The sequence below is a fragment of the Myotis nattereri genome (genome assembly GCF_964212035.1).
Source record: "Myotis nattereri genome assembly, chromosome: 8".
NCBI lineage: Eukaryota > Metazoa > Chordata > Mammalia > Chiroptera > Vespertilionidae > Myotis > Myotis nattereri.
Genome location: NC_138083.1, coordinates 78,401,731 through 78,545,909, shown reverse-complemented (window position 1 = coordinate 78,545,909; position 144,179 = coordinate 78,401,731).

The window sequence follows — 144,179 nt, the reverse complement described above, 5'->3', positions numbered from 1 at the left end:
TCTGAACGAGGGAGATTTATAATTCCTGTAAGTAGATGCCCTAGCTCTTTCAGTGAGCTGAGAAGTTGGGTGTATTGGCAGGTCAGGATAATCGATGCTATTCTTTTTATTATTATTTTTTGTTGTTAATCCTCACCCATGGGTATTTTTTCCATTGATTTATAGACAGAGTGGGTGGAAGGGGGGAAGACACAGAGAGAGAAACATTCATGTGAGAGGGACACATCGACTGGGGTCATGGATCCAGTCTGCAACCAAATGGAATCCAGGACCTTTCAGTCCAAGGGCCGATGTTCCAACCACATAATCAAGCTGCTAGGACGTCAGTGCTATTCTTTTTGTTGTTTTATTTGTTTTTTTGGTTTTAAGATTTTGAAAAGTTAAGACAACCTTGAGAAGTTTTGGAAACTAATGACAATTCCAATTTAGTATCCTATTTTTGCTTATAATGGTGACTAAAACTATTAGTATTAACTTATTAGTCCTCTTTTACATGAAAACATGATAATTAGATATAATATGTTAGATTATCTATAATAATAAGACATAATATGCTAATTAGACCAGACAGCCAAACAACCTTCCAGGCATCATTCTGGACATCCTTCAGGATGACCTTCCGGATGAAGCCACTGTGGCAGGGGCGAGGCAGAGGTAGCTGCCATGATGGGTGGGGGCTAAGGCAGAGGCAGTTAGTGGGGATCAGGCAAGCAGGCGAGCAGTTAGGGATGATTAGGAAGGCAGGCAGAGTGGTTAGGGGTGATCAGGCAGGCAGGAGAGCGGTTAGAAGCTAGCAGTCCAGGATTGTGAGAGGGATGTTCGACTGCTGGTTTCGGCCCAATCCCACAGGCAATCCTGTGGGGTCGGGCCTAAACTGGCATTTGGACATCCCCCGAGAGGTCCCGGATTGTGAGAGGGTGCAGGCCAGGCTGAGGGCCCCTTCCTGAATTTCTTGCGCCGGGCCTCTAGTCAAGCAATAATATGTTAGTAGAGACTAGTAGGTGCTGTATTTATAAGACTGCAAGGTGTTTGGTTATAGTAGAGGTACTTCTGATAGCAAACATAATTCAATAATTTCTCATGAAATGTATGTAGATCCAATTCAAACTATTCTTAGCAAAAAAACCCCACAAAAACCATGAGATTTGTTCTGTTAATTATGAGACTATCCATCTCAACTTAAATGGAAACTTTGAATGTGTTTGCTTTCTCTTTTCCTTGAATGTTTTTTAAACATCAAAAACATTCTTCAAGAGCTACAACATTAGTAATTGACATTTCACTGGGGAAATGCGTCGCCAACAGCTCAATTTTACTATGTTTCTACAACTTAAAAAAAAAAATCAAGTGCACAGCTTCAAAGAGATAATGGTTAAAAACAACTTTTCTAGGGAGGCCACCTTATTGATGGGCAGAGTTGTAAAGGTTTTGAGGTTCAGCTTAGTGAAGTATCCACATGATAGAAAACCTCTAACGTGTCTGAATATTTTTCAAGTGTAAATTGAATCTGAAAATATCCTCAGGATATTCTTTACTTTGAAATGTGTCTACTACTAGACTTTCTCCAAAATTTAAAGAGTAGAGAAATAATACTCTCCTATAATCTATGTGTTCTGATGAGGTCATACTGCACATTTTAAAGCACATTTTACTTAGTTTGGTGCTTAAGAATATTATTCATGGTGTTATAACTAGGTGGACAAGTGTTTAGAGGAGTAGGAAGAAGTCTAAATATCAAATAAGGTCCACATATGTGGTTATGAATTAATTTTTTTTTCTAAGAGATGGAATAAAGAGAAGAGTAGCATGGCAAAGCAAGGTGATAGGTATTTAGGGGGAAATATTTGAAACTGAACTGATTTTGCTATAATGTGCTTTATATTTTATTTTATAGCAACTTGTATGCAAATACTTCTAGAAAGAAAAATGAATCAGAAATAGCTTAGATTTCTGTCAATTTCTTTAATAATCTAAAATTGTTTTTATAAAATGAAGAATAAAATACAAACAGTATGTTCAATTAACCATAAAGATTGGAAAAATTATAGATTTTACTATCAGTTCTTCTGATCATGTTTGTATAAAAATACTTTTGAATCGCAAGGGATTATTAAATCCCTGACAAGACATTGGAAAGGAAACATGTTCTGTCTAAGAGAAACACATTTTTTGTTTGTATTGATTTTTAGAGCACGAGGAAGGGAGAGGGAGAAAGAGATAGAAACATCGATGCGAGAGGAATATAATTTCTGTAGGCTGCCTCCAGCACAGCCCCTACTGGAGACTGAGCCCACTACCTGGACATGTGTCCTGACCAGGAATCAAACCTGGGACCTCTTGGTTTATGGGTCGACACTCACCAGCTGAGCCATACCAGCTGGGTAAGAAACACAGTTTTTGTAGATTTTCACATAAAGTAAGATTGCATCTAAGGATTTAAATAATTGTAGATGCTCACATAAAAACTTTTAAATCTATATTTCAAAATTCTGATAATTTAAGCAATTCTGCAATTTATTTTCTCTCAAAAAATTATCCAGTCAACATTATCATACCTGATACAAAGCACCTAAAACTGAGCTTCTCTGTTGCTGAGCAAGATTTCCAGTGCCAATGCTAGCCTGTATGAGGTTCTGTGCAAGAGACTGACATTTACCCCTTCAGATGGAGGAGCTGTGCTCACAGGTCCCCAACCAGGTAAGAGTGCTGGGGCCACATTTCAGCTCCCACTTGTCCCTTCAGCTGAACACCCTCGTGCAGAACACTATGGCAGCAACTCAGTGTGGAATCCAGAATGACACAGTAAACTCTGAAGGAGGAGCACCGTAAATGTATCCATCTGGGTAGGAAATGAGTAATTAAAGAGTGATTAATGGATTAGCCACAGAGGCAAGGATGAGAGAAATCAATAGGAGATAGCAAATACTCAGAGACTAAGCCCAAAGGAGCAAGAGGAGGAAAACATTATCAAAAATCAGAGAGGGTTGTAGAGATGGTTGTTGCGGTAGTTGCAGCTGACCCATAAAGTAAGCACCACTCTTCAGGAGAGGGGAGTTTTTAAAAGAACACAGCCCCTGCCAGCTCAGGTCCTGCAAGAGGAAACAAGTGAATATATTCCCAGACTTTGGCCTCCTATCTCCCGTCTGTATCCTGCCTTCCTCCCATTAATGAAACCAAATAGAAGCCAGAGGGCAAAGAAATCTGGTTGATACAGACTGAAGGTTCACCCTGTGGAGGCAAAGAATAGGGCAGAGATGGAAAATATTCAATAAGTAAAGCCATATGTCAGATCAGCTGTATCAGATCAGGCCTTGAGATAAATCAATCACTATTCCTATATAAAATAATTTATTCTCTGTTGTTCTATATTATTAGGACATTTCATGTCCCGAGTTATACCTCGAGGTCTCTTTCAGGAACTGAAGGTACTCATATGTTCATTTCTCCTCCATTCCCACCGGGACAGAGTAAATAGACCATCTTGTACTGTCAATGGTATTCTTTTACACTTTGATTTTGTTCCTTTACACAAATGGGAGACTTGTTGGGAGAATAAATAAGAAAATAAAATCTCATGATAAATGAGAAGACCAACATTCATTCCCAATCTTTCCCAGGCAAGAGACTGTCCATTTCTGTTTCTTCTATGTGTGAGAATCAGTGTGTACCTTGAATTGAGAGATCCAATAGGACATTTGATCTGGTTTAGCAGAGATTCAGATTTTGTTACTTTGTTTTGGGAGTATGACATCACATCTGTTCTCTAACCATCTTGATCACTTATAGTTAGAGGATTAAGGGAGAAAAACAAAAACAAAACACAACTGTAAATTATGTTAATGGTTGAACTCAGAGACTTTGCCACAAACAGTGGGGTCCCAGAACAGAAGACAGAGGTTCCTGTCTTCATCCTTTCATGTAATCAAGTATTCTGGCACCCTGAAGGTATTGATTTTGGAAACAGTTAGAGATCATGCCCTCTGCTTAGAAATGTATGTTCTCTCAAAGTTCATTATCAGCATTGCCAGCATAAAGCTTCTTTCCAAGGGTTTGAGAGACATCAGCCATTGATACCTGGGAAATAATATGAAAGATAGATCTGATAGATTGACATTTGAGCTCAACTTGCACCCTTTTGGAAGTTCATTGTTATATACCCGATTCCTGCTATGCTTGAGGGAGCACTCAGATTCATTTTATTTTGAGTATAAGCATTCACAGATGGCTTGGTCCAAAAGATAGTAAATTTGTTGAAAATGTGCTAGGAAATCTATTTTCTTTTCAGGAATAATAAGGCAATTACATCTTAGATTTAATTCTTTCATGGAGGCAATCTTTTCATTGGATATAAGGATAGGAGTGGAACAAAGACCTACTGAAGAAGAAAATTTTTGTATTCCACTTTGACATAGTGCCTGATTGAAATTTCTGAACTCTATTTATATTCTAGCCCAACTGTCCCATGAGTCATTTCTCAAATGTAATATTCTAAGTATAATTTAGTTTAAATAGCAATTTTCCAAAATATATGATGGATTTTAACAGAGAGGCAGGTGTATACTTTAAGGAATAGATCATAAAAGTCATCCAATTGACCTGGAAGAAACGAATGGACACATTAAAGTGAACATGGTTTACTAGTTCTGTGGAAATCAGGGTAAGACCAGCACTATATAATTCAGTACAACATGATGTCCTCTCAAATTGAGTAAGCATATGGCTTTCCATTACAATTCAACAACCATGTCAAATCTTGAGATCTAATTGTAGTTTACACTCCCTCTTTCAGAATGGTTGACTTGGGCAAGCAACAAAGAACAGAAAAGCATCAGGCAGGTGTTCCTGAATCGTCTGCTGGTTTCCATTTGGTTATTCCTGCAGACCCTTTGGCAAGCCTGCCTGCTGATAAATTCAAACCTGTTCATTGCTTAGGATTCATGGATCAAAAAATGAGTACCTTAAAGTGAATAGTTTCATGTGCGGTTTATGCCCAAGGATCTCTATTTACCTGTGAAACTATGTAGGGCACCGTTTGATTATGAAACATATGCTGAAATAGCAGGGTATGAAGTAAATTCAAATAAAAATGTACCATTTGGCTTGGACATATTGATAAACAAGAACAAACTATGTTCCAAGATGATATTTAGGTTACAAATGGACCAATTAAAATTATGAGGGTTGTTTTTGGACTCAAAATGGTCCAAAGTTACACTGATAAGTAGTAAATTAGCATGAAAGTGTATGATATGGAGACAGACTTGAAAGTTATCTTTTTTTACCCCCAGTGGAATCAAATTCTCTATATCTGATCAGCATTAGTGTCCAGACCTGGGTCAGGATAACTTTGGTGAAACCAGTTTTGTCAGTTTGAAAATAATTGCCAATAAAATATGTAGGGATTTTATGGGGAGAAGGTTGTCCGGCTTGTTCTCAATCTGTGAGCTTAAATGCTTTCATGAGTGAAGACTTTGTCAGTGTGCATCGGATCCAGGGTAAACTAAAACCTTATGTGATTACTCAAAAGATGGAAGAATTGCCTTCTCTTCTGAATAGATTGGACTCCAATGGAGTGACTTTCAATCTTATTTGTACTTGGCAACCACCTGGGGAGCTTTCTAACATACTGATGCTTGAATCCCACTGTCTATCCTGAGTTTAATTGGTCTGAGGTTTAGGATAAACATTGAGGTTGTAAAAAGCTCCCCAGATGGTTCTGACATACAATTGCAGTTGAGAACCACAGTTCACACACTTCTTCTGGGCAACTGCCCTATTTGGGTTAATAAAAGATACTTAAATAACAACATGTACTACCAAGAGTAGCAGTGCTTGACAGATCCCTTATCTAACATGCTTATATAATACACTGCCCTATGAATATGACTAAGAAATCAAGGGGTCCCAGAAAAGAGGAGCAAGAAAAAGTTGAAAAGGGCATATACACTAATAAAAGAGAAACATGGAAGTTGGTGTCACTCTGCTATGCCCACCAGCCAATCAGGATGAGCATGCAAATTAACCCAACAAAGATGGCGGTTAATTTGCATATGCAGGCGTGGAGTGAAGATTGAAGACTGAAGACGACTGAAGACTGAAGAGGCTTGGCTTCTCCACTGTGGCTGGAGTGAAGGCCTGGGTCCCGGGTGCCAGAGGAAAACCGGTGCTGGCAGCCAGGGGAAAGAAGGCCTATTGCATGAATCTCTTCGTTCAACAGGCCTCTAGTGGACAATAAGGAGCCCAGTACCAAAATCAGGTTTTATAAATTTTATATTTGGCATTTAATATTCTAGCAAAGAAAAAATACATATATATATATATATATATATATATATATATATATATATATATATATATATATCATGCTGGATACCTTGGAAAGGACACAGAACAAAAGATATGCCAGGTCACATTGATTTTCTTAAGTTTTAATTTCTCATCTTAGAAATAGGTTAATAAATATGAATATCATACAATTGTCTTCTTGGTTCAATATCTGTGGTTCAAAGGTAAATTTTGGCCACCCTTCGATTTGGAGTCCCTCCTCCTTTCTTTTAACCATAGTAGAGCCCTTGTAAAAATTAATTGTTTAGCCTTTTTATATGAAGTCTAGTATGGGCCCAGGGAATTGTGAAGTTCAAATATGTTAGTTCATATGTGAGGTACGGTCAAATATGAAAAATAGATGTAGATGTTATTTTAGAGTTAATTTAGTTAATTTCCTAGAATTCAGTGACATATGTTATGGCCAATGTCTCAGATTTAGTGAATTTCTTCTCAGAGACTTTAACACATCCAAGTTTCTTATCACAATCTACCTATTTTTTCCTATCATTTGAATATCTATTGATACAGCCCAATCTATAAAAAGTGATCAGTGCCTTCTTAATAGTTTACATTTTGAACATGCAATATTGCCTCTTCTATAAGATTTTACTTTTTTGATGAGACCTGTCTTCTTTGGCATCACTCACAACCCATAGCACACTGGAAACCTTGGGAGGCATGTGGGTCTCACAGTTGGTCAATCTAATTCAATCAACCAAATACCTGTTTCATGAAGAATATCCAGTTACTTTGGGCTGAATAATATTTGTGGATTTTTTAAAAATAATTTTTATTGATATAAGAGAGAGAGGAAGGGAGAGACAGAAACATCTATGGGAGAGAAACATCAACATAGATTGGCTGCCTCTCGCACCGCCCCCTCCCCCCTACCTCAGCCCCGCTGGGGATTGAGCCTGCAACCCAGGAATGTGCACTGATTGGTGACTTTTTTTTTTTTTTAATTGATTTTAGAGGAAGGGAAAGGGAGAGACAGAAACATCAGTGATGAGAGAGAATCATTGATCAGTTGCCTCCCACAGGCCATGTAGTGGGGATTGAGCCTGAAACCCATGACCTCCTGGTTAATAGATCTATGCTCAACCACTGAGCAACACTGGCTGGGCTGAAAAATATTTGTTTTGATCTTAGATACCTTCCCACCCCTCAGTTATTCAGTGTTGCAGTTGGTTTCCAGCTAACCTGAGAATAAATCTTAGAAGTAAAATGTAGGGAAGGCAGTGTTTAGCCCAGGTGTTTTGAGAATCAAGGGGGTGTTGGGTTTGTTGACAAGTTCTAATTTGGGTTTTAATGATGGCATACCCAAGCAATTAGCTGAAGACACAGGAGGAAATTAAGGAGGAGGTGGAGAAAGAACAGCAATTTATGAATAGCAGCATAACAGACAGCTAAATGGGACTTAATTTTGTTAATCCTGAGGTAAGACACACAAGAAAATTAGGCTAAAGTGTTGCCTTTCTTTGGTGAGTAAAGGATGGTGACATAATCTCGTGCAGATCTTGTAAGAATCTTCCCTTTGTTGAGACTGTGATTGAACATTAGAGCACACTTACTGATCCAGGGCATCTGTGCTCTTTTAATAGACTACCATATGCCTGCTTTTTCTGTGCTTGTGCCAACGGACGGTTAAGATTAACAAAACAATTTGTATATATTTCTTTAAAATCTTTGGTGGTAACTTTTGCAGGAGTCGGACTGCAGTTTCCTGTTTCCATGCTGAAAGATTGCCTCTATCGAAATAGGATTTGACCACTGAATTAATTCAATTTTTGTTCTAAATGTGTGCAGAGAAACCATTGAATAACTTGCATTGACTACAAGAGTAGACTGCTGAAAGGCAATTGTATAAAGCAAGAACTGTTAGGAAGGGAGACGTAAAATAAAAGAATCTGCCATTGTATGTTTATAACTTCATGATTGCAGGTGGGAAGCACTGAAAGTATTTGGGGGTGTGGAAGCAAGTGTAGAGTAATATTTGTCAGGAAAGATTAGACCATCCTCTACTAACCATGAAAGGGTTGAAAAGGATATTGCCTTACAAATCTATCTCTCTAATTCTGGAATGGATTTTTCAATTGTCCATTTAGAAAATCAGACTTTTAGTATGATAATTAACTAGTTTACTAAACTGAGAAGCACATGTTTCCGTGATCACTGGGCTGACAGAAAGCGAGGAGGAGAACTAATCTCTATTCTAATGACTGCAGATGGCAACACCATCATAAGTCTCATCTGTTCCTAGGTGGAAATTTTCTTCACAAACTTATGTACATTTTCGGATTGGTGTGCTTTTATGTCATCACTCATTTTCCACTGGGGTTGACAATTAAAAACTCCCCAGAGTACATCATATTTAATCTAAGTTTATTTTTACCTCCAGAGCTTTATAATTATAAAGTTACTACATTTATGGCTATATATACTGCCTCATGTTTTATCCAAAATTAACACTGCTGCTTTTATTTTAAGCCAGACATGGCACGATGCATACAAAGAGATTTAGCAAGGTAACAGACATTGGTGAATTACAGTTAAAAAAACAAATACAAAAACATAAAAAAATAGTACCCAGAGAGGATGGCCTTTTTGGCAATTTGGCAAGCAGTTGTCAACTGCAATAGCAATGATGATGATACTAGGTTTCTAAGTTCTTCTCTTGACTTGGAAACAAATTGTGAATGGCTGTCCACTCCTGATAGAAACTTCTGTGCTAAGAAACCTATTGAAAATCTGGCAATCAAAGCCCACTCAGACCTTCATTTAAAAAAAAGAAGAAAAAAAAAAGAAGAAAGAAAGAAATCAGCCTACGTAAACCACATTGCTGATACATGCACTGCCACCTTAGGCCTTCTGAAACGATGATATAGTTTCTTGAATTTAATGCATTAAATGTACATATTGAGCTCAGTGATTCTGATTTTTAAGGCTGTATTAATTTTTGTGGATAAAAATATTAAGGGAAAGGTAGTTCCTTAATATATAAATAGGAAAAAAGTCATATTTACTCTAAAGAGACCCTATTGTATGTCTCTAAATCTAATATCTCAATTAATAATTTATTATTTTTTGTTTTTAAACAATCTAATTAACTTATAAGAATGTTACAATTTTAGAAGCATAAAGGTTGTAGATATAGCAGTCAATACACCTTCTATTCAATATTATTTTGAACAGTTGAGTCCCTGATTAAAAAATAAAAAAAGCCAGCTGTGAGTGATTGTCTTTTCAACGTTCTTTGTTCAGAAGTATTCTACTAAGCTCTCTTCTTTATTTCCAAGAGCATGTGAAACAAAGAAGGTCTCTGGTTTCTTTCAGAAAGGACGAGGCTACAAACCCAAAGCGAAACATCCATGTGAATGGCACTGTTTTCACATCTGAATTGAAAGAATTACATTTATTTCCATCAGTTAAATTATAAGGTGTTTCTATTTGGAGAAGGAAATATAGGACCTATGACGAAGCTGATCATTTTGCATTTTTAGAGAGAGATGTGTGTAAAGGATAATGAATTGCATTCCACAAGGCATCCGAATGAATGGGTAGATCCATCATGAACCATTCTCACGGAATCAATTGAACTTCCTATGTAATACTAGGGGATTTCCAATTTTGACTCACATTGTTGGAGCCAAACTGAATAACTGTCTAATTTTACGAAATCTTCTTCCACTAGCTTTAAATTTAAACTTACAAGAGGAGAAAGAAATTTTGTAACAAAATCAAATTGATTTTTTTTCCTGGTCAACATGCTACATCTGGGTAATTTTTTACAAATAGATTTTTATTGATTTCAGAGAGGAAAGGAGAGGGAGAGAGAGATAGAAACATCAATGATGAGAGAGAATAATTGATCAGCTGCCTCCTGCATGCCCCTACTGGGGATCAAGCCCGCAACCCAGGCATGTGCCCTGGACCAGAATCGAACCTGAAACCCTTGAGTCCGCAGGCCAATGCTCTATCCACTGAGCCAAACCAGCTCGGGGTGGGTAATTTTTTTTTAAAGAGATGAATCAAACAAAAGTGGTTAAACTAAAGTGAGATAATTATTTTCACCATATATTTATAACCAATGTCAAAAGCACTCATTGAACTAGAGGTCATATTACAAGGTAGTCCACAGAATACAGAATATAATAATTATCTGTCCTGGGAGACTAGATTTTAAATGTCACCAGAAATGTAATCCAATTATATAATGCAGTATTTTGAGATGCATAAAAAAGGTTTTTTTTCTACTAAACAAATGCCTTAGCGTACTATCATTTTTTTTCTTGCAGAAATTTCATGTGGTCTAATATTTTTTCATTGTGATTATTTTGATCTTTATCTAAATAATAGTACAATTTAGGTAATTAACAAACATTTAAGACAAAGAAGATTTTTGTACTCATTTTCCTGTAGAAATATTATAAGACTATTTTGTAGGGGAATATGATTTTATTGCAGTAGTTCAATTTCTTCTACTCAACACTGACTTTCTCATTAGGCCAACATTGTCCTGTCAAGCAATCAGACAAATGAGTACAAAGAATAGCAGACACGCTGCTTCTAAGGACAACAGACCAAAAAAAAAAAAAGGTTTTTAAATAACAAGTAGTCAACATCAATAGGTAAAAGGATCCAGCAGTTTCCTTTAAAACTGATATTTAGGACTAGGTTTATTGGCCTATGTAGAGAGTAGTAGACAGGAAAAAATTTTATCATTCTATCTTATATTTGTATAGACTATTACAAATTAATTTATAGCATTCTCATATTAAATCTTTTTTTAGGAATCTTTTAAAATATCATTAATATGAGACTATGTTTTGCTAGGTAATCCAATTCACTAGTTGGGTAACATAAGTTAGGCAAGTACTATCAAAGTTAAATTTATAGGTGAACAGCCCTAGCTTGTTTGGCTCAGTGGATAGAGCGTCGGCCTGAAGAATGAAGGGTCCTGGGTTTGATTCCTGTCAAGGGCACATGCCCTGGTTGCAGGTTCAATCCCCGGTGTGGGGCATACAGGATGCAACAGATCAATGATTCCAATTATTGATGTTTCTATCTCTCTCCCTCTCACTTCCTCTCTGAAATCAACAAAAATATATTTTTAAAAAATTATAGGTGAGCAAACTAAGTCACATAGTGAGTAACTTTCTTGCCCAAGGTCTCAAGCTCTATATACAGCAAACCCAGGACTGGAATTCACTTCTTTTGGTTCCAAGTGATTTTTTTTCCCCCAAGGTGCTAAAGCTTCCTCAAATCAATAAGTTGGTGTTAATGGATCCATTAGCAATGTGAAAACAATCATAGAATTCCCTTTAAGAATCTCTGTGATGTTCTGAGGCTGAAATCCAATGGGTTGACCATTAAGATTTCCCAGGGAAAACTCTGTGATATTGATTTTCACTTCTGAGCCTTTTTCTAAGTGACATTTGGTTGTAAGATTGAGGTGTTTAAAGAGCACAAGATGCAGCTACTCTCTGAGGAGAGAGTTTTTGAAGACCCCATACAGTTTAAATCTTATCATCAAAGCAGTGGTGCCTGAGCTTCAGCATGTTTAGGGCATATCCCAGGAGCTTTTCTGAAAGCAGAATCTGATTCTTGGGTGGATGCAGAAATCCGCAAGTTATACAGGCACTCAGAGTGAAAGCGATGCTGGTGATCCAAAGACCTCATTTTATGAAAAACTGGTCTACTTAGATTTTAAAGTAATTTAGACTAATTATTAAGATGCAAGAATATGGCAAATGAGGTACGTATTTTATTAGGCACCATTTCAGATAAATGGCATTGTTTCTTTGATCCAGAAAATAGATTCTTTTAGAGCAGAGAGAGTTATTCTCCCACATGGCCAGACCAGCTAGCCTGGTTGCCTATCTAAAGAGACAGCTTTTAGAATAGATGAAGGTTGTTGCTAAATTTTCATGGCCCATTTAGTTCTTGGCCATTCTGCTTTGCCTGCCAACAAAGGGGCCAATTAGTGAAGATGGTTTCGGTACCTTTTTTCAGAGACAAATCCCATCCCACTTGGGACTTATATCAGCTCACCAACGTACTTTGCATAACATGAAAAATCAATTTTCAGAGGGGCTCAAGATGCTCATTGTGGCCTGGAGGAAAACATAGCCATTAATCTTTTGTGGGTGAGTGAAATGTAGGACCATGTGGGTAGGGTCTTGGACAAGGTAGAATCTAACTTCTCCCAGAGAAGATAACCCTGTCTGTATGTTTTAACTGTATTGATAACACTGAGTTTGTACATTTCCTTTTACAATGCTTGCAAATAATGCAGTATATTTTTATTCAGGGCTATTATCAAAACAACACAAAATGAAAAAAGAATTAGCTACATAAAAGGGGAACAAAATGTTATCTTTTATTCTGAATTTTCATAACGGTATCTTACAAAATCGTCCTCTTATAGGAAGCTTTTAATCTATCACCCAACTCCTGAGTTTCCCATTGAAAATGCATTTTTATTGAATTGCATTTAAATTATTTAGCTGTTTTTATGAGCATAAGGTAATCTGCTACATAATGTATCACACAGTTCCCCAAAAGTCCCTGTTGGATGCTGTCTTTCTACTAATTAAATCTATACCACTGTTAGGAGGGGACAAAAAGTTATCTCCCTTCCTCCCTCCCTCCCTCCCTCCCTCCCTCCCTCTCCCCTCCTTTCCTCCCTCCCTTCCTTCCTTCCTTCCTTCCTTCCTTCCTTCCTTCCTTCCTTCCCTCCCTCCTTTTTATTATGCTCAGTTCCTTTCTTTAAAAGGAAAATTAAAGGTCAGCTGTTAATTAGCTACTTTTGAAAAGTATCCATTAATATTACATAAATTACTGCCTACAAATCCAATTAAATTCTTAGGTCATTTTGAAACTAAATAGATGATTTAATTTTCAGGGCACATTATGAAATTAGGTAATAGGAGAAATCAATACAGACACAGTGAAGGACTAAGTAATAGTGTGTAAGTGTGTGTGGGTTTCTACAGGTTTTTGCATATTTTTTCAAATGCTAAGTTCTATGATTAAATGGAGGTACAGTGGATGTTCACTCTGTTAACCCTTTGGGTGCCTCCTGAGACCAATAGCTAAAAATTACTCAATAGTATCTCATGCTTAAAAAAAGAAGAAATACGGGGACATGGGGAGAGACAAGCAAACACATAGAAATGTATACATGCTTACATCTAAGTGTAAAAAATGAAGTGTCCTCTGCTGGTGGGAATGCAGACTGGTGCAGCCACTATGGAAGACAGTATGGAGTTTCCTTAAAAAACTGAAAATGGAACTCCCATTTGACCCAGTGATCCCACTTCTAGGAATATATCCCAAGAAACCAGAAACACCAATCAGAAAGGATATATGCATCCCTATGTTCATAGCAGCACAATTTACCATAGCTAAGATCTGGAAACAGCCTAAGTGCCCATCAGCAGATGAATGGATTAGAAAACTGTGGTACATCTACACGATGGAATACTATGCTGCTCTAAAAAGGAAGGAACTCTTACCATTTGCAACAGCATGGATGAAACTGGAGAGCATTATGCTAAGTGAAATAAGCCAGTCAATGAAGGAAAAATACCACATGATCTCGCTCATTCATGGATAATAGAGACCATTATAAACTTTTGAACAATAATAGATAGAGGCAGAGCTGCCTCAAACAGATTGTCAAACTGCAGCGGGAAGGCTGTGGAGGGTTGGGGGGCAGGAGGTAGGGGGATAAGAGATCAACTAAAGGACTTGTATGCATGCATATAGGCATAACCAATGGACATAAGACACTGGGGGATAGGGGAGGCTGGGGGACTGTCTAGGGCGGGGGGATAAAATGGACACATATGTAATACCCTTTGTAATACTTTAAGCAATAAAAAAAAAAAAGAAAAAAAAAAGAAATGAAGTGTCCTGAGTATTTGTGCACTTCTTTTTTTTTTTTTTTTAATCTTTACCCAAAGATATTTTTTCCATTGATTTTAAGATAGAGTGGAAGAAAAAGGAAAAGACAGAGAGAAATATCAATGTCTCACATCGATTGGTTGCTTCCTGCATGTGGTCTGACCAGGGCCTGCCCTGGGCTGGGAAGGAGCCTGCAGCCAGGGTACATGCGCTTGATTGGAATCAAACCTGGGACCTTTCAGTCTGCAGGCTGATGCTCTATCTACTGAGCCAAACTGGCTACGGCTGTGCCCTTCTTCTTCTTCTTCTTCTTCTTCTTCTTCTTCTTCTTCTTCTTCTTCTTCTTCTTCTTCCATCTTGTTGCTTTACATTTTGAATTGCAGTATTGCATTGACTGGATTGTCTAGGACAGTGTAAAATAAAAATTGTGAGAACTGAAGTCCTTGTCATGTTACTGATTGGGGAGGAAATAGTCAATCTTTGACCAGTCAGTATAATTTTAGCTGTAGGGTTTTTGTGCATACCTTTTTTATCTGGTTGAGGAAAAGTTTTTGTCTTCCTAGTTTGTTGAGAGTTTTTATTATTAATGATTGTTGAATCTTGTCAAATTCTCCTCCCACACTATTGAAACGATCATGCACTTCTTATATTTTATTCTATTTCAATGTCATGAACCTGGAGTGGGTATGGGAGAATTCCCATGCTAAAACACAGCACATCTCTCTTACTAAGGTTCAAAAGTTTTCCTAGAATAAAGGCTTCTAGTTTCACTGTTTGCTCTGTGTCAGTGTTCAGAGCATAGAAGTTGCGGTTTTGACTGTTTAATATTTTAAGTTTATCATTGCTTTTTAGAGAGAAGATTCTCTGTGCTCATTCATCATCTAGCCATTTCAGAAGTTATTCCCTGCCACCAATAGCTAGCATTCTGGATCTAATTATTTAATTTCATCTTTAATTTTCTCTCTTCTGTAAAATAGGATTACTAACCCTCCATTGGGTTATAGGGAAGATTTATGCATTATATCCTAAACTGCTCCTTGAAGCACCTTATACATAGTATATTCAATAAATATTAATTGCATTTGAAGTTCAGGTGGATATAATAGAACAGGATCATTATGAGGTAACTGAAAATTGAGGGATTTCAGTATAACTTGGGGAGCTTTATGGAGTCCCCAGTTACACCAAGAGAGTAAAGATTCAAATCAGTATCTGCTAATGCATCTTATATCTTTATTCTCTTAGATAGATACTTTTATATTCCCTTAACTTCTACTTCTTTATTAAAGCAGGACTACCTTGTAACAATCTGCCTTTCTTGTCCTCTTAGAACATCTTACCTTAAGTTGTTTCTTAGTTTATAAGTTTAGGAATAATTTTTATATATCAATATTATGTCAATATATCAATATATTATTGATATATAATCGATAAAACAGATTATATAAACATATATAATCTGTTTTACCGATTATATATCAATATATATATATATATATATATATATATATATATATATATATATATCCTGTTTTATTGAGGTCCTTTGGAAAGACCATTGGTGATATCCTAGCTACCAATTTATCATGATAACACAGATGCATTGAGTAAAAAAATGTCATTGTTTATGGGCAGGTTCTGTATATCACAAATAGCTAATATCTACAAGTAGGAGCTAAAGACACTGGTAAGTTCAGATAAAATAACATTTTCTGTCTTCAAGTTTGTTAGTGCATCCTTACCTTTAAAATTTTGGTTGCTTGCTGTAGGGTATGAGTATTATGGTACGTTTAGTGGAATAATGGTTAACTTGAATTAGGTAGCAAGGAAGGAAATAAACCTCTATATGAGATTTTTATATGAATCGATCTAAGATTCAGCCCTATCTAGCAAGAATCCTTGCTTGACCCTTGGGGATCAACACAATATTCTGGAATTCTCCAAAATAGATTGTTCTCTGCCTTTTTGCTTTAAACTATTTATTAGCACTATTCAGTATCCATTAATAATGGCTTCTAGTGGGGGTTATCTTGGTGATGACACCACATTTACTTCATCTATACATGTAATTTTATAAAATCCTCAGCAGAAAAAAAGATAAGCAAATATCTAGATGTGTAGGAAAGTAATAAAATAAATAGCAACACTTGGGGTTAGCTATTATAATCATGAATGTGTATCTTGATCTGTTCTATTTCCTGTTCTCTGTTTCTCCTCTCTTGATAACTTTTCTCAACTTACTTTCTTTTCTTTCTCACATCAAGTTGTGTTTGTTTTTTGTTTTGATTTTTCTACATTGCTAGCCTACTTTCCTCCTGCACCCAAGTCTTCCTATTTCTTTTTCACAAAATGCCTCACTTTCATTTGTTTCTCTTTGTCTTTTCTATACCATTCCAAACACGTCTAAGTGTATTGGGAGCAGTTTACATTCCTGAAATAATTCACTCAAGGATGTGTTAATGTTATCTTTCTAATAAATAATTCCAATCACCGTAGCCATAAATACCTCAAAGATGGTTCTACATTTTCATTAAAGCCAGAGCTTTGTATGGCATTTTGGTTTTAAACAAACACTTGTCCCAGCAGTGCAGCTCACCAATATAGAACAGAATTACAATGTACTTCCAGCCAAATTCAGTTTATTGTCAATTTCAGTAGTGTTTCTTATGGTAGCAATTATTCTCTGTAAGCCTGCAAGCGAGCAGCAGAAAACTGAAATCATCAGAGTTTTTATCTGCAGCAATTCCAGAAATGGCAGGTAGCTGATAGTTTAAACTTTAGTTCTCTGCAGTGGAATAGTGCAAATAAGAGAATGCCATCTGCCTGCTCCTGGAGGCTTTCTGAAAAATATACCCAAGTTAATAAAATTTTGGGGTGATATTCAATGACTTTGGTTACTATTGCATTGAATGCTGTGGCATATCTATGGCATTTTGCTGCTTCCCTAGATACTTTTGAAACAAATTTCACAAGTTGCAATTGCATTGCTTTTTTAAATATATGGTCTGGATATTTGGATGTTTATCTCAACTTTCTAATTACCTAAAGTGAGATGTTCTAAATGCAAGTTCCCTGATTTAACCTGGAAAATGGGATTATTGCTGAAAGATACGTGAGCAGGAGCTGATATATAATAGAGCAACCAGCTTTGATTTATTCTTAAGAGAATTCTTAGAAGATTAGATCAAGGATGACTGTCAATTCTTCTAGTTGATGATAATTTATTTACTGTATACTAGACAGCAAGGTGGACTGACATTTACTATAACTATTCTAAGAGAAGAAAAATTTTCCTTATTTCTTTAATCATTAACTCAGGAAATATATATATTGATCTTATTTGTCACACTTTGGGAACACAGGGGTAGGAAAAGTCCTGAGGTTCAAACAGTGAAGAAGATAGAAACGCTCCCTTGTAGCTTTATTCTAGCACAGAAGAGTATGAATAGCACAATTGGTTAAGTACAATTGTAATAAGTACACAAAGGGATCAGGCAGAGAGTGGTATAAGTACATAAAACAAGGTGATATGGTCTGAATATTTGTATCCCCCTCCAAATTTATATGTTGAAATCCTAGTGCCCAAGATGCTGGTTTTGGGAGGAGGAACCTTTAGTAGAAGATGGGTCATAAAGGCAGAGTTCTCATAAATGAGATTAGTGTCATTAAAAGAGGCCCAAGAGGAACCTTGCCCCATCCATCAAGTGAGGACACAGCGAGAAATCTTCCCCAGACCCTAACTCTGTTAGCACGCTCGCTCATTGCTGAGTACCAATCTCCAGAACTGTGAAAAACCAATTCCTGATGTTTATAAGCTACTTTGTAGTATTTTTTTATAGCAGCTGAAATGGACTAAAATACAAAGGAATCTGCTCTTGTCTTTAGAAGCTTCCTTAAGGAATTGGATGAATCATAAAATATGATTTAGAATTAATTCAGTAAATGAGGAAGATCAACCCAGGCAGATTTGAGTGAGTAAGCAAAGTTCCTGAAGGGGTAGAGAACACAGTATTTGAATACCAGAAAGGAAGGGAGTGCAGAGCACAGAGGGTATTGGAAGAGTCATGCAAGGAGAGGTTGGTGAGATAAGCAGGGTTAGACTGTGCAGAGATTTATAAGTTAGGTCAAATATTTTGATTTGTATTTTAAGAAAACTGGACATTTACTTTAGGGTGTAGTATGTTTTGTTCTTTCACCAAAGTAACTCAGTCTGCAATGTAGAGGGTCAGTCTTTGAGGCCAAGAGTGAATATTGGGAGACCAGTGCTAACTTAACCCAAAATGGCAGTAAAGATGAGAAGATGTGGGTATTTTTAAGAGTGTTTTAGGTGGCAACGAGCCATGTATGGATCCAGGAGTAGACTGATTCCCATGAATTTGACATATAATTGCACACAACCAAGTTCACAATTAGTGGAGATATTAGGTAGACATTTGGCAATACCTAAATTTTAAAATGGAGTACTCTAGGCTGGCGCAAGTATTGGAGATGATGGGTACACACGTGGCTATTGAGGCTACTGTTGAAATGACCTAAGGGGATAGTACAAAATTACCTAGGAAAGACCTTGGTTCTAGTCTATTAAAACTCCAGTATTTAAAGTTTGGTTAGAGGGTGAGGAACAGCACAGGATATATTGTCAGAGTTATAGAGATGAAGAAAAGGAAAACTTAGTTGCCAGGAAGTCCAGAAACACACTGATGTATGAACAAAGGATTGACATGTTACCAAGAAGTTTAAACACCTCCCTGCAGGAAGTGTATTTGATTCTAATCAACCTCTTTTCATTACTCTGGCCTGGAAATAAAGGAGAAATAGAAACTTCTCGCTTCCATTATTGACCTTAGTCATTTTATCTTTAGGTTATAAATGGAGCCAGAGTGCTGATTGGCTATAAGGAAAACCCCTCCTTTATGCAAATAGATCTTTAAGTTTAAGCATTGCGTGCAGGGAGCAAGAGCAGTGTAGTTGGATCCTGGGTCCTCAACTCTGCCTTTTATCCCTGTTTCACTTACAAATTGTTTTTCTGTAAATATCATGGAAATAATAAATTAATTGGTAGCTTGGATCTGACTGGTAAAACAGACAATTCTTAGAGTTTTAGGGGTCAACACTTTGTCTTAATAAGAAATTTAATAGTAAGGTAAACTGGATGGTTATAATGTGTTAATATTAATGAAATGTGGTATAGCAAAACACTAACAGTGCTTATCCCAGTACTATTTTCTCTTGGACTAATACGTTAATCTGAAATGCTTACTCTTGTTACTTAATTTTTATTGCAGTGGGATTTACCTTGCTTCTATTCATAACCTAATATCTGCAAGAATTCCTTTCGGTTAAATTTTTTATAATGAAAATTATTTTATTTTTCTTTATTTTTATTGTTTACAATATTACCGATTTGCCCATACCACTGCCTATTTGCCCACCTGCCCCCTCCCCTTGCCTCCACTCTTGCCCGCTCTATCCTCTGAGTCTAGCCATCACCATACTGTTGTCTGTGTCTATGGGAAATGCATATGTGTTCTTTGCTTAATCCTTTCACCCTCTTTAATCCAGTCCCCTCCTCCCAGTTCCCCTCTGTCAGTCTATTGATAAAGTTATATTTATTATAACAATGAAAAAATAGTTATTTGACTCTTGTACATTTTATTAAATGAATTAATGTGTGTTTACCATATACAAAAGAAAAAAAATAACATATATATAATTTTATATGTAATTTAATGTTATATGAATTATATATCTCAATTTAATTACTATAGAAATTAAGTATATTAATATGTAAGTACAAATTTAATTGCTATAATATACATAGCATATAATTTCCCATTTAAAAGTATACATTAAAATGTTTTTATAAAAAGATTCTAACTAACAGAAGTCAAATCTTTTATTAGAGATTTGTTGAAATCCTTAGCTAAATGTGACTAACAGAAACGTTTGTGTCTTGGTCTTAACATCATTTGTTGCCCTAATTCTAATTCCCTTCCCTCTCTTTTATGGTTCACATCCTTTGCCTGACTAAATGGCTTTAAGAGATGCTTATACAGATACTAGTACTCTCTTTGTGATTATTGAAAATTCATACTTTGTATTTTTATCAGTCTTTCTTACAAGCACCTGCTATATCTGTACCAATGTAATATGAGGCATCTTGTCATTTCTGTAATTTGAAGGAATTAACTCTATAAATTCATGATAATAATTATGATCAGAAGTTGAAATGATCTCCCTGATCCATGTCATACCATACTGGGTAGCAAAAGCCCTGCATATTTTCTAAAAGTAATGCAATTATTGTTGGGAAGAGGGACAAGTAATCTGTGTCTGTCCAGAAGACTTTCTGTGTGTCACTCTGTCCAACGTTTACATCTTACTAATGCTACTTGGATGTTTACTATATGAATTTCTCTTAGCTACAATATGCAAACTTATGAGTGTTTGAGATTATATTCCCTGCTTTAGACCAGAGAAGCATGACTAGAAATTAAGAAATGGTTATCTTTAATAAAGGTGTAATAAAAATTCTCATTTTACTAATTATTACATATCAAAACACAGGAAACTTCCACAGCGTAATTCAAATTTTAAACTTTAGAAATGTCTTTGCTATGACCACATTGGTTGATTTTCTGACAGGTGATTTATAGGCTCATTTTCATGAAGATTTGATTAAAAGTAGATTCACTTGTGCTCAGAGATCTCTTTTCGATAGCCAGGATCCCTTGAGACATTAAAGCAGATCTGAGCCCATTTAGAATGGGCTTCTACTGAAGATTTCTCAACAGTCACTGCAGAGCAGATCCTGCTTTCTGCTACACACTCCACTGTGTATGATGATTTGGAAGAGACTTAGTATGATATGGCTTCTTCTACAGAAATGATGGATGGCATTTTATATTCAATTCTTTAAAATTTTATGGTGTTTAGTTTCAAATATTTTAAAAGCTATTTGGCTATAAATGAAATAGTCACTTAGGATAGTTTCTAGCTTTTTCTCCACTGATTATCTTAAATGTTTCTTTTCAGAGTCTTTCTTTTTTATTTCCCTTTAATACTCTGTTTTTTTCTTGTCACTACTATGACTAGGGTCTCTATTCTTGGCATATTACTTCTTTATAGCACTTTATATTTACAAAAAGTTTATAATAACTATAGCTGTTGATTCTCATGTATTAAAAACCTGAAATACCTGAGGCAGCTCCCATTCAACTTAATTAACAGATAAAGCAAATGAGATGTAAAATAATGAGGCAAAGTCCTGAAGCAGTCTTTGAGCTATGTTATCAGAACCTGAGACTAAATTTTCTGGATCTCTAGCCTCTGATCATTACACGACTCCCCTCTCTGGAATCAGAAACCTCATCCTCAGGACTAATTCCACAGGATGTTTGAGCATACGCTATATGCTTAGCACTGTTCTGAGAAAGGGGGTACAGAGAACAGATGTTCCTACTGAACAAGTGTATAAACTAAGCAGGAGCCATACAATCTCTCTATACAACATCTAGAATGAACGACATGAATGTCCTTTGGAAGGCTTCCTGGAAGTGGTGATTCTTACTTAGGTTTATTGGAAGTAAGGAATATGGATTTGGAAGTGATAGTATTCAAACACATATCACATGGAAAGTGAGATTAATGAAGGAAACTTTTGACTTTTCTTCTTTTTGTCAGACTCGGTATCTCTCTATTCCTTACTGAGTGCTTCTTCCAGTTCTGTGGGAATATATAGAAAGGTATGTGGAAAGATAAAGGGTCCGTGGAGTCATAAGGAAACATGAACATAGCATTTACATTTGAGAGTATATACTTTTCTGAGTATGTCTATATTCCATAACAACAAAAACCCAGCCCTACATCTTTTTCTATGTCCTATATAAGTTAATGTTTGAGGCTTGATGCAATCATAGCCCAAAGGTAATGTGTTTTTATAATGACAGGGCTGACTGGATTTCCTCCCAACCTTGAATGGTTCCCTTCATCATTTACTAACAATCTGGGTAAGTGTTCAGACCAAATGTGCCACCCGCCTAATAGTAACAAGACAATAACATCACATCTATAATCCTGCTGTTTTCCTTCCCCACTGCTGGCAGCCAAAGAGAAGAGAGAGATCCAGTCCAAACCCATTTTCTCCACATTATGCCTTTGAAACGTCTCTCTAGTATAATAAGTAACAATGGCTTGCAAACCACCCCTCTCCTCAAAATAAGAGGTGATCTGTTCTGCCAGTTAAAATGAGGCAAGAGGTCACAAAGTGTTCATCATAGAAGACTAAAAAACTGAATTTGAAAATACCTTGACCCAGTTAAAATAATTTGAATTCAAATTTATGTTTGATCTTTGACTATTTCTCCCTTTTCCTCTCCTTCCCTCTTGACTCCTTGCCTTTTGTTTGCTTTTCTATTAACACAGTTCTGGGTATGGAATAGGCATTGTATTAGAGTTAAGGGACATATTATAAAATAGAGGCCTGGTGTATGAAATTTGTGCACTGGGGTGTGTGTGTGTGTGGGGGGGAGGTCCCTCAGCCCAGCCTGCACCTTCTCACAGTGCAGGACTTCTCAGGGGATGTAACAGTGTGACAAGTGGCAGGCAGCCAGGGAGGAGCACAACTCGGGGCTGGGTGCCACTCACACTCATCCTGGTCCACTGTGCCTGCTGCCACGGAGTTGGAAGAGACTCTTGCCATGGGAGCTGTTCTTGCCAGCTGTGAGCCTGGCTTCTGGCTGAGCGGTGCTCCCTCTGTGGGAGCACCCTGACCACAAGGGGGCAGCTCCTGCATTGAGCGTCTGTTTTCTGGTGGTCAGTGTGCATCATAGAGACTGGTCGTTCTGCCTTAACAGTCACTTAGGCTTTTATTATATAGGCTAGAGGCTCGGTGCACAAATTTGTGCACCAGTGTGGTCCCTCGGCCTCGCCTTGTGGAATTGGGCCAAAACCAGCTCTCTGATATCCTCCTAGGGGTCCTGGATTGTGAGAGGGTGCAGGCCAAGCTGAAGAACCCCACCGGTGCATGATTGGGGACGGAGAGAGATGTGGGAGATTGTCCAGCCGTGGAGGGACGACAGGAGGGCTCCAGGGCGTGTTTGGCCTGTCTTGCTCAGTCTGATTGTCCAGACCCCAGCAGCAAACTAACCTACCAGTCGGAGCATCTGCTCCCTGGTGGCCAGTGCACATAATAGTGAGCAGTTGAGTGGCCTTAGCCTATCATTAGCATATTGCACTTTGATTGGTTGAACGGCCGACCAATCAAATGGACACTTAACATATTAGGCTTTTATAATATAGGATTGTCCATACTCTTCAAATTATAATGATTGAGGTTAGGATAGAGTCATAAGATGAAGAAAATATTTGCAGAATTGAAGAACAGCACAACAACAACAAACCCAAAAAAGTTTAAATAATTGATAAGACCAAGTTCTGATTTTATAAACATTTTAATATATATAATTTTATTACTTATCTCTCATATTTTCTTAAAACTTATTTCTAAACTATAAGATATTTGCAAATGTCCCCCAGTGAATTCACCAGCACATGTTACCTCTTAGAAGTAACCATTGTCTGTCTTTTTCTCCTGGAATTTCTTTTATTTTTCCAGTGTGTTGAGGAATACAGTTAAAAACATAACTGTAAAGACAATTTTGCAGAATCGTTTGGGTTTGTTAGAGAAAGGTTTCTTACATACTATCTCACCACATTGTTAGCCAAAGCTGGTGCTATTTTTGGACTATTACTACAAATGGTGTACATAAATTGCTTCAATCATCATTATGTAATTGACAGGCAGTGCCCCCTATTAGCATCAATTTCAAACTAGCTGGATAATGGGATAATAAAATTTATCAATCCATAGTTCAATGGCATGGTAGACACAACTAGTGATTAGCCAAATTCTAGGTCTCCTCTTCTTCCAAGTATATCTCTCCTTGACTTTAATAATGCTTATATAGACTTGCTTTAGTTAATGAATATGAATATAAGTGTCATGTGTTATTTCAGAGGCAGTGTGACATCATCTATATTTTCCCCTTAATATGTTAATGTGAAGATACAAAGGACTGAAACAACCTTGAATGTGGATCCATCACAAGAAGGACATCTGCCTTTGAGAATTGCCTAGTCCCTCAGTGAATATTGGCAGAGAATGATATAAACTTTTATAATTATAAACCACTGAGATATAGAATATATATAAACACAGCTTAGCCTGACTGACACAATATATTCTTGCTGTGCTTTATGCTCATGATATGCTTATTTGTACCTCCTTATATTTATTACAGTGTTTCTACTGCTTCATATGTTCTACTGGTTTCTCTCTAATTAGAAAAAAATATTCTTTGTATTCAAGGGTCTTGTTAACCCTTTCTTTATTTAACTTTATATGAAAAAAATATTTTCTCACCATATACTTTGTCAATTATTGGGTATATATATATATATATATATATATATATATATATATATATATATATATATTTTACTTCAGAGAAGAAGGGAGAGGAAGAGAGAGATAGAAACATTAATGATGAGAGGGAATCATTGATTGGCTGCCTCCTGCACGTTGGACCAAGCCTGAAACCCAGGCATGTGCCCTGGACTGGAATCGAACTTGGGACCCTTCAGTCTACAGGCTGATGCTCTATCCACTGAACAAAACTGGTCAGGGCAATTCTTGGGGATATTGATGGTGTATTAAAATACTTATATTTCCTCAGCTCACCTAGCCCAATTCAGTACCTACAGTCTATTTTCAGTAATTATTTCTGAAATATGTTTTAAATTAAAAGAATCAATTTAGGATCTTCTTCACATGATTTTGAAAAATATATCCAAACAGTGAAATTGTAGAGAGGTTAGAATATTATGTATATGTTTCTTCTATTACATAGAATACTATAAAAAGATGTTAAACAGCAGCAGTGTTAATATATTTTTAAATGTGCAATTACCAGAAAAATAAGTTATTTAGATTAAATAGTCTTTTAAAATAATAATAATAATAAACAGCTTGTGCTCATTTATTTGGCCATTCATTCTCTGACTTCCAAAAAATACTGACTGGTTTCAGTCCGTACCCCAAAGCAATAGCACATGTTTTATAACAGATGTTTTATTGCCTGGCACTTTGCGAAACTCATCCATCCAAAATCCTATAATATGCCCCCAACCCAAACCACTCCTGAAAATAAAACAGCAAGAATTGTAAAGCAACCCAAAAACAAACCCCAAAAATTCATTTTGGAGCTTAGAAACTCTTTTGTTCTTAAGTTTCTCCATATGATGTTCTTTTTCTTTCTTTAATTAACTTTCTTCTTAAATACTGAGTACTGTGAGTTTTTGTGGGGTTTTTTTCTGCTTTTCCTTTGTACCCATGCATCCTACTCAGCAAAATCATGACTGTAGATAATGTTACTGGAACAGTACCACAATTTATACACACACACACACACACACACACACACACACACACACACACACTAGAGGCCTGGTGCATGAAAATTCGTGCACTTTTGGGGTTGGGGGTTCACTCAGCCAGGTCTGACCTCTCTCACAGTCCATGAGTGCTCAAGGGATGTCCTCCCTCTGCAGGAGACAACCAGGAGGATCAGGGGAAGGCGCCGCCCCCATCACCCCACTGCTGCTGCAATTGCAGGCCCTTGGCCTTCGCTTCTTAGTGCTGGCCCCACCACCCTGCCCACTGGTGGGTGGGGGGTGATCTAGGGCCAGGATGGCTGTGGGAGGGGCTGTGGGAGGTTGAGTCACAGCAGGTCACACCTCAACCAGCCTCTGTGGAGGCATAGCACCGGGACCAGCCTGCGCTGCGCCTCTGTACCTGCCTCTGTGGAAGGGGCAGCACTGGGACTGCGCAGTCCCCTCTCCAGCTGCCTCTGTGAAAGGGGCCCACTGCCTCTGTGAAAGGGGCTGTGGCGCTACCCTCTTTTGCAGCCTTGGCCTCTCAGATAGTGCCGGGCTCTCCCGTGGCCTCTACCATGGCACTGGACCAGCCTGCGCTGCCACCTCTCCTGCACCGCCGGCCGTAGCCCCTCACAGTGGCTTCCAGCCCTCGCAGCTGCTGTGGCTTTGTCTGGAAGGACATCCGGGAGATGTCTGGTCTAATTTGCATATTACCCTTTTATTAGTATAGATAATTGATTTTTAAAGGGCGAGGAAGAGAGAGAGAGAGAGAGAGAGAGAGAGAGAGAGAGAGAGAGAGAGAGAGAGAGAGGTATTCACTATCTCCTGCATTCATCCTACCAGGGACGGAGCTTACAACCCAAACATGTGCCCTGACCAGGAATGGAATTGGCATGGGATGAAGCCCAACCAATGGGTCCACACCAGCTAGGACTCTCCTAAAATTTTAACATAATTGCAGAACATCAGAGAGGAACAATTTATTCTACTTTATTATACACTTTTGTTAAGATTAATTCTGACTCCACATCTGCCTGCCTGACAGTGTTAACCCATGATTGTTTTAAGTATAAAAGCATTAAGTGTCCAAACCAGGTAGCCAGTCTATGTAAAGTGGAATGGTACTTAGGAATACACTAATAGTAGAATGGATAACAAGTAAAGCACATTCAAATATTAGTTCTTTGCTAGAAGAAAATTCAGATTTGGTCTACCAATTTGCATCCCCTGTTTAACTGATACCTAGTTTAGCAATATATTGCTCATATATAATTTATATGAAGCTTTATACTGAGATAAATAGTTTCATCTTAAAGATTTTGGTTTGTGGTACTTCTGTAAACTTAATAAAATGTCCTGAAATTTACCATCACTTAACTCAAAGCCTCTCTCCTTGCATCTGTTCATTCATGTCTGTTGTTTCAACTTGCATCATATCTGATGAATCCGCAGACAGTAGCTATTTCCTTTTCCCAACCTCTGTCACTACTATGTCTAAATAGTCGTCTTTTTTTCCCAAAATTTTGCAAATGGAAAGAAGTTCTAAGTTTCTGAGATCCTCATTCTAAACCCCATGGACATTATTGACATCTAAAAACAAACAGAAGACATACTATGAGCAATAATTCATTGCACATTTTCTTTTAGAACAGGTTAATATAGCAAACAAAATTTATTGTCTTAGAGAAAGTCAAATGAGGCCAAGCTATTCTCAAAAATAGTGAATTGATATTTGCTTTCCCTTTCAAAGCAGGAGATTAGAAATGAAGAGAGAATGAAGCACAGTAGCCACTGTTTTGTTTTCAAATATTAGGTTGGGTAAGGGGATAATGGTTTTGTGTTAGAGCTCTCAGATACTTGACCTTATTTTGAAGTTGTGTATATTATATTCCAGGAGCAAAGGGTCTCACAAGAAATCTTCAAATTGCACCAATTGGTATGAAGATTGTTCTCATAAATTAAAAAATATTTTAGAGTATTTGAAGTTGTCTGTCTAACCATATGATTGATATCCACCCTGTAACCTCCAGTGCAGTGTCCTCAAGATTAACCTTCATGAGGAGCCCTCATAATTCTTTGTTTGCTTCAGCATTACTAACCAGACTACTTACTTGCGCCCATCAGATAATTGAGAAGCAGCCTCCTTGTTTTGAAATAGTACTATATGAGAGTTGCTAAACTCTAGTAGATGATGGGAACTCTCTGGAAGTTAGTTTCTTGTGAATACCTGGAAGCATATGAGTGGGCTATAGCAGAGAGAAAGGCTGATCTAAAGTACCAAATTTCCTTTGAAGAGGATATTTAACATCAGAAGAAATGGAATTCTCACACTATATATAATTAGTGATCATCCACAAAGCACTTCTGGAAAAGATCTGCAGTAGATAATACATCTTATAATTTCTTCTTTGAGACCTTCTGTGAATCTGGGAATTTCCCATTATGGTATAACTCTATAAGATCATAAAATTTTTCCAATATGTATTTGATTTTTTACATGAGTTAAGATTTGAGAAGTACCCATAGGAAATATGAGACTACGAAATCCATCACCCTATATAATAAAAGGGTAATATGCAAATTGCCTCTTCAGAGTTCAACTGACCGGGAGTTCAACCATTCGCTATGACATGTGCTGACCACCAAGGGGCAGCACAGAAAAAAGGAAGGCCCTGGTTGGTGGCCAGCAGCTGGGGGAAGGAAAGCCTCGGCCAGTAGCCAGAAGTCCCCAATCAACCCTGATTGCCAGCCAGGCCTAGGGACCCTACCCGTGCATGAATTTCATGCACCAGGCCTCTACTTAATTATAATCACTTAATTTTAAGTTTCAGATATCACAGAGTAATAAGGTTCTAAAAGTTAGAGCCTTTGTCATTTCTCCCAACTTAGTCATCCTAAGCTCTCCCCAACTGGGCCTGTTTATATTCTCCACATTCGAATGAAATCATGTTAAATGCAGAGCATGAACCTCTTGTCTAACCAGCCACTGGGTTCCTTGTGCTTTCAAAAACTGTGATTGACAATCTGTCCTTGGTTTAATTACACCAGAACTATATCCTGAGTCCATGAAGTCAAAATGCCAGCGCTCCTTTTCCTCAGTTCTCCAATAATTTTACAGGATCTAATTAGTTCTGGAGAGAAGATGATTTGCTGGAGGACTCCAAGATACCAGCTTACTTTCCTTTGTTGACAAAAAGACCAAAATAATGCTGCTATTGTAAAAGCTATTCTGTGCTATTGCCTAATGGGATGCCAGGAGAGCAATGCTAGTATCAGGAGGTATAGATACAAAGAAATTAAAATGTTATATGGGGCTGAGTAGGAGCTGCATGACCATTTATGGACATGCTCAGAGCAGCAAAACATTGGGGGCCCTTGGTCAGCACATTCCCAGGTGAGGTGTGCAGGAAGCCGCCACTTGCCAATACTGTCAGTGCACCAAGGTATGCGGAAGGCCAGTGGACCGTAGGCATTAGCAGGGCTGATGCTAAGCAACTCATCTGTTGAGATAGTGATGGCTCAAGGCAATTCCCTAACCTGATCATCCTTTTACTGTTTACCAAACTTTACCTTTGACATGCCTGTATGCATTGCTAAAGGGCAAATGTGTATTCGAGTAAATAAAAAGCAGACCAGCCAAAGGTCAGTAAGTCTCTTCACGAATGAGTCTCCACCTGGCCCCTAATGCCTTCTAAATTCATATTTCTTGTATAGTATTTTCATTTGTGCGTCGGCCCCTCCTTCAGATCCTGAACCCTAGCCGTGCAGGTTGCATCAAGGTGGAACAAAGCAAGGCTCTGATTTCTGATTTTAGCTCTCATGCTCTAAACAAGTGTCCTTTTCATGGTGTAATTAGTGCCACATCTTTTCCCATTTTGTATCTTTTGTTGGTGATTTCTGTGTTTAAAATGGCTCCCAAGTGTAGTGCCCAGGTGCTCTGTAGAGTTTCAAAATGCAAGAAGGTTGTGATGTGTTCACAGAGAAAATACCTGTGTCGATCACCCTCACTCAGGCATGAGTTACAGTGCAGTGGACTCTGAATTCAGTGTTAATGAATTCAATATGTATAATTTAAATAAAGACACTAGTTAACATATGTCATTATATACACCAAACCGTGTATTTTGTGTGTTTTTGTGTAAAGACACTTATTTGAATATATAATATATGAATATAAAGACACTTTGTACTAAATAAAGTGTCATTACACAGATACAAGGTTATGTATGCACTAATTGATAAAATGTTGTGACCAGAGGCACACAGGAGCCTAACCACATACTATACAATTTTCAGTGTTTGAGGCAACTTTATGGAACATAAATCTCACAAATAATGAGAATCAACTATAACTCCTGGCTTAACTTCTGCATTCAGCTTTTTTGTGCTCAGAATAGAACGAATATCTCTGTGGTGCACTAAAGACAGTGAGGATTTTCCTACAAGCAGAATACAGGGCTCTACTCATCCTCTAAATGCTTTACTCATAAGAATACCCAAGCCCTTTCATCATGATTTGTATCCAGCCACACCCTTCTCCTTTGTGAAAATGACTTTGGATTTTGCACAGATGAAATTTTGTAGTGTAAACAGGACATTTTTAAAAATATATAGTTTTTGATTTTTTACAGAGAGCAAGGGAGAAGGATAGAGAGTTAGAAACATTGATGAGAGAGAAACATCAATTAGCTGCCTCCTGCACACCACCCACTGGGGATGTGCCCCCAACCAAGGTACATGCCCTTGACCGGAATCAAACCTGGGACCTTTCAGTCTGCAGGCAGACGCTCTATCCACTGAGCCAAACCGGTTAGGGCTACACGACATTTTTTACCCTAATGGTGAACAAATCTGTGGCCCACCAGCTCTAGAGATATACTTAACACTGCATGGGTGAAGCCAAGCTAAAAACTCAAGATGATACTTTTTCTCTGTGTGGCTCAGTTGGTTGGATGTTGTCCTGTGCACCAAAAGGTTGCTGGTTCAATTCCTGGTCAAGGCACACTGCTGGGTTGTGGCCTGGATCCCCAGCAGGGGCCATGTTTTGCTTTCATACTAATGCTTCTCTCTATCCTTCTCCTTCCCCCTCTCTGTAAAAATCAATAAAATGTTTTTTTAAAAACTCAAAGATTTTTTTTTTTTTAAATCTCTGTTCTTGTCCATTCTTTAAGGTAGAGTCAAGATATTCTCAAGCTCAGGTTTCTGCTATATCAGAGCAAGGGCATAACACTATAGTCACAGTTGTCCTTCTGCTCTCGCTTCCCTTTTCTTCTGGAAGTTATAGAACTTAATGTGAAAAGAACCAACACTTCACCATAGTTTTTGCTGACTTCAAACTTGGTCTGATTTCAGGAGAGGGAGCTATTCGGAGTTAGTGCTGAGCTCAATATAGACTGGTTTGCAAATCCATCTATGTAATTGTCATTCCTTCCAGGGTCCTGGCTAGCCAGAGCTCTGACAACAAAGCTTTGTAATAAAGCTGCAAAATATCCACTTGGAATCTTGGAGTTACTAACTCATTGTTGTAACATGGCTTTCATAAAATTATGTAAAAAACTCATTTTACGGTTGTCAAGGGAAATAACTACCCAGATAAATAGGCATGAAAGCACCATAACTACAGCACAGAAAGCCAATTTAAAATTGGGCCCCATCCCCAGTCTCTTAATTGGCCTTATTACAGTGTCACAGGAATGAAAAGTTCTGTTAGCAGTAGTTTAGGTTTAGTCCACTGATCTATGCATTATTGCTTAGAAATTGTGTTATATGTTGCTATAGTATTACACATTCTTTCATCATTGATTCCTATGTGAATTTGAAATACTTAGGCAAAATGGCAAAAATTTCTGATGTTTAATTTTTATAAGTAGTTCTAGCACTTATTTTATATAGTAAAGACTTTTCATTAATTAAGCCAATATCGTGGTTTATAATAGTTTTTAATGTAAAGTTTTGCTTTGCCAGGGTTTCTTATGATTTGATACCATATTCTCAAATAACTATAAATAAGATAGAACACTTTGTTCATGATTTCTTCTAAAGAGAAAAGATAGTAGCAGCACTCTGGATAGTCAGAGTCTGAAAAGTGTATGATTACATGTCATAATTACTTAAACCTTTAGGATATAAATTATTTTTATGAAATATTATACATTTTAATAAACATCTTCATGTGTGTATCAGATTATATACACATAAATGACAAAATCTGAAATGTAACATTGAAGTTAGAATAAAGAGAAATCATTATGTATATTGGTGTGAATACGTACATACACCAAGGAACACAAACAGGGAAGCTTTAGATATAATCTCATACATCAGGGTTTTCTCAGTAAACAACCCTCACAGCTACTTTCTCTAGGACATAATAATATATTTCTTGTTTTCTAGGAATCCCACGACCTAGAGATAATGTTCTGACTTCTTTACTCCTCAAGAACATTCATAAAACAAATCTTTCAATGAAAGGTTTATTGGCCTAAGGCAGTGATTTTCAACCTTTTTTCATCTTATGTCACACACCAACTAATTACTAAGATTCTATAGCACACCAAAAAACTATATTTTTTGCCAATCTGACAAAAAATGGTATAATTTTTATTCATTCACACCAGATGGCTACTGTTATATTATTGGCTGTTGTCATTTTATTTGACAATCTAACTGAAAAGAGGTCAGTGCCCCTGACTAAATAGTCAGGTTTTTCATGTTTTTATTTATTTTATTTATTTAATATATTTTATTGATTTCAGAGAGGAGGGAAGAGGGAGAAAGATACAGAAATATCAACGATGATAGAGAACCATTGATCAGTTGCCACCTGCATGCCCCACACTGGGGATTGAGAGGCAACCCAGGTATGTGCCCTAACCAGGAATTGAAGCTATGATCTCCTGGTTCATAGGTTGATGCTCAACCACTGAGCAACACCAGCCAGGCAGGTATTGCACATTTTAAAAACTCTTGCAGCACACCAGTGGAAAATCACTGGCCTAAGGAGATGATAATGAAGATTCAAAATTTGGCATAAAAATATGGTACATTTATTTGCCTATTTGCTGGATACACAGTGAAGGAGGGAGGACTCGACAGCAGCTGGTGGGATGAGAACTTGTATTTTAGGTTACATAGGTGTGAGAGAATATCCCTAAACCAAAAACAAAAAGCCATGGAATGGCTTTATGTGGCCAACTGTACAGGTGCTAAATGCTTGTATCTTTCAGTTTATCTTATTTATGTTTAATCCAGCAAATAAAAATTGAGTGCACATACTTAATATTTCCAAGTATTTAATACTATAGTGAAATCCCAGCATGTGCTTAGAAGTCCGTAACATACTCTGTGCTCTGTTTTCTCATCAGAAGTTTGAGGTGAATGGGCAGGGAGAGAAGTGGGGGCTGAGCTCAGCCAGGACCGCTCATCTGGGGACAATAGAGGCAGCCTGAGCCTTTATTTATTTATTTTAATTACTTTTCTCTTCATCCTATTAAAAGCCTCCTCCTTTGTTCTTAATTTGAAAGCTTCCCGTCCCCATTTAATTACCGTGCTTTTGATTGACAAGAGCAGAGGACAGGGAAAAAAGAAAGCTGTCTCCTTCATGTCCCATTTGACATGATATAATGAATGTGTGATGGCTAGTTTATTTTTTCCTTGACAAGTTAAATATTTGAAGATGAAATGTGGAATTTAAGAGCATAATGCCAGAGAGCTGAGGGAGAGAAGAAGAAAAAGGAAAATGGATTTCAATTGGACCGGGAACAAAATACAATACTCATTTGTGCATTGGCCTAATAGTTTAATAAGAGCCAATTGTGGTGCAGGAATTCTGTGTAATTGTAGTAAGAATTACATCTTCAGCTCTTCCCAGGCAAAGAAGAGGCAGCAAATAGACTGTGTCTACTGGATGCCCTGGCCCTGTGTTTTATTATGTTTACTTTATAATCCCATCATCCCCACGCCACCAGCATGCTTGAGGGGTAGTGCAGGCAGCAGCGACTGCTCCCTCTCGGCCCCCTGTCTTTCAGAGCTACCCTAAGGTACTTAAGAATGACAGTATAAAGAATATCTGTGCAGATGAGCCTGTAGATTTGGGGAATTGGCTGCTGGTGGACAGGGATTCTTTGGGTAGACTTAATTCCTTTAGCAAGGGTGAAGTACCATCTGTGGGGATTCCTGTCATGTATAAGGAAGTTAGTCATGCTCTCTATGGAGTTGAGTTGCTTGAATTTTAATGAAACCCGTGTCAATCTGTCTCCTCTATACCCTAGTGTTGAAATCAGTGGTCAGCTACTCAACAGTCACAACAGTAAATCACAGTAGATAAACCAACCAGGACAGCTCTAAAGAATTTAAGGTTGTGTTCCTCCCCCCCCCCCTCCCCCCGCTTTACAGCTAGGTCACTGAGAGAATACATAATGAACTGGTGGCATTTCTGTTGTAAAGGGACAACCTTCAAACCTGGAATCTAGATTCCTTTTTAAATGTCCTTCCTCACTGGGAAGTTTTCCTTCTCTGTTATTATTTATATTTCTTTAAATAGATCAGTCATGGATTCTGGGCTTTTGTATAGGTTATATATAGTTAGAGCTGTCCTTTTACAAAATACTCAGAGAGAAATGCTGATTCTAAACAAAGAAAATGAATTGTTATGCAGAAATTAAGAGAAAGTGAAGTGTGTGCCACCTGAATGTAAATTAACTGTGAATGATGTAACTCAGGGAAGCAGGTGGCAGTTCTATATGAGATATTTACAATTAGCTGTATGCATCACTGTGGAAGCACAGTGTAGGAAATATCTCACCTAGATTGGATTGGCTCCCAATGGGTTATAGCATTACGGACCTCAGCGTCACTTTCTAATTCTTCTACAGTGTGTCACTACCATCTCAAAGACAAGGTCATTGGAATATAACTTTCATTGTCACTTTGTTTGCATGTGAAAGCCAAAAATGTTTCAATGGGGAGGACTGACAGAGCAAGTTGGAACTGAAAGTTCTTTTTGGCAGAACAGCTCTGGCACAAAATGGAACTCTAACTGGTTCCTTAATGGTCAAAGCTACAACCTCCATTTATCTTCTTGTTTGAGCCAGTGGTTGGAATTACTGGCTGGCTGTTCTCACAGATCTATTTGTCTAGATCCAGTGTCACGTTTCTCTTTATGTTGTTATTCTTTTTGTTGGTGAAGGTATGTGTCCCTATAGCAGGCTGGCAACTTTCATATTGTGGACCCAAATGGGCATTCCCTCATACATATGAATGTATATTTCCTTCTCAACTTCTTACTTGCTTTATGGCATTGATATGTCAGTGCATGTGCTAATCGACATTATAGCTCCGCTTAAAATATCGCTTATCTTAATGTCAGGTTAACATATGCGTGTGTGTGAAGTTTCCTTTGTCATTTTTTTTTGTGATTTTGTCGATTGACTACCATTTGACATTTAAATGTGTCACCAATTACATTGATACAAAAGTCTTAATATGTAGAAAAAGAGCAATATTGAAACACTTTACTCTCAAAAAATAAAAATAGACATTTTTGTTTTCATTTTGTTTTTTTAAGGCATCTCATATTTAGCTCTAGTATTTGTGCTTGATCATATCTTACACCATTTTAATTTATTCAGGGCATGCAGCAGGTATTCCACAAAGGTATGTGATTAATAATTATATAATATATTAGCTAGGGTACAGAAATCTAATCTTTATTTTTATTTATTTATTTATTTATGTATGTATTTATTTATTGCAAACTTGGCTTTATGGAAATGCTCTAGTTTCACCTTGGAAGCTAGCAGTTTGCAAATACTATATATTCATAGTCATGTGTTTCTTAATTAATTTAGTCATTTATTTTAATAAATATTTAGTGAACATTCACTATGTGCCAATTATAGCTCTCAGGCCTGGCAGGATGATGGAGAACAAGAGAGATATGTCTTTCCTCTCTCAGGGAGTTTCCGTCTAAGAAGTGTGGATGTCACATGATGTTGAGTGGCCTCTAATTTCTGGCTACCCTCTGAATGAGTGTTGTCCATAATATCCTGTCTGCACCAGCCCTGCTCTACTCCTGTAAGTTCATATCTGTGGTTTCTTTCATGGAGTTTACCCATCTCCTATTTGCTCATTTTCTTTTCTGCTGCCCTCTATTTTTGCCAGCACTATTGTGTTTTTCAAAGAACCCTGCCCTCTCAGGATGTGCCCACATTAAGATAGCTTCAGTTTTGTCATTTTTGCCTCCAGAGATATTTCAGTCTTACTTTGTTCTGGAACCCACTTGTTCCTCTTTCCGGCACTACTGGGTATTTATAGAGCTCTCCTCCAACACTATAGTTCAAATGAGTCATTTTTTCCCTATCAGCCTTCTTCACTGTCCAACATAGTAATTGGGAATATGAGGGAAGCACCATCCATAAATAATCTTCATGGTTCAAAGCCTTTAATGCAGGTGTCAGTAACCCATCCAAATTTTACCCAGATCTCTCCTGCATCACGTCAGCACTTAGTCCTCCAGGTCTCAGAATGATTAGCAGTTGATTATTCAAATTTGGATTATTTCCAGAAATCTTCCTTCATGAAAGTGACTTTCCTTCAGTTTCACATTTTTTCCTTGGAACATCCATCTTCCATTGAATGGTGGGATTCAAAGACCTGGCATTTTATTCCCCCAGGTGAGGTACTTGTTAAGGGGCAATCCCAGCTACAAATTGATGGCAGTGGATAAAACAGCACCAAGTGTTAGACAGGTGGAATCAGACCTGACCTGGGTTCAGCAACCTCAGTACTTGAGTTCTGGCTAAGAAAGAATTCAGAGCCAAGACTAAAAGCATAAGAGAAAGTTTATTGAGAAAGTCACAGAGATAGAAGAAGTGAGACAGAAGAAACGGCTCAGGAAACAAGTTACAGAGAAGGCCCTTGGAGCTTAGGTGGTAGAAAGATAAAGGTAATATACCTGAGGGGAGTAGGAGGTGGACTGGAAAGGCACGGGCATGCTTCAGAAAAGGAGAATGCACTGTGTCCTCCTCCTTCCTCCAAAGAGCTTATCAGGTAGAAATTTTAGGGGAGGTTCCAGGGGAGGATCTCAATAGAATTTTCTTCAGTTTTCTGGGTGTGTCCTTTCAGGGTCTTGGTCTCCACTAATTGGTTGGTGCCAGGGCAGGGGGTCACTAGCTAATGCAGCTGGTCCTGATGTCAGCTATGATCTCCTTTGTCTGATTTTGCTGCTTTTCTGGGTCTGGAGCTGAAGCACAACTGGAGCTGAAACACAACTGAAGTATTATCCTTAGGGGTTAATGCTTAAGAGAGTTTTCCTGCAAGGGCCCCCATGGGAGTCACATGAGGCCACACCTTGGCCCCTTGTTCCTCCTCTAAGTGGGTATTCCACATGGCTTAGTGACATGACAGGGGAGGAAAGGTCAAGGAATGGTCTGAATTGCATGACCTGTGATATGAAAGGTCAGGGGTCTAAACCACATGACCAGCAACATGCTAGCAGAGGAAAGATTACTGGAGGAGTGATGTTTTTCCCCCCAGTTTTGCCAGTTGCTAAGCATCCACCAGGGCTTTCTGCACTGGTAACCTTCTGTACCTGACCCATCATCCTTGCCCTGCTCGTGTATGTCTAACTGCCTATCACGAAAGTATATCAGAATGTCTCAACACTTGAGAGTTATTAAAAGAGAGAAACAAATTCAATGCATTCCTTTTTAGAAGATATGAAAATTACTTGGAAAATTGAAAACAGCAAGTCTATTAAAGATTGAACATGCTCTTCCTCTATTCTTGCCTTACATTTTGCTGTATACACTTTCAGAATGCAGCCTTGCAATTATGAGTTATGAATCTGAGTTCTAATATAATGTTGTCTACTAATAACTATATTGAAATATTAAAAATAAACAATAGAAAATTAAATATGAACCAAAGCCAATGAAGAGCATGATACCTAATTTATTAGTGTAGCATAATAGAGTCTAAAATTGCTTATTAAACAAAAAATCCAAATATATCATTGCCTTTGTAAAATGTGACAATGCCATCTACTTGAAGTTAATAATAACATCTAAATGAATACTTCTTGTGGATATTTTTCTCACAACAGTTTCTGATTTTTCAAAATGTGGGTCTCTGTGCCTTGTCATCTCCATGCAGACTTGTTGTTACTGTTGTTGTTTTGACTGTTGCTGTAATACTCTTTATATATATTATGTTTTTACTAGGAATGCAAAGAGTCTGGACCTCTGCAATTTGAGATGCTTAAATCGTCCTCATCTTTAGGAAATAAATTTACTTTATATTAGAAACCCATTTATGGAGATGGTTAGAGTGTCATTTAATCAGTTAGATGCAGTCAAATATCATCAAGATCTCTTTCTCCTTTCTGATATAATGAATGGAGTGGTTTCTTTCTCATTTTATTTTGGAAACCTCAGTAAAATTAATCAAGCATGTTTTACTAAACCCAAGTTGTTAAGCCTCACATTTGATATAGTCATTGCCTGCACTTCAGAAGGATGGTTTGGGATAGGGTAAAAGGAGTATTCTTTCCTTTTCATGAGTGCACATAAATAGATCGTAAGAATTTCAATTTTGATATTTGCATCTATGACTATTTTTAAGATCAAATTTGGTGCCCATGAGCACTTATTATTTATAAAGTGTATGTTTCTTTGATTTTAGACATTAATGGTCTTCTCAAAAGCAAAGATATCACAATCAAACTGCTTTTTCTGTTGTTACTGACATCTATGAAAGACTACTTTAGTAAGACTATTTTAGTATGTTTTAAGTTTAAAACATTTTTAAAACCACAGTGTTCAGCCAAAAAAATATAGATTTTTTTTTTTTTTATTGCTTAAAGTATTACAAAGGGTATTACATATGTGTCCATTTTATCACCCCGCCCTAGACAGTCCCCTAGCCTCCCCTATCCCCCAGTGTCTTATGTCCATTGGTTATGCTTATATGCATGCATACAAGTCCTTTAGTTGATCTCTTACCCCCCTACCTCCTGCCCCCCAACCCTCCCCTGCCTTCCTGCTGCAGTTTGACAATCTGTTTGAGGCTGCTCTGCCTCTGTATCTATTATTGTTCAAAAGTTTATAATGGTCTCTATTATCCATGAATGAGTGAGATCATGTGGTATTTTTCCTTCATTGACTGGCTTATTTCACTTAGCATAATGCTCTCCAGTTCCATCCATGACGTTGCAAATGGTAAGAGTTCCTTCCTTTTTACAGCAGCATAGTATTCCATCGTGTAGATGTACCACAGTTTTCTAATCCATTCATCTACTGATGGGCACTTAGGCTGTTTCCAGATCTTAGCTATGGTGAATTGTGCTGCTATGAACATAGGGGTGCATATATCCTTTCTGATTGGTGTTTCTGGTTTCTTGGGATATATTCCTAGAAGTGGGATCACAGGGTCAAATGGGAGTTCCATTTTCAGTTTTTTAAGGAAACTCCATACTGTCTTCCATAGTGGCTGCACCAGTCTGCATTCCCACCAGCAGTGCACAAGTGATCCTTTTTCTCCACATCCTCTCCAGCACTTGTCGTTTGTTGATTTGTTGATGATAGCCAGTCTGACAGGTGTGAGATGATACCTCATTGTTGTTTTGATTTGCATCTCTCGGATGATTAGTGACTTTGAGCATGTTTTCATATGTCTCTTGGCTTTCTGAATGTCCTCTTTTGAAAGGTGTCTATTTAGGTCCTTTGCCCACTTTTTGATTGGATTGTTTATCTTCCTTTTGTTGAGTTGTATGAGTTCCCTATAAATTTTGGAGATTAGGCCCTTATCAGATATGACATTGGCAAATATGTTTTCCCACACAGTGGGTTTTCTTGTTGTTTTGTTGATGGTTTCTTTTGCTGTGCAGAAGCTTTTTATTTTGATGAAGTCCCATTTGTTTATTTTCTCTTTAGTTTCAAGTGCCCTAGGAGCTGTGTCAGTGAAGAAATTGCTTCGGCATATGTCTGAGATTTTGTTGCCTTTGGATTCTTCTAGAATTTTTATGGTTTCCTGTCGTACATTTAAGTCCTTTATCCATTTTGAGTTTATTTTTGTGTATGGTGTAAGTTGGTGGTCTAGTTTCATTTTCTTGCATATATCTGTCCAATTTTCCCAACACCATTTATTGAAGAGACTATCTTGGTTCCATTGTATGTTCTTGCCTCCTTTGTCAAATATTAATTGAGCATATTGGTTCGGGCCGATTTCTGGGCTCTCTATTCTATTCCATTGATCTATATGCCTATTCTTGTGCCAGTACCAGGCAGTTTTGAGAACAGTGGCTTTGTAATACAACTTGATATCTGGTATTGAGATCCCACCTACTTTGTTCTTTTTCAGGATTGCTGCAGCTATTCGGGGTCTTTTTTTATTCCAGATGAATTTTTGGAGAGTTCGTTCTAGATCTCTGAAGTATGCCGTTGGTATTTTAATGGGAAGTGCGTTGAATTTATAGATTGCTTTGGGTAGTATGGACATTTTAATGATGTTGATTCTACCAATCCAGGAACACGGTATGTTCTTCCATCTGTTTATGTCTTCCTCTATATCTTTTTTCAACGTCCTGTAGTTTTCTGAGTAGAGGTCTTTTACCTCTTTAGTTAAGTTGATTCCTAGGTAGCTTAATTTTTTTGGTGCAATGGTAAACGGGATTGCTTTTATAATCTCTCTTTCTGAAAGTTCACTACTGGTGTATAGAAATGCCTCAGATTTCTTGGGGTTAATTTTGTATCCTGCTACATTGCCAAATTCATGTATTAAGTCTAGTAGCTTTTGGATGGAGTCTCTGGGGTTTTGTATGTATAATATCATGTCGTCTGCAAATAAGGACAGTTTTACTTCCTCTTTTCCAATTTGGATGCCTTTTATTTCTTCTTCTTGCCGAATTGCAATGGCTAACACTTCCAGTACTATGTTGAACAGGAGTGGTGAGAGGGGACATCCCTGTCTTGTTCCTGTTCTTAGGGGAAATGGTGTTAGTTTTTGTCCATTGAGTATGATGTTGGCTGTGGGCCTGTCATATATGGCTTTTATTATGTTGAGGTATGATCCTTCTACTCCCACCTTGCTGAGAGTTTTTATCAAAAATGGGTGTTGAATTTTGTCAAATGCTTTTTCTGCATCAATTGATATGACCATGTGGTTTTTTTCTTTCAGTTTGTTTATGTGATGTATCACGTTTATTGATTTGCGGATATTGTACCATCCTTGCATCCCTGGGATAAATCCTACTTGGTCATGGTGTATGATCTTACTGATGTACTGCTGGATCCGATTTGCTAAGATTTTGTTGAGGATTTTGGCATCTATGTTCATGAGGGATATTGGCCTGTAGTTCTCTTTCATTGTGTTGTCTTTACCTGGTTTTGGTATTAGGGTGATGCTGGCTTCATAGAATGAGCTTGGAAGTGTTCCTTCCTCTTGAATTTTTTGTAGTAGTCTGAGGAGGATAGGTTTTAGTTCTTCCTTGAATGTTTGGTAAAACTCCCCTGTGAAGCCGTCTGGTCCTGGGCTTTTGTTTGATGGAAGCTTTTTGATGACTGCTTCAATTTCTTCCATAGTTATTGGCCTGTTGAGATTTTTAGATTCTTCCTGATTGAGTTTTGGAATGTTGTATTTTTCTAGGAATTTGTCCATTTCCTCCAGGTTGTCTAGTTTGTTGGAGTAGAGCAGTCCATAGTATTTTTTAATGATCATTTGTATTTCTGTGGGGTCTGTTGTTATTTCGCCTCTATCGTTTCTGATTTTGTTTATTTGGGTCCTCTCTCTTTGCTTCTTGGTGAGTCTGGCTAGAGGTTTGTCAATCTTGTTTATCCTTTCAAAGAACCAGCTCTTGGTTTCATTGATTTTCTGTATTGTTTTTTTGGTCTCTATGTCATTTATTTCTGCTCTAATCTTTATTATTTCCTTCCTTCTGCTCACTCTGGGGTTTTCTTGTTGCTCTCTTTCTAATTCTTTGAGTTGTAGAGTTAGATGATTTACTACCATGTTTTCTTGTTTTTTGAGATAGGCCTGTAGAGCTATAAACTTCCCTCTCAAGACTGCTTTCATTGTGTCCCATAGGTTTTGGATTGTTGTGTTTTCATTGTCATTAGTTTCCAGAATGTTTTTAATTTCTTCTTTGATCTCATTGGTAACCCAATCAATATTTAATAGCATGCTATTCAGCTTCCAGGTGTTTGAGTATTTTTGGTTGTTTTTATTGTAGTTTATTTCTAATATTATGCCATCGTGGTCTGTGAAGATGCTTTTTATGATTTCAATCTTCTTGAATTTGGGGATACTTTGCTTGTGACCCAATATATGGTCTATTTTTGAATATGTCTTATGAGCATTTGAGTAGAATGTATATTCCCTGGCTTTGGGGTGGAGTGTTCTGAAGATGTCTATTAAGTCCATCTGATCTAGTGAGTCATTTAGGATTGCTGTATCTTTGCTGATTGTTTGTCTAGAGGGCTTATCCAGTGCTGTCAGTGGTGTATTAAAGTCCCCTACTATGATTGTATTGTTGTCGATCTCTCCTTTGATATCTTCCAGGAGTTTTTTTATGAATTTGGGTGCTCCTGCATTGGGTGCATATATGTTTACCAGAGTTATATCTTCTTGTTGTATTGATCCCTTTAGTATTATGAAGTGGCCTTCCTTATCTCTTGTTATGGCCTTCACTTTGAGGTCTATTTTGTCCGATATAAGTATTGCTACCCCAGCTTTCTTTTCCTTTCCATTTGCCTGAAAGATATTTTTCCATCCTTTCACTTTCAGTCTGTGTGAGTCCCTTCTAATGAGGTGGGTTTCTTGTAGACAGCAGATGTATGGGTCATGTTTTTTTATCCATTCAGCCACTCGATGTCTTTTGTTTGGAGCATTTAGTCCGTTTACGTTTAAAGTTATTATTGAAAGGTACTTGTTTGTAGCCATTTCTGTTTTTGTGTGGCTGTTTTCTTTCTGAGCTTTTTATTTCTTATTTTTATACCAGTCCCTTTAGCATTCCTTGCATTGCTGGCTTGGTGGTGATAAACTCCCTTAGCCTTTTTTTGTCTGTGAAGCTTCTTATTTCCCCTTCAAGTTTGAATGATAGCCTTGCTGGATAGAGTATTCTTGGATTCAGTCCTTTGCTTTGCATCACTTTGTAAATTTCAGTCCATTCTTTTCTGGCCTGATGTGTTTCTGTTGAGAAATCATTTGACAATCTAATGGGAGAGCCCTTGTATGTAACTTTCCGTCTCTCTCTTGCAGCCTGTAAGATTCTCTCTTTGTCCTGAACATTTGCCATGGTAATTATGATGTGTCTTGGTGTGGGTCTTTTCGGGTTCACCTTGTTTGGGACTCTCTGGGCATGTGTGACTTTTTTCTTCCCCACCTCAGGGAAGTTTTCTGATATTATTTCTTCTAATAGGTTTTCTAATCCTTGTTCATCCTTTTGTTGTTCTGGTACTCCTATTATTCGTATGTTGTTTCGTTTCATGTTGTCCCAAAGCTCCCTTAGGCTCTCCTCCTGTCTTTTAATTTTTTTCTCCAATTGCAGTACATTTTGGGTGTGTTTTGCTTCCTTGTCTTCTAATTCACTAATTCGGTCCTCCGCTTCTCCTAGTCTACTGTTGATACTTTCAATGGAGTTTTTCATTGCAGCTATATCACTCTTCATTTCTTCTTGGGTCTTACTTAAGTTGTTGATTTTTTCATCTGTTTCTTCTAGCTTCTTCCATATGTTATCGATTTTTTCATCTGTTTCGTCTTGCTTCTTGCAGAGGTTGTCGATTTTTTCCTCCATCCGGTTTATGCACTCTAGGACCCTTATTCTGAATTCTTTTTCTGTCATGTTGCATGCCTCTGTATTACTTAGCTGCTTTTCTGGAGAGTCCTCCTTCTCTTTCCTTTGGGGGTTTCTTTGTCTACCCATGTTTGATCTCACTGACATATCTAGACGTTGAGTCGTTCAGTGGTTGCTCCCTTGGTAGCAGTGACTCCTTGATCTGTGGTTGCTCTTCGGGCGGTTGCGGTAGCAGCTGCTCTTCAGTTGGCAGCAGCTCCTCTGGTGGGTTCTGTTCACAGCTGTGGTGGCTCTTCTGGCTGGTGGGCGAGGTTTCACGTACAGCTGCTGTTCCTCGGCAGAGGGTGTGTTGCTCAGGAGGTTGCTGTTGCTTGGACCTGCTTTCCTGGGGAGTTCTGCTCTTCTCGGCTGCAAACCGTCTCACCAGCTGAGCAATTTCGCCAATTCGGTGTGGGTGTTACTAGTTTCAGCTGCTGACTCCATTTGCTCCGGGACACGACCTGGGACGCGTCTGCCTATATCGCCGCCATCTTCCGTCTTCCAGATTTTTTTACTAAAAGTATATGAAATAAAGCTATGCCACTTCATTGATTAGAATACTTACATATAAAATATTAGAAAGGAAAGGAATCTACACTAATAAAAGAGAAACATGGTAATTGGCATACGACCGCTACCCTTCCCATTGGCTAATCAGCGAGATATGCAAATTAACTGTGAGCCAAGATGGCGGCCGGCAGCCAGGTAGCTTGAAACTAACATGAGGCTTGCTTGCTTCAGTGACAGAGGACTCCAATGTTCCCCGCCTGACTTGCCGGCCTCTCAGCTGCAACTCTAAGCAACTATGTTGCAAATGTAGAAGCTAAACAAAACCCCAGAAACCTGCTTTACTCAGCGGGGCTTCAGCCCAGCCGGACCGCAACATTGTATCAAATACAGATGGTAAACAAAGGCCAGAAACCTGTTTTCAGCAGCTGAGGCCTCAGAGCTAAAGCTGGCCCAGAATAAAAAAATTAAAAAAAAGAAAAAAAGGAGCAGTTGGAAGCTTCAGTCACCCGTCAGCCTGAAAACGGCCCTCAGCCCCTCAGCCAGACTGGCCAGGCACCCCAGTGGGGACCCCCATCCTGATCCAGGACACCATTCAGGGCAAACCAGCCAGCCCCCACCCGTGCACCAGGCCTCTATTCTACATAGTAAAAGGGTAATATGCCTCCTGGCACCGGGATCAGCGGAGCCTCAAGGCCTCCTGGCACTGGGATCAATGAGACAGGGGGCAGCACCCCAACCCCCTGATCACCCTGCGGCTCTGTGTGTGACAGGGTGCAGCGCCCTAATCCCCTGATTGGCCCTGCTCTGTGTGTGACAGGGGGCAGCACCCCAACCCCCAGATTGGCCCTGCTCTGTGGGTGATAGAGGGCGGCGCCCCAACCCCCACCCCCCACCATGGGCCCTGCTCTGTGTGTGATGGGGTAGAGCCATAACCTCCCCATCGACCCTGCCCAGAGTGTGACAGAAGCGGTGCCCCAACCCTCTGATCGGCCCTGCTCTGCGGGTGATAGAGGGCGGCGCCCCAACCCCCTAATCCGCCCTTCTCTGTGTGTGACAGGGGGTGGTGCCCCAACTCCCCCATTGGCCCTACTCTGTGCGTGACAGGGGGGAGCTCCTCAACCCCCTGATCAACCCTGCTCTGTGTGTGACAGGGTACGGAGCCCCAACCCCCCTGATGGGCCCTGCTCTGTGCATGACAGGGGGCAGCGCCCCAACCCCCTGATCCGCCCTGCTCTGTGTGTGACAGGGGGTGGCGCCGCAACTTCCCTATCGACCCTGTCTTGAGTGTGACAGGGGGCGGTGCCCCAATTCCCCAATCGGCCACCCTGAGCGTGACTGAGGGTGGCATTGCAACCTCCCAATCAGCCCTGCTCTGTGCATGACAGGGGCGGCACCCCAACTCCCCAATCAGCCCTGCTCTGAGCCCAACCAGGGGCTGCACCTAGGGATTGGGCCTTCCCTCTGCCACCCGGGAGCAGGCCTAAGCCAGCAGGTCGTTATCTCCCGAGGGGTCCCAGACTGCGAGAGGGCACAGCCCGGGCTGAAGGACCCCCTCTCCCCCCCTTGAGTGCACAAATTTTTGTGCACCGGGCCTCTAGTCCTATCTAATAAAGAGGGAATATGCTAATTGACCCTCACACCTTTGCAAAGATGGCGGCACCCACAGCCAATAAGGAAGGAATATGCTAATTGACTGCCATGCCCTCAAAGATGGCAGTTCCCATAGCCACAAGATGGCAGCGACCAGTCTCCTCAGCCCCACCAGGGTGGCAGGTGCACAGCAAGGCTGGGCCACTCCACACACCTGCATCTGGAGTCCCCCAGTCCCCTAAGCCCCCTAGCTGCCCAGAGCTGGCCCAAGGCACAGGCAAGCCTCAGATGTCAGCTGCCTAACTGCCCAGGCCTGGCCCGAGGTGCAGGCAAGCCTTGGATGGTGTCTGCCAAGCTTCCCAGGGCTGCCCAAGGCTCAGGTAACCAGGGCCAGCCAAGGCTTGCACTGCTGGCAGTGGCAGCAGCAGAGGAGTGATGGGGCGTTGCCTTTCCCTGATCACTAGGTCACCTCCCGCCCTTGAGGGCTCCCAGACTGGGAGAGGAGGCAGGCCATGCTGAGGGACCCACCCCTCCAGTGCATGAATTTTTATGCACCGGGTCTCTTGTATAACATAGCTAAAAAGATACATATGCACACACACACACATCTATATACACACATATGCATATATATTCTCTCTATCTCAATTGAATATTCTGTGGAACTGGAACTATAATAATTATCAATGAAAAGTCTTCTCTCAACCAAAAACAGATACAGAGTCAGCCACAGGAAGTGGTGGTGTGGTACTATATAGCAATGAGAGGTCAAGTGTCCTGATTCTTAAGGTTTATCATCTCAACAGGAGACAGTAATTTATCTCTGACTCTAATATGTGCTAAAATTGAAATACCAAGGTTTATAAGCTATTACCTAATAAAGGAGCACTTAAATTTCATTTTAAAAGAGTAACCATATCTTTAGCATTTACAATCCACAATACAAGATTGATTACATAAAATACCCTACATATCTGTCATATGCTGTATAATGTAAACTGAAAGCTTTCTGCCCTCATTATTTTCCTTACCTAATGGGCAGTATAAGGTCAGAAGTTCACTAAATGCTTCTTCCTGATGTGAAATTCAAGTGGGGCCTTGGAGATATAAACTTACCTTTTTGCACTAAAAGAAAAACATATTCAAGTCAGCAATCCATATTAAGCAAATAAACAATTCATTAGAGGATTTTGATATCTTTCAGTACATCTCAGAAAGAAAACCAAAAGTTGAGTGCCATCAGACATGTCAATATCCTTCTAATACTTCTGTACACAGTGGTTTATCTCCAGCTAATTTATGATGCTTTATGAAGTCTTACCTCAATCACAACAGTGTTTCACACCCAAAGCTCAGTTTTTTATTCCAATGTAATATATAAGGGAGTCTGCTTTCATTTCCACAGATTATGCTAAGGGAGAAAAAAATCAATTGCTCTAATTTGGGATAAGATCTTTTCAAATTCGTATCTCTTTTAAACTTCTTTTATTTCTCAACAAATTTATATTTTTTGATTAATTTATTTATTTCTCAAAGCCCCAGGTTAGACCACTGAACACAGTTTTTTTGTTATTGTTGTTAATGTGTTTGTTTGTTTGTTTATTTATTTCAGAGAGGAAGGGAGATGGAGAGACAGAGAGATACATCAGTGATGAGAGAGTCATTGATTGCCTGCCTCCTGCATGCTCTACACTGGGGATTGAGCCTGCAACCCAGGCATGTTCCCTGATTGGGAATTGAACTATGACCTTTTGATTCATAGGTAGATGCTCAACCATTGAGCCAGACCTATATCTTCTTCAGTATCTACAGTGGTAGGCCCACAGAAGATAGTCTGTGCATCTTAGTTAGATATAATTAGATTAATAGCCACCTGGTACCTAAGTTACCTGAAATAAAAATGGGGAAATGAAAGACAGAGAGGTAACCATTTTTATGAAGATTTTGTGTCACTAAATTCCAACCACCAATACCAGTATGGCTGAAATTGAACAACTCTCATTACCAATGTTGACTTATTTTCCTTTTTACTGCAGAGGTCAAAGACCTTGTTTTGTCTTTATCAAAACTTCCCTGAATTTCTGATTGTCTTGATTTAGATTTCAGAAGAGGAAGCTCACAAACTAAAACTTTTCCTTGGCCACCAGACCAAGTTAAAAACAAGCCGAATAAAACGACCAAAAACAAAACCATAAAGTGCCAAAGAGCAATGTTTATAAGTTCTCAAACAGAAGCTGAAAAACACCAATAAAGTTTGAATTTAGCTCAAATGTACCATCAACCTCAGGCAGCTCGCTCCCGCCCCTACCCACTTTTAATGGTCCATTTGTCTAGTCCGCCTGGAAGATCTATAGAGAAAATTACAAGGGCAGAATGTAGATCCAATTGCACATCCTGCTACAGGAGAAACGATTCCTGTTCTCATCATTGGGATCAATAATCTGCTAACACAGTATTAGCAAGAGCAACAACTCCACCAGGTTAAAGGAGTTTTACACTGAATAATGACGGCCCAGGAAAGGGAAAAGCTGAGAAAGTAAATCCTGGCAGCCTTTTACTATTGAGAGAGCACATGCCAGTGAATCAATAGTGGCTCTGGTGAGTCTGGGCTGTAAAGATGCTTTATTGTTCCGCCTAAGTACATTGGCAGAGAGGCTCCTCTTAATATCTGCACACAGGAGCCGCTGGGGTCCAGCACTGCCCTATTAATGAAAGCATTTCCTCTTAGAGGAATGGAATTTCTTTCCAGGGACCCAGAACATGGCTGCGTCTTACCTCTATAGAAACTCCAAGAAAAAGAAAAGGCTGGGGATGGGAAGAATGGTAAGGAAAGGCCCACAGAAAGTGGGGAAAGGGACCTGGAGCTAGAGGATGCTACTTTTTGTCAAAAGATTTAAAAAACCAATCAAGGCCTTTTCTCCCATGTCTTCCTAAGTATTTCTAGAAGCAGAGATAATTAAAACCAATGTGTTTCTTAGTTTTCCTCTAGGACAAATAAGTAATTTTTTGAAAAAAAAAAACAAAACATTATGGTAATTACCAGAGAGAAAGGGGGTTCGTGGGAGGTAGAACGGGGTAAATAAGGGGATAAGTGGTGATGGAAGGAGACTTGATTTGGAGGGGTAAACACAATACAATGCACAGATAATGTACTATAGAATTGTACACCTGAAACCTATGTAATTTTATTAACCAACTAGAGGCCTGGTGCACAAAATTCATGCAGGGGGGGTGGTCCCTCAGCCCGGCCTGCACCTTCTCCAATCCAGGACCCCTCGGGGGATGTCCTACTGCCTCTTGCAAACTGGGACCACTGGCTCCTAACTGCTCACCTGCCTGTCTGCCTGATTGTCCCAACTCCTCTGCCTGCCTGCCTGATCACCCCTAACCACCTCTGTCTCATCCAACACCCGGGACCCAGGATTTCCTCCTCTGCCAGTCATAGGCACCTGGGACACAGGCTTCCCTCCCTCTGGCTGGCCGCAGGCACCTAGGACGTGGACTGACTTCGCCCGGGATGGCTGTATCTGCGGGGGACCGTGGGAGGGCAGCTTGTCCCTCTCCTGGGCCACAGGCACAGCCACTGTTGCCTTGGACTGCAGGGGGTGTGGCTTGTCTTTTTTGTATTTGTCTCTCCCGGGCCACAGGTGCAGGTGCAGTTGCAGCCGTTGGCACTTGGGACTGTAGGGCAAGCAGCTTGTCCCTCTCCTGGGCCACAGCCTGACTGATCCCCATTCCTCTCTCACAAACTCATTTGTGCCTGGCTAGTCCCCATTCCTCTCGTGCCAGCTCATTTGTGCCTGGCAGGTCCCCATTCCTCTCTTGTGAGCTCATTTGTGCCTGGCTGGTCCCCATTCCTCTCTCCCCAGTGTTGAGTGTCTGAGCTGTTATGGCATGGCAGCGTGAGGGCGTGATGAGCATTTGCATATTAGCTCTTTATTATATAGGATGCCACCCCAATAAACTCAATAAATAGAAAATAAGAGAGAAATGCAGACATAGATGAGTATGTAAACATTTTTTTAAAGTCTAGAAGAAAAAAACAAACTATAGTATGACTGTTGTCAATGATGTTTACTGCAGTTAAATAGATGAGGAAACTAAGTTTCGCAGAGAGTTGTACTTCCAAAAGAAACACCAGCCTGTGTTATCCGATAAATGTGTGTGGATGTTCTTTCTCCATTGCTAGTGGGAATGGGCTTCTTGTAGCATTTCTGGAGGCTTCCATGGGATGATGAGATATGGTAGAAAGCTTTATTTACGTAGAGTTACATCTCTGCATTTCTAAAGTCCCATTTTCCTTAATCCAGTCCTGGAAGTCGTGCAGCTAGGGATTCAGCAGAGCTACAAGAAAAACCAATGTCCAAAGTTAACATTCCATGGTAGAGCAGGCTCTGGTACAGCATTACCAGTAGACCGGTTGCAGTCCATTAGTCCATTCGGTAAGGGGTCCACATAGCTGTGTGCCATGTGGGCAAATGCCAGAGCGTGAGAGTCCTATAAGTCAGGATCTCAACCAAGAGAGTGAACACCTTTTTTTAGGAGATTAAGTATCTCAAATCTTCCGAGGCTGGCAGTGTTCACACCTACTCTGGCCAATGACCTGTTCCCAGGTGTGACAGAGGCAAGCACCTTCCCTAAGTCACCCAGACTTTACTGGCCATGTGTCTATTCTCCCCTTGTGTAGTCCCTTCTGGTGGCTACCTGAGGAGTGTTAAACTGCAACTTTCTGGCAAAGAGGCACAAATGACTATAATATTTGGCCTTCCCTTTGCTCTTTTCCAGTTATTCATAAGTAGGTTAAATTACAACACTATCACTTGGACTACAAACCCCATCTACTGTTTATGATTAAAAAACAAACAAACAAAAAAAAAACAAAAACCTCTCAGGCTCTCTACCATCTATAGGCAAGAAGCAGGCTGATAAAGGTGCTGAACTGCCAAGTAAGGTGCAATTTCAATGGCCCACTTCAAATGGTGTGTGTGTGTGTGTGTGTGTGTGTGTGTGTGTGTGTGTGTGTGTGTGTGTATGTGTGAGAATAGAGCCAAAGGCCATGGAGAATAGTGTTATGAGTATTCTTCCCATGAAGCTGACTCAGGATGTAATCAACAAACATTTATCGCTCACAGAGTAGGGCCCTCTCTCCATCCGCCAAGAGGTTTTTTGAATTGCTGCAAATCAGAGACGGTTGTGTGTCTTCCCGTTATGAATGGATTATTTCTGTGATTACCCTATTCCTGATTCATTGAAGTTTATGAGAAAGTAGAAGCAATGAACCCATATTTAAATGTTACATAGATTTTCTAATCAAGAAGGGTTTCAGGTGGGCTGGATAAAAGACTCTTACATGTACTCCCCTACTATACTATTAATGTCACATTTTATAAGATCCTGAACTGAGACCTTTTGATTTGTCTCCCTTGGAGAGGGACAACATATATTTGAGGAGGAAGTGTGGATTGAATATTTTGTGAACAGAGGGTAAACTTTGATTATCATTAATGATGTTCATCAAGTATTTCCAGCTGTTAGCCATCTGATCATATGTTTGGATTATACTTTTCGATCCTTTGTTGTTGGGTCAGTCCATATGACCAGTCAGTGAGCTTTGAGCAGCTGTGATGTTTGTTACTTCTGAGCTAGGTTATTTAAATGACAATTCTAATGCCCCCAGAAGTCTTTTTTCTTTAGTCATTTTCATAAATGGTGGCTGCTTAGTAGAGCAGAATTAGTTAAGCCATAATAGACCTGTAGACAAGCATAAATGTGTATTGTTGTTACAAGCCTTTACGATGTGAGAACTTTTGGTTACTTCAGCATCATCTAGTCTCTTCTCTCTGGTAGAGAATTTCTGTTATCACCTTCTCTTGCATATCTAATACATGTAAACCAGTGTCATGCTTAAAGTAGGCAGTTATCATAAAAGAAGTATCAAATACATAAATTAAAGTACAGTAGACAAACATCTTTAGAAGGAATTATTATTTTACCTATTCATCCCTCCAAGAAATGCCTGAGACTGAAGATCTGAATAACCATATGGACTTGTGTGAACTGAGACACTTTTCTGCAGGTTTTAGTAGTTATTACTATGTTCATATAATAACTGTTCCACACAATTTCCAGAAAGTTTGATGATAGGCTCTTCAAATGACTCCAGAAATAGACATTTTCAATCAGCCACCAATAAGGTTTCCATAACCTGCCTTGGATTGTAGGAAGCATTACTAGCTGGAAATATTCCCACACAGCTCATCACATCCTTTGAACGATACCTTTAAAAATTATTTCCTCAGTTTGTCTTCTCTAATTTTAGACTCATGCTTTAAAATGGCGTCCAGACCTCAGCTACTTGATATGTTTCAATCTCAGTTATTCCATTCGTCCCTTAACATGGGGATGGGATTTTTAGGTTCTTATTTTAAGTACATATTTAGACTTTATTTCATGACTAAATGATGGTGCTGGGAGATCTACCACCAGCTTGGAATCCTAAGGGCTAGCACTTCTGGAAAGAGGAACTACAGTTGTAAAGGTAACGACCCTTCATATTGGTGGCTAGATAAGAATTATGTTTAGTTCTTCTCATATCTGTTCTTCTAATGTGCCTATATTATTCCATTGCCTGAGAAAAGTGGTTATTTGGAACAGCATTTTCCAAAGTAGTCTACTTTCATCAGAGCACACCACCTGCACCATTCAGAAACGTTTAGAGAAACGTTAACTATATTCGATAGTACATTGCTCTTTAGAGTCCAGCCAAATGAAATAAGTGTCTGGCAAAAACAACTCTGCTCTCAAATGCATCTCATTGGCAGCATTCAACACCCAAGTTAGTTATTACTGGAGAAAACTTCATGGGGAACTGTTTTCTCTTATCAATTCCTTGCTCCATATCTATGGGAATAACTTACTACAAGTAGGGTTGCAAAGTGCTGTAAACTGTTCCTGAAATTTACCTAAACAGGCATAAACTGAATGTTATCATTGTGCCAACAAATGAACAGTGAATTTTCCCAGCAAAGGTACATCCATGGAATAAAAAAAGAAGAAAAAATAGAGGACATTTCACGTATCATCCCCCATTTTAGAGCAGAGAAAAGAACTGAGGTGCATGTATGCAAAGAACTCCTCAATTTCACAGGGATAATGAGCAAAAGAGGCACTTGGCACCAAAGGATACTGACTCTCTCTCTAATATTTCACTCATCAGAAAGTCCAAATCACTGACATGTCCATGTCTAAAGCAGTCAGTAAGAAGCATACCATGTTATGACTTGGTTCAATAAATCTCTCTATAAGAAGTATGCAAAATGATGAAATAAATAAATCCAAGGTTATATCTTTATACATATCAGCAGAGGACCTGAATAGACACTTCTCCAATACCGATGGCCAATAGGCATATGAAGAGATGTTCATTGTAACTAATCATCATAGAAATACAAATTAAAACCTCAAAAAGATAGTCACTTCACACCTGTCAGTTGGCTAGGATGTGGAAAAAAGAGAACCCTCATGGACTGTTAGTGGGAATGCAGATTGGTTGGGGGGCTAGGGAGAGAGAGAAAAAAAACACACACACATTGATGTGAAAGAGAAATAAAGACATATCAAGTGGTTGCACCTGGATTGGGGTTGGGGATTGAAATGGCAACCCAGGTAAGTACTTTTAACCAGGAATCAAACCCGAGATTCTTTGGACTGAGGGTAAACACACCAGCTAGGACTCTTTCCACTCTTGAAACGCTATTTTCTCACTTCAGTTTACCTTCAATAACCAAATGTTCTGAACTCTAATTTTTTCAATTACTTTTGATGTAATTGTAAATGGGATTGTGTTCTTAATTTCTCTTTCTGAGAGTTCATTATTAGTGTATAGAAACAAACATTTTTTGTGTATTGCTTTTGTATCTTTGAGCTTTACTAAATGTATTAGTTTTAACAGTGTTTTGGTGGAGTGCTTAAGTGTTCCTATCGAGATATATATATATATGCATGCCTAAGCAACCCTTACAACCGGACGACCGGATGACCAGCTGGTATCTGTGATGCACATTGACCACCAGGGGGCAGACCCTCAACACAGAATCTGTCCCCTGGTGGTCAGTGTTCTCCCACAGCAAACCTCCTGCAGCCAACCAACCTCCCACGGCCCTTACCCCCGGCCAGCTGGCCCCGATAGGCCCCAATCAGGACTGGGCAAGATGACCCTGATTGCCCCTATTGCTGGCCAGGCCAAGGAACCCCACCCATGCACGAATCTGTGCACCAGGCCTCTAGTATATAATATCATGCCATATGCAAATAGTGACAGTTTTACTTCTTCCTTTCAAATTTGGATACCTTTGATTTCTTTTTTTATATATATATATATACTTTATTGATTTTTTACAGAGAGGAAGGGAGAGAGATAGAGAGTTAGAAACATCGATGAGAGAGAACCATCGATCAGCTGCCTCCTGCACATCTACTGGGGATATGCCCGCAACCCAGGTACATGCCCTTGACCGGAATCGAACCTGGGACCTTTCAGTCCGCAGGCCAACGCTCTATCCACTGAGCCAAACCGGTTTCGGCTGATTTCTTTTTCTTGCTATGACTGGGACTTCTTATACTGTGTTGAAAGTGTGATAAGAGTGGCCATTTTTGCCTTGTTCCTGATTTCAGAAGAAAAACTTTTGGCTTCTCAACATTGAGTATGATTTTTTCTGTGAGCTTGTCATACATGGCCTTTTTATGTTGAGGTATATTTCCTCTATACTGATTTTGCTTAGAGTTTTTATCATAAATGGGTGTTGAAGTTCTTCAAATGATATTTCTATACCTAATGAAATGACAACATAATTTGTATCCTTCATTTTGTAATGTTTTGTGTTACACTGAGTGATTTGCAGTTGTTGAAACATACTTGCATCCCTGAAATAAGTCCCACTTTATCATAGTGTACGATCCTTTAATGTACTATCAGATTGAGTTTGATGAATTTTGTTGAATATATATATATATATATATATATATATATATATATATATATTTAACAGGGAGATTACCCTATACTTTTCTTTTCTTGTGGAATCTCTTCATGAGTTTGGTATCAGGGTAATGCTTGTCTCATAAAATGAGTTTGTAAGGGTTTTCTTTTATTTTTTCAAACAGTTTGAGGATTGGCGTTAATTATTTTATGGATGTTTGGTAGAATTCATCAATGAAGTCTGTTCATACCTTTAAAATTATTTTTAACACAATGAAAAATGTGTTTGTCTATTGTAAAACAAACAAAATATAACCACACAATGAAAAGTGAAACTCCTCCTCACACCTGCCTTGGCATCCTGAGGAATTACTCCCCTCCACCTCAGAAGCAGTATTGTAAATAGTATGTACTTCTGAGCCTTTTCATTATGTAGTATACCGTTACATATTTCACAAAGAAATATTAAATTAGAGGCCCGGTGCATGACATCCATGCACTGTGGGGGGCGGGGGATCCCTCAGCCTGGCCTGCACCCTCTCACAGTCTGGAACCCCTAAGCCGGCAGGTGGACATCCTCTGAGGGGTCCTTAGCACTGCCGTGGAGGCGGGAGAGGCTCCTGTCACCGCCACTGCGCTCACCAGCCGTGAAACCGACTTCTAGCTGAGCAGCACTCCCCCTGTGGGAGCACGCTGACCACCAGGAGGCAGCTTCTGCATTGAACATCTTCCCCCTGGAGGTCAGTGTGTGTCATAGCGACCCGTTGTTCTGCAGTTTGGTCTATTTGCATATAAGGGTTTTATTATATAGGATAAGTATTTTTGTTATTACCTTTTGTTTTTGAATGTTTGCCTGTTTTAAGGTTAGTAGGATCTATGAATTCATACACATTTTTTTTTTTACTTTTTTTAAACTTAACTTACCTTGAAGATCTTCATGTTAATATGTGTATCCACCAATCATATTTCATAGTCTCTTAGGCAGGACAGGACTGGTTTTGCTACATTAACAAACAATCTTATTGACTTGAAATAGCAAAGCTGTAGTTTTTGACCAGGATACATTCACCTCTCCACTAAGTGGGAGAACTGCCCCATAATGCCCTTGCTCTGGGGCTGAGGCTAACAGAGGAAGCATCATCTGGAATATTTCTTGTCATGATGGCATGAGAAGGGAACATGGCTAATGATACATTGTCTCTTGACGTTTTCCACCCAGAAGTGACATATTCCTACCACTTACATTTTCTTAATCAAAGCATGCCACATGGCCAGGCCTAACTTCAAGAGAGTAGAGAAAAACATTTCTACTATGTGTCCTGAGGAAAATAAGCTGAAAAGATGTATTTGTTCTTTGATTGCCATAGCTTTTCCCTAATTGGTATAACACAGTGAATTTTGTACCTAAAATTCATAGCCATTGTTCAATAATTCATAAAACTCTGGGAGTTTTCTTCTTCTCAGTGCAGTTATCCTTGCCAGTTGTCACAGGTCCTTTAAGGGAAAGCTGAATTTCTTTTTAAAGTTGTGGCAGTATTATAGGTTAATTTTTCTCGAGGAGACTATTGTATCTCCTCATTTAAAGGTGTATAGGTTGGTGAATAAACTCAGGATTTGAGATTGGATGAGAGGTTGTAAGTCTGTTGTGGAAACGTGACTCTATTCAAGATCTATGTAGGCTCAGTTCTGTCGGTAAAGTAGGACTTTAAATGGCTTCCTATCTATTTTGGTCCTAGAAAAGCCACAATCAAGTAGTTCCATCAAAAGATCTGTGTGGTTAACCATTCTGAGTTACGCTCTAGTCCTATTTCCCATTACAGTCACCAGACTCCACCTGTGTCTGGAAATTGAATGCTGCCACTGGATTGAATTTCTGAGTTTTTGAGAAATTAGAAGTTTGTTTCCGTGATGACATCTCTGACTCACCACTGTAGCTTTCAGAGGCCAGTCTCTGCAGAGGTGCTTGTGGCTCCTCCCTAATGTCTTCCTCCGTGTTGTGTTGAATGGTACTCATTCTGGTCTTTCCCAGATTTGTATTTAGTGGATGGATAAGCAAGCAACATGTGATAAATACAATCCACCAACACTCTTCTCCAAGACCACTTCAGATTATTTTGCCCTAATATGAAAAGAAGGTCCTGGCATCTCAACTGTAATTAATGTAAAGATTATGAGTCTAGATTTTATTTTTTTATTTATTTTTTTATATATTTTATTGATTTTTTACAGAGAGGAAGGGAGAGGGATAGAGAGTCAGAAACATAGATGAGAGAGATACATCGATCAGCTGCCTCCTGCACATCCCCCAGTGGGGATGTGCCGGCAACCCAGGTACATGCCCTTGACTGGAATCGAACCTGGGACTTTTCAGTCCGCAGGCCGACGCTCTATGCACTGAGCCAAACCGGTTTCGGCATGAGTCTAGATTTTAGTAAACCAAGTTCAGCAAAATGTTTGAAAACTTTACATTCTTTAGGATAAATTCCTGAATCCAGAATCTCTGGTCAGTGCACCCATATTATTCGATTTCTTCTACTCTATCTTAGAGTCCCATCATCCTTGGCATGTCTAGTGGATTCTCCTAGGAATTGAATCAAGTTAGAAGTATGCTAGAAATGAGATCTGAAGGGTCTTGAGAAGCACTGACACATCATTATGAGGCTGTCTCCTCAGCTATGGATCGTAAATGTCTTCGGGCAAAGGATTACCTCAGACCCAGAAGAAAGCGCTGCATTGCTGGCAAAATATGCAGCCCCACAGAATTTGGGGTTTTTAAGTTTGCAAACTCAGCGGAATCTCTCCAAATTCCCCTATTCCAATTCTCAGGATCCTACAGTGTCTTTATCGTTGGTGTAATTTTAACTTAAGATACATGGTATAGCTTTGACTTCAACATATGCTGTAAGTAAGACAAAACATTGAGTGTGATGTTCAGAAACATTAGACTTGAAGCTTTTTTAAAAAATATATTTTATTAATTTTTTACACAGAGGAAGGGAGAGGTATAGAGAGTCAGAAACATCGATGAGAGAGAAACATCGATCAGCTGCCCCCTGCACATCCCCCACTGGGGATGTGCCCGCAACCAAGATACATGCCCTTGACCGGAATTGAACCTGGGACCCTTCCGCCCGCAGGCTGACACTTTATCCACTGAGCCAAACCAGTTAGGGCTAGACTTGAAGCTTTAAGATAAAATAATGTTCTGTGCCTTCTTTATCAGGCTTTGGCCTGATGAGTGACATCTCCATAATTATCACTTTTTTCCCCCTGCAAACTTCCAAGTACAGTGTGCTTCATAGTCCTTGTATTCACGTGTAGCCATATTTCCCCTAAATTGTTCTATTTCAGTAGACATTGTGGCCCAGTGTCTTGCTTTCTACAAATACTTAATTCCAGACACCTATAAGCAATAATGGAAATTGATTCATCATTGTCACCAGTGTCACGTTTTACACAGTCAAATTGGTATCTCTAATTTCGAATCTAATCTGATCAATGCATCTATTCATGATTTTCATGTTCTACTTTCTCCCTTCCAGAAAAAAGTTGCCAAGTGACATATTATGTCAGCCCAAAGGTATTCAATTCTTAAAATTATTTTTTGTACAGCTAATTATAGTTTTAAACAACCTTTGGATGAGTTGAGGGTTATCAGGGAAGTGGTTACCAATAATATAAATCTGCAACATCCAAACAATAATCCCTAAAGGTTTCCTGGAAAAGCAAAGGTGCATATACCCTGGTAAGCCTCTGCTTAGTTACCATAGTGGGTCAGATTATGCTCATTTAAAATTGGGTTAAGTGTTACCAATTTTCACTTTACAAATGATTTTCAATTGTATGTTATCCCAATAACCATGTGTGTTTTCATTTTTCTATAGCTCTACCAAAACGGATATTAACTTTTTAAATATGTGCCAAAATTATAGAAGTAAAATAGTGTTTCAGTGTTAAAACCCACTTTCCAGAAATTGGAATAAATTGCTATTATCTAAGCAAAAAAAAAAAAAAAATCTATGGTGCTAGTTGCATGTTTCTATTTAGACACTTTTAGAATCCTTCATATCAGCCTTTGCTGTGGGTTACTTCCTCTTGGGTTTAGGATCTAATCTCAGACAGCATCTGAGGAAGTAGATAGGAAATGGAGAGAGACATATGCATTTTCGTTTGTGATGATTGATTCGGTGCCAACTCCATGAGTTGAACATCATCCACCATCACTGTTGCCAGTTACATACATAAAATATCATGCAGGCAATGGATTTGAAAGGACCTGCCAAGCACAGTGTTGAAAACCTTAGAGATATTGATTTTACAGTTTCTCCGGTGATTCTACATCATGCTCCTTTACTTTCTGGCAATCTTTATAACTTTTACACTGACATAAATTGCCATAAAATAAGCATCCAGTACACCCCTCCCCTTCCTCCTCTATATACAGTTAAGGACGCTCCATTATTCTATTAACACATTTAAGCATTAATTCAGCTGATCTCCCTGGGAATGACGAGGTGACTTTAAACTTAGAGGGCAATTTGTACTGCCCAGCAGATTTATTATTATCCTATCTAGTGAAAAGCACATGAATTCATCTAAACATTTATTTTCCTTAGAGTGTGCTGCTGTTTTTCTTTTTATGTTTTTTAAAGTAGATTTAGTGGCAGAACATTAGCAGCTGCAGATATCCGTGTGGTTGTCTCTGCAGCGAGGCTGGCAGTTCAGTTCTCTGAAAGCGGCCACAGACATTGAGCCTTTCCCCTCACTGCGGTGAGGGAAAGACATGGAAAATGTGGATGGCAGTACAGTGTTTCTTAATGAGTTGGAAATTAGCTAGCTTTTAAATAAACAAAAGGGCTCAAAGTCATCATAAAGACACCACACAGACAAGACCACTGAGACACCACACAGACAAGACCACTGCTTAGCCTAGAATACTGCTTTATTAGTTTTCTGTTCAGTATATTAAAAATTACCACAAAATTCATGTCTTAAAACAACACACAGTTTATAATCTTACAGTTCTGTATATGAAAGTTTCCATGCAGGTCTCAGCTAAAATCAAAGTGCTAACATAGTTGTGATCCATTCTAGAAACTCTAAAGGGAAATCCAGTTCCTGGCCTTTTCCAGCTTCTGGAGCCCTCTACATTCTTTGGTTTATGGCCTACTTCCTCCTCCATCTTCAAAGTCTTAATGGCAGAGTGAACCCTTTTCTCATTGCATTTCTTTAATCCTCTTTTATGCTTCTTCTACTTTGAGGACTCATGAGATTGTTTAATCCAGGATAATCTCTCCATTTTAAGGTCAGCTGATTAGCAACCTTAATTGAACCTACAATCTTAATTCTCTTTCACCATGTAAAGTAGGATATTCACCTTTTCTGAAGATTAGGATGGGGATATCTTTTTTTTTTTTTCAGGGGACGTCCCCGTTCTATTATATCTGGTCAAATGATACTGTTTTTTAACTGATTGTGAGTAAGTATATATTTAAACTGGGTACTCTACAGTTAAAATGATAATTATGAGTCACCCTACCAGTGATCAGCAAACTGTGGCTCTCGAGCCACATGCAGCTCTTTGGCCCCTTGAGTGTGGTTCTTCCACAAAATACCACGTGCGGGCACTCACGTAGTGTGATTGAAACTTCGTGGACCATGCTCAGAAGTCAGTATTTTGTGGAAGAGCCACACTCAAGGGGCCAAAGAGCCACATATGGCTCATGAGCCGCAGTTTGCCAAGCTTCAGTTTGCCGACCACTGCCCTAGACTATACACAACTAAAGGAAATGGCTCAGTGGTTGAGCATCTACCTATGAACCATGGAGCCATGGTTTAATTCCTGGTCAGGGCACATACCCAAGTGGGGGGCATGCAGGAGGTAGCCACAATGATTCTCTCTCATCATTGATGTTTCTATCTCTCTTTCCCTATCCCTACCTCTCTGAAATATATAAAAGCATATTTTAAAAACAAAAAAATAAAAAATAAATAAAATGCAGTATACCCATACTATGAAATATTATCTTTCTATATATATAAAAAGCTAATATGCTAAGTGTCCCTTCCACCGTCTGACAGGTTTCTATGATGAGCACTGACCACTAGGGAGCAGATACTCAACGCAGAAGCTGCCGAGCTGCAATGACTTGTCAGCAACGGTTCTTGGGTGACACACCCCAAAACCAGAGAGGAGGGAGCCCGATTCCTCACATGGCCATGCAATTCCACCTTTGGCCATGGATTATGTTGTTGCTGAGGCACTGTTGGCCCTGAATCCAGTTTATTGCACACTTGCATTTGAGTTCCATACCCTGTATGACAGCAACTTTGAAGAGTCCTCTCCAGGACTCTTCAGGGGATGTTGGAGAGCCAGCTTCAGCCCGATCCCTGCAGGCCAGGCTGAGGAAGCCCACCTGCCTGAGGGACCCAGCTCACTCTGCAGATGCCAGGGAGGGGACCACGGGAGGTTGGCTCTAGGACATGTTCACCATGTCTAGCCCAGTGCTGCCCTGCCAGCCACCTTCTAATTAATTTCCTTTCAATGCACATGAATTTGTGTACCATGTCACTAGTTTGCCAATAAAAGAGAACAAAATATTATACATACTACTGCATAGATTAACCTTGAAAACATTATGTTAAGTGGAAGAAGTCAATGACAAAGAACATATATAATACAGTCGATATAAAATGTATGACTGTATGATCCATATGAAAGGTCCTGAATAGGCAAAGAAGGTAGGTTATGTTTAGAGAGTAGAGGCAAAAGAGATGGGAAATAACTGCTGATGGATATGGAATTTTTTTGAGGGGTGATGTGATGAAAATGTGTGGAATTCAATTGAGTTGACAGTTGTACAGCTCTGTGAATGTACTAAAATTAATTGAACTATACATTTTAAATAGGTGATGTTTCTGGTGTTTGAATTATAGTTCTATACATCTGCTAAAAATACAACAATAATGAAACCTGAGTGACAGGGCTAATTGTTTCATTGTGTCATGTAGATATCTAAAAGGAGATCGTGGCTATGCTGCAATGACCAGTTAAAGGTGATGTCTACATGCCACAATGACATAATTAGCTGAAATAAAATATTATAAAACCTATGTTTACAGATATATTGTCCAGGGGAACCATTCTATAGTTTTCATGACAATCACTATAATATCCCTCAATTTAAAAAAGTATAGAAGCCTTTCACTTTAAAGATATATATATATTCATACTAGAGGCCTAGAGGCCCAGTGCACAAATGTTGTGCACAGGGTGGTTCCCTCAGCCTGGCCTGCACCCTCTCCAATACGGGATCCCTCGGGGGATGTTCCCAGGATTGGGCCTAAACCGGCAGCCAGACATCCCTCTTGCAATCTGGGACCGCTGGCTCCTAACTGCTCACCAGCCTGCCTGATCATCCCTAACCACCTCTGCCTGCCAGCCTGAACACCCCCGACTGCCCTACCCTGCTGGCCTGATCGACCCTAACTGCCCTCCCCTGCCAGCCTGTTTGCCTCTAATTGCTCCCCGCTGCCAGCCTGATCACCCCTAAGTGCCCTCCGCTGCTGGTCTGATCACCCCCTAACTGCTCCCCCCTGCTGGCATGATTGCCCCTAACTGCTCCCCCCTGCCAGCCTGATGGCCCCTAAATGCCTCTGCCTTGGCTCCCACCACTGTGGCTTTGTCTAGATTAGAAAGACGTCTGGAAGATGCCTGATCTAATTAGTATATTACCCTTTTATTATTGCATGTGTGTGTGTGTGTGTATATATATGTATATTTCAGAGAGGAAGAGAGAGGGAGAGAGAGATAGAAACATTAATGATTAGAGAGAACTATTGATTGACTACCTCTTGCATGCCTCACACTAGGGATTGAGCCTGCAACCTGAGCATGTGCCCTGACCAGGAATCCTGGTTCATTGGTCAATGCTCAACCACTGAGCCATGTGGGCTGGGCTAAAAGACTTTCACTTTAATAGTAATCATCATAATTAACTGAGAAACTTTTCCCCCAAATGGTTGAGGTACAACTTATGAATAATACAATACACAAACTTTAAGTAAATAGTTCAATAACTCTCAATGAATATAACCATCTAATCAATACCCAAATCAAGACATAAAATAAGTCCATCCATCTGAGAAGCTCTTTCAAACATTAAGCTTCCAGAGTCCAAACCTTGGAAATCCAAATTCAATATAATTTAGGCCTGGGATTGTGGAGACAGATATTTGAAATCCATAGTGAATCTGGATTTGTGTCCATGGGAATCTAAAAAAAATAAAAAGTATGAATAAGAATAAAACTGGATGCCGAAACCAGTTTGGCTCAGTGGATAGAGCGTCGGCCTGCAGACTGAAAGGTCCCAGGTTCGATTCCGGTCAAGGGCATATACCTGGGTTGCGGGCATATCCCCAGTAGGAGATGTGCAGGAGGCAGCTGATCGATGTTTCTCTATCATCGATGTTTCTAACTCTCTATCTCTCTCCCTTCCTCTCTGTAAAAAATCAATAAAATATATTTTTAAAAAAAAGAATGAAACTGGCAACTTCGTGAATTGAAGATAATAAACAGATGAAAGCAGGGAAGTTCCTGGGAAAACAATGGACTCATTTCCTGAAGTGAAATTATTTTTAAGGCCAAAACATCGATATTTCCTCTTTGTATTTCCAGGGCCTAGCATAGTACCTGGCATCTGCCAAAATAACAGGTTTCTAAAATGGTTGAGAATAAATGAATGAATAATTGAAAGTCAGTGTGCATAAGGTTCTCTTGGTTCTAAAGCTTTATCAATTCAACTGTGTCTTATACTCGGATCCAAAATAATATCACTAAAGTGACTGGGAAGATGAGTTAAACCTGCAGAGATATATGAGACAAAGGACTTCAAATGACTGAGCAGCATTTCTGACTTTATCCCAAACTGACCTTGAGGGAGAGAAGTGCTCCTCTGGAGACTTCAGAATGAATGCTCAGACAATTGATACCAATGGAACAGAGACAGAAAACAAAAGAGCTTTGCGGGCTTGAGCAAAATCCATAGACCGTTTAATTAAAGGCAGACTTGGCGAGGACACCCCTGGCAAAACCAGATCCCTCCTCTTAGATAAATGAAATAGTGCTTCTGAGAGAACTGAGGAGCTGGGCTCAAAGCATCTGCCTAGGATCTGGTACTGACGTTGTTATATTTAGGAATACAGCAACCTTGAGCATTCTCTCAAAAAGAAAACTTTCCCAGGGCAATGTCCCCTGAGCATGGATGTGCGGCATGGAGAACTGAGGCTATTGAGAAGACCTCAGCATAAGGAAACACACCAACAGTTTACAGCGCATGGGGATTTTGAGACACTGTGAAACTTGAGACCAGACCCTGGTTCTGCCTGGCCTTGCCATTATCTAGTTTTGTTACAATAAGTGAATCATTCACATGATAAGAACCTCAGTTCTCCAGTCTGTGAAATACATTTATGGCTGGAGATAATTTTTGAGATTCCTCCATATATTTTTTTTAGGTATCTATGAAGTCAACTAGAATATCAATGTGCATCTTATCCATGTGGCTGCATTTATTATTGTATTTATGGAAGCCTCTAAATAAAGAAGGGCTAATATTATCCTCAAACCAATGAATCAAACACAAGGAAAACACCAAAAACCAAAGGTCTTTACTGAAGATGAGAATCAGTCACATACAAAAAACAGGCAAATTTTCAAAAACTAACTAACTTGAAATTTTTACATGTTTTTAAATAAGGCAGGAAAAAAAGCACTATGGCCTGAGCAATTAATTGTCTTCGCAACTACTCATGTTTCTTAGTAAGAGGCTGTTACCTAATCTAATTAATTTTGTTGGTTTGTGTGTAAGTATTCTTACTGAATATTTACCCAAACTATGTCTAAAATTTTATATGATACACATTGATAAAAATTTTATAATATAATTCTATGATTTTTGAATATGCATATTTTTCCTTTTTTCCCCTAGTGTTTAAAATATTTAAAAATGAAAATTATCCCTTGAGTACAAGAAATCCTGCAACATTACCTCATATAATGAAACTACATGATTCAGGTCAGATGATGGATAGGGACTATGTGTTCAGCAACAATAATGTCAGATTAAAATAAATCATAAATGTATTTGAGAAAGGAAGTCATGTGGATTGTGTTTTTCCTAGGTCTTAAAGGATATTAAATATTGGTATAGAAAAAAGAAAAAAGGCTGCCCTGGCCAATGTGGCTCAGTTGGTTGGGTGTCATCCTGTGCACTGAAAGTTTGCTGGTTCCATTCTAGATCAGAATGGGTTTCGAGCTTGACCCCAGATGGGAGGAGTGTAGGAGGTAACTGAGAGATGTCCTGCTCTCACATCAGTGTTTCTCTCTCTTCCTTCCTCTTTCTCTAAAACATCAATTATATGTATATATATAAAATAAGCTGATTCTCTACCCAGTTCTTAATTCATTTTTTAGTTAGTCAAGCAACAAACATTGACTAAACACCTATTTTTGGAAGTTATTGTCATGTTCATCATTGTTTCTCTATGTAGTTCCTTGCACAGAAAAAGTACTCTGTCATAAATCAGGGCTAGTTCCTCAGTGGTGACACATAATCTGTTTATGGAAGGTTCTGCAAAAGTTTGCAAAGTGGAGGGGAGGGAGCCAAGATATTCTAGGCAGAAAGAATCACATAGGAAGTGCTATTTAGTGGAAATGGAGTATAGACATCTGAGAAATGCCAGCAGGTTGGTATGACTAGTTAAATTGAGGGGTAGAATGGTAGGTCAGAGAGTTATGTCAGGACAGGATGTGAGAGGACACACCCATGAGCTACACTAAAATGTTGTGTTGTCGTATCTCCCAGGGTTTTAGTTCTCACTGGAAGAAGTAGTTCTTATCTGCCAATAGCCAGCCTGTCCCCAAGCTGGAGAAGCAAAGTTTAGTGTGACAATTCGTATATGCACTTGGTATTCCTTTATTATAAGGACATTCAGTACCAAGGATGCTTTCTTTCTCACACACCTTCTTCTGAGTCCCTCCAACATCACTGCCTGTATTCTGCATTGATGCAGCACTAGCCCAGGGAAGCAGAACATCTTCGGGCTTACTTAGTTTCAGCAGTTGACAGGAATTGAAATGCTAATAACCTCTTTTTTCCCTGAGTTCTTACAAAGATACAAATGAGTCACACAGCTGCAAATCATCTGATGGCAGGAGGAATCTCTGACAGCTTCATTGGAAGTTCCAGAGTTCCTGCTTTATGGCTTGTTTAATGTTTGGTAAAAGGTAGGCTGTTTAAAAGTAGAGAAAACTGGTGGCAGACTATATAATCTCATGGTGAGTGACAAGTTTAAAAAAATCAAAAAGAGAAGAAAATACACAATTTTGCAAAACTTGTGAAAAACAAAATAGACTTTCCTTTTCTGTCTTGTTTTTGTTTTCGCTGTTCTTTTACTGTTCACAGACTATGCAGGACTGCAACAAATATTTTCCTCAACTTGGTGCATTAGTTCAGGTCTTCTTTCATCTCTACTCAAAATTGTCTCCTATATGTGTTAAACAAAGCTCAGCCAGGATTAGACAACTGTTCCTATATTTGAAAAAGCATAGAAAGTAAAACAGGATAACCCTATAATTTGCACTGAGAGATGGAATAATTGGAATGGACAGTCCACAGTGTTTCCTTAAAGGTAAGTTATGGCCTGTTGGGTAAGGCACACATGGATTCCTGAGGCTTGTAATCAGAATGTTTTATCCCCATTTTTCATGGACCCATTTTTCACATTCATAATTTTTCTCACTTCTCTGAGTCAGTGCTCTCAGCCCACCACTAGAGATCGGTGAGTCCATGGGCAAGTCAATTTCTCACTCTTTTTTTTTTTTTTTTTCATTTAGCCACAAAACTGGTTTCTAGTCCTGAGACCCTTACACATATGGCTATAACTTGGTGGTAGGCACAATTTGCTATTTTACAGATGAGGGCACTGAAATGTAAAGAGGGTATATGACATGGTCCTAGACAATCGTTTTAACTTTGTGTCTCAAAATTCAGAAAATTTTACCTGCTAGGGACATCTGGCAATGTCTGGGGATACTTTGCTTGTCACAACAATGTAAAAGGAAGAGGTGCCGGAAATGGTATCCCATGGGTAGAGACCAAGTGCGCTATTAAACATACTGCAGTTCACAAGACAGCTCAACAAAGCACCTCAACTTGAAACATCAATAGTACTGAGGGAAGCCCTTTCTTAGGCGCCATGAAATTCAGGTCTAGAAACCAGGTCTATTCAATTCTAGACTCTGAACTCAAGCGTTGTATTAATTTGCTTATCAATAATAATAATTAAATCATGATTCCTCCAGGGACTTAGTGAAATGTATCATGGTAGACAGATATGGTGTGTGTGTGTGTGTGTGTGTGTGTGTGTGTGTGTGTGTGTATTCGTTGTATCACCTGTACTTGAGAGCACATTTCAATTTATCCTCGTAGACAGTGGAGAACTTCACCCATTTGCAATGACAGTTTTGTAATTAGCAATTTGTCGCCTCCTTTGATTATAAATGTTCATTTATATGCTTGCCAGGGAATCTTTGTCTGTCTTTAAAGATTGCTTTCAAATCACTCCACATTTCTCTTCTTTTCTGTCTCTACCTGTCCCTTATCTTTTTTCTTGACTGATACTCCTCAGCCTGTACTCTCTAATGCTGTAATTTCCCAGACATCTTCAGATGAATTGGATTTAAGCAGGGCAACAATAAGACAAAAGCTCTGATAAAAGTAGCCTTATCACCCATGGGTGGACTCCAGAGCATCAGTAATGTAAATAGGCCCCAAACAAGCGGAACTGTCAGTGAGAAGCAAGAAGCGTCTGTTTGTATTTGTTATCCAGGGTTTGTAATTGTTGAAGAAGTTAATGGAATTGTCAGACCATTGATAAAAGTGGATCTGGAAGAACAGGAGGTAGATTTAATGAGCAGCTCGCCTCTGTTCTCACAATGCAATATGCTTGCTATCCTAGTCTTGACACCCCTTTGTTCAAACCTCTCTAACATGTCTGACTTACCACAGAGAAAGCGGTCAGTTTTCTCTATAATTGCTTTCAAACTCATGTCTCTGACAAGTGCTTTCACTTAGCTTGTTCTACAAATTGCCCCTTTAAGGCTCATTCTAAATATGCATCATGGAGTATGTACAGTGATTCAATTGCATGTGATGCTTGAGGTGAGGTCTAACAAAACACACTGGATTTTTTATTCAATGAAATAGAGCTGGATAATATTTAATATGGGTTTTTATTAAAGTAGCTCATATCTCTCTCCAGGTCAATATGCTGTAGTACCTTCCCATTAAGGAGATATTATGTTCTTTTATTATATTCCACCAGACTCATTATTCTACATTTATCTGCATTGAATTTTCTATCTATTAGCCCAAGTATTTAAGTGAGCTAATTCTTTTTCTACCTGAGGATTGTTTTTCAGGAATGACCTTTCCTCCCAATTTAGCACCTTCTGCAAACCAGAACACTGTACTGTAAGTAATGTGCTTCGAGTTAGTTATTTAAGATCCTTAATAGCAGAATATCCAATATCATTTTTGGACCAAAGTAGCTTTGCCTTGAGTAGCTTAGCTGTGATTATATTATTTATCTTCTATTTCATAATATAGAAGCCTTTATTGGAATAAAAGCAAGAAAAATATCTTGATTAAAAAAGACCTCATTTTAAGTAGAAGTTTCTTCTGCTTGATTTCTTTGCAATGCATTGTCCTCCAAGATGAATCTACAGAGCACCTCTCTTGTCCTGGCAGGTAACTATTCACTATACAACCCTGGGTCACCAAAGATAGACATCACTTAAACCCACAGAATTGATGCAATTAATTCCAGGCTTCTACTTCAGGAGTCCCGGAACTGCTAACTGTGGGTCAGTGACTCAAGCCGGGAGGTGGGAGGAAAAGGAATCAGAGCTCAGTTATTGATCTGCAAGGATTTCCTCAGTTAAAACAGGGAAATGTGCAGAAATGCAGACACCATGTAGGGAGAAATACACATTTGTGAAATCTTTTTACCTTAAATCATGCACTTAATGTCATCTGAATAAAATGGTATCAACACCATGAATTTTCAGAGTGGATCTTTCCTGCTCTGAAAGCAGTCTTTGAAACACACACTCCTGACTGAGAAGGCTAGTACGTATGGGATCTTGGGATGTTACATAATCTTAGAGAAAGAAAAGTTAACAAACATAGAAGTAAATAAATGAAATTTTTCTGTGTCAACTGTATGCATAAAGATAATGACAGCACCCCACTTTATTAGAGGACTGAATTAGTTATCTACTGCACCCTTAACAAGTTATCATGAATGTAGGGGCTTTAAACAATACAATTATTATTTTGCAATTCTGTAGATCAGATGTTCAGTACAGGTGTCTCCAGGCTAAACTCAAGGTGATGATATTGCTGTGGTCCTTTCTGAAGGCTCTATAGGCAAACCTATTTTCTGCTCATTCAGGTTATTGATAGAATTTAGTTTCTTGCAATTTTGGGACTAAGGTCCCATGTGTTTTCTGGGTGCCAGCATATTAACATTCACAGATTCTAGAGATCTCCACATTCTCTGCCTTGTGCCTCACTTCCTACATCTTCAATGTCAATGGTGTGTCAGGTCCTTCCCACACTTTAAATTTCCCTTACCTCTTCCTGTATTACATCTCTCTGACTTCAGCAAGGGCAAGGTCTCTGCTTTTAAGATCTTAGGTGATTGGATTGAGCCTCTTGGATCATCCAGGATAATCCCCTCATCTCAAGATCCATAACTTTAATTACATCTGCAAAGTCCCTCTTGCAGTATAATGTATTCACAGGTCTTAGAAATCAGGGCATAGATATCTTTGAGGGTCATAATTTAGCCTACTGCAGGGCCTCTGTGTATTTGGCTAGGATTGAGTTTACAATTTAAGGAACTTTAATATTATTGTCACATGAGTTAGTCTTGGCTGATTAGTTCATTTTTGGACCATATTTGAACTCCACATACTGGATTTCTAATTGTAGCCATTCTACTCAGTACCTACTAAGACCTGCTACGTAAGCATCAGTACCTTCACAATTCTGTTTCTTTGGGGACATCCAGACTGTTGTAATAGCTTCATCACCATACATCACTGTTGCCAAGATGGTTAGGTAGCTAAGGAAACGGTCTGATTCCCTCTCTAAGGATGGAGCCCCTGCTCTCTTCTGAGCCTTAGGAGGACGGGAGGTGGTGCTCAACTTTTCTTGTGTTTTGCTGTTCACATGGTGATTCTGTGTCTGTAAAAACTCCACCCATTTCGAAGATTAAGAACTTGTGTCTCTACCCTCCACTAAAACCATATTGTTAGCCTTTACAAAGATTAATACAGCTCTGTGGGGGTTAGATAGCTTCAATCTCTTCTGTGTCATAGACAAATGACCCTCTCAGACTTGAGGAGCCACACAAAGCAAAAATATGCTGCACTGGACATAAAAACAGCTACTCATTTCCTACTGGTGCTGACACTGGAATCCTCCCTGCTTACTAATTTTATGTGGAGTTTTCTTTGTGTTTCCTCATTCTAAAGTGTATATATATATATATATATATATATATATATATATATATATATATAATATTCACTCTCTTTTTAGAGAATTGTCAAAATTCAGAATTTGGGGCAATTATTTTTCACTCTTCTAAAAAACATTTTCTATAGTGCCCAACCCCCCAAAACTATATCCATCTATAATGATGTCCCAGAAAGAAAGAAAAAAGATACAACCCAATTTTATTTGGCATTGCAAAATTGAAGTAAATTTGAGGCATAAAGATTATCTACAATTTGCTTGACTTTGTGATAGCTACTTATAATATGTCATCATGACATTTATAACCAGATGAAATGCAGCAAAACAAGTAAATAAAATAGCAATACCACAATGCAGAATAGCCTTAGTTACCTGAATCTACCGTTAAAGATTGCAAGTCAGGTTTAAAGCTAGGGGCGGAAAAAAGAATAAGAAAAATTAAGTAAATAACATAATTTGCAGATGGCTCGCCTCTAAAAGCAGAAGATGAGGGGAATATCTTTCTAGGGTCTTAAATAATTTAAATTCTATCAAACACGTATTTCCCCCCAGTAACAGGTTTATACAATTTTTGCAACACCGTAAGTTGTTACTTTCTTTGGCTTTTGCTTTTCTGCACTCCCTGAGGATGTTCTCCAACAATTATTTCTTTCTGTCTTTGTTTTGTTCCTTTCTATTTTTTTCAAACCCCTCCAGTTCCCTGTGGAAGTACCCACCATAATGCTGAATCTCTGCTAAACGCAATAAGGCAAAAATATCCTGGCTTGATGACACCAGAGTGCCAGCACTTTGGATAAGGTTTATCCCGCTAACACAGCGTGAGCCAGCCAAAAGGAAAGAGAACACAACCCACACACTTCTGGCCTATTTATTTTTTATGATCCTCAAAACGTTTATTTAAAAAAGATAAAATGAGAATCCTTGGATGGATATATTTGAAGGCAAGAATCTCACAGGCAGTTAGGAAGGGTTTTGTCTGGGGCATCAGCTTTTCTGTGCTGGGAGGGAAATATACAATGCCCACCAACTTCAGCCTGAAATGAGAAATCCCCTCTTTGATTTGTTCCTTGTAACAAAAGGTACATTTTAAAAATAACCTTCCTTAATTGGAACTGTAAAAGAAATCAAATGAGTTGAATGGATTATGGCTTTAAGTATAAAGGAGAGAAATGTTCTCTGTTGAAGTCTCAATAACTGAGGTTATTACAATATTAAATTAAATATATTATGTATATTATATCTATACATAAAAACCTATGCCTTTTCTTAGTAATATTTACCCATTATCTTCCTTGTTATTCTACGTATATCACTCTTACTTTCCCACAAAGCACAAACATTAATGCTGGGACTTTAATATTCTCTCTCTCTCCCTCTCTCTGCTCAAATTCAGATGTATGATTTGATCATCATGGACTAAAGCATTCACTGTTATGACATGCATAAATACACCCAGGGAATCCAAATTAATTTAGCTTGGGCATGATTAAGATTTTTCCTAACTTTCCTTGTAAAGTAAGTTACTCTGAATCCAAATTCAAAATTTTGCTTGTTCACAAGGTTTTAAATTGCCAACTATTTTTCTTGTGTAATTGTTGGACTTTTTGTGTATAGATAAAGACATTGATTTCTTCTGAGGTCATCTCCATTCTGTTTTCCTACTTAATATATTTCTCAAATTTTTATAGATGCCTGCTATGGTGGAGAGCCTGTGGGCACTGTTGTCAGTGTAGACATTTTTGCAGCAAGATTTGGGATTGCAAGCCCAATTCCTACTATCATATTTCAAAGAAGTATGTGCCTATAAAAGACCACTTTCAGTTATTTTACTTTTGTATGTTGTGTTTATCTAGGATTTTAATGATGAGATTCCTACCTATGATAGGCAACAAGGCCTGCGAAGCAGCCCTATTAAGGATTTCAGTATTTTGTTGTTGTTGTTTTATTTCACCGCTCTTGGATTGCTTCTTTCCAGATCTCTAATGTTTGTTTGTTTTTCTTTTTTTTCTTTCCAAATCACACTGAAAGATAGTGCTGTTTTCCAAGATGGAGTCACTAAAGAATAATGTGTAGCTTAAACAGCATTTTCTTAAAGGGAGTTTATTTTTATTCATTTATTTATTTTTAACATATTTTTATTGATTTCAGAGAGGTAAAGGGGAGGGAGAGAGAGATAGAAACATCAATGATGAGAGAGAATCATTGATCTGCTGCCTCCCACATGCCCCGCAGTGGGGATTGAGCCCACGACCCAGGCATGTGCCCTTGACGGGAATTGAACCTGGGACCCTTCAGTCCACAGGGCAACACTCTATCCACTGAGCCAAACCAGCTAGGGCTCTTAAGGAATTTTAAAAATGTGGTGTTCTCTACTCAGAATTCTAAAGCTATGGAAAGGCATTTATGTATTTTGATATCAAAAGATAATGGAAGGAAAAAAACCCACAGAAACCAAGATGTTATTTACTGTGCTTATCTTTAGACACTCATTTTCTAAGCAACACACCCCAAAACAATGCTTTTGGGGCATATTTTATGGTTTTGTGATCCATCGTGTGGCATGACAATGACATTACACCACAGTCATTGGTTCTTTTTAACAGGCATTCTTGTGGCCTTTGCCTCACAGGTGAGACACCATCCTGAGCTCTGAGATTATGTGAGTTGGGAGAAAAGGAGCATTCATTTTGAAATGGGGATTTGTAAGGTATATGTGTGTGTGTGTGTGTGTGTGTGTGTGTGTGTTCTGATGGACTTAAATTGATATTCTAGCATAGGTACTTACTACTTGTGTGACCTAGAATAATTAATTTTTATTTTAATAAATTTATTTCTTTTCCTGTTGTTGGTTAAATAGCTATATTAGTGATTTAGGCAAATTGATATACCAAACAATGATTAAACTCAGTCGTTTAGCAATTTATTGACCTCATGTTACTTTCTGAGGTATTTTCCTGATCAGGTGACTCTTTTTGGTGGCACTCACCTCAAGGAACCTATTCACCTATTTGTGGAAATTGATCCCACAAGAATATCAGTATCAGTAATGGGACTCTCTATACCTGAACAGAAAATCAAGGCAAACTGAGAGCCTGGACTATTGGGTGGGAGGTTGTTAAAGGGCAGTCCTGGAAGCAGTGTAAATTGGATCCTTTCACATGTCTTTCACTACAGTTCAGTCCAATGACTTGGGTGGCCCTGCCCAAATATCAGGCTGTCTGGGACATTAGGTCTGGTTATGTGTCCTGGGTAGTGGGGATTGGTATGTAACAGAACATGGACAACAGACAGCCTTACCTCTGCCAAATATAAAAAAAAGCATAGCACCTATCCCTCAAATCTGTTTGAGCATCGAAAAAGTTAAAGCATGAATAATGTCTGGTACTTGATAATTACTCAATTCATGTGGGGAAAAGCAAATAAAACAAAATTAAAATACATTATCATATTTAATAGGGCTAAAGTGATAAATCCAGTAAGAGAAGGACAGGCAGATGGTTGTCAAAGGCATGGAAATCATTTTTCACTGGGAGGATCAATTTGAGCACCTTAAATGAGAAATACTTCAGGCTTCTGTCCTTTTTGATTTACTCTTCATTCCCCATATTTTTCTTTAGTGACCTTATCTCTTCATAGATGTTCTGTTTCCATATGTACATGCCAGTTAGTCTAAATTGGCATCTCCCTCTGATTTCTCTCCATAGCTAATTCAAATGATTAATGAAGACTTCAAATCTTATAAGGACCTACCTGAGTTCATAACACCTTCCCTTCCTGCATTCGTATATTCACTCATTTCTATACTTCCCTTTCCCACAACTATGCCTGCCCCGTCCCTCTCTCTCAACCCTCTTACACAATCACCCAATAAATCTTGAGGAAGTTTATCTCCTTCCTCTCTATCCCACTTATAGGAGATGAGGACCATCCCTCTATAATATAGATCACTATATAATTTCTCTGCCTTTGGCCTTTCCTCATCATATCATTCTTGCCACAGTGGTGTGTGTGTGTGTGTGTGTGTGTGTGTGTGTGTGTGTGTGTGTGTGTTTGAAATGCACATCTAGTCAGCTGACTTCACTTTTGTAAGGATTTTAATGACTCGTTCTTAAGTGAGCACAGACTCCTTGGCATAGCTTAGCAAGCTGTTCTCAACCTATGGGTCGCGACCCCTTTGGTGGTCGAATGACCCTTTCACAGGGGTCGCCTAAGACCATCCTGCATATCCAATATTTACATTATGATTCATAATAGTAGCAACATTACAGTTATGAAGTAGCAATGGGAATAATTTTATGGTTGGGGTCACAACATGAGGAACTGTATTTAAAGGGCCAGAAGGTTGAGAACCACTGGAGACTGTCCCAAACCAAATCAATTCTCTGACATTTTAACTTTTTCTCTTGCTACTTATTTACTATACAACAGCCATAGTAGACATCTGTCCACTTTTTGCTCATGCATAATGGACTCTGTCATCTTTGGAACTTAGCACATGCTATTCCATCTACCTGCCATACTTTCTTTTCCTATCCATCTGTGATATTATGATTTATAGTAAGAATTGCATATTTGACTTTTGTCCCAAGTTAATGGCTCCAGGCTCCCAAAACCATTGAAATTTCTTGAGTGGTAAGAACAATGGGAGCATCTTTTGTCATATTTGGTCTCCCGTCCTTAGTTCCTGAAAATTGCTCCAAAGCCTTAAAGAAAAAAATGGATTTCTTGACATCCATAACAGGCCCTTTTACACTACCCCTGGGTTTATGTTAATGAGGTGGCTTGAAAAGCACCTAAGAATCTGGGCTAATTGCCAGAAGAACATACCAGGAGGTTGGAGGTTTGGAACTTTTCAGTCCCATCCCCAACTTCCCAGGAAAGCAGAGGGGCTGGAGATTAAGTCCAATCATCAATGGCCAACAGTTTAATTAATCATAACTATATAATGAAACCTTCACAAAAAAAACAAAACAAAACAAAAGGACAAGTTCACCCAGGTTGTTAAACACATGGAGATTCGGGGAGAATGGTATGCCCAGAGAGCATGGAATCTCTATACATTGCCCTATGCCTCTCTTCCATCTGGCTGGTCCTGAATTATATCTTTTTTATAATAAACTGGTAATCTAGAGAGTAAATGGGTTTCCTGAATTCTGCATGTCACTCTAAAAAATCACTAGAATCCAAGAAAGGAACCTCCAATCTATAGCTGGTTGGTCAGAAACATAGTTTGTAATAGGTGTATGAAGTGGAGAGAAGTCATGTAGGACTGAGTTCTTAACCTATGGCATCTAATGCTATCTCTGGGCAGAGAGTGTCAGAATTCAGTTGGATTGTAAGACACACAGCTGGTATAAGAGGATCGCTTGTTGCTGTGAGAACCCCTCCCCCAAACACACACACACACACACACACACACACACACACATATTGGAATTGGTTGCTCAGAACATTTACTACACATCCCTTCTGGCAATTAAAAAGTGAATCTAGCCGAAACCGGTTTGGCTCAGTGGATAGAGCGTCGGCCTGCAGACTGAAAGGTCCCAGGTTCGATTCCGGTCAAGGGCATGTACCTGGGTTGCGGGCATATCCCCAGCGGGGGATGTGCAGGAGGCAGCTGATCGATGTTTCTCTCTCATCGATGTTTCTAACTCTCTATCTCTCTCCCTTCCTCTCTGTAAAAAATCAATAAAATATATTTTAAAAAAAAAGTGAATCTAGCTAACTCTTACCTGTTCTTCAGAACCATCTTTGCATCATTTCTTCAGGAACCACTGTGATCCACCACCAGTCCCTCACTCTTGTATAAGTGTCCAAGTGCTCCAGCTGTCATATGTGACCATTGATCAAACAAATGTGTGATGGTTTTATTTTTCAAACTATATGGTTGTCTGTCCCCACCTGATGGTATGAGCTACAAGGGTAGGGTTGGGTATACTATGTTTCATCTTTGTTTCTTCAGAAACTCTCCTGGAGAATAAGATAATAACCATGTTTTAAATAATAATAGATAGCTTCGAGAATTATTTGCCATTTGAACTGAGCCTTGAAAGATAAGTTCTTTTCATAGAAGATTATTAAAAGTAAATCTAAGGGGCAGAGAAAGACATTCTTCGATGAGGAAAAAGCAGTCAGAGTCCTGCAGCAGAAACACGCACACTGAGTTGTGTGGGCCACAATAAAGTCCAGGGGGAAAATCTGTGGTCATGATAAAGCTCTGAAAGGGGGGCAATAACAGCTGCTTTCTAACTGTCATAAGTGTATTCTCTTGGAGAGCAAAGAGGCTCATTCTAGGAGTAATACATTCAGACCAAATAAAGACTCTCTATTTTAGAGAAACAGCTTCCTGTTCAGCTCCAATGGTTGGGGTGTGCACTGAGGAGGAGGCCGAGCAGCAGCTGGAGAGCACTGGGGATCTCCCTCGCAATCACCCCTTTCTTCTCCTTAACCCACATGCATGGGTCCCTTCCTCCTCTCCAATTCAGGTTGCTCCCCAGCCACACCAGCCTCTCTGTGCGTAGACAGCCTTGAGCTGCCACAGAAAGCAAGTGCCTGGAAGCTGCTGTTTCTCAGCCCTGACTTCCCCCAGCAGCTGAGTGTGATCAACCTTGCAATAGCATATGGAAGTCTTTTCTTGGGATATTGTATTGTGGCAGCAACTGGGAACTTATCAGTTTGGAGAAATTAGTATTGAAAGGAGGGGTATGGTCAACACAGCTCAGGGGGCAGTTAAGTTCTTTGTTTTTTCCTCCTCCTGTCTCCACTGTAAAAGCTCAAAGGAAATGCATTTTACATGATTGAGTATTATAGAGAAAAGTATCTTTTGTTTCCAAACCATGAATGTTAGTGATTCCTCGAACAAGTCACCTGTACCACATCTTTTTCCTTAAACATACAGTGTGCTTGCTTCCAGAGCTCAACAACATCATGGGTTCTCCTGATATCCAAGGAGCAGTAGGAGTAGAACAGGAGTAACAGAACATCCTTTGAATGAGACTTAAGTACTGAGGTGGTGTTATGGCTTCAGCATCTAGAAGTGCAATAAAATTGGGCTGTCTTTTGTGATACCAACCACAAATTGTCCTCCAAATTCCTAAAATGTCCTCTTAAGAATGTTTTATTCATATATGTATTAATTCTTTTTATATCATTTCCATTTCAAGTTAGTAGGTAGGCAGAGCAACAGAAATCAAATGCAAGTGTCCAAATGCTACGACATTGTAATTTTCCACCAGAGTGATGCAACATAAGGACTACTCTGGCCTCATTCCTATGTTAAACCCCAGTCATGCAATGTTTCTTAAACTTTCTTACATGAGGAACCCCATTGAATATCTCATAGCAGTTGAAGCTCCTCACACTTTCCAGAAAAAATTCAAGCAATATTTTTGAAAGATTCGCAGGTAAGCCCATTATGGCCTCACTAGCGATGCAGCACACAACTGGAGGTGCTGTACATACAGATGTGATGTGAAGGGCACCCTTTGGTGGTAGGCTGTGAAGGAGTCCAATTCACAGATTATCCAAGATCACCTTTAGACCCTGGATCCTCAGTAAAAATCCCTGAGTAATGCCTTTCCACCTCAGTGACAGATCCCTGCGCCAGGGCAGAGGCAGGAAGAGGTTACCTCTTTCTTTAGTAGGCCACCTGGACAGTAAATGTGCGCCATTTCTGATAAGTGGAAATTTTTGCAAACTGCACCACAAAATGTAGAACATTTTCAAGAGTTACTAAATATCTCAATTAATATAAAGCAGAGGATAATAGGATTATGTAGGTCAAAACATCTGCATTAGTAACAAGTCCGGAATCATAAGTTAAGGGGCCCATACTACTCCTTTTAGGATCACTGAAGAAACATTAGGGAAATTCCTTTATTTCTCTTAATTATCTAGATAAGAGAAATAATATTGAGTCCAGGCTTTTATGCCTAGTGATTGCTACAATGTGGGTTCCATATAGTGTCCACAACCACGCATTTCACCTGTGCAAGCCATATTGAGAAGAATACATGAACAGACATTTTGTGTGTGATTTTAAGGTATCTTCGTGTCCAATTCAGTCACATTGATGAGTCAATCAGCTCAGCCATAAGGCAGCTGCAAATCTGGATACTGTACAAAATGCTCAATTTGTTGGCCATATGTAGACATAGACTCTGATGAATAAGCAAGGCTAAACCAAGCCTCTTATATGGAGAATGCACATGCATGTTGATGAGCCATAAGATCTGCTGCTGACTTAGGAAAGCAGAAAAGAAGTGGGAAAAAAATCCATCTTCAGGGAAAAAAAGCACACAAACTTTTACTAACTTTCATTTGCCAAGAGGTTTAATTTATTCATACCTGTTAAGGACACAAAAGCCATTCGCTCTATTGACTTCTAGAATCAGTAAATTTATTACTAAAGATTTGTACATGGAAAATGTGGTCAATGGAGACAATTCACTACTGCAGAAGGTCAATGGGACACATTAATTGGACACATGGCCAATTCTCTAAAGCATGAAGGATCATTTTAGAGCTAGCATTACTACTTGTAGTTAAATAGACAGGTAAATGTTAAAAGGGCAAACAAATTTCATTCCCCCAGGCATTTGCTAATGGCCAGGACTCCAGGAAGTCAGCTCCTATTTCCTACTCATCTGTCCCAAGCCCTGTGATACCTATTCTGGGGAAATAATTATTTCTCCGTGCCCTCTGCAGTCTGTGGGCTAGGTGGCCTTGGTCCTTGACTGGCCCTTGAATGCCAGGCACGCTGTGAGCAGCTGTGCTCCAGCTGCACCATGGACGGGAGGAGAGCCCCTTCTACAGGCTCCAGGCAATATTTCAAACTGTGAGAAATACGTCTGTAATGTCCTTTTCACCTTAATTCCCCCTTCATCTTTCCCTGCTCCTGTCAGGGACCCTGGAATCTCCTGGTGCCTCCCTCCCTCGTGGGTCTGTCACTTCACTACAGAATGCCATCTGAAACTGTCCTTCCAAAGTAGCACCGTGAGCCTGTGGCCCTTCTTGGCATCTCTCCATCAAAACTGCCCTGTCCAATGAGCTATTGTCTATGGAATTTCCAATCAGCAAGAATGAATCTGACAACATGTATCTGATATATGTGGTTAGCAAGGCTTCTGGTTGTTTTAATCTGAAAAAGAGATACTTATGGACATTTTAGGAGGCATGACAAGGTATGAATACATATGTTTTGGCAAAGGGAAATTTGGGAGAGTACAGGTCATACCTTTAAGACTGTGATCATTTGGCTCTGAAAATTTGCCATTACCAAATTGGCAAGTTGCTTAACACCCTAGTGTTTTTTTTGTTTTGTTTTGTTTTGTTTTTAACATATCTCAATTCTTACTCTCTCTGGAAAGTGTTCCCTGGATATCTTAAGTCTCAGTGATTCTGACCTGAAGATTGAAAAGATAAGTAAGTGGTAAATAAAATATCCCTCATATGTGAGAGAAGCCCTCGCATTTCATTGGACCTGAAGATTTATAATTCATTTGCTTATTTACGAAGTTTTCTGCCTATGTAGGATACTCAAAATATTTCTCATATACAACTCCCTATAACCAGGAGCCATATTTCTGCCTCATGCTCCTGCTTTCAATGGGGTCATTTGAAAAAAGTACAGAAACTGCATTCTAGCTCCCAAAGGCATCTTGGTTTGCAGAAGGCTGGAGACCAGCTTCAGGGCTTGCAAATATGATGGAGGGCGTTTCACCTCAGCATCCTGAATCTTAGCCAACTTGGGTTAATAGTGCCCAAAAGTAATTTCTGGTCTACTCACATGGTTGGAAGGGGATGGCATGATGGCGGCAATTTCAGATATCCACCTCCCAGATGAGCATGGCCATATGGACACAGAGCTGGAAGGGAAGTATGATGAGTTTGGAGGCAGCAAATATGAATGGGTAAGGAAGCAATCTGAGCCAAAGTGCCAGTAAGAGCAGGGCACAAATGAGGAAAAATTGTTTAGCAAAAACAGCTTATGGCCAGGGATCAGGGTACCTGAGATTTTTCTGGCATTACCTCCATTCAGCTAAGCAACCTTGGAAAAGCTATTTATTCTATCTAGAAATTTTTGGAGTGTGTGTGTGTGTGTGTGTACATGTATATGTGAAATAAATGAATTTCATTGTTTATCCCTACAGTTTCATAAAGCTCCAGAATTATAAGAGAGGGATTCTTAAATAATATTTTGTTACCACATAATTCTGTTATATCTCTGTGAATCAGTAAACATTTCTATTTCAGTTTTATTTGTTTATATGTGAAATAAAAAATACACCTGCTTTACAGGTGCCTCCACAATCTAATTACTAATTCTATTATAGTTAGATATATGTGCACTACACATGAACTCTTATATATGTTCCATTCACTCTTATCAGGAATACCATGAAGTATTATTATTCCATTTTTATGGATGAGAAACCTAAAGGTCAGAGAATATAACATTTCCCAATGCCAGATAACAATGAGAAGTTAGGATTTTCTGATGAAGGCCAAGTTCTTTTCACTGTAATACACTCATCCAAATGCATGTCTAAATTCCATAATGGACATAAAAATGGCAGTGTCTGCCCTTTATATAGCTTATGAATTATCTATGGAATTGACATAGAGCACATATTACAATAGCAAGATGAAAGATATTAAGAATAATATAAGGAATACAAAAATCTCAATAGAATACAATAATAGCACAATTTATTAAAGAGCAATAAGTGTCCTTGACAATCAAGCTTTAGGGAAATAAAAATAAAAATATGGTTTATTGAGCACCTACTGTATGTGTCTGTTTCTCAAATTAGTTCAATGAATATGGTTTTCAGTTTAGATATACATATGTTCATACATCCCAAACTGTGTATTAAATAATATCTTTTTCCACATGATAAATTAAAGTTCAGAAAAGTGAACTGACTTTCCTAACACTGACACAGTTTCAGAGCCAGGATTTAAATTACAATAACTACACAGTACATGATTTTTCTGTCAAGGGCCAGCTGTATTGAATGTGGAAATCATGATGAGAGAGGGGCAGGAAGTTTTCCATGTTGAAGCAATAGTGTAAGGCAGTGGTTCTCAACCTTGGCTGCACATTAGAATCACCTGGGAATCTTTTTAAAATCCTGATTTTTGGGCCTCATCCTCCAGAAATTCTGTTTCTTTGTTTCTAATGTTGTGGCCCCACCCCATAACAAAGAAACAGAATTTCTGGAGGATGTGGCCCAGAAATCAGGATTTTAAAAAGATTCCCAGGTGATTCTAATGTGCAGCCAAGGTTGAGAACCACTGGTGTAAGGAAATACACACAAGATAAAAATCTATCTTAGGGAGAAAATTCAGATATCACTTTCCTATCAGAAGACTTATGTGTAGGAAAAATGGGAATAATAAAAACCAAAGGCTGATTTTTTTTAAATGGTATTAGTTCAAAACATACAAAAGTTATAAGATGCTGATGAAAAAAATAAAAAAAAAAACAAAATAAATAGAGATATGCTGAAATTATGGATCAGAAGGCTCAATTTGGAAAATATGTGAATTCTACCCACACTGACCTATGGATTTAATGCACATTCTATTAAAACCACAGCTATATTTTTTGTTGACATAGACTAAATTATTCTAAATTTATGAAAGACACAGGCTCTAAGGAAAAAATCTTAATAATATGGGAGGAATCACTCTTCTAATGTTAAGGCTTACTATAAAGTTATGACAACAGAGGCAGTGTAGTATAGATGGTGGGATAGACACATAGATCAATGGAACAGGTTTGATAACTCAGAAAATGACTCACAAATATGCCACACTGACTTTTGACAAAGGTGCAAAAAAAAAGTGGAGGAAGGACAACCTTTACAACAAACAATAAGAGCTGTTAAAAATCAAAAGGCAAGCCCTGGCCAGTGGCTCACTTGGTTGGAACATAGTCCCATACACGAAAAGGTTGCAGGTTCAATTCCCAGTCAGGGCACATACCTAGGTTGGGGGTTCAATCCCTGGTCAGGGTGTAAACAAGAGGCAACCGATGTCTCTCTCTCTCTCTCATCAATAAAAAACAAACAAAAGCAAAACAAAAAAAAATGTCCTTGGGTGAGAATTAAAAAAAGATGAAAAGGTAAAAAAATTATATACATACATACCATACATACATATAGTACCTTGATTTAAACCTAACACCTTTTAAAAACAACACAAAATTAATCACTGACTTGAATGTAATCATAAAACTATAAAACTTTTAGAACAAAATAGATCTTTAGGATTTGGGGCTAAGCAAAATGTTCTTAGACTTAATATGTGTTTCTATTTCTCTGAACAAAATAGCATGATGGTTTAAAGGAAAAATTCATAAGTTGAACCTCATCAAAATCAAAGTCATTGCTCTGTGAAAAAATCCTGTCAAGAAGATGAAAGATGGTATGCATTTTGAGGAAGAGGAATGCAAGGACGAAAGCCATTTGATCTCAAGTTCATGTAGAGGTTTTGTGGCAACAGAACCATGCCTTTGAGACTCCATATTTCCACTCAAAGACAAAGTTTCTTTGCTTTGTCCAGTGGGTTGTTCTTTTTTCAAGACCCTTTGAGACCATGGATACCAGAGGATCTGAACTGAACACACTCGTCTTGCTGTAGCATAGATCGACAAACTTGATTTTTGTGTCCATCTACTGCATTTTCTAAATACCATATAAATTCAGTATCCTATCCTTTTCTATCCTCAAGGAGGACTGGGTAACAGAGTCTCCTTGTGAAATAGAACATGTTTTCTTTTATCTTTAAGCAGCCCCTTTTTTTTTCATGTTCCTATATAGACCAACAATGATGCATTATCTTCCCTCTTTTATTGCAAAAATGGGGCCTAGGAGATTTGTACATGCATCCCAAATGTTACATACTAGAATTTATAATACCAACACAACCATTAGGCTTTAAAAGTCATAATGTTTGAAGCCTAATCAACTAAAATACTATAGAATATACACAATCAAAGCTCTCTGAGGGGATTAGGCAGAAACCATTTTAATTTATATATTCTAGAGTGTGGTGCCAAGAGTGCCACAAAGATGAAAACAAAGAAACTGCTGAGTAAGTAATCTTTTAAAATCCATCAACAGAAGAGTTGTCTTGCACTGGGATAAAATGAGGAATAGCACCATGCTTCTACCACCTCATGTACTTAAAAAGGGGCAGACTTGCCTCTAAACAAGCTCCTAACTGACTCTTGCTGACATGTACTTAAGGGTTTAGAGAATTTGTGTTGTGAATTCATGTCTTAATCAAGCCTCCTTAGAATGAGAAGCCTCCTAATATAGCTCTGTGTAATACTAGCAGAGCTCTGTTCTATGACCTAAATCAGCCTATTGATTCTGTGAATCTGAATGCCTATTATTATTTTTGTTGGACATAGAAATTTTTATAAAAGTGTATTATAAAAACTGTTGCATAATTGAATAGGAACCACACTCTGACCTGTACATTTTATAATGTCATATTTTTTTTTTTTAGTTCCATTGGCTAGAATCTATGCTGGAAGTGTGGATATTCCTTCTAAATTGATGTTGTTCTTCTGGTTTCCTTTAATGATTCCTCAAACGTGGCAATACGTTTGAGAATAGGCAAGCAAGTGCAAAGAAACACTAAGGAGGACTTGACATATCACACATATAGTCTTCCAAACTTTCTTAAAAGCTACCTCTTACTTAGAGGGAAGAAATGAAAACACTCAAAAAGTAAGACAAATGATATACCAATTCTGCACCATTAAAATCTCTGTAGAGCTAATAAAATGGAATCATAAAGTTATTTGTGATAAAGGGTCTTCAGAGAAATATGGTATAAATATAAGAATGTCAACGCTTATAGAAAATTTTTGCAAAGAAAGATGACATTTGACCAGTATTTACTGTTTTCTATGTCTTTTTTTAAGTATTTATCCACCATTGGCATGCATCATGTCTATCAGACTAGTAAATAATCTTTCATTGGCATATAGTCACACTCATTTGTTTATGTATTTTCTCTAGCTTTTTCACATTGTAAAGACAGTGTTTAAGAGTTCTGAGAGATGCTGCATGGCCCCCAATAGTCACCACCTCACCCTTCTATCGAAAATGATTGCTACCCCTGTTATGGAGATAGGAGACTCAAGCCCTCTAGCCACCCTTGTCAGGTTGAATTAATTGAGCAGAGCCATCGCCAGTACAGCCAAATTATGCTGAGATGAAAGAGATTTTTTTTTTAAATTTAATTTACCTTTAAAATTTAACACCATCTTAAAATGGGAAAACTTTAGCATTAGACCTATTAAGAAGTCTAGAACTAGAGGTTATCAGGGTTGATGACATCCTGATAGGAATTGAGCAATATTATTACCACTGAACAGTAAATACTATTAAGATCTTCCATAATTCCTTCCATCTCTCTGCTCCATCATCTTAACCTTAGCAGGCTGGCTCTGATGCCAACTACTCATGATCCTAAGACAGTGGGCAAATCTAAAACAACACATTTTCACATACCAAGAGCCAGGATCATAATAAAATACATTCCTCTTCATTCTTTTTATTTTATTTTATTAAGGGATAAAACCCTTAATAAACCCATCAGCAAACTTCTTAAGTCTCATTGGTTGGGTTTCAACTCCCCTCACTTTGTTCTTGGACATTAAAAAGTAAATGCTAACAAGGGAGATATATGAAACAATTTCAAATTATGAAAAATTTTATTTTTTGGGAAAAAAAGAAATGAGAAGAATTCAAAAGATGACAATACACCCAATGTCATGTATGGTGTGAAACATGTAGACCTTAAAAGAGGGAAGAATTCTAAGGTGGATGTCAGGGCTAGTTCTCTACATCCATGACTGAAACTACGGTGAATTTTAGAAAATATTCTAGATATATACATATTTATTGCATCTCAAATCTCCCTCAGAAAACACCAGCCTAAGATTGTCTCACTAAAAGATATCTTGAAGGATAATGTTCCATTCTACCAGGGCAATTCTATAGATTCTTAGAAGGGTTCACACTAAATGGGGTTTTCCAGTTTTTTAAAATATATTTTATTGATTTCAGAGAGGAAGGGAGAGAAATAGAAACAACAATGATGAAATAGAATCATTGGTTGGCTGCCTCCTGCACACCCCCTACTGGCAATCGAGCCAGCAACCAGGCATGTGCCCTTCACCAGACTCAAACCCAGGGCCCATCAGTCCTTAGGCCGAGGCTAACCACTGAGAAACCGGCTAGGGCTCCACTTTTTTTTTTTAATGATACTGAATAAATTTCCAGATTTAGCAGGTGGATTTGAACAATTAAATCTGTGCAGATAAGCATGTGTAAATGCCATATTCATTTCAAGCTTGTTCTTCCCTGGAACTCTCTTTGCCAAGAACAAGAGAAAATGTGCTTAATGGCTGTCAAATGGCAATAAATAAAGTAGGCCTTCCTTCCAATGGTCATTTATAAATTATCTAGTACACCTGTATTTTTTAACTGAAATAATTTTTTAATAACATTTTAATTTCAGAGAGAATATTCAGAGTTTTCAGAACAAAAATTCCTTGAGACATGTAGAAAAGACCTCTAGGATAAATGTGTACCTATTTTAGTTTAGCCTGTAATATTTTTATATTGTACTTATAAATCAAATGTAACTAAGCAAAGGAATATGATAATTTGATTTTGAGAGGCACTCAAAAAGCTCAAGTGATTAAAACATGTTGTTGGCTCTTGCTTTAAATATAACTAAGATTACCATTACAGGTTGAATTAAAGAATGAATGAATGGTGAATTTTGTCACAGGAGATATCAAATTTCCTGACTTCTCAGGGAAAATAGACATTTGAATTTTATCTGAAATGTTCATTCCTCCTTTTTCAGCAACTTTACTTAGGGAAGAAACTCTAAAGAATAAATAAAAATCTATAATCACTCTGCAAAGTTGTCAGTGACCTTGAACAGGACACATAGATAAGAGATAAGAATCTGAAAATCAGTGGGACTAAACTGAGAATTTACAAAGGGCTAGCAAGAGGGTTTTGGCCTTGGACCAGGAAGAACAGAGCAGAGCTCTGAATTAAGGACTGCGGGAGCTTACTGTTTAGGTAAGCTTGTAGCAGAAAGGTATTTATGTGGGTTGGAGAGAGGGAAAAAAAGACAGATACTGTCATTTTTTTTTTCTTTGCCTTCACTGAACATCAACGTGGCATTGCTCTCATCAGTCAGAGAACTAAACTTTAAAAAACGTGGTGTTAAATTTTTTAAACCCTGTAGTGTGAAGGCATTATCTCTTTATTTTATTGTTGTAGTCATCTGATAAGGAAAATAAGTTTTCACTGAAAAACAAATTCAGCTCTGAGTAGCCAGTAACTCTAACACACACACACACACACACATACACACACACACACACACGCACACACACACCCTTTGGTTAGAAATGAAATAATTCAATCACAAACAGATCCTATTCCTTGACAGGTCAATTTGATTTGCCCCTTAGCCTGACAGGGATATGACTGAAGAGGACACATTTCTAACAGAGTACCCGAAGCTCTAAAACATTCCACACTTTATAACATGAAAAGGGACATTTGACCAACTAGGAAAGAGGCCCCATTGGCGACTTTACAAAGTTCTTGGAGAAAAAGCAAATCTATATGTTTGTTTCTTGAGTACTTTATGCAAATGACTTGATGTATATGCACATGTCGGTGAGAAAATGAATGCAAAAAAAATGGAAGTTCCAATGAATGAATATATTGAATTGCTAAAAGCAACATATTGCAACTTATGTTCTGAGAGCTCTTTGCTCACGATGAAATCCCCAAGCTGAACGTATTCAGTGGAAATGCAATAAGGTATGGAATAGTTCCAGGTTCAGATGTGAGCACAGATACAAACACAGTGAATGCCGGAATGTGTATTTGATGCTGTTGTGCAATGTTGAGAAAATAAATTGGATGTTGTTCATGTTGCTAATGCAAAAACAGAATGAATGCTAAAATGAAGTTATCTGCTGACTTTGGAATCTCATTTATCCCCTGCTGATTCATATCATCTGTTTTGGTTATACACGTGATGCAAACATTCATTTTGTGAAATCCCACTCCTGAATCTTCAAACAACTTTACCCAAGCTTTTGAAAATTAGCACTAGTTCAAATACCAAGAGAATGAAGTAATTGATTTCAAGCTGGTTTAAGAAAGTATTTTCTGGGCTTGGTTCTCTGTGAAAATAAACATTTTTAATATTTTTTAAAAAGAGAATGTTGCTTCTTGTACTTAGGCATATCAAAATGTTTATTTACAAACAAAACAAAAAACTTTGATCTTGGTATAAAGAACCTTAAAATACAATTGGAAAAGACAAGGACTATATCTTTTTGACACCATTAAATTAAACTACAAAACCAGAATAAGTAATCATTACAATATAAAGCAATATGTATTTAGGTGTCAAGCTTAGTAACAATAAATTGCTATAGGAAATTAAAGAATGGAAGTGTCATGGAAAGCATATCATGGCAAAGGTTTTTGAAGGATTTTATGGCTAGCCATTGAGTTAGAGCATAAGAAGCAACTAAGATGTGATTATGAGAGAAGTCAGTTCTGCTGGATCAATCCAAGCAAAGGAGAAGAGATGAGGATAAACTCAGTATGCCTGGAAAATTAAGAAAAATCTATATGTAAGCCTTTCTTTATTTTGTGTTTGCAATTTGAATATGGAATTCTAGGCCTTTGGACAAACTCTCGATATAGACTTAACGGCTGCTTGAGAATATTTACACTTTCCTTTTGCCTACAATGTATGATTAGATACATGAAATCTAGCCGGCTTGTTTTAGTCTTGAATTTTATAATAAGTTGATCCTTTAATGGAATTAAATAGATCCTTTTCTATAAAATGTATTCACAGTATAATTAAGTCAGGAGAATCCATGTTGTGATGATGGTTGGCTTAAATAGTCTTGAAATTAAGGGTTTTTTGAGTCTGAAATTTAGTTGTTGAACAGCTTTTTTATTTTTTAATTGACTAGAATATTTCATTGACTTTTACAAGTAGAACACCTCTCCCTGGTGAGCCAGGAAATAGAAAATAGAGTTTAGTGCAAGAAAAATATGTCAAATGTGATTGACAGATTTAAAGAACCAGATACACATTTTTGGGGAAATCACATGTGATTAGTTTTTGCCATTATTTATACCTCATGACATGATATTTGGGAAGATCATCTCCTGTGACACATGAGCTTTGTTTAGGCAACCATCCATGCAATGCTGAACATTTAGTTAACGTATAATCTCTGAATATATTCTCACATATAAGGGCAACACCAAGCCTTTTCACTATGAAAGACAAGGAACCTCCCTTTTCCTACTCCAAACACAAAGAAATTCTGAATAAAATATGGTAAGGGGATCTCAAGTAGACACTGGGTCCTGAGTGAGATCAAAATTGAAAATCAAACCTCACATACACTTAGGAAGCGAGGTCTTTGCATTTCTAAGCGTTCTGAGACAAAGCCTAGGTGCATGCATGGTATGATTAGAAACTGAGTTTCAGGAGCCTTCCTGGAAAGTTCAAGAACAGAAAAGTCACCACTGTGGTTGGAGGAGAATGAGAAAATATGAGGACATTAGCTCAGAGTTTTAATGAATAGCCAGAACACAGAAAATATGAGGACATTAGCTCAGAGTGTTAATGAATAGCCAGATCACAATGGGTACTTTTAAGAGAGGCAGGGATGAAAATAGGAAAGTTATTTCTGAGAATATGGTCACCGTTCAAGTAGGAGATGATATGGGATTACCCAGAATGGTAACAGTAGAGGTGATAAGAATGCTAATATCCTGGATATTACTATAAGGTGAGTCACTAGGATTTGCTGACAGATATGTGTGAGATAGTCATGGAACGGTCAGAGATGACACTACATTTTTTTTTTTTATTTTGGTAATGAAAGGATGAGGTCATTAATTGAGATGAGGAAGACTTTTTAAAATGTCATTTTTTGTCAGAAAAAAATTAGAACTCAGTTGTAAGATAATGCTAAGGGTGAGATGGCTGTTAGAAAAGTAAGTCCTTGTCAAGTGGAGAGTTGGATACATGAGTCTGGATATAATGGTAGATGTCTGGATTAAAGATGTAAATTTGGAGATCATCAGTGTGTAGACAATATGCAAATATACTACACATGATGAAATCACCAAGAAAATGAATAGATTAATGGTTGTTAAATCATGTTTTTGAAAGACTGTATCTTCTGTCCAGGGTAGGCTGTAAACTGCATGCTCAGGACTATGACGAGGGAAAGATTCACACCACTCTTATGTAGTAAGAAATCTTATGTTGGGAAATTAATAAGAAGTCTGGCCAAGGTTCAATGTAACTCATGAGTCTCCAGAGAGAGAAATAAAGATATGCACCTTAAAATGCTTCCTGAGGTCAGGCTTATATGTCTCCATAAAACACCATGACCATTGAAGGTGACAGCTGTCAGCTTTTACAAAGCACAATAAGACATCAGCACATACTTAAGTAAGAAAGCAAAATGGACACTCACAAAACAATGCTAAGTAGAGCATATTATGAAAACAAATGAATGCCATATTTCAAATATTGTCATTTGTAAAAATTTTTAAAATATTTCTTAAAAATTGATAGCTGTATTAAAAATAGATGTTTAATACATGAAGCCGAGTATATTACTTTAGAAGATAGATGTGAAAAAGTTATCCTTACTGCATCTCAGAAAGATAAATAGAGTGAATATATAAGAACAATACTAAGAGATATAGAGAATAGAATGAAAAGGGCCATCTTAAATTTAATGAATAATAAGCACCGAATAAGAAAAATGAATTGATAAAAAGATAATGACAGGGATTTTCCAGAATTGAGTAAAGTTGTAAGCCTTCAACTCGAAAGAGAATCATAGTGTCTTAAGAAGTGTAAATGAAAAGAAATCCATACCTAAGCACATCATGGTGAAATTAGAAAACACCAAAAACAAAGAGAATATCTAAACTATAACCAAAGATTATTTAATAAGAAAAATAACTATGCAGGTCTAATACTTTTATTGACCTTAAACCTTCTCAAGAGCAATGGTGAACGCAATAAAATAGAATAATGTATATATAAAAAAACAAAACAAACAACAACAACAACAACAAACACAGAGAAAACCATTGCCAATCTAGAATTGTATAGGCAGCTGCACTATTATTCTGGAGTACAAGTGAATAAAAACATTCTCAGGCAAAGACACAGTTTATCATACACAGAACTTCCCTAAAGACCTAATTAGAGATTGGACTTCATATTTTTGCACGTGTATTTTCATTTTTGGTCCAAGGACTTCAATAAAACCCTTTGGAAAATCTAATCAGGTATTCCCTAACTAGGAGAGAGAGCACAAAATAAAACTACTTTTTAAAACTAATTTTATTTATTTCAGAGAGGAAGGAAAAGGGAGACAGATAGATAGAAACATCAATGATGAGAGGGAATCATTGATCGGCTGCCACCTGCACACCCCTATTGGGGATCAAGCCTGCAACCCAGGCACGTGCCCTTGACTGGAATCAAACCCGGGACACTTCAGTCCACAGCCAATGCTCTATCCATGGAGCCAAACCAGCTAGGGTGGAAATAAAACTATTTACATATTCATATACTTCGGATGCATTTGACTTTTAGAAACAGAAACCTGAAATGTCTTAAAGTATTATAAAAAAGACTGTTTAATAGAAATCATGAACTAAGGTAGGCTCTAGGTTAGTAAATCAGTGGGTAACGGATATTAATGAGGGCCCAATGTATCGCTTTGATCTCATGTACAAGCTGAATTTGCTGCAAGCTATCTTCAGAGCCATAAATTAACTGTAGTGGTTCTGAAGAATAAGCAGGTGCATTCTGTGCCTTCTTATCAGAAAAAAAAAAAAGATAAAGTTTTTCCCTAACATCTCTGATAAACCCTCCCTCATGATCCATTAACCAAGATTTGAGCACCTACCCATTTTCAAACCTGGAGGAGACAAAAGAATTATGATTTTCTTAGAACTAATTTGTTAGGATTTGATGTTGAGGAGTCAATTATAAGGAAGAGAAAGGGGTCAAGTAGGGTGTGTAGAAATCTAAGGCCTTGTCTCCATCCAGAGGAAGATGAACAGATTGATATGTTTATCTGTATTTAAATTAGATAACCAGATAAATAGTATTAAAAAGGGTGGTGAATAATATTAACATTAAGAACATTAATAACACAAAACATAATATTTAAAGCAGTGTATTATAAGAACAAAAGAAATATGACTTGATGAATAATAAACTACCAAGAAGACATTATCATCATGTGCCTTTATGAAAAGAACATAGTTTCAAAGTACAAAAAGCAACTGATAGAGTTATCATAGATTTATCATTGAAAACTTCATGCCCATTTAAATTTTTCCCAAGCTAATACACAATTATACTAATAAATGTTCTTCTCTCTGTGTCCCTGCTGATTTGGAGCTTGGTTCAAGAGCCAAGGGAGCCCTAGCAGGCTTGGATCAGTTGATAGAACATCGGCCTGCAGACTGAAGGGTCCCGGGTTCGATTCTAGTTAAGGGCAAGTACCTTGGTTGCAAGCTCCTGGCCCTGGTCACGGCATGCGGGAGGCAACCAATTAAAGTGTCTCTCTCACACTGGTGTTTATTTTCTCTCCATCTCCCTTCTACTCTCTCTAAAAATCAATGGAAAAAAATATATTTGGGTGAGGATTAAAAAAATAAAAAAGAAGGGCCAAGAGTTCCAAATGTTTGTAAATATTCAGTTTAACAGAAGTGTCTACTCTGTTGGTGCAAGAATTCCCCCTAGAGTAATTCTGTCCATAGTTAACAAAGGCAGTGGCATATTAATAATTATTTTTCTTTTACCTGGCAGGACAAAATCTAGGTAGGAGAGTCATGGAAGTTGCATGCCCGGCAAAGAAAAGTAATCAAGAGCCAAGTTGCTTAAAAATTCTCCATCTGCTCTTGCTCATAGTCAACTAACTTCTGTTGAGAACTCGGAGTAGGCATGGCAGGGAGTGGGGAGGTGATGTCTCAAATGCGTAGCTACTAGGCAACCACATTACGCAAACCTCTGCAGCCACCATAACACCCAAACAAGCATACATCAAATATATATTCTCTTTATTCTCTAATGGCTGTAAATTCACTTCTTTGGTATTTCAGGGTTATTCACTTTTGCAGTTTGGGGAAAGAATCTGTCATGACAGGTTTTCTGGGAGTGTCCCAAAGTTGACTGGTGCATTTACACTACATGTGCAGGGGCCATGTTATTCACTGGGCTTCAGTGTTGTCAGTCACTAGGGGAAAGCATTTGGGAACTAAAGTGGTTGCTTAGATAACCTCAAAATAAGTGAAAGGGCTAGAGTTTCTGGGGAAACTGGATCAGAATGAATGATTTTAGACTAGAGAGAGTCAAGAAGACATTAAGGAGACGTGTAGGATGTAAAAGTTGCTGTTGTCTTAATATTTTGCTAAGGGCCAGATTGAATGATCAGAGAAAACTCAGTCAGCTCTCAGCAGAAGCAGATTTGCAAATTGGGGTTGAATAGCAACATGGCGTCACAGCTGCAGAAATCCAGATATTAATTTCTGAATTTCAGTTTTTCATATGCACAGCAGTTAAATTCATTTCCAGCCTTGTTACCAGGACTTTTGCAGAAAAAGATAATTGATGTCTCTGACATGTTACAGCATGGAATTAAGAAGTCCAAAGTCTAATTAAGTAAACATGTTCGATAGCAAGTGTATCTATTAGTCAGTGATATAAGTGTCACCAGGTTGATGAATGTGTAAACCTTTCATAAAGTATTTAAATGTCTTCCTGACAGTCACTTGTCCCCAGATGCATATAGTTATCAGTGCTTAGATATGAGATTAAAACATTTCAAATAAAAATATTTTGCTTTTACTGTGAAATATAACACAGACTAAAAGGATAGAAAACATATGAAAATGACATAACACATGAAGGTGAAGATTAATAAATTCTTATGAAACAAGCACCTATTTAAGTAAGACATGCAAAGAGCTTGCACTCCTAAAGCCCCCACATGACTTGCTGATAACAAATATTTTGCCATCATCCTTCTCCCTGTAAAAGGAAAGTTAAAGATGACTCTATTACTGTAACTGTTTCCTCATTTTCTTTTAGAGTTCTATCACTTTAGTATGTGTTTCTAAACTCTTAGGTTAGTTTTGCCTGGATTATGAGAAATGTTCATGCTTATTTATGTCACTATAGCATGTTCACTCTTATTTTATAGTATTTAATTGCATTCACTCTTCCGACTCAGACAGTTGTTTGGGATAGTTGTTTGGGGCTATTTAAAACAATGCTCTTGTGGGAATTGTGCACATGACTACTGGTACATATGTATACACATTTTGGGGAGAATATACCTAGGAGTGATATGTTCTGGTAACTGTTTATTATTCGTTATATGTATATATTCAATTTTGATACTTAAATCCACAGAGTTTTTCCCATGTGGTTGTAAAATTTAAATTCCTATAAATAGCATATTAGTATTATTAAGTGTTATGCTTGTCAAAATTTGACTCGTCAATCTTTTTTGGTAAGAAGATATGTTCTTTGTCCTTTCTCATTGAAATATATGGGATACTTTCAAACTTGAAGGACAAACATTAACAGTTACTATAGCACATACTAGTTTTTATTATGCTGTTTACAAATGAGGTTCAGAACCTGTTTAATGATTTGTTTTTGTTGTAAAGGACTTAAATCTTTTTTAAAATATTAAAGATAGAATTATCTATCTTTTTCTTATTTATTTATAGATGTTCTTGCTCCTTCCCTCTCATTTATCTTCATCATATAACTCTCTAGTATATTATCTCATATCTTTATCATATCTAACATATGGTCCCTTTGTTGATTATTTATGTGGAACACTTTTTTTAATTCTCTTAGCTCCTATTCTTTTAATGGTGTCCCTTTAATGCAAAGATGTTCTTAATTATTTTTAGTGTTTTATATGACTTGTTCAGGGAATTTTTTTTCCTATTTTATCTTCTAGGAAAGATAAAGCTTACTTTAAATTTTTATGTTTGCATTTATTTCTACAATCCTCTTGGAATTTATTTTTGTTACATTAAAGGTAGAGATGAAATTTCTCTGTCTTCCAAACAGAAATTCATTTGTCCCAACATCGTTAATTGCAATAACTTTTATTTCTTTCCTACGCTCTAGAGTTTCATCTTTGTCATCAGTCAAGTGCAGTTCTAAGCATGAGTTTCTTTCTGGTCTATTGGTATATCAGAATATTTTTACATTAATTTCAGACTCTTCTAGTTACCTAAATAATTTGGTTTTATTTCAAGAGAGAAAGCCCTTCTGAGAAGATATGTTCTTTGTCCTTTTTCATCAAAATCTATGGGATGCTTTCAAACTTAAAGGACAAACATTAAAATTTACCATAATGAAAATTTGATTGTTATGAAACTCCTTTGTGCCTTCACCCAGCATTCTGCACCTCTCCAAGGTGCTATACTATCCAAGGCATCTGCCAGCTGAATGGGCTTGGAATTTAATGAAATTTGCACTGGATGGAGACTGTACCAAATACAATTTAGGAAACAAAAATCAGAGGGACTGGCCAAGTATAAATTCAAAAAGAAGGCTGCATTTTAATACTGGCAAGACTAAGTCCAAACACAATTTCTCCTGAGCCGAGATTGAGGTTATAGAAGCAGGAGTTCATTTTATATATTTATGGGATCAGCCAGGAAGGCCTTGGGATGGAGGAAGGTGACTTCCAAGGTGATTGCTGCAAATATCACTGGATTTTTGCTGCCTGCATTACTGGTGACAAAAGTAAAAACCAAAGGGCATTTAAGGTTTCTGTTGGAAAAGAAATTTACTGATTGCTTTTTCTAAAGCATTTTTTCTCTAGCATGATATTTTAGCACTACTCTAATTGCTAAAATTAGAAACTACACCTTCTAAGTGTCAAAATCTGAAAACAATTGAATGAAAATGGTCTGATACAGACAAGAGAATGGAAAAGAAGATATATGCAGCAACCTCATTCTCATCTTTGAAACTTTGTTGTTGCTTTATCTTCTTTCTTCAATGCCTGCACATATACCTCTAGTCCTGGTATCAACTCCTCTGTGCTAACCACATTTTCTCTTTCATAAAGTACAATTTAAGATCTGTGAGGTCATGTTTATCAGTATCAGGCTGCAACAATCTATCTTTTCTTTACAATGAAATATTTTTTTTAAAAAAATAAAACAGCGCAGCCAGCATGGCTAAGTGGTTGAATGTTGACCTATAAAACAGAAGGTTTTCATTCTATTCCTGGCCAGGGCATATGTCTGGGTTGCAGGCTCAATCCCCAGTATGGGATATGCAGTAAGTGGCCGATCTATGATTCTCTGTCATCATTGATGTTTCCATCTCTCTCTCCCTTTCCCTTCCTCTCTAAAATCAATAAAATATATATTTAAAAAATCTGTCACATTATATATCATCTCACTGTACCAGTTTTCTTCCATGAGTATTATTTATTTTAGTATAATGATTACTTTTCATATAATTAGTGTGTCCCAATAAGTTTTTAATACATGCTGACTGATTGGCTTGTGTGATAGTCCTAACATTGATAATTCTCTAAATGCAATAATAACAAAAGGTGAAATGGCTATGGCCTAAATGGAAGATACTTTCAAGTACACATATCTGGAAAATAGCATTACAGTTATAATTTTGGCTATACAAGGAATCAATACAAGTTTGCCCTGCCTTTGCTCCATTGTGGTCGTATTGACACAACGGAAGGTCTGTGGTATTCAGGATTATAGAAAGTTGGTTACCATAGGTTTAGGTTATTTTTTTTTCCTTTGGGTACTACAAAATGTTGTTCTTTTATAGAATTAAAGATCTCTGGCTTTTCTGTAAGCATCCTGGGAAATGTATATTCCCAAAGCAGACTCAGTAGTTTCCATATCAATGTGAAGATTTTTTTTTTCCACACTCTGGTAATGTTCTTCTTAAGCATTCCCACATGCACTAACACTCTCCACCCCTAGAAGACTGTACTCTTTTAGAGAATCCCTCACCCCATGAATGCATATTATCTCTCATCTTGAAAAATGCCAATAAAAAAGCAAATTATATTTGTTCTCTAACATGTTCGCTGCAAACCATGACTGATTAGTGTTATATGTGACATCCATAGGAACAATAATCAAGGTTATGTTAGCATTGATTTTTACAGAGGTGAAGTCCCTTTGATGTATTACTCCATCAACACCTGCAATGACAAAATTTGCACATGAAATTAATCCAAATTAATTATACTGTTGGTAGATAGCACTGACTTTTTTATGTTACAAAATAAATATTAATTTAGTGATTTTTTTTCACCTTGTGAGACTTATTTAGTTAAAGGAGAGGGCCTCTATTGATCAATATTGTGAAATAGAAAAGAAAGGTTAGACAACTGAAAGGGCCTGAGAAGCTGATCTAGTCAATTGGTAACAACTCAAGTCTTAAGACATGGTAGCACTATTTTATTTTCATTTTTACCACTTGAGCTTCGAATTCAGGTTTCAGAGAAAAAGTGCTCAATCCTATATGACCTATATTTAATATTGACTTTTGTCCTCACATGAATTTATAGTTCTTCACATACCTTTTGGCTTTACCACTGAGTATAATGGCTTTAGCCTCTTCTATACTAAGAAAAAAAATATTTAACCCCATGATGGCGAACGGAACTGGGTGGTGCATTCTTTGAGAATCTTTTCTGTGATTTCTTTACTCTTTTTAAAAATTGCTGTGAAAACTGGGCCCAGGAGGTTGGATAGCTCTTCTGTGTTCCTGGTAGATAGGGGAGCATTCCAAAATTATATTTCTAAGAAAATTTATTCTTTAGTTAATACTTTAGATAAATACATACATAAATACTAAAGTGAAAAATTCTTTTTTTTAAATATATATTTTATTGATTTTTTACAGAGAGGAAGGGAGAGAGATAGAGAGTAAGAAACATCAATGAAAGAGAAACATCGATCAGCTGCCTCCTGCACATCTCCCACTGGGGATGTGCCCGCAACCCAGGTACAGGCCCTTGACCGGAATCGAACCTGGGACCCTTCAGTCCGCAGGCCGACGCCCTATCCACTAAGCCAAACCGGTCTCTGCAAAAGTGAAACATTCTTACATTACACACATCTCTAAGTGGGAGTTGGGGAAGCTGTGTATTGTATTTATCATAATTATAAGTATAAACATTATGTTATGTGTGAGGGGTATTTTGGGGAATGATTTGTCCCTATGTCCCTATGTAGCCTCAGCCATCTTTATTTTTCCAGAACTTTCACTGGTTCCTTAAGGTTCATAGCTGCTCCTCATAGTTTCTGATATATTGATTAATTTCACATTTAATTTCCTACTTGAGAGGATATCTTTCTTATCTTACAAAGACTTATGCATGTGTACAGTTACATTTCTGTGCACTCAGAGATCAAGTCTGCTGGATATGTGATCAAATTTTAGATGAATGAGTTGATTGGAAGTCTGGCCCTGGGAATTAACATCAACACCCTTCTTCCAGATTGATTTGAATGGACCATTATTACATTTAAATAACTGAAGCCTCTTAATTTATGTAATGAAACTTTTCAGTAGACATGATTTGACCTATAGCATTGACAGCGAAACTGTCAAGCAATGAACTGAGTGATTATAGTGAATTCTATATTTTTTCTTAATTTTTGTATTAATCCCACTCTCAAAAGGCAATACTTTCTATTGTTTTTGCTAAGATGATTAATCATGGATGCCCTCTACTGTTAAAAGTCTCTCCATGTAAATTCATATTCACATTTGGGCTATTGTTAAACCACTGGATGTGATGTGTTACCTGCTCGGTGATTTAATATTGTGAAGGGGTAATGGAACACAGTAGATAGAGATTAGGCTCTAAAATCAGATAATGTATTTATATCCAACTATTTTTATTATATTCATGAGTATGACATTGGTTAATAAGATCATATAGGTTTTAAATGCACATTTTGATAATACATGATCTCTATATTTCATTGTATGCCCACCCCAAAAATATCAAATTGTCTTCCAACTCTGACAATTACTAGCTAAATGACTTTAAGCTAGTTATTATACTAATTTCCTTTATAATTCTTTATACTTTTAAAATATATCCTAAAGCAGAGCCTAATTTTCTGTCAATTATACATATTGACAGAAAAAAGAAACATTAATAAGGTGTCATTAAAGGCTAGATGATATTTTCTTTTTTTAAAAAAAATGTTTTTATTGATTTTTAGAGAGATGAAGGGCTCTAGAAGGATAGAAAGATAAAATATTCAGGAGAGAGAAACCTCGATCAGCTGCCTCCTGCAGGCCCTCCCCTCACACCCAGGAATCAAGTCCACAAACCTGTGCATGTGCCCTCACCTGGAATCAAACTGGGACCTCTTGGTTCATGGGTGGACGCTTAACCACTGAGCCACCCCAACCAGGCTAGATGATATTTTTAATTATCTCCAATGACCCTGCAAGGCGAATCCATTTCACTGTAATATGGGAACCTTCTTTGGAGGATAGTCTCTGTAAGGCAGTTGTTCTATGAACCCTCAGCATAGGTACTCCCATTCCTTAAAGAGAGAAAACTTATGATAGGGTTAACTATCTTTCCCCCTAGAAAGTGGAGGGAGTCTGTTGTAACCAACTTTCCAGCTGGTTTGCTGGTCTCCTCAAGGGAGTCATAATGCCTGGGTCTCAGCACATCTCTGCTGCTGATAACACCGCATTCAGCAGCAATGGCAGCCAGATCAGCTTGCTGAGATGGAGCTCCAATGAGGATTCATTTAGTCTACACCTTTGAAACCAATGCTAGTCCATTTGAGAGTCTATTGTGCAAATGTTACAGTGGCTGAAAACAGTGCCAACCAACAACCAGTAAATAAGCCATTATGTTCACCTGCTGCTTAAAAGTCCCCTCGACAGTGGATGCTATCTTGTGGGAAATGAGGTGAAACCAAAAGGTGAGCATACAATGTGCTCAGCCTCATACGTTTATCTACATGCCTGTTGCTAAGATCTTGTCTTTGATTGTCCAATCAAACATCTAGATCCTGATTAATAGGCTAAATCATATGCCACCACCTAGGAATTTCTGTATATCCTCCCCTCAGTCATCATCTCAAGCCGTATGGACTTTTCAGCTGATTTTAATGTTTGAATTTCTGCCCACTGGAAGCATTTCCCTCACCACTCTCCTTTAGAATCCTCCCCATATGTGACCATAGTGCAATTTGCACCAGCATACGGAATCCACCCATTGCCAATTCAGGCCTGCATTTTTCCCTCTCCATCACATAGCTTTGGGAAAACTGTCAAAAGGGCATAAGTTTGAGATAACAGAGAGATGACAAGTGCATTAGAGAGTGTGGACATCACGTTTGTGTAGCTAACATGTGTCCTCCGGATATATTTTTATCATAGGACTAGAGGCCCGATGCACAAAATTTGTGCAAGAGTAGGCCTTCCTTCCCCCAGCTGCCGGCGCTGGCTTCCCTCTGGCACCCGGGACCCAGGCTTCCCTCGCAGGCCCAGCTTCGTCTGGAAGGTCATCTGGAATGATGTCCAAAAGGACATCCAGTCTAATTAATATATTACACTTTTATCATTATAGATATTTGCTGCAAGCCCTGCTCAACATTATAATATAGTGGGTATGACAATATCCAACTCATGAGGATGACCTCCTGTCAGTCTTTGATAGCAATCAGCAGATAGCCAGTCTCTACTAGGGATCATTCGTTCACTAGAACTGCTTTTCAGCATCTCATGGAGTTTCCTGTCATAAAAGATAGGATCCCTATGGCTTCAGTCAAAAGTAGAGATGGGTGATTCATGCCTCCAAATGATTCCACTCTAATTTGGCAATGATATAGGGATATTTATAATAATTTTAGAACAATGTGCTATGCAATAGTCATCAATTAAACAAAATATTTATAATGATGCTACAATGGCAAACATTCTCCTAGGTACTATGAACCACAGAGGAGCAGTTTGGATTAAAGCAAAGCTAAAACTAAAATTAAGGCATCAAAAGAGGCATTTTAGGTGGAAGAAATGTGTGTGATGCCATGATGAGACGAGAGAGGGTTTGTTAGAGAGTCAATTTTGCAGTCTACACAATGACTTCAAAATTAGGCCTTAGGCCTCAGGCTTTACCACAGGAAGCAAGGACGCCCTCTGTTCGCTGGTTAGGTCAGATATGGTAGCTGCAGTTCCTGAGCCTAGTGCACAGTCAATGGACCACAGTATATGATTAAATATATATATATATATATATATATATATATATATATATATATGAAATTTATTGGGGTGACATTGGCTCATAAAATTATATAGGTTTCAAGTATACAATTCTGTAATACATCATCTGTATATCTCAGAGACCACAGTGTTGATGGGTGAGAAACTTCACTTCCCTTGGGCGCAGCATTTTGAACTGAAGGATTAAACTGTGGTTCTAGTATCACCAAGGCCAGGCTTTCAGCAAGCTGCAGGGCAGTAGGCAGGTAGTTTTATGTTTCCGGAGCTCTTTCTTTTCCTGATTTAAAGGGTCATTGAGCTTCCTTCCTGATCCTAAATTCCTTCTAGAGCTTGACAATTAGACAGGATGACTGACGAAAAGATAACTCTCTGGCTTTTCCTTCTTAGTTATTGTGATCATCCCTCACTTTCATAAACTGTTCACTGATACCCGTGGCCAAAATAATCATTCATAAATAACCATTTGGTTTATATTAAGGTGGATTTTTTAACATTCATAAAAATATATGTGTAAATATGTCCTGGCATTTGTCACTGCTTCTGTGTTCTGCAATTTTAAGTGTAGCAAACTGTGACTATATGGCAATGCATCCAAGTATTTATTAAATAGATAATTTTGTTAAGAAACTAAATAAGGGCCTGAACCAGTTAGGCTTAGTGGATAGAGCATCGGCCTGCAGACTGAAGGATCCCAGGTTAGATTCTAGTCAAAGGCATGTACCTTGGTTGCGGGCACATCCCCAGTGGGGAGTGTGCAGGAGGCAGCTGATCAATGTTTATCTCTCACTGATGTTTCTAGCTCTCTATCCCTCTCCCCTCCTCTCTGTAAAAAAATAATAAAATATAATTAAAAAATAAACTCAGTAAGGAGTTATGAGAAGCAAATATGTGAGGTATTAGGTACTGTGTGTCCTGCCAAACCTTTATAGTTGAAATGCATAACTAAGCTGTGTATAAATTGTACAAATGTTCACACCTGCATGTAAACACACATTCACTCAAGGTGATTAAAAATAGGGGCTAAAATAACAAATACTAAAATATAAAAGATGCATCTAGTTAAAATATCTACCACATGGAGTAGAATAGTAGAGGTTGGGGTTAGATTCAGGGGGGAAAGTGGTGTTTGGGGACAGTAGGAACATTTAGAAATGGGGATTGACATGAGTCTTGAAAAATGGTAAGGATAAGCTAAGAAAAGAGAGTGGTTATTAATGTATAGATATAAATATAGCATAATAGGTAGAAAAGGTGTGAGTTTGAAGGAAAGAACTAGATTGATTTGTTGAAGAAAAGGGCTTAATTGGGACCAGAATGATGAGTTAGTGCTGAATTATTAATCAGGATGAGAAGTTGAGATTGCATTTATTAGACAAAAAATAAAAAAGGTTTGGAGTTTTCAACTTTAGTGCAATAATTATGTTAAGAGGACTCAGACTATAAGTGTTTTTACTTTCTGTTTTCAATATTGTGTTTTTGTTTATTAAATATATATACATAGATTCTACTGATCTATAAATAAGATCTATTAACCAGGAAGGAGAAAATACTGATAATAGCTCTGTCTTTATTGTTTTGTTTCTGATGTCAGAACAAATGCCTTAATATCTCTTGAGAAATCTAGTTGAATCTATGCATATGAAGTTTGTCAGTGGAACTCAACCACATTGTAACATTCAACAATTCCTAGAAACCTTAAAAAAGCCAGTGGTCAGTAGTGCACCTTTACCCAGATATGCCAGCGACAAATATAATGCTTCTCCATTAATACATATTAGTATGTTCAAAGAATCAGGGCCCTTCTATTTGCATATGAATGTGAAATAATTCTATGAATGTGCGTGTGGGATTTAATTGTTTTTTAAACAATATACTCTTATCTTTCTGGAAGGGATTCAGGCCATCAAAGGGTTGTCAGTGATGAGCTTGCTAATTACTTTTCAATACTAGGCCCTGTATTTCCCTTCATTACTGGTGCTCTGTTCCCTCCAGTTTTACATGACTATTAAAAAGTTCATTTAGAATCCAGTCAATCTTCCAGTGCCAATTCTGCACTTTAAATTTGTTATTCAACAAGGACACAATGGGAATATTTGTAGCTGCCAAGGAAATACTCAAAGTTTTTCCTGCATTATCTTTGCAAAATTGAATGGATAATTTACTTCTAAAAAGAACAGGTTACAGTTAAAGAACAGAAACTGTCATTCTAAAAAAGAATATAAATAAAGACAAGTCAAATCTGTATATTAAATTTGTATTCTTCAATGACACAGATGCTGATTGTTAAGCTTTATTTATTTCCTCTTTCACTTTGTAGGCCACTGGTAGTAGCCAATAGATCAAAAGGGGTCTAGAAAGGTGAGTTTATGTCTAATAGAGTCTTTCAGAAGCAACTACAGAACTGATGTATATTTCTGATTTTGTTTGCTTTTTGAGACTGTGCACTGTAGGAGAAGTATATAAAAGCATTATTAGGAAACAGATTATCTCAGAGTAACATTATCCCTTTCAGCAGCCTGGATTAATAGTCTCTGGGTGTGTTTACATCATGCCAATCATAGATGTTTCCAAACATCTGGACTTTGGGCATCAAGTCAATAAAACATCTGGATAATTGATTAACACTGTAATTGTTTTTGCAATAGTGTAGATGCTACATCTATTTGATTCTTCCTCCAAATGAGATGAAAGTAGAATGTTTGGTAATAGACTTAAATTCAACATTTGGGGTTTTATGGCTTGCTACCATGATGAGGTGCTCTGATGAGGTCTTTCACATGTCTAAGTAACATATCCTTACACACATTTTTTTTTTTTTTACCATCACCGATGAATAAATTTAAAATCTTAGCAAAACTTTCCAAGTACTGAAAGGCTTGGCAGGTGAGGTGGGAACAATTCAGGCAACCAAAGACTGATTAAGACTGTGATGACAGTTCATTTGAAGATGATTATAGGCAAATGCTGGTAAACCTGTGGGATGTTCACAGTTTTGATGAAGGTTCAGGGTTTGTGTGATACTGAAAATGAAACACTCAAACTATGTGTGACTCCAAGAAAAGCGAATGCCCAGTGAGAGGAAGATAATCACAGTCTTGTTTGGAGGCATGCATATTAAGCGGCCAAGGGAGGACCTTCAGGTGGGCAGGAAGACAGGAAACATTCAGAATGTCTTAAGCGTTAAACCAGTGTGGCTTGGAAAACTCAGAAATTCTTAAATTGTCTCTTCAGTTGGGAGAAAAGGTCATGTGGTCTCTGTTTACTGTATTTGAAATGTATCAGGTCTTTCCTGCCTACATGGCTATTTCTACACAGTGATGTAGAGGAGGAATTCCTTAAATCGAAATAATTAGAAAGGCTTTCTAACTCTCTCAATGTACTGAGGATCATCCTCTATGCAAAATGTCCTTGTGTACTTAGAAGCCGCCAGGCAATTAAAGCAGAATAAGGAATCTCTTTGAGCAAATAGTCATTCTCAGTATTTGATTCAAGGCAACTAAAAAGACCATAATTATATATATATCATAACTGAATGGATTACATTACAAGATTTTGTATTCTACCTCAAACTGCAGGAAGACTAAAATGTCTGTATGATAAATATAGTAGAACTATCTATACCCAAGTTCAAATGACTGTAGTCATAGAAATCAAAGAATCCTTCCAAGATAACTTTTATCCAGTTCAGTATTTTATCAGTTTGGTCTATTTAATTATATGCCTCAGGGCACTATCCGGGTAACTTGCTGACCATGGAAACAATGCTCAACTAATCATTTGTCTCCCAGATATGGAGCCTTTTCCTCCTGAGTTATCTGAGAACATTGTCAAAGGCATGCATTTATGAACTGAGGTGGAGTGGCAGAGGTGATCATAGGTTGAAAGAATAATTGATAGGGAAATCTAAAGCAAATAAACAAGGACTAGCTCAAATCTCTGAATATCCAAATAAAAATTTCTCTATATGTCTGGCCTATAATGAATGACTTTGTATCATAAGTATTATAGTTTTCGTCATACCTATGGTGGAAGGCCTGTCCTGCTTGATGAGAGATGTCTCATTGTCTAACACCCTTAGATAATTTTCATTAATGCATGTAATATAACTAGTTAAGATGGAGATGTCTTCATGTACAACTTACTGAGCCAAATAAATTATTTTATATAGTCACTACTTTAGAAGCTTGTCCACCAGCAAACTAGGCACCTGCAGGATGGGAACTTTGTGCTTTGTTTTTATATTTTTACTAGAGGCCCGGTACATAAAATTTGTGCACTCAGGGGGGTCCCTCAGCCCAACCTGCACCCTTTCCCAGTCCAGGAGCCCTCAGGGGATGTCCAACTGACAGGGAGTGGGCCTAGGGCTTATGCTGTCAGTTAGTCTTCCTTAGTGCCGCCAGGTGGGCGGGAGAGACTCCCACCACCACCACCACTGCACTCTCCAGCCGTGAGCCTGGCTTCTGGTGCACTGACCACCAGGGGGCAGCTCCTGCATTGAGCATCTTCCCCCTGGTGGTCAGTACATGTCATAGTGACTGGCCGTTCTGCCATTTGGTCGATTAGCATGTTAGTCTTTTATTATATAGGATTAATTTCAGAGAGGAAGGGAGAGCAAGAGAGAGATAGAAACATCAATGATGAGAGAGAATCATTGATTGGCTGCCTCCTGCACTCACCACACTGGGGACTGAGGCGCAACCTGGGCATGTGCCCTGACCAGGAATCAAACCATGACCTCCTGATTCATAGGTCAATGCTCAACCACTGAGCCACACTGGCAGGGAAAGAACTTTGTTTTTAAATGATGAACTCTCACTAGCACATATTCAGAACATACCTTAGGTGTTCCATAAATGAACTAGGATGGTTGAGAAATTCCTGAAACCCTAAGGTTGTTAGATATAACATTGATAATTGAATAATATTCCTTAAAGCCATATCCTTTCTAGTTATTATAGATTTTTTTTCATAAAATGTAGACAAAATAATATATTATATGAAAGAAATAAAGAGCCTCTCTTTGAACATTCACATGCTATGGTGGAGAAAGAAATAGGATCCATATTAGTCACTAAAATTCAGTTTTCTTCTATAAAAATTATAAAAAAATAATATGTACCCTATCTATCCTAGAAATTTGTTTTGGGAATATAATTGAAAGGATGCAAAAGCATTCAGAAAGCAACTATTGGTACCAGTGTTGATACTATTACATTTATTAAATATTCATAAATAAACTGTTAGACATGCTAAATCTATAGAAGAATCTAAAGAGTCAGATGATTACATTGTTTTCAGGCAAAATGCTCTGATCTGCAATAAATAAATATAAGCCAGATTCATATGCTGTCCCATGAGGATGCATCTCTAATGTGTGCTACATCAAGTACAGCATTGTGTGAGAAGGTAAAAGGAAGAAAAAGTTTTTAAAAGTTTCAATTATAACCCCACACAAAAAATAAAAATATCTTTGGTTTTCTCATTTATTTTTATTAGTTGGTTAGAAAGAGAAATGTGTAGATCTTCTGACAACTATAACAGTTTATGAACCATAAAGTTAGGTAATAGAAGTTGTTGATTAAAAAATACATGTTTTTTTGAAAAGTATTAAAAATAATAAGACACCCTGATGTTTTAAAGGTTTGGGTGCATAAGTCTCTTGTTTTGACATTTATAATATCACTGAAATGCCTTGATTAAACATTTAACCATCGTTTGAAGTTTGTTTATCCCTAAATTTTATATCGCAATTTGATTCAACCTCTTGCTTCAGTGATTTAATAAAAAATACTATTAAGTGTTTGCAAATTATTAAATTGTAGGACTTTATTGTGGATTGCTAATACATCAGATGGGCATAAAACAGTGGTTAGCTTGGGAGAAAGCTAATATTCATACGCACGCTCCATTTCTCACTTTTCCTGACTTTGTCATTTTGCTTCTGACAACTGCTAAAGGAGAAAAAAAAAAAGCTGTACATAGTTCAAAAAGCAAGTTCTTTCTTTGAGAATGGTAGTAGGTATGGTGAGTTCACCCTCATATACACTAACACATGAAAGGTCAGAGGAACAATCTTAAGGAAAATGTATGTGAGGGTATTAGTCAAAAAGAAATGCTAAATTAAGAAAAATCCCATAAATATATTTTAAATTCCAATGGCAAAGGTCTGAGTCTTTCTAAGAATACTATTTATTTCTGAAGTATGCATTTTTCCTAGTAGTGTGCTTATCCAAGGGTGAAGTAATTGCATACTGCTTGTCCATGTGGATTGTAAGCCATGTGCCCTAGAGCTTTTGTCCAAACTCTGCCATTTTCTCAATTTCCCTAAATTAGAATACTAATACTAGTTCCTATTCATATAGTAGTCCAGAAAGTATCTCTCAAAATATGAGTTACTTCGTGCTTTAATCTGTTTATGCTGTGATAACAAGATAACATACACTGGGTGACTTAACTGGAATTTATTTTCTCAGTTATGAAGGCTAGGAGACCAGCAGGGTTGGCTTCTGGTGAGACCTCTCTTTCTGGCTTATAAATAGTCTTCTTCTCACTGTATTCACTTGGCTATTAATCTGGGCACATAAATGAACTCAAAAAAGGGAGCTCTTCTTATAAGGACACTAGTCCTATCATATTAGTGTCCCACCCTATTACCTCATTTAACCTTAATTACATTCTTAAAAGCCCCATCTTCAAACACAGTCACATTGTAGGTAGGGCTCAACATATGGATTTAGGGAGGACACATTTCAATCCATAATACTAATCTTATTTCCCATAGCATTTTCTGGGATATCCAGAATGCTCTCTATTGAGGTACTGTTTTTGTTTTGTTTTTCCCTCATATCTGTATGTTGTATCATCTTGACCCATGGTTTATTACTAGATAGGTCTCATATTTGGCCATCGGCTCATGCCTAGATTTCAGGGACTCTTACTTCTATTATATATGTATATAATTCTATTCATGTCCTTGATGCTGATCTAGATTAATACTTCGCAACTTAATATTGTAAGTGAAGGGGAACATGTGAAGAAAATGTAGGGTCATGTAAGGGACTCAGAAAATGAAACAAAGAGGAGAAAAAGTTAAAGTTTCTGATTTGAGATGCTTGCAAGGATCCAAGGTAAGTCACTATAATGGATTTTCTGACGGAAAGCTGTAGCTGTTTGAATATAGCTTTATAATTACTCAGACGTACATTCACTGTGGTTTCTGTTCCCATCAGAGAAGGTAACATTCAGGGAGCCGCAGGGTTAAGGGATGTAGAATACATGTTTGGTGCACAGAATTCCTTAGTTAGGAAGTATATGAAGCTACATACCTGTTTCCAAAAGTTCTCAACCAGATGCTGATCTAGGGACAATGAGTTTATGTCTGGGAAGTTTGGTTTTCCTTAGAGGATTGGGGAAGACATTCTCGCTACTTAGTACCAGTGCCGCTGCCATTGAACCTCAATGTCCCTGCCAACCTCCTTCAGGCTCCCACTTCTAACAGTATAAGCAGACATCTGTGGTTAAGAAATCATACTTTAACCCAGAGTGCAATCTGTCTTTGTGTAGATTCCTTGTTCTCTCTCCCTGAATTCCATGTACACAGTCAACTCTCCCCTTCAAGCATAGTTCATGTAATTTTGAATCTCTCAAAAAGTAGTTTACTAAGCCCTCGCTGGTTTGGCTCAGTGGATAGAGCATTGGCCTTCGGACTGAAGGGTCCCAGGTTCGATTCCAGTCAAGGGCACATGCCCGGGTTGTGGCCTGATCCCCAGTAGGGGGCGTGCAGGAGGCAGCCAACCAATGATTCTCTCTCAGCATTGATGTTTCTATCTCTCCCTCCCCCTTCCTCTCTGAAATTAAAAAAAAAAAAATAGTTTACTAAGTAATCCCCAGGATGCACTCATGCAAAAGTACTTTTTCATTTGATTCCAAGATTCTCACTCCCTTCTCTGTCCCACAAAGACACAGAGTTTCAGTGACCCAGTTGCCTTTCTGTGGAATGGAGCAAATATTAGGTGGAGGATTGTTGGGGTCATTATTCCAGAACTCCAAACTTGAATATTTTAGTGATTTAGTAAGAGAATAATCACTACTTTTTTTCTGTTTAAGAATATGAATATTGACATAAAATAGCTTAATTAAGAAAATGGACTGAAGTCTAAGAGACATATAATCTTATGCTTTCCGTGCCAGTAACAATTAGCTATGTGACTTAAGTTATTAATCTCACTATCTCAGTTAACTTATTTGTAACAGGGAAATTAGGGGAGGCTCCCCCTCATACAATGGAAGAGCCTTAATGGAGGACCTAACACAATCTCAGTGCTCATGAAGAATATGTTTATCCTAAAAGCTCTGACTGCTGCCACTCTCACTCTAGGTTTCAGCACTACATGTACCTTTATTTCCCATTCATCTCTATCTACACAGCAGGCAAGGTATAACCCTGCTCAGTAACCTAGAGTCAGAGAAGTGAAAGGAACTTCTTGAGCTTAGTACTGTTTTTCAGACACTGGGTGATACACATATGAACATGATAAAACCCTTGCTTACATGAAGACCTTTTCTTTTTTAAAATATATTTTATTATTGATTTCAGAGAGGAAGGGAGAAGGGGAGAGAGAGATAGAAACATCAATGATGAGAGAGAATCATTGATCAGCTGCCTTCTGCACGCACCCCACTGGGGATCGAGCTTGCAACCCAGGCATATGCCCTTGACCAGAATTGAACCTCTGACCCTTCAGTCCACAGGCCTACATTCTATCCACTGATTCAAGCCAGCTAGGGCATGAAGATCTTTTTCTTACTGTAGAAAACAGTACATAGATATATAATATAATTTAAAATAATAGCAGGTTTTCTGAGGAAAAATCAAGTGGATTGAGAGAGTGCTCAATGGTAGAAAGATGCAGCTATCCTAGACTGATTAGTCAGAAATTCCTCTTTAGGAAGTGAGGATTTTAGAAGAAGAATATTTCAGATAAAAAAAATCAACAACAACAAGAAGGGGAAAAGTCATACAAACTGCTCAAAACATAGGGACAATAATGTGGCTCCGGGTCACAGTGATGGGGACCTGAAGCTGCATCAGAGCCACAGACAGGAGTAAGATTGTTCATCGCCTATAAGGGCATTGACAGGTACAGGCTAAGCTGCTGTAGTTAGGAAACCCAAAAATGCACTGGTTCAGACAGAGCAGACCTTTGTTTGCCCCTCATATCATGTTTAGAAGTGAGCAGTCTAGGGCTCTTGGGTGGCACTTCTCTTAGGTCATCCAGTTCTTTGTCACTTGTTGCCCTGCCATAATACTGTGTCAGGGTGTTAGCTGATGAGAAGAAGAAAAAACAAAACACATATACTGTTTAAGGGTATGACTTCAAAATTGTACATATTGGTGCCCACTCTAGACAAAGGGAACTATTGGATGTCACCAGCTAAATGTATAGATATTTATATTAGTAAATAAAAAAAAAGGAGGGAGGAAGGTGTTGATACTGGAGGCCAATTACTAGTTTTCACCATGGCAGGGAATGGAGATTTTTTTAAAACTAGAGGTCTGGTGCATGAAATTCTTGCATGGTCCCTCAGCCTGGCCCCACCCTCTCCAATCTGGGACCCCTCGGGGGATGGCTGACTGCCTCTCGCAATCTGGGACCACTGACTCCTAACTGCTCGCCTGCCTTCCTGATCATCCCTAACTACCTCTGCCTACCTGATTGCCACTAACCACCTCTGCCTGCCTTCCTGATTGCCCCTAACTGCTCCCCTGTTGGCCTGATTGCCCCTAACCGCCTCTGTCTCGCCCTGCACCCAGGACCCAGGATTCCCTTCTCTGGCCGGCTGCACATACCTGGGACCCGGGCTTCCCTCCCTCTGGCCAGCCACAGGCACCCAGGACTCAGGCAAGCTTCACTTGGGTTGGCTGTAGCCACAGGGTACCATGAGTGGGTGGCTTCACCTGGGCCCCAGCTGCAGGCACTCGGGACTGCAGGGCAGGTGGCTTGTCTCTCTCCTGGGCCACAGGCGCAGGCGCAGCCATTAGTGCCTGGGACCATGGGGCAGGTGGCTTGTCTCTCTCCTGGGCCACAGGCGCAGGCGCAGCCATTAGTGCCTGGGACCATGGGGCAGGTGGCTTGTCTCTCTCCTGGGCCACAGGCGCAGGCGCAGCCATTAGTGCCTGGGACCATGGGGCAGGTGGCTTGTCCCTCTCCCTCAGTTTGGCTAGTCCCCATTCCTCTCTCGTGAGCTCATTTGTGCCTGGCTGGTCCCCATTCCTCTCTCGTGAGCTCATTTGTGCCTGGCTGGTCCCCATTCCTCTCTCCCTAGTGTTGAGTGTCTGAGCTGTTATAGCATGATGGCACGAGGGCATGAAAATCATTTGAATATTAGCTCTTTGTTATATAGGATGTGATGGAAGCCACTGAAATGTATTGAAAGAAGAGAAGAGTAATGCACAAATTTAGAAGCCTTTTAACTTTTGAGCAAAGTTAGAATGTAGAATATATTTCTAGAATATTTAAGAAAAGAGAGACAACTCAGATGAGAGATGAAGGACATTTTGATCAGGGTGTTGTAGACAGAAGTTTTAGATTCAGAATATGCTGAAGATTAAGGCAGAAGATATTGCTAGTAATAGGAATGGTAAAAGAGAAAAATAAATGGTGATGAAAGATTCATCCTAAGATGTTGGACTGAGAATTGGGTCTTCCACTATATTTGAGAAATGTGTTGGTAAATCTACTTTCTTATGTGCCCAATATAAATTATGACTTATGCCTTATGGGTGTGTATGTGCGTTTAACAGAAAAGATCAATATATGTGCCAAGATCTATGGTAACACTAGTTTGGTTATTTTGTGAAATTTTTTATTCTTCTCCCTCAGTTCTACAATATTTGTAAGCACAGTGTCTCTTCTGAATATAAGGGAGATAAGAAAGAAGAAAGAAAGAAAGAAAGAAAGAAAGAAAGAAAGAAAGAAAGGAAGAAAGAATAAGTGAAGCCCAGAAAGAGAAAGAGAATTCCAAGATTTATTTATAGATTAAATATTGTCTGACCTTGGCAACTCATTCAACTTGCAAGGGCATAAATATCTTCATCTGTAGAGTGGGGATAATGATACTAGTCTTATCTACCTCAGAGGATCATTGTGGATCCCAATGGAGTAAGAGATGTGAAAAGACTCTGTTTAAAATGTTAACATCATAGTGAATAATTTATATCACATTTTAAATTTCAATCTGATTCCTCCCATGATACCACTTGGTAAAAGCAACCACTTCTCATGCTTGTTCTTTCCCAATCCCCATGGCAATTTGGCTTCACAAAGCAGGTCAAGCAGATATCAAAATAAGCTTGCAAAGTGGGAATCTGTAGACTGTAGGTTTAAGATAATTAAGTTTTTTTGAGTTTTAAAAATTATTTTTAAAGTCTCATTCATTATTTGTAATGCAGTTATCAGGAACTCTTGTTATAAAGACTGTTGACGAGAGTTTTATGGATAGCCAACACCATATTCATTTTAAATATGAATAGCAGGCTATCAGAAAGGCTTCACCAAACTCCTTTAACCAATTAGTAAGCCTGATTATTTTAATACCTTTCATATGGAAGGCAAATTGTGTGACATTTCTAATGATGTTTTGAATTTAGTATCAACAAAATACAGGGTAATTGGAAAGCTAGGTAAATGTTAATATTTATTTCCTTCCCAGAACTCATTGGGGAGTAATGCTTGCTTTTCTACAGGTTTTGACTATCAGCTTTTATCAAACAAGATACTCTAAGGCTATAATATTGTATGCCTAAAGGTGATGCAACTCCATATTATAAACACAGTATTTCTTCCTAGTACATTTTTTTTTACTGAAACATTTCTGAAATAGGTTAAAAATTACAATCATCTTATGTGAATATAAAAAATGATCTATCATGTATTTTAATGCAAGATTTGATTATAAAAATAAAAGATAAGATTTAAAAGAAATATTGCATTAGTGGTGGCAGCCTCAGGCTATGCGCCTGACTTTGAGGGCTTGAGTTCACTCCTCTTTCCCATTAGGGGAATATCAGAAAAAATATCTAAGACAAATGCCTTTAGAGGTCTAATCAGATCCAGATGATTGATCCACACAAATGAAATATTTCTTGTAACCTTTTCAGAGACATAAAAGAGGATGGGTAGAAAAGCCATTTGCACTATGATTTTTTTCCTTGGAAATTTCTCTAGAATTACCTCCTCCTAAAGGTAATCGTACATCAAAACCTATACAATAAAAGTGTAGTATGCAAATTGTCCTCTTGACCGGTAGTTGCCTGGGACTTTGACCAGGGGGCAGGGCCGGCAGGGGGAAGGGAGGGAGGCCCTGGCTGGCAGCCAGCAGCTGGCAGACACTATGGACCCTACCATAGCATGAATTTCATGCACTGGGCTTCTAGTATAATATAAGTGCCAAATATTGGTAGATTGATATGCTAGTATGCATAGCTTGATAAGATTAGGTTTGAGCCTTAAGTTACAACAGACCCTTTGGGAGACATTTATTGTATGGCATTATTGGACAATACCAAAATGAAACTGACCAGAAGCATGAAAGCATCCAAAGAATCAGACAGTATCATTTGGACTCTTACAGTTTTAATCTTTTAGTTTAGTCTTTGTTTAGGTGCATGTTTTCCTACCATTTAACTGGGAAAAATGTTTTCCTACATTTAACTGGGGAAAATGACTACTGGGCACTCACAGATCAGATCATTTAACATAGCAACCACAGTGAAAAGGAAATATTTCTTCACATTGTCTGTATATAATGTAGAGATATAATCTGATTGGTCCTTCTAAGACCAATCACTTTGCCACTGTGATGAGATATCTATATTTCATTCATTTTGTATCATGTTCCCACATTGATTACCAGGGGCAATGTTTTGCTTTAGAACTGGATGGAAGAGAGGGTAAGAGAATAGACAAATCAATTGCTACCACAATCAGGAAAACCATGCAGACACTTATTGCACAGCAGCTTCATTTTGTTTGTATAAATCAGAGGAGTGACACTGAATGACTCAGTAGAATCTGAAGGAACCAGAATTAATGCCCAGCATAATAATATATTATATCCCTGGCTTACTCAACTTTACTATTTTACATGACATTAACATCTTCCATTATTAGGCAGCACAATTAATTGTTTGATAACTTCTGCTGTTATAAAAATCATAATGTGAGCCAAAATGTGCCTCTTGCTTCTTTAGTTCTAGTTTTACTTTTTGAAATAACATGGGCCAGACTGCCTCTTCTCATATCAGCCCTCATGATTATCAGTTACATTGTGTCCTTTCTAATTATTTTGCCTTCACCTATGTGATCTTCTTTTCCAGTCACTTGCCATTTTGATTTATCTCCTCGGGACAATCTTCTAACAAGACTGATGCATGTATGGCTATGGGGAAAGCAGGAGAGGAAACGAAGAAAAAGAAGAGAGGTAGGAAGAGTAAGAATAGCTAGCAGAGTGACTGGATTTCTAATGTATAAACTGATAAAGGGGCAGGTGGAGAAGATAGAAATTAATGGGTGAGATTATTGCATTCACCCATCAGGGCACATCATCTTAGTAAAAATACTAAGAAAATTCAACACAATAGCAATCTCTCTTAATACAATGAAGCAAGATGATAGTTAAGCAAAAAGGATTAAACAGTTGGTATACTATGGAAGAAGAAAAATTATGTGTAGTTCATTCATACCTCAAAACCATTCCTAAATTTAAGGTAGCTGTTCATTTAAGCCAAACTGAGTACTGTTTTACTCCTCCTTCCTTGAAAAACATTAATTTATTTACTCTTTATCTTATTTGTTTCACTTTATATCCTATGTTCCTCTGTAAAATAAGAACACTCAAGAATATGTGGTTATATTCTCAGTGCCATAAGTAAGATGCTGACTGTCCAGTTCTCTTTGAAGAAGGGGAAACCATGTCAAACATTTTTATTAGAAAGTCAGAACAACTCTCTCTCTCTCTCTCTCTCTCTCTCTCTCTCTCTCTCTCTCTATATATATATATATATATATATATATATATATATATATATATTGGTGATTGAATAAAATTACCCAACAAACTTATTGTAAATTAGAGGCCCAGTGCACGAAATTTATGCATGGGGGGAGGGGTTCCCTCAGCCCAGACTCTATCCTCTCCAATCAGGGACCCCCTGTGGGATTGAGCCTAAACCGGCAGTTGGACATCCACCTCACAATCTGGGACCACTAGATCCTAACCGCTTACCTGCCTGACTGCCTGATTGCCCCTAACTACCTCTGCCTGTCTGCCTAATCACCTCTAACTGCTCCCCTGCCAGCCTGATCACCTCCAACTGCCCTCCCCTGATGGCCTGGTCTAGCCCCTAACTGACTCTGCCTCAACCCCCACCACCATGACTTTGTCTGGAAGGAAATCAGATGTCCAGAAGATAGCTGGTTGACCTGGTCTAATTATCATATTACATTATTATTAGTATAGATAGTCCAGGCAACTTTATTAGGAACACATGTTCTCCCATAGTTTTGACGAAAAAGAATTCATTCATTCATTCATTCATTCATTCATCCAACAGATATTTATTGAATGCCTACTCAAATTTGAGCAGTATTTCAGGTTTAAGGGATTCAGTGAAACAGAAACACAAAAAAAGACTTTTCCTTCTCTTATAAAATTTACACTTAAAAGGAAAAGTAGATGTTATGTAGGCCAATAAATAAATAGATAATGATATAATTTTAGGTAAGTATAACTCCTGGAGAAATAATAAAATTTTGTCTATAAAAGTTAGACAAGTCCAGGATTCTTAATGTATGGCTGTGGTCGGCAAACTGCGGTTCGTGAGCCACATGAGGCTCTTTGTCCCCTTGAGTGTGGCTCTTCCTAAGACTTAGGAGTACCCTAATTAAGTTAATTACAATGTACATACCTATATAGTTTAAGTTTAAAAAATTTCGCTCTCAAAAGAAATTTCAATCATTGTACTGTTGATATTTGGCTCTGTTGACTAATGAGTTTGCCAATCACTGATCTAGGGTACTTGGACTTCTAGGGCTTCTATATATGTAATTAACAGGTTCAATGAACTAGAAATTATATAAACATTGTGTGGCTATAATATACACATTTTAAATGGAAAGAATTATAGTATACATCAGTGTCTCAAAAGAATATCTAACCTATAAAACCCTGAGAATGACATGATGGGCCTTTCAGCAGAGGTGATGTTAGAGCTAAGAACTGACTGTGAAGGAGCAAGCTATGATAATTTGGGGATCCAAAGTTCCAAGCAAATTAAAGAACAAGTTCCTAAGGCAGGAACAAGCGTGGTGGGGTGCATGTGAGTAAAAGATAGAGGAGTGAATAGCAGAGAAATATTTAAATATGCAAAGAAGTAGGCAAGAGATGGCTCAAAGAGCTGTTTTAGACTGAAGTAAAGAATTTAGATTGGACCAAGCTGTCATGACTTAGTGGTTGAGCATCAGTTTAATCCCAGGTCAGGGCACATGCCTGGGTTTTGAATTCAATCCCTCATGTGGGGCGTGCAGGAGGCAGTCAATCTATGATTCTCTCTCATCATTGATGTTTCTATTTCCCCCTCTCTCTTTCTCTCTGAAATCAATAAAAATATATTTTTAAAAAAGAATTTAGGTGGAATGTATGTACTGGAAAACCATTACAGGACTTTAATGGGGAATGTGTAAGATGATTTTAAAGATCATTTCTTCTTGCCCAGCTGGCGTAGCTCAGTGGTTGAGCGCCAATCTATGAACCAGGAGGTCACATTGTGATTCCAGGTTAGGGCACATGCCCGAGTTGTTGACTTGATCCCCATTGTGGGGCATGCAGCAGGTAGCCAATCAGTGATTCTCTCTCATCATTGATGTTTCTCTCTCTCTCCCTCTCCCTTCCTCTCTGATATCAATAAAAAGTATACTAAAAAAAAAGGTCATTCCTTCTTGAGATGAGATTCTAATGAGGCAAGAAGAAAAGTTCACAGCCCACTTAAGGCTTTCTTCTATGTGTCCAGCAGGAAGAGTAAGAATATCAGACAAAAACAGACTTGTGCAGATTACACGATATATTTTTGTAGCAGAGCAAAAAGAGTTTTCTTTGGAAGTTCTTAGTTCTATCTGGATGATCTGTATATGATATTTATTTTTTACCAAGCAAGTCAATACACATTTTGGTTAAAAGACAGATGGTGGAATTTTGAGTATTAAAATAAAAATTCTACCAAGGCCAAATGTCAATATCATATTAGGATATAAACACAAATCTAAAATTATATTAAAAATGTATTTTAACTACACTTTAAATTTTAAATTTTTAAAATGTAAAGGTTTGAGTGTTTGTCACAAAAAATAATAAATATTTCAGCAATCACAGCTTCTAGATGTCAATTATCAATGCCTTTTCACTTTCAGCTGAGATCACTAAAGGAGTAAGATTATATGCAACATTTCCCTTTTCTTACCATTGAAGATTTCACTAGAAGTTTTAAATATATTTTAAAATAGATATTCAGAAATTGACAGTAAATTCAAATTATATTTTTTTTTCTTTACTAACAGATTGAGGTAGAAATGGATACATATATATTATCATCATTATGTAAATGATTACTTACACAATCACATGATTATTCATTGTGCATTTCATCAAGTGTGCCAGAAATGAGTTTGAAGCATATGGCTAGTTAGCCTTTCAAAGCCAAAATTTAAACATATGGATAATTTAATTATGGATGTGATAGTAAAAAAGAAATTATGATATGCAGTAGAAACAAATCCATGAGCCAAAGAAACACAAATTATTCATAAATAAATATATATTTTTATATTACATAAAAATCAGCTTTGTGATTAACCAATCAGCATCTATCTCCAAAATTATGGCTAATAGCATTTCTATACTTGTATGTAATGTAGTGATTACTCCAATTTCTTATGTAATGTAGTGATTATCCCTATTGCTATGTCAATATTAAGCCACATCAATACATATTATTACAGGGAAAGGGAAAGTCAAAGAAAATGCATTCTTTAGTTCGTTTTTATCAATTCCACCTTTTACAAGAATATTGATTAGTGTGCTTTTCTGAATATGAAGTGTGTTCTGCCCCCCCACCCCAAATCCCCTTGTCTTTATAGGCCAGTATTCCCAGAGAAGGTAACTACACATGCATAGTCTGTAAGGTAAATTATATCAATCAAACACTCCAGTTACTTTTTGTTTATAACTTAAGCTTTAGTTGAGAATGTTGTCATGTACTTGGCCAGGTAGGTCTGGGAATTTAAATATTACAGGCCCCTGTCTGCTATCTTATAAAAAATAATCAAATTCATATCACACTAATAGGACCTTGAGATCTGTAAGATCAAGACAGAGGCTGAAGCCCTAACAGGTTTGGCTCAGTGGGTAGAGCATCGGCCTGTGGACTGAAGGGTCCCAGGTTTAATTCCAGTCAAGGGCATGTACCTTGGTTGCGGGCACATCTCCAGTAGGGGGTGTGCAGGAGGCAGCTGATCGATGTCTCTCTCATCGATGTTTCTAACTCTCTATCCCTCTCCCTTCCTCTCTGTAAAAATATATATATATATATATGCTGAAAATGTACCTGACCTCCGATTTGACTTTACTAAAGTTTGTGAAGACAGGCAGTAAATTGAATGCAGTGTTTCACTGAGTTGATTTGACAGCTCATAGTGAGTTGTAAAAGTTTGTAGAAACTCCAGTTTTTGTTATTTCAAATATATGATTACAGTATAGAAAGTGATGGAATCAAACCACCAAGATATGTCATACAGAGATAGTATGTGTGCAGAAAAACACACATATATATGCACATAAATAAGCAAACACCTTAAGTATGCATGTGTACATTCCATTTTAAAAATGCAAATTATTTGGGGAAATTGTTGATCAAACACAATTTTGCCAAAAACCATTACACAAGCTTGCAGGGAGGTGATTAATTCATATTTCTACCTTTTTACCTCCTGCACAAAATATAACAATTATTCAAAAAATATTTTTTAAATTTGTATTGATATCAGAGAGGAGGGGAGAGGGAGAGAGATAGAAACATCAATGATGAGGGAATATCATTGATTGGCTGCCTCCTGCATGCCCCACACGGGGGATCAAGGCCGTAGCCTGGGCATGTGCCCTTGACTGGAATCGAACTGTGGACCCCTCAGTCCGCAGGCTGACACTCTATCCACTGAGCCAAATCGGTAAGAGCCAGAAAATATTTTAACTGACCATTTTATTTTGTAAAACAAGCTTTTTCAAAAAATCAAGTAAAAAAAAGAATGTTAATGATTTTCCTTCTCTCTCCATCTTTTTTTTTTTTTTTTTAAAGATCAGTTCTTTATGTTGTTGAGATAATGAAAAACACACAAGCCTTAGCTCAGAGATATGTTGGAAAGTAGCGGCCCAAAGTTGTGGGGAAATTCAAGGCTGATGCAGAAGTATTATGCTGCCTCTCAGTGAACTCTATTGAGTGTTGACCATTGATGTCACTAAACCACTCTATCTTTGTAGACATTTGTCTGTTGGATTCTGGACACATGAACAATTAATACAAGAGTGTATGCAACTATTTCATGCTAACTGTGACATGTATAAATCATGGGGTAAAAGGACAAAGGCTATTATTAAACAATAAAATTGAAACATAATGGTCCCCTGTGTCCCTCTCCCCATTCTTTACCCAAACGCCCACATGGAAAGAAGAAACAGAATCAAGAAAAAGTAAATAAATAAAATAAAAGCTCACCTAATGAAGTAAAACTGTAGAAACTGTAGAAGGTAAGAAGGCATTAGAAATATGACTAAGAAATAAACTATTAATTTATTCAATATTATTTCATGTATTAGCAAACAAAAATTCAGCCTAATCTCCCATCCTTGGTTCCTAATTTATTTTTTCTTTCTTTATTTTTATTGATTTTAGAGAATAAAGGAGAGAGATAGAAACATCAATGTTGAGAGAGAATCATTGATCGGCTACCTCCTGCATGACCCATACTGGGGATCCAGTCCATAACCCAGACATGTGCCCTGACTGGGAATCAAACCTTGACATCCTGGTTCATAGGTCGGTCCTCAACCACTGAACCACACCAGCCAGACGGTTTCTTTATTCCTTCCCTTTTTCCTTCCTGCCATTCATCCTTCTTTCCTTTTTCTTTTTTCCTTCCTTTTCTACCCTCTTTTCTTCCTCAAACATCTGTTACAACTATAGTACCAGGGATTAAAAGTACAGCCCACTTCTTTTAAACTTTATTTTATTGTTTTCACTTGTACCAAAGTATCCAATGTCACAGTTCCCCAAGATATTGATGTCCACTGAGTCAATTTTAAGTTACATATGGAATTTTGTTGTTGTTAGTCCTCATCTGAGGATATTTTTAAATTGATTCTGAGGGAGAGTGGAAGAAAGAGGGAAAGACAGAGAGAAACATGTATTTGAGGGAAACACATCGATTGGTTGCCTCCTGTACGTGGCCTAACCAGGGCCCAGGCCAGGGAGGAGCCTGCAACCAAGGTACCTGCCCTTGACCAGAATTGAACCTGGGACCCCTTGGTCCACAGGCTGATGCTCTATCCACTGAGCCAAACCAGCTAGGGCACATATGGATATTTTTAAATTGGAATAAATACCAGGGCTAGAAATACACAATTCTATCTCTCTCTAAATACATCTGCAAGGCAGTTAGAAGTTATATGGTAGGACACCTTTCTCACATGAAAACTTTATTAGCTCCTAAAAATATTTGCTTCTAGATATCAAGTAAATTTTAGATTCTTTCAAATGCATTCTCATGCCTGATATTGAGAACAAGTGCATTCTATCTAAAGTAAAAATGATCAATATAATGCACGTTATTGTTCTTTCTCATTAAATTATGAGCACCATTGTAAGTCCAGAAAATACCATGTTCCATTTATATTGGGCTTGTTAAATGGGTTACTCCCATGGGTATATTTTAGTGCAAGTTTGCTAAGAGAGAAGCATGTAGGATTTTTTAAACAATTGAAGTGGAAAATATAAACACATTACATGTAGAACATTGTAAGAACTATAAACCAGGTCAGAGAAAAGGCCATATTTAGAGAATATTTTGGATGAAATTATTGATAGGATCCCACTGGACACAGGCTTAGTGATTTAACTTTCATTTAAACAAAATGGAATTAGACATCAAAGCATTCTTGGCTTTTACGTTGGTTTATTTATGCTCCTTTAGATTCTCATAGTGAAAATCAAAAGAAAATAGAAAAAAATAGGGACAGTTTATGTGTTTTCCTTAACTTTGGGAAAGTATTACTTCTAGGTCCATTAAGACCCTGAAGTACATTAGCATATATTCAATTTTAATGGAAAAGCCAAATTCTTGAAAATCTACTTCTTTAAAAGACTACATTCTGTTATTTAACTTAAGAAAACAATCAGCGCTGTGCAACAAAAAATATTTATATTCAAAATTGTATCACAGGGTTATTTATAATAGCAAAAAATGTGAAGAACCTCAAAGCTTATAAAAGTGGATTGGTTTGAAATTAACATTCATATGAAGGCACTAAAAATAGTTTTTCAGAATATAAAAAATGTTTTCAATATATTGTTAAGTGTAAATAAGAATGTTACTCATAAGTATATCAAAAATGACCCCAATTTCATTTCAGACTCACACCGAGTAAAAAAATATACTGTCGAAAATATGCTTATATTTTTACAATGGTTATTTCAAGGTGGTGAGATTACAAGTAAATTTTTTTCATTATCTATAGGCTTTCCTGTATATTCCAAATTGAGTAAAATAACTTGCATTACTTTTGTAATGAAAAAGTAAGATAATTTTAAAGGAGTAATACATTAAAATGCACCCTTAGAACTCCATTTTTTACAGCTACCATCCATTTCCATTTATCTAGGTGTTTTAGGAGGCTCTGAATTTTGCTATTTCCATACTACAGAAATACAATATACTGCTCCAATCAGATTGCCCTACCAATCCTATGTGTGGCTGTTTCTAAAGAAAAATTTTAGTGCAAATAGTAAGGAGAAAAGGGGAAGGGAAAGAAGAATGGAGGGGAGCTCAGTAGAGAGGAGAAAAGAAATGTGAATGATAAAAGAGTTTAATATGGCTTTGGAAACTATATGTGCCCATGGGAAAACACTCCTTCCAATGCAACAAATGCATCTGCCATAAAAAATGAATAAATAAGAACATTTCATTTTCTGCTAGGATTTTCAAACTATTTCTTACCAGTGGGATGGAGTTCAGAATTAAATTCTTTAGGGAGCTTATTCCTTTTTTTTTTTCCATTTTGTAAATACATCATAAGACACGGTCCCTAGAAGTTTGCCACTGTCATATATACATTTTACATTAAGAAGAAAGGAATAGTCCAGCTGGCATTGCTCAGTGGTTAAGCATCAACCCAAGAACCAAGATTTCACCAGTTCATTTTCTGGTCAGGGCACAACAAGCCCAGGTTGTAGGCTCAATCCCTTGTAGGGGAGCATGCAGGAGGCAGCTGGTCCAATGTTTCTATCTCTCTACCCTTCTCTCTTCCTGACTCTCTATACATCAATAAAACTATTCTAAAAAATGAAGGAAGGAAAATATTTTTTCCACCATATTGCAGAATCTTTGATTCATTAAGAAGATTTGCTATATTTGGGTCTCAAGTCCTCTGTCAACAGAAATCAGGGTTTCACTCATAATGGATTTTTCTCCTCCAAACTCATACCAGGATGAGCCAGAAAAACTGAAGTGGGAATTTGTACCTAAAAGTAAATATTACTTGTACTTTAGGGAGAAATCTTCAGTGTGCCAACAACTGTGCTTGGCATATCTTTCTAGCCTCCAGGTTTCGAAACTGGATTGCCTCATGCCTCTGCAGGTACTCAAGCTGCCAGAATTAAAAGCAATCACTGCCTGGGACTGCTCTCCAATGTGTGCCTGGCTAGAGATCTCTAATTTTATGAAAAAAAAAAATCTCATGGAATCTATAAGAAATTTAATTATTAGTTATAAGAATAAATAAGAAAATGCTAAAAATGTTGTGGGAATTTGTGAATTAAAATAGATACTTTTTGCACTAGAATGTTTGGCTCAGTGGATAGAGCATGGGCCTGTGGACTGAAGGGTCCCAGGTTTGATTCCAGTCAAGGGCACATATCTCAGTTGCAGGCTTGATCTCCAGCCCTGGTCAGGGCTCGTGTAAGAGGCAACTAATAGATGTGTCTCTCTCATCATTGATGTTTCTATCTCTTTTTCTCCCTGTCCCTTCCTCTCTGAAATTGATTTAAAGATATTTTTAAAAATACTTTTTTATAAATCAGAAAGAAAGATAAAAATATCTAATTGATATGCTCTATAAGTTTAAGGACATTGCTTTTAATACATGAGAACTGATCAATAAAAATGTGATGTAGGACAGTGAATAATAAAGTATCTGAACTTAATTCCCTTGGGAAATGTAAGTCTGAGACATACCACTACATAAAATAAACTCAGTGATACTAAGGATAGCTTTGAAATAAAACATACAGGAAGGAAAAGAAATAAACAAGATTTTTTTAAAAGATGAACTAACAAGCAAAGTAGAGACAGACTTAGAGCAGATTAAGAGCTACTGGGGGTTAGGGGCTGCAAGGGTGGGGTGGAAGGATTGAGCAAAAAAAAAAAAGAAACAAATGCATGAAGGTAATCATGATGTACGTAGGGTATAGTGAGCACTCTTTTTTTGTTGTTGTTACTGCCTTTTTAAAAATTTTCTTTCCCCTCTCTTTCTCTTCCCCAACATTTTCCATCTCATTCTTAGGTAAATAATATTAACATCGTTATATTAATACTAGAGGCCTGGTGCATGAATTCGTGCACATTGAAAGGAAATTAATTAGAAGAAATATTTTAATATCGCTATTCGCCCTTTCTCTGTAATAGAAGTGTCAACCAAATTCATGATCAACAATGACAGATGGAAACACAGGCGTGTGAATGTTGCCAGCGAGAGCTTAAGTATATAGATAAACTTGCTTAATTAGACCTACTTTCTGATTTAGCAAAACTTTTTCCAGCCCAGTGAAGCACCATAACTTCTCTTTCAGGTTATTGTCAGCAATACAGCAGTGAATATCAACATGAAGCAAATTATTATTGTAGATCACACGGGAGAACAAAGGGTAAAATATTTAACTGTAGCAGTGTTTGCCTATATTCTGTGCAGTGAGAAAGCCTGAAGTCATTTCAAAGGTCCCCAATTTCTTTTTTTCAGTTGGGTCAAGTTTCTAAACTTTCTAAATCTCCGTTTTCTAGCTAATGAAAAGAAAATAGGATTCTACCGAGCCTCCTATCTACCTACTCCAGGACTTCTGTGAATATCAAATGAGATGAGGCACGGGAAAACTCTTCACAGACATTTGGTTAAAGTGTAAAATGTTTGGACCTGGCTATAAAGCGAGTTGTGTTCCTGGGCTGAAGAAACTGCAAGGAGGCTAGTCACTAGGGAGAGGAAGCCGGGCATTGCTAGGTGACATCATTACCTGGCACCCACAGCGACCTTTTCAGGGCTGGGCTGTGGGCCCCATTTTGTGCCTTGGGGTTTCAGCAGCATTGGCTGCAATTTGGTGGGCTGTTGCTCCAGGGTGGTGGTGGGGCCTGTGTCCCACTTCTGAGAAGCTGATTATTGCTTTGTCGGTGCCAGGTCCACAGTGCTGTTTCTTCGTAAATGGCCAGTGTGTGTCATGGCAGCTCCTGTGTTGAGCACCTGCCCCTTGCAGTAAGTGCACATCATAGTGACTGAAGAGACGGTCGGAGGGACACTTAGCATATTAGCCTTTTATATATATAGATAGTTTCTATAACAATGTCATGCTGATTAGATCACAGTGGTGTTGCAGTGAGTTCTTATTTCAGTAAGGCCATTCTTCCATAACACTTCATTATTTCCTATTTTTCTTGGTGAGAGTGGACAAACACACACTAGCTACTTAGTCTTTTTTTAATTTTTTTTTAGTTTTAGTAACTGTGTCCTTGTTTGTCTTTATGGTACCTCTCTACTTCCTCAGGTCTAGTAAGTTTCCCGTTTTTGCTTTCTGGGAGTCTTTGCCCTGCAGCCCTGAGCTTCCACTGGCAATTGACCATTTGCCTAAATCTGGTTTTAGCATCCTCCTAGTTCTGCCTGTCTTCTCAGACTCAGCACAGGGGCAGGCCTGACCTTTGCATTTGGGAACTTGCCATCTCTTCCCTTGTTTGAATTTCTCTCTTGTTCATTCCACCTGCTACTGTAGCACTTGCACGTGACAGTCACATTTCCTGCTCCCAAGACATTTACTGTTATCATTAGCATTGCCACTGCTATAGAGCTTTCATAACAGTCCCCCCCTGGGTGGAAGGATTTTTTGGGGGGATGCCAGTTGGTAATTAAGATGCAAACCTGATGTCACAGCAAGGTGAATGGGAATTTTACATATGAAAAATATTTCCACGGGGCTTCTAATGGCCATGCCCATTTTTCTCTACCTCTCTCTCTGTCGCTTTACATTTGTCTCGCCACCATCCCTCAGGGCCAAAGCCCCTGACTGTACTTTCCACTCTTAGTATTAGATTCTGTTCTGTTGGGAGTTTGTCCTTCTATATCTGAGACCTGTGGATATGCAGTAAAACAGGGGCCTACGGGGTCTTGACAAACTTACTTGCTATTAGGAGAATCATCTCGAAAATGCTCGGAAATGCTCTCTTTTCCTAATGCTTCCTTGGCTTGTTCTACATGACAGGCGTTTGCACTGTGAGATCGCAGTATGGAGAGCAGATGGCAGATCACTGCTCTTGGTCAGGAGGGATAGTTTCCTAACAAAAGAGTTTTTATTCTCCCTTGTATTTATTTTGTACATTGCAGACATTTTCTGCTCGTTCTTCCCTTTTATGTATTTTTTTCTTGGACAGTGGATATGGCCTTGGCTTCAGCCTCGTGGCATTTTGCTCATTGATCGGTGTTAGATCAAAACTAATAATAAATCTCTTTTCATTTTCTCCACTGGGATGCATTAGGGTTATGGCTTTGGAAAGTAAGTCCTACCAGCTGGGTTATCTCCATTGTCTGTGCCTCTGGTGGGAGGGTGTCATCATGAGGATGCATTTATGAATCCCAGAATTATTATCTAGTTTGTTTTCTTTCAACACAGACGGTGCTGGGTAGTGCCATGGAGCAGGTGTGTCCCTCTGGAAGGCACTAATTGTGGCAAAGGAAGCCCCAGCCATGACCTATGAGGTTGAACTGGAATAGTATTTGGTTCCATGAGCATGTTTTATGCTTAACATTCCTCAAAGAGCTTAAAATATAATGAGTTCAGTATTCATAGTCCAGGAGCCTTGTCAGCAAATAAGGTCGCCTTCCCTCATTTTGCTTGTAACTGGTGGTTTTAGAAAGGATCTTCATTATATTATTACATTCAAAAGGAAAAAAAAAATTCTCAGGCCCTCTTGTTACCTGTTTTTGACAAGTACTAAATAATTTATTAATATTCCCAACACAGTTTATGGAGATTAAGAATGTCATCTGCTGATGTTGAAAAAGTCAAGTGCATTGCAGCCTAAGCAATGGCAGCCCACACCTCTAGATCTTCACCAAGAAAAAACCCTTCAGACCTTGTAGGGCAGCTGGGGCTGCTAGTTCTTTTACTTTTAATTTGCTCACAACACTGAGGCATCAAGAGGGATAATTTGTATGGTTTTAAATAATCATAGTGTAGCTAAAAGAGATGTTGGTTATTCCCTAGCCCACTTACACTCTTAAGAGCTACATGACATGGAAATCCAAATATGGTTTTATGGTACAGGCTCAAGCAAGCATAATGTTCCAAAGACGCCAGCTGCAACCCTCTCTCCTAGCCTGAGCCCCCTTTTATCTGGTGTCTTTTTCTCCTCCCCTGTCTCCACCACTTAATGCTCTCCAATTAAAGGCAAATGCACAGAATGGAATGATTCCTTCAAACCAGTACAATAACCTTTACTATAATGATAAAGAATGCTTTTGGTTGCTTGGTTGTTTAAGGATTCAGCACTTAGTTAACTGAAAACTTGATTTAAAGTCTTTACTTTCTATTTCTTATGAGTATATATGAGCATGACCTATACATAAATAGATAGATCCAGTAGAAACAGTAATATGTAAGAGAAATTGTGGAAATACTTATTAAATTCCATCCTCATTCAGTTCTTGGGTTTAGAAAATATTTAGAATAATTGAGATATCATAAACAAAAATAGCCATAATGACTAAATGGCTGTCCTAGATGAGAGAGGTGATGGATCTGATAATTTAAAGTATGTTACGTGCTACTAATTTCTATCGAATTTTTCAATGCCTGAGAGCAGGTTTTAATAGCAGTTTTGCCTTGTTTTTCTTGGACAAACAATGAAATTAGTTTGCATTAGATGAGTAAACAGCAAGTGATCACAGAGGCAGCCCCAGCTTGGCATTACGTTTTTGTTGCAGATAAGGCCCACATGCATAATGAGAGTTGATACTGCACAAATCAATAAGGATTATATATTATGATATGTTTGGGGAGGTGCACTTTTAGAATAGAAAAAGGGGGAAAGGAGGAGAGAAGACAGAGAACAAGTTTGTCAGCAGTTCCTTCATGGTGTGAGAAAAGAAAAAAGAGTTTCTATCTGTCTGATTGTTCTTCCCTTCTGTCCTTGAATAATAAAGTCAAGGCCTACAGACATGACTTTTGATAAGGTTGAACACCAGAGGATCTAAGAATATTTGTATCACCATTTCACTGCTGCCAGCAGCCTGTGATGTGAACTCTAATTTGACAGGTACCTATCTAATATTTGTTACCAACCATCTCATAATTAAAATGCAGAAGCTGGGAAAGTTATAAAGCTTGCTGGAGTAGGCTGGGACAGACAAAAAGAAGGCAAAAGAGAGCTAAGAGAGATTTCATTAGAAGAATTAGAAGAAGGATTTTGACAAGGCCAGTTTGGTGTTCCCTATTTTGTGACATAGGTTGCCTAAATTTGCAAAATGAAAGATAGGGCCCTAACTGGTTTGGCTCAGTGAATAGAGCCTTGGCCTACAGACTGAAGGGTCCCAGGCTCGATTCTGGTTAAGGGCATGTACCTTGGTTGCGGGCACATCCCCAGTGCAGGGTGTGCAGGAGGCAGCTGATCAATGTTTCTCTCTCATCAATGTTTCTAACTATCTATTCCTCTCCCTTCCTCTGTGAAAAATCAATAAAAGCTATATTTAAAAAAACTGAAAGATAGGGAAAGTTACCCTAGAATTTCTGATTTCCAGTCCTTTATGTGAATTCAGCTATTCACTCATTTATAATGGTTCCTATAACTTCCTTCCCTGCTCTGTTTCCTATGAAATTGTGCATTGAACACCTGTTGCACCAATTAAATTGAAGAAGAAGAAGAAGAAGAAGAAGAAGAAGAAGAAGAAGAAGAAGAAGCAGCAGCAGCTAATGATTTTCCTCACCATCTTCCCAGGGTTCCAAGCCAGAAAACTTGAAAATACTTAAGCACTTTCTATACCTTTCAAAATGCTTATATAACATTCATTTGATCTAGTCAACTAAGTTATGAGGTATTAAGGATCAGTGGGAAATTTTTATGACTCAAATAAATAAAGAAAGAATTAGAATTCAGGTTACACACACACACAAAGGACTGCTCACTTATTTTTCTGTTATATTCTCCTTCTCCCCAATTTTTTATTAATCAAGATTTTTAAGAATTGAGTTCTACCAAATAGAAGTTTTCTTGTAGTGGCCACAAGAATTTTCTCAAATCTTGTGGAGGTTATACAACACAGAGTACCCCTATTTAATTTCCTATCCAAGAATCACGGACTAGTATATGAAATTTCATTCTATTAAATTTCATCTTTGGAAACTGAACATCTTGATGAAAGACACTGATTCTGGCAAAATTCATATATGCACAGAAGAACCTGATGCAACCAAAAGATTGAGTACATCCCACTCACTATGCCTCCTTGGCAGTAATTATAAGCTATCTACAGTTCCCAGCCAAAATGGGCCTTACTTCACCAATTGGGGACAGGCCATGAAGTAATAGGAAGAGAACTGATCCAGCTCTGCTTACTACCTTTGGAATTTTGAGCAGTTACTGAGTTTCATTTAGCCTCAGTTTCCTAACCAGTAAAACAGAGCTAATAAGACCTGACTTACTTATTCCATGCAATATTTTTAAAATAATCTGTAATGAAATACTTCATAAAGTCTTATAATGATCACTATTAATATAACTAACAAATATATAGGTTTACAATGATATTAAATAATCTGAGTTAAAAAATTATTTCCCTCTATTTAGCAAACCATGATCTAACGAGTAGGAAGAGGAAGGACTTTCACTGAGTGTCCTTGATTTTTGATAAAATGGTGAAAAGGAAACTGAATATATTAGTTTTAAAATACTATATGCTGACACAGATGAGATTCAAAATCTAGTTTCCATTTTTCAGCTAAAAATGCTTCACCTTCCAGAAATGGTTTTGGCTTAGACTTCAAAAGCTTCCCAAACAGTAATTACTAAAGTAAAAATAAGTAGGTTGCAAGGAAAACAAGTAAAAAGGATCTAGATTTTCTACTGTTTAGCATATGAGGTAATAATGGTACAAGGGCTAACATTGGGGAACTACAATATAGCCTAAAATTTCATATTGACCCTATGGTCTTTAATAAAACAGATGCAAATGCATTGAACATATACTGAGTAGAATAAATGTACACAGAGAGCAGTGGAACAAAAATTCCCCAGGAAAGAAACAGCATACGAAAATTTACACTCTTCAAGATAGAGACTATTCGAGAAAAAGAGATCCCAGTGACTAATGCAGATACTCAAGAAAAACAAAATAGTGGGGAAGTCTGGATATTAAATTGGGGCCAGAAGTTAGAAGTTTTGCATGACCAACTAAAGAGTTTGGACTTTCTGTTTTACCCTATTTATTGAACACTCTAATGTCTGCCGGATGGATCAACTGCTTCACACGGTGTCCAGCAGGCATGCATATGTTAATTGCTTCCAAATGCTTGTCTTCAATGCAGAGTTCTTTCTGAAGTGAAAAATCTCAGCTCTGTGGTTGCAAATGCTTCCTGAACATTAACTCAAACATCTTGCTCTCAACAAGTCCTAGACTTAAATATGTTTAAGCAAACTATAGGAGTGTAATTTTGGAGTGAAATAAGTTGACCATAAAAATCCAGGACATTTGTATTTGGGTCTTGAAAGATGAGAACTTAAGTTGATGAATGGAAATAGAAAAAAGAGGCGTCTTCATGGAGGAAGCAGAAAGAACAAAGGAATGGAACACTGTTTCACAGAATGTTAGGTGAATGATGAGCTGCTATGTTGTACCCGGATGCACTAAGAATGTCAACATGAGTGCAGAGCTCAAGATGGACCTGACACTGAGACACAAATAAATGACTACTTATTAGGCAACTGTCACAAAGTATAGATATAATCATGGTCTTATATAAGGGAATAGTAGTTGAAGAAAATAATTTTTTAAAAATAATTCATAAAAATAATCAACTTTAGTTACTAATAGAATGTAAATTGCAGCTAAAGAAGAAAAATTGATTTACTGCCAGATGCGAAACTTGTATACCATTAGCTTAAGATTCAGGTTAAAGATATAAATAAAATAAGAGTCCTATCATCCTCTTCCAGGATAGCTGGTCTGAGACAATGGTGTCTTGAAACAGTGAATTTTACTATGGGTAAATTAGAAAAAAATAATACGCAGTATCATAGTCTGTATAAAGAATGGGTCTATTCAACGTATGCTAATTATGATATTCATTTCACAGCAAGATTTTGTCAAACATTATATATGGAGAATATTCTACTTCAACTAAAGATGGAACAAAGGAATGAAAGAGAAGAATACAGTAACTCATTTAAAAACACAATTCTATAACTTTGAAACCCCACTTTTTTGAAAATTAATTTTATGTTCTCATCCATCTTGCCCATACTTCCTGTCTCTAGTCATTTTGTTGCTTTTGCTTCCTTCTCTGGACAGACAACACTAGCAGGGGTCCTCAAACTTTTTAAACAGGGGGCCAGTTCACTGTCCCTCAGACCGTTGGAGGGCCGGACTATAGTTTAAAAAAAAAACTATGAACAAATTCCTATGCACACTGCACATATCTTATTTTGAAGTTAAAAAAAAAAAAAACGGGAACAAATACAGTATTTGTATTTGCACGTGGCCCGCGGGCCGTAGTTTGAGGACCCCTGCACTAGAGTCTCAATCTGTAGTTCTTTACCAGTCTCCGCATCCTTCTTATCTTTATCAAGTTTCTTTGTCTTTACCATTTGTGTGTGTGTGTGTGTGTGTGTGTGTGAACAAATATCAAGAAATTTGTGAAAATCAGTACTTAATAAGTTGAAATAATATTTTCAATTTCCTGTTACCTACTTTAATATACATGTGTTCTCCATAACTCCTCATCACTAAATTCATCTTCTGATCAAATAGATGTAATTTCATGTAAAGTTAATCCTTTCTGAGTGACCTCAGATTCATTGCATATGAACCAGGTATGGACAAGCTATTCTTTGGCAGTTGAGAAGGTGAGGAAGGAAATTACAAAGACAAAGGCCACACTCATCTGTAGTAGTCACATTTACACTATATAGGGTCTCTAGTTGTGAATATTTTTTACCAATAAAAATATACACAAACAGAAAACAACGCACAAGACAGGAACACTAACTTATCCTAGATTGCTAAGCTTACTTGTTCACTTAACCAGGGTTGATAAGTGTTGGTATTTGCCCAAGTGTGAATTGTCAGGTTCATTGTTTCACTAATATATATAAAGAGAATCTGGACCCAGAATTTTCATAATTGCTAATTTCAATAGCATAAGCTTTTGGAAATAATTTTAAAATATATATAAGAATTTCATAAAATTTTTTCTCACTCACTTTATGTTTCATGGGATAACTCTGCAAAGTATTAGGAGAGCTTTTGTATTTTCCAACATAATTGCATAAGTGCTAATTTTCTTTTTTTAATAACTTTTCTTTATCAAACTAAATGTAGAATATACTCAATATATAATGCTTGGGTAGAGCAATAAAAAGCACCACTTTTATTTATACTACATGACTATATTACTAATATATATTATTCTCTAAAATAGGTTTATTACTTTTATTTTAACTAAATATATTTGGACCATATCCATGTGTTATTAAAAATAAAAGTATGCCCTGTCTGGTTATCCCAGTTGTTTAGAGCATCGTCCTGATACACCAAGGTTACAGTTTGATCCCTGGTCAGGGCACATACAAGAATCAACCAATGGATACATAAATTATATAAATAAGTGGGACAATAAATCTCTCTTTCTCTCTCTCTCTCTCTCTCTCTCTCTCTCTCTCTCTCTCTCTCCTCTCTCTTCATCTCTTCCTATCTCTCAAAACCAATCAATAAAAATAAATAAATATTAAAAATGATTTTTATTATAACAAAAATATTTTGGCTTTTTTAAGATGACACACAAAAATAAATGGAAAAGTCTCTCTATAGATATCCAAAATGTAAATTAATTGCAGTATCAAAAACAAATTAAAATACATTGCTAAGATTGTGTTTAAAAAAAACAAACTTAAACAGCAAAAATTCCTTGATGCCAGATCAAAGCCAGATTAGAACTAGAGATAATAGTTTTAATGACCTGAGGTGTGGTTGGTGGTTTGGATATTAATACCTATGAAGCCATTCAAGTCAAATCTTTATACCCAGAAGTGTTAAGACTTTAGAACTGAGACCCCTGGATGAAACTATTTAAAGAATGAGTGAGAAAAATTGTGTCCACTGCCATAGAAGACAACAAGGAAGCTGGTCTCTGCCTGATTTCACATCTCCCTAGAAAGATCAAGCCTTTGGACCTCTGTCACTAAGACAAGGGAATAATATACAGAGTCTATCAGAGAAGAATCTAGGGTCCTTGACATAGCAAATGAAAACCTATGAAGAGACAGAGTCAAAGCCCAGAAAATCCTGAATTCTCACTGAATATGAGCTAAACTTAAAAAAAAAAAAAATCTCAATATGAACTTAGTTGCAGGTTTGTTTGTTTTTTGTTTTTGTTAGATGCCCTAGAACAGTATTCTCATCTATGCCCCTATACCTAATTGGCTGAGTACTTTTCTCATGAGTGGGTATTGGATTTTTTCAAATGTGTTTTCAGTACCAATTGAAATACACATATTTTTCTTTCTTCTAATATAAGGTCACTTACATTGAATAATTTTAATGTAAAGCTGTCCTTCATTAAAGGTCATGCTACATTATCCTTCTTTTTTAAAAAAAATATATTTTTTATTGATTAGGATATTACATATGTGTCCTTATCCCCATGTTACCCCCTTCCCTCCCCCACCCCCGCGCATGCCCTCCCCCCCTCCCCCGTTGTCCGTGTCCATTGGTTAGGCCTATATGCTTGCATATAAGTCCTTTGGTTGATCTTTCCCCCTTACCCCCACCCTCCCCTACCTTCCCTCCAAGGCCCGACAGTCCAATCAATGGCTCTCCGTCTCTGGATCAGTCCTTGTTCATCAGTTTATGTTGTTCATTATATTCCACAAATGAGTGAGATCATGTGGTATTTATCCGCTCTCCAGTTCCATCCATGCTGTGGCAAATGGTAAGAGTTCCTTTTTCTTCTTCCTCTTCTTAAAGAATACCTTTCAGCATTTCATATAATGCTGGTTTTGTGGTAATGAACTCCTTTAGCTTTTTCTTATCTGTGAAACTCTTTATCTGACCTTCAATTCTACATGATAGCTTTGCTGGGTAGAGTAATCTTGGTTGTAGGTTCTTGCTATTCATCACTTTGAATATTTCTTGCCACTCTCTTCTGGCCTGCATGGTTTCTGTTGAGAAATCAGCTGACAGTCGTATGGGTACTCCCTTGTAGGTAACTGACTTTTTTTCTCTTGCTGCTTTTAAGATTCTCTCTTTGTCTTTTGCTCTTGGCATTTTAATTATGATGTGTCTTGGTGTGGTTATTTGGGTTCCTCTTACTTGGGGTTCTCTTTGCTTCCTGGACTTGTAAGTCTATTTCTTTCACCAGGTAGGGGAAGTTTTCTGTCATTATTTCTTCAAATATGTTTTCAATATCTTGCCCTCTCTCTTCTTCTGGTATCCCTATAATTCTGATGTTGGTACGCTTGAAGTTGTCCCAGAGGCTCCTTACACTATCTTCATATTTTTGGAATCTTTTTTTCTTTTTCGGTTGGGTATTTTTTGTTTCTTTGTATTTCAAATCTTTGACTTGATTTTTGGGATCCTCTTGTCTGCTGTTGGATCTATGTATATTATTCTTTATTTCAGTCAGTGTATGCTGAATTTCTAGTTGGTCCTTTTTCATATCCTCGAGGGTCTCACTAGATTTTTGAGGGTCTCACTAAATTTATCGGCAGTTTCCATAAAATTCTTGAAAAACCTTATAAACGTGGTTTTGAACTCCATATCCAGTCGTTTGCTTTCCTCCATTTCTGTCATTTGTGACCTGTTTCTTTGTCTCTGCATATTTTATGCTTCCCTGTGTTGGTAGAGTGGTTTTGTGTGCTAGGTGTCCTATAGGGCCCAGTGGCTCAGTCTCCCCCGTTACCTGAGGTGGACACTCTTTGTGCACCCCCTTGTGGGCTTTGTGCACAGTCTTATTGTAGTTATGCCTTGATTGTTGTAGGATCACTGGGAGGAATTGACCTCCAGGCCAATTGGCAGTGAGAATCAGCTGTGTCTGCAGTGGGAGAACTTCTGTGCTGAAGACACCCTTCTGGGGCAAGACTTGCTTCAGTGGGGCTTTGGTGCTCACTGAGTCTGCCCCCTGGGTGTGTCCCTTATGTATCTGAGGAGTTGTAATCCAGATGGTCCCCCTCTGACCACTGGGTACACTGGCTCTTGGAGGTTACCCAGCAGGAGCTATGAAGAGAACTGCAGATTCCCCTTCCTTTTTTGGAGTTTGGAGGTGCCCTGATGAGGCCCAGCTGTGAAGCAATGCAAGCTGCTGTGGGGCCTTGGGCCTTCTCTTGGAAGTTCTGGGTCTGTGGCCCAGCTGCAGTTTGTTAGGTAATTTTCATTTTGCAAAGGGCCAGGGCATTCATATGCTAAAGCCTCTGCCGCAGCCTGGGTGGGGTGGGGTCTCAGGGAATCAAAGGACGGAGCAAAGAACTATGGCAGATTCTCAGCCTCGAGAGTCTCAGTGTCCTGATAATTTAATTGCTGCAAGCACCTCTGAGAGAAAGCCGCCCTCGAGTTCCGAGTTCTGCCCGCTGCCAGACAGTCCAGTTTCTCCCCGTATGAGTCCTGGGTCCCCAGAGACTTCCCGGAACTGGAGTTCAGAGCAGTCGGGAGCTTGTGACTCCCTCCTGATTCAAAAAGACAGCCGCGTCCTCAGGTACCAGCCCCTTTCCCCACACTCTCGAGCCTCCGTACCTTTGCACGTTACTTCCGCAGCTCCTGACCCTCAATGTGCTTTTCTCTTTCCTTCTAGTTGTAGAATTTCCACTCCATCAGCCTTCCTGTAAGTTCTGGATGATGTCCGTTTTGTCTTTTTATTGTGTTTTGAAGTTGTTGTAGGAGGCAGCAATTTCGGTGTTTCCCTATTCCGCTATCTTAGTTTCCCACTACATTATCCTTCTTATCAATGATTGTAATACATGCTATATAATATAAGGGTAATATGCAAATTGACCAAACTGCCGAATGACCAGTTACTATGACGTGCACTTACCGCGAGGGGTCAAACACTCAGCACAGAAACTGCCCCCAGCCCACAGGCCCCATTGCTCTATTGGGGCCTGCCGGCCAACCTCTCTGTCCCTTCCCCCAGCTGGCAGGCTCCCATTGCTGGATAAGGAACAGGGAATCAGGGGTGGGTGGCAGCAGACACTGGTGGCTCCAGGCCAAGCCCCCCCCCCCCAACACACACACACACACACACACACACACACACACACACACACGGGGGCGACCATCTTCCAGCGATAGGGTCAGTGAGCAGGAGGGAATGGCCAACCTCTCTGAATGGGGAACCAAGGGTGATGGCAGGAGGCGAGGCTGGCTGCTGGCACCTGGGGAAGATGGCCCTGAACATAGGCCAGGCCTAGGGACTGTACCCATGTACGAATTTTTTGTGCGCCTGGCCTCTAGTTTTATTTTAAGTTGTTAAGGATATTTGCAACTCTGTTCATGAGGAGTATTTGTCTGTAATTTCATTTTCTTTCTTTCTTTCTTTCTTTCTTTCTTTCTTTCTTTCTTTCTTTCTTTCCTTCTTCTTTCTTTTTTTCTTTTCTTTCTTTCTTTCTTTCTTTCTTTCTTTCTTTCTTTCTTTCTCTCTCTTTCTATCTCTTTTTCTATCTGTCTTCCCTACTTTTGTACAATCTGTGATAGAGTTTGCTGTCAGGATTATGTAAACTTTATAAACAATTGGAGAATATTTTTCTTTTTCTCAAGTACATTTGTGTGAGTGGTGTTATTTCTTTTTTGAAAGTTTGATATAATTCACTTTTGGGCTTAGACTTAATTGTCAGGAAAACTTTGATAATTAAGTATTTATATAGAAGTAGAACTATTTATACTTTTTGTTTTGTTGGTGAAAATTTTTTCAAGTGGCATTTTAAAAAAAATTTGTTTATTTCCATTAAGTTGGCATGAATATATTCATTACATTTTAGTACAGTATTAATTTTTAATTATATGTAGCATTTGTAACAACCACCGTATTTTATTTCCAATATTCATGATTTTTATTTTTGTCCAGAATTGTTAAACATTTCCTAGGTCATTGTTTTGTTAAGCTCCTATTGTATATTTGTTTTCAATGTTCCTGCTTAAGCTCTTTATTTACTTCTTTCCAGTACTCTAGGTTTACTTTGTTCTTCTCTTTTGAACTCTCAGATAATTAATTTTAATACTTTCTTCATGTCTATAAATATTTTAATCTGGATATTTCTCCCAGAATTGCTTTCGTTGCATCTCACAAATTTCCATATATTTTATTGTATTTGAAATATCTTTTAATGATTTGTATGAATTCTTCTTTGACTTACAATAATTTTAGGGCTTTGTTGATTAACTTAAAAATATTTGGGTTTTCTTATATAGTGTAGAATAATTGATTTCATGGTTAATTCCATTGTGCTTACTGAATGTCCTTTGTATGATATCAGTTTTCCTAAGACACAATTAGGTGAGATAGTAGATAATATTGTTCAACTATTCTGCATTTATTGATATGATATCAAGGTATAGTTGTTCTATTAATTGCTAAGAGAGCAATGTTAGAATTTCCTACTATTGAAAATGTCCTACTATGCAAATTGTAAATTTTTCCTTTCTGTCATTTTCTGTTTTTGTATGTTGAAATTCTGTTTTTCATATATGTTAATAATTGCCATATTCTCTTCATGAAGTGCTCATTTTTCAATATAAAAGCATTCTCTCTCTCTCTCTCTCTCTCTCTCTCTCTCTCTCTCTCGCTCTCTCTCTCTTTCTCTCTCTATCTCTCTATCTCTCCTCTCTCTCTCTGTTTGGTTAAATACTTTGCCTTGATCTATTATAACTGATTTAAATACAATCACTTCAATATTTTTATGTTTTCTACTTGAATGCATTTTTACATTTATTTACTTCCCCTTTTCTGTCTTTATATTTAAAAATTGAACAGTGTCACCCCAATAAATTTAATAAAAGGAAAAAATAAAATATTTCTTTTGTAGATAGTACATTGTTAAATCTTACTCATATCCTTTCTGAAAATCTCTGCCTTTTAATAGAAATATTTAGTATAGTAACATGGAATGCAACTATTCATATGAACAATTTTAAAGATATAATTTTATTATTTTTGTTTATCTTCTCTGTTTGTAGCCCCTCTTTTACCTGTCACACCCTTCTTTATTATTTGTGTGTATTTTTTGTTTTAGAATTCTACTTTAACTAATTATTTTTTACATATACCTCTTTGATATATATATATATATATATATATATATATATATATATATATATATATTCAATTATTACTTTAGGGAGTACAGTGTACATCTTTACTTAACTATTCCTGCTTCTATTTATACTCTAGAGTTGTAAGATAGTAGGTTTTTATTTTAATCTCACATGTAGTTTATAGTTATTATGTGAAGGATAATTAATTGGTTAGAAGCTTACTCATCCCTGCTAGTTGTGAAATTCCTAATAATGATATTTTATGAGGACAAAAAGAAAGAACAAGCATAAGGATTTATTACTTATAGCTCCCTTATTGAAAAGAAATATGAGCTCAAAAACAGCAATAACCCTCATAGAGGTAATAAAGTGCTATAAGCAATATTGAACACATAAATTGCTAAACCTAGTGGTGAATCTGAACTAGCATTGACTATATAAAAATAAAAATTATGAATTAGAAAAAAAAGATTAGTGTTTGAGATATGTAACTCGTGATATGCAATAGTGGCTGTGAAATCTTTGGAAATGATTTCAGCTGAAACAGAAAACCTGAATAAGGTGGCTGAATTCAGTAGCTGAGCAGAGAGCACACACTTACCTGTAACATTTTTTTGTAGTGAAAAACAGAAAGGAGGAAGCTTTGTCTGGAATGCATTTTGGGTCAGTCAATCTGCAGCTTTATTTTGATAAGGTGGAAAAGGTACATATTTCTTTTATTTATTTATTTTTTGAATATTGCTTTTTAAAAATATATTTTTATTGATTTCAGAGAGGAAGGGAGAGGGAGAGAGAGATAGAAATGTCAACAATGAAGATTTATATTTTAAAAAGTCAATGATAAGAGAGAATCACTGATTGGCTACCTCCTGCACACCCCCCACTAATGATCCAGCAGAAACCCAGGCATATGCCCTGACCGGGACTTGAGTCTTGACCTCCTGGTTCATAGGTTGACAATCACTTGAGGGAAAATATTAAAATAAAATAAATAAAATGTAAAATCTTGCCTCATTGGAAAGCAAAGTAAAATAGCAAATATATGATAAATTCAACAAAAGGCAAAAGAGAAAAAGGAAGCAATGAAATAACAAATCAATTGACACAAAAAAAGTTTGAACAAATCCAAATACAACAGTGAACACAATAAACATTAATAGCTATTTATTAAAATGTAGTGATTCTTAGATTGGAAATAAAAAAAAAAATCTGGGTATCAGCTGTTAACAAAGATACAAAGCTGTATATAATTTATCAGAAAAACAGAAAGTGAAATAAGTTGCTACCTGATATAGTCCTAAACAAACAAAACAAAGAAGATGATTATCTAGATGAATGTCATTTAAGACATAATTTAAGTTAAAATATTATTATAAAAAATAAGGGTCATTATCTAAAGTTAAAGGGAATAATTTTTATGATGATAAAGTACAAATAGCAAAATTGGAAAATTACAAATGATTTAACATTATTTCAATCTCTAACATTTTGGGGAGTATCAGTAAGAGGCATCTAAAATATTGTTAACCCATTGCTATACTTGAGCCTATAGGATTCTCTTATTCAGAAGAAACAAAGAGAAATTGATGGAGTCATTTATTTTCACAAATTGAAAATAGCCTAAAGTCAATACTACAAAAATCACAAAGGTGCTAACATTGGTCTCTTAGCTAATGAGAAGCAATGAGAAAATTGATGGAGCTGCAGTTTCTTTTATCTTTTTCTTTCCCATTGTTTCCTTTTCAAAGAGTTCATTAACAAAAGGAAAAAGAGAAAAGTAAAATGAAAATTAGGCTGCTATTGGACAAAGGGTTTACAGATCTTCCTTTCAAATTATACCCAAGAGAGACCTAACATGAAATTATAATATATACTTGTTTCTAATTCAAAAAGCCCAGCAATTTCTTTATATTTTTGTGTTATAAAAATTATCACTCCTACCTATTTTTGATGTGTGGAATCTCTATGTTCAGGGATACCATTTATCAATCAAATGCTTTCAATAATAATCAAAATTCATCTTAACTCAGAAAATAAATCTAAAATGAATTTTTAAATCTCACTAAAATGGAAATAACTTATATAAGATATAAAAGCAGGTTTTCTGACTTTTATTATCTGTGCTACCCTGTATTTCAGGGCAATCTTCATCGGGTTGTCCAGAGCCCATTATGCTAGAAACAACAAAAATAAAATGAACAAAAATATTTAATCAGATGATAAAAACACAAGAGTTATTGAAAAGGACCTATGAAGATCCTAAACTAAAACAAATACAATTACCTTCTCAATGTAAGCATGTATATCTAATCACATTTTTTTTTTCCTCCGGATGCCTGAGTGTTATGGACTACATGTCTGTGTCCCAGCAAATTCATATCTTAAAATTATTAGCTCCTATTGTGATGATATGTGAAGGAGATATCTCTGTGAGGTGATTAGGTCATGAGGGTGGAACCCTCATAAATAGGATTAGTGGCCATATAAGAAGAGGATTTAAGGAGAAGTCATCAATCTGCAACCCATAAGAGGACTCAACAGAAGCCAGTTTGATGACATCTGATCTTGGACTTCTAGCCTCCAGACCTGTGAAAAATAAATTTATACTGTTTATAAAACACCCAGTCTATGGTAATTTGTCTCAGCAGCCTAAAGGGGCCGAGAGACGAAGACAGTGAATCTGAAGACCTATTCTTGTGCAGAGAAGGCAAATTGGGATACTTTCACTTCTTGGATATTATAGAAATATCACAAAGTGGTAGTTTTTATAATATGTCTACTTCCTCCAATTGAACCCTTCGGTGTCAAATACGTATATTGGGGGCAAAGACTAAGTAATCTACAATAATCAGAGTAACTTCCTTTATAATGACTGGAATTAATGTTATAAAACATTAGAGGATGTATTTTCATGATTCCCTCAATTGTATTTCATTACACAGTTGTCAGCTATTAAAATAACCAGGATGGCCCTAACCGGTTTGGCTCAGTGGATAGAGCGTCAGCCTGTGGACTGAAGGGTCCCAGGTTCAATTCTGGTCAAGGGCATGTACCTTGGTTGTGGGCACATCCCCAGTGGGGGGTGTGCAGTAGGCAGCTGATCAATGTTTCTAACTCTGTATCCCTCTCCCTTCCTTTCTGCAAAAAAAAAATCAATGAAACATATTTTTAAAAAATAAAATAAAATAACCAGGATGTCAGAAACATTGGCCTTCAAAAACTCTTAGGAGAAGGAAAGCAAGAAGAAAGAAAACTATTTGGCATATGTAGGTAATATGGAACTGTGGAAACATGTCCATTCAGTTGGTACCAAAACAATCTAATTGTGCTTGTATGTATGTCCTTATCCCATTGCAGAACACTGGTGATGCCATATGCTGTCTTTTCTACGTAGCACTTTGAATATCTCTTTATAACCATTATTATTTTATGTTTAAATGCTTCTGAAGGACGCAGTATTCTCCATCTCATCTAGAAGAAAAAAGAATGTAGTCTCTTGCAAAGGTCCACTATCAATATGTTCTTGATTTTAAAAACTGAATGGGCTTGAGTTTCCAATGTGGCATGTAAGGAAGTTGGCAGTTGATATTTCATCTTAACTATTAATGAAAAACTGACGCCCAGCTAGTGTGGCTCAGTAGTTGAGCATCAACCTATGTACCAGGCAGTCACGTTTTAATTCCCACTCAGGGCTCCATCCCCAGTGTGGGCCATGAGGGGGCAGCTGATCAATGATTCTCAATCATCATTGATGTTTTTATCTCTCTCTCTCTCTTTTTCACTTGCTCTCTGAAATCAATATATATATAAATATTTAAAAAGCTGAATATTCTTGACCAGTTAGCTTAATTGGTTGGAGTTCGTTGGAGCTTCGTCTCATATACCAAAAGGTCATGAGTTTGATTCTGTCAGAGCACAAACCTAGGTTGTGGGTTTGATCCCTGGTTCGGGCACATACTTGGAGGCAACCAATCCATGTTTCTCTGTCACATCACATCAATGTTTCTCTCTCTCTCCCAACATCAATAAAAATATTCCCTCAGGTAGGGATTTTTAAAAAATATAAAAGAAAGACAAAGCTGGCCAGACTGAAAAATCAACCACTCTTCTTAGGCAAACTGCTTCCCCCAAGACTGGAGAGACAGAGGTGAATAGAGAGTAACAGTATAAACTACAACAGAATCCAGTGGCAGGCAGGAAAACCTGAACTCCTTTTGATAACTCTGAGTTAATAATTCCAGAGGGATACAGTCACAGTTAGCCAGCCACTATAGTGTGAGATTTACCTCTAGGGACTTGGCCAGGTTCCCCTAGTAAATTTCAGAGAAAAATTTACTCATCCTTTCAGCAGAGGGCGGGGAAAAGAAATAATTTTGAAATACTTCAGAGCACTCTGATCTTAACAAGACCTACCCTCTGGAGAAAATAGTTAACCAGAACCTAATCTGATGGGTTATTTTCAGAGTCATACTGACCTGAGGAAGGGAGATAAGTACACCAGTCCCCTCTAGTCTTCCAGGTGGGAAAGGGAATAACCAACTACAGGCCCTTCAGGCCATTCTGTTTCATAAAAGGCAGGGAGGAAGAACTGATAAACATTTGTCAACTAAATAATCCAGAGACATGGGCTCACTTAAAGTCTTAGAACTAATCATGGGGCTATAGAACACTTCCCTTCTCACCACTTTTTTCCCAAATCCCTCTGGAAGATCTAGCTAATACAATAAGACAACTAAAAGAACTAAAGTTATACATATTGGGACAGAAGAAATAAAACTCTTCTTGCTCACAGATGGCATGATCATCTATGTAGAAAATATGAAAGAATTGGCCAAAAAACACAAACAAAAACCTCCTGGAAGTAATAAGCAATTATAACAAGGTTTCAGAATACAAAGCTAAAATACAAAAGTCAATCATTTGTCCATGTACTATAATGAACAAGTGAAATATGTAAATAAAACATAATATCATTTACATCAGCACCTTCAAAACTGTACTTCACAAAATTCACTTCACAAAAATTAATTTAAAATGGAACATGGACCAAATGTAAGATGTAAAATTATAAAACTCTTTACGGGGAAAACTTAGATGGACATGGATATGGTGATGATGTTTTAGATAAAACATCAAAGCCACCCATGATTCATGACAAAGCAATTTGGATAAGCATAAGTGTTATGGATGCCTGATCTGAGTTTGTTACAATTTGTGTCTATTAAGAACAGGCAAGTAAGGTTTTGAGTTCATAGCCTCATAACCTCAGGTTTTAAAAAAAGTTTCATTTACCTTGCTTTTTTTGTTTGTTTTCCTGTAGCGTGATATACATTTTGGGTACATCAAATAAATATAAAATATAAAAATGATTTTTGTCATGTAATGTAATTAGGATGGATCGTTATGACTTATTTACAATATTTGTCTCCTTTCTTCTTTCATGAAAATTGCTAATGAAAATGTAATTGAATACTATCAAGAAAAACATATTGGAATTCTTAGCCTTGATGACAAGAATTGATTTAGAATAGGGTTTGAAATGAAGCCTCATAACCTGAATTGTGTTAGCATACTCTCTGAAGAAGATAGAAAAGTAAATAGGTAGGTAGCAAGGAGGGCAGGATAATAGATAGGTAGGTAGATAGATGATAGATAGATAGATAGATGATAGATAGATAGATAGATAGATAGATAGATAGATAGATAGATAAATAGATAGATGATAGATAGATATGAAAAAAGAGAAAGTACAGTTGTTTTGTGTAGGGTTTAGAAAAAGATGATATGTTCCCAAAGGCAAGTAAAATACTCTTCAGTTACCCATAAATACCACCACAACCTATTGTCTAGCAGCCAATTCAGTTTATATATTTTATTACCTTTTGAAACCTATGTGCATTTGAGTTTTAGGCTCCTGATTTAGCATATTCAACTGGACAATTTCACTCTAAAAACTAACAAATTTAAGATTCCATTAAGTAGAATTATATGGTAGACTCATGAATCAAAAGTCAAATGTTAAAACAAGTTAATAGCATAGAAATTCCACCAGAGGTGGCATCTTCTACACTGTGCTGAAGATAAGCAGAGTAAATGATGATTCTGCAGGCAAATAAATACCAGAAACACTAGTTTAAAGAAAGGTAAACTGCTAAACTGATTTTTTTTTTTAATTTTAGTACTCCACACAAAATGAAATTGGCTAACGTGCAGTTTGGATCATCAAAGTATTTGTAGAGGTGTCTGTGTTCAGTGTTTCATAAGTGTATTTTGTAATGGGATCCTGTATGCATATGTGTGCATACAGCTCCTCCTGGAATGACTGTTCCTTGAACCATTCTTTAACTTCCCTGTGTTTTCCTCCACCTCAAAAAATGATAGGGTTCACATGAAGGAATCTGTAATATTTCCAATTTTCAACAGTAAAAAAGAAACACCAGACATAATAATATGTTTATTATGCAAAATAGAGATGGGCAGA